At 40.2% G+C, this 106,824-nt stretch overlaps 2 protein-coding genes, 1 long non-coding RNA gene and 1 pseudogene across 7 annotated transcripts; 1 reads left to right on the forward strand and 3 right to left on the reverse strand.

Annotated features, from left to right (window-relative positions):
- Positions 1–13,184: 13,184 nt before the first annotated feature.
- Positions 13,185–35,587, reverse strand: LOC132073587 (ADP-ribosylation factor-like protein 8B). The gene is made up of 7 exons (XM_059472705.1): positions 35,326–35,587; positions 30,746–30,826; positions 22,236–22,309; positions 21,734–21,827; positions 19,221–19,288; positions 15,962–16,032; positions 13,185–13,255 (listed from the first exon to the last, which is right to left on the reverse strand). Exons 1-7 carry the CDS (start codon positions 35,512–35,514, stop codon positions 13,206–13,208), a joined length of 627 nt encoding a protein of 208 aa, XP_059328688.1. The 5' UTR covers positions 35,515–35,587; the 3' UTR covers positions 13,185–13,205.
- A 9,591-nt stretch (positions 35,588–45,178) lies between these two features.
- On the reverse strand, positions 45,179–77,689 carry SPAM1 (sperm adhesion molecule 1). 5 transcript variants are annotated; one of them, XM_059472688.1, is made up of 8 exons: positions 77,660–77,689; positions 76,247–76,383; positions 66,385–66,511; positions 66,057–66,185; positions 65,532–65,670; positions 49,194–50,384; positions 47,626–47,715; positions 45,179–45,820 (listed from the first exon to the last, which is right to left on the reverse strand). In XM_059472688.1, exons 6-8 carry the CDS (start codon positions 50,160–50,162, stop codon positions 45,179–45,181), a joined length of 1,701 nt encoding a protein of 566 aa, XP_059328671.1. In that variant the 5' UTR covers positions 50,163–50,384; positions 65,532–65,670; positions 66,057–66,185; positions 66,385–66,511; positions 76,247–76,383; positions 77,660–77,689. The 5 variants fall into 5 exon arrangements, with proteins under 5 accessions (XP_059328671.1, XP_059328672.1, XP_059328673.1 ...); XM_059472689.1 differs by lacking the exons at positions 66,385–66,511; positions 77,660–77,689 and having other exon boundaries at positions 76,212–76,263; XM_059472690.1 differs by lacking the exons at positions 65,532–65,670; positions 66,057–66,185; positions 66,385–66,511 and having other exon boundaries at positions 76,212–76,383; positions 77,660–77,679.
- Positions 77,690–79,477: 1,788 nt separating this feature from the next.
- On the forward strand, positions 79,478–86,898 carry LOC132073859 (uncharacterized). The gene is made up of 2 exons (XR_009418534.1): positions 79,478–79,521; positions 86,629–86,898. It is a non-coding gene; the product is annotated as an uncharacterized LOC132073859 (long non-coding RNA).
- A 2,908-nt stretch (positions 86,899–89,806) lies between these two features.
- On the reverse strand, positions 89,807–97,341 carry LOC132073090 (hyaluronidase-4-like; annotated as a pseudogene).
- Positions 97,342–106,824: the final 9,483 nt, after the last annotated feature.

Here is a 106,824-nt window from a genome sequence, read left to right on the forward strand (position 1 = left end):
CACCATTCTAAGACTATGTATTTAAAAAAAAAATAAATCTAGTGTTTTCAAGGAACAGGGAAGAACTAAGAAGTCCCTTCTTTCCCTGCATTTATCCAGTTCAGTTAAGATAGGAAAAGACTTTCCATGGAGTAAAGAGCGTTCAATATTTCTCAGTAGCTCCCAAACTATGGAGTGATGGTTGCTGTTCTTTTCAGTGAAGAGGCAGCATTTCAGCAAACTTACTGCTCTGACCAAAAATAAACACAGCATTCACTCTAACACACAGCCAAGCATGCTCCAGGAAAGCCTACAGGAAAGGAAAGAAGAAATAAAGAAAGCAGCCCCAAATCTTACCAGTGATTTATGTTGCTTTAAATAGATTTATCTTGTTGCAATCCCTTGAATTCAGCTCAGGGTCTGTCACACTCACAAAGACAATGGAAAAATATCACTATTGCTCTCAGGGGAGAATGATGAAGGTACATCAGCTGGTGGCAAGCAGAACATGAGAATGATTCTGGATAACCAATATATCTTTCTGCCACTTAACCATCCTAGCCTTCAAATAGATAGCTGTAGTATCCATCCTGAGCGCTTGCTCCATTATCAAAAGCAAGATGAAGTTTGCTTTGAGCAACTACTGTATTCTGACACCAATATGTCTATATCTCCAAATACCTTAGTTTATTTTTCCTCTCCTGAAAGAAGAATGGGGAACACATTGCATTGCTTACTGGTTTTGGCATAGTACATTTCTGAGGTGCATTTCCTCAAATTAAGTTTCACATTATAATATATAATAATATACAATAATATCTTAAATATTTAGCTTGTAAAATAGAAAAGAAAAACAAGTAATTGTGCTTCATTACTCTGTAACTGCAAAAGAATATACAGAGTTTTCTTTAATTCACAGTCTCTACATGTAACTTCAGCTAAATTAAACTAGTGGTAAAAAACGTATTTTTAGTACATACTTATCTCCCTGTCACCCCAAAGCTACCTATTTCAGCAATATCTAGGCCAGTTTAATAAACACAGAAAGACAAATATCTCCAGGTGGCTAAGAGAAGAAATTTCTCCCAGAGACAGAAAGGAGTTCTTCGCTATATCAACTCCAAGTCATATGTATGTTAAAAGCATCATCAATTGTTGCAAAAGAGACTGAATCAAGATTAGCAACCTGAGCAGCTAATACAAAAACCAGTCCATCACCCTTAAACCCTTCCCAATCAAGAACAATGCTCTAGGGAGTCAAAGAGCTGTTAGGTTTCCCAGTGTCCTGTTTCAAAAGATGACAATGTAAGCAGGAAAGGGATGCCTTGACATCTGAAAGTGGCTTTAAAAATAGCTTTATATCATAAGATGAAATCTTTAAAAATAGATTTATTTCATAATAAGATCTCATATCTCTTAATGTGAAAGCAAAAAAATAAAGCTTATTTGCTAAACACAAGGCAGAAGACACATTTGCAAAATACAAAGTCACAAATGTGCAGAAATTAAAGTAAATGAGCACTTATCTATAATAGGTTTCCCATACTTGAGTAAAGGAATTTAGTAAGTTATCTAATGCTGATGGGTTTTTACCAAACCAGCCCATCACATTTTGCTGGGAAAGGCTTAAACTTCAGACCAAAGCTCATTAACACGTTATATCATATATTTAAATAAGAAGTGCATCAGCTATCATACTATATAGGCATTTGTACACTTGTTTGTGTACTTACACACATATCTTGTACAAATATTCTCCTACTTTTGATTGAGAGCAGATACAACAGTGAACCAACTACTTTACAACAACCTTCAGGGTGAGCTGTTCCTGGCTTTGAGGGACAAGGAGGCAACAAAGTGGTTTTCATCAGTTCTCCTCCATTTCCCTTCCTTTCCCTTCATTCTGGTCATATACAGACCCTGTATATTCAATATCAATATCAATATCAGTATCTTCAGAGAAATCCACCCTGCATCTCACTTCATCAAGAAGGTTGCCTCTTGCCAACTGCCTCCCTCTCAGGAGGTAGCTGCTAGTTCCATTCCCAGAAGGAAGGAAAAAGACCTAGGATTAATTACTCTCTAGCTAAGTGCAGAAAACAGATTTTCCATTACACATTTATCATATCAGGACATTCCAAAAATTCTAATATCTTGCACTTTAAATGGAAAGCCAGGGACTTTGTTCTGAGAAGCCAGAATTTAATTTCAGATGCACCAGAGCAGAGACAGCTGGTGAGGGACTGTAAGAAGGAAGATGGAAGTAGAGAAAGGTATAACGGCATTATTTCTCAGCTGAGTTTAGGTGCAATATGGCAGGACATAAATGAGAGTTTTACTCATGTTTTGCTCGAGTGGATCTCCTTACTCTTTGTACAAGTCCCATCAGAATTGAGTCTTGTGTGTAATCTAAAGCCAGAGTACTGTTTTCACTGAAAGTAGCAGGAATCCTCCTGCTGATCAGCATGGGCTTGGGCTGCCACCTCAGCAGCCCAGCTCTGCCTCACTGCTTCTGCCAGGGAAGCCTGGCAGGCAGAGGGTAACCAAGGAGGCAATAAACCAGCTCACTCCTAGCTCAGCAGCTCACAGATTGCTAACTAACACAGCACCAGGCAGGGCTGCAGCCCATCCCAGCATCCGTGCTCTGAGGAGATCACTCTGGCACAGAGGTGGCATGAGGAGATGGGCTAAGGAGCTTCCTCAGCTGCAACAGCTCCACTGCCATCAAAACCACCTCAGTGGTGGCTGAGAGGCCAGCAAGGTGCAGCCCCATGTACTCCAGCACTAATGGAGTGGCATGGGAGGAACGGGAGGCAGCAGTAAGTGAAGCAGACAAATGAGCATCATTAGGGAGTAGCACAAAAAAAGGAAGCCAGATGAAAGGGATGCGGGAAACAGCCACATAAATCTTCACCCCCTTTGTGTATCACATTAATTTGCATGGTTGTTATTTTTGTGAGATTTTTTTTTTTCCTGAGGAGTAATCTGTCAGTTTTCATTAGCCCCTGGACCGGGAAGCCTCAGTCAGCAATGATGACCTCCAACTCTCCTCCCCAAAAGATGCCATTCCCACTCCAGGTTTCACACAGCATGTTTTGGATTGTTTGATAGTGCAGATTGGCTGCACTTGATGTAAAATAATGTATCTGTGACTCCACTGACTTCACTGATTTATACCAGCTCAGCATCACCATTAAATTTTATTGCACAGAAAACTAATGGCAAAAATTTTACAGTGCCCATTAAAATCCTCTGTTTAAGACTTAAAGTGCAGCAATTAAAGGTCATTAAAAATATCCACAAAGATTATTAATACCTTTTGTTCTGTGCAATGTGAAAATATCTCTTGCTGTTCCCTCATATTTCATCTAATTTTAAAGACATTGATTTATTAGTTTACAGCTCAAGTAAATTGAGAAATTCTGATGCTCAGATTTCTTACATGTGACTTTGGAGTCTCATTTCTCAAATATATTGCACAGTTATTTTGACAGTTATGCCAGATTTAATTAGCAATCAGTTTCCCAACAGTTTGACTACTGCAGCATTATTTTGTTTGTGTTTTCCTCTTTTATGCTTAGTACAACATAGACTGAGCTACAACTTTGAACTTTGTTTTGGTAAGGCAGTGTGGCAGCTTGACCTTCTTTTCAATAAAAATCAATTAATAAACACCAGTCAGAAAATTAGTAGAAGAACAAAGTCTTGTGAATATTAATCACTCCCTTCAATAAAACTTGCCTTGTTTCTCAATTCTTTTAATTTTTTTGTTTTTGTTTATAGACGTCTATAAACCCACTCACAAAATATTTCCAGATAATCATATAAAGATAAAGGAAAAAAGGGCTTCAGTGACCTTACTATAATGTGATTTCAAAGAAATACTCCAAGAAATGAAATTGCAAATTTGTATGGGATTAATTGCTAATCTCTTTAGCAATATCTTTAAAATCTAAGTCATAAGGGTATTCCATTCTCTTTCTGCATTCCTACATTTCAAAGCACAGGATTTTCAGAGAGAATGGTTGGTGCTAGCATGATAGATTTTTCTGAGTAGTCTGTATTAAATCTTGCTTTCTTGAAGCACTAAAGGTATCATTCTACCCCCACTTACAGGCCATTCAGCTCTGATTTTTATGTAATTGATGCAAATGAAGCATGTAATAGTGTTTTGTCAAATGCATGAAAAACAGCTTTAAGACTTCCTAGTTAATGGAGAAATGAGAATGAAGAGAATTTGAGGAGTTAAAGAAGGTTAAGAACACATTAGATGATTTCATTCTTCCACTGATCAAAATGCCTTCCAATTCCTCTCTGCCTCCGAGCCTGAACAGGTCCTGCACCTGGGAAAGAATAAACCCAGGTTACAGGTACTGGCTGGGGAACAGCCTGCTGGAAAGCAACTCTCCAGAGAGGGATCTGAAGGTTCTGTTGGACAACAAGCTGTCAATGCCACAGCAATGTGTCCTTGTAGCCAGGGTGGCCCATGGAATCCCAGGGTGCCTTGGAAAGAGCATTGGCAGGCACCAAGAGAGGCGATCCTGCCTCCTTACTCAGCCCTGGTGCGGCCACAGTGTTCAAGCCTGGGCTTCTCGGGACAAGAGAAATGGAGCCCCTGCAGTGGGTCCAGCAGAGAGCAGCAAAGATAATTGAGGGACTGGGGCACGTCTGTTAAGAGGAGAGGCTGCGGGAGCTGGGCCTGTTCAACGTCTAGAAGAGACAGCTGAGAGGTGGCCTCATCAAATGCCTATAAATATCTGCAGGAACAGTGCCAAGAGAATGGAGCCAGGCTCTTCTCAGTAGTGCTGAGCAACAGAGCAAGAGGCAATGGGCAGAAACTGATGCATAGAAAGTTCCACTTGACTATGAGGAAGAACTTCCTTACTGTGTGGGTGATCAAACACCAGAAAAGGATACCCAGAGAGGCTGTGGAGTCTCCCTCACTGGAGATATTCAAGAAGTGTCCAAACACAATCTCATGCAATGTGCTCTGGGATGACCCTGCTTGATCAGGGAGGTTGGACCAGATGATCCACTGTGGTCCCTTCCAACCTGAGCCATGCTATGTGATATGCTAACTTAACTTTCACAGATAAAATACCTTTACTTTCTAGAGCATGCAGCAAACAGACCAAGGGGATTAGCAGCAATAGGAATAGTATGTAGAATAAGTTATGTGTATTTGCTGATGGTCATGGGCAAAACATAAAGCACTTCTGGCTTATGAAGTTGTCACTATATAACTAAAATAGTATCTTCAAACAGGTATTTTATATTCTATCCACTTTTTTTTTTTTTTCATTCAGTGCATTCACAAAAGAGCTGCTAACCCAAAAGGTTCAAACTCACAGCTAATAACATTTCAGAAGTTCAGTACAGGTTGGGTCATAAACACAGAAAAAATCTCAGAGTACAGAGAAGACTGTGCAAAGCCAAATAAACAGGGTCTGAGGTGACAAAAAAGTTAAAAGGCTCACTGCCTGGAATATCTGGCTTCCTCACAAGCAAAAATAGCAAAATCAAACTCTCAAGCCCTGGAAATAGAAGACAGCCCTCCAGAGAATTTTATATGAAGAGCATATATTCTCTTCCATTTCATTTCATGGGAGACTTGCTTTACAGTGACAGTAATTCATCTTTCTCAAAGATGATGCAATTTCTCAAGGCAAATGAAACTTACTTTTTGACCAACTCATTTCTCCACTCCTCAGGAGGTCCTCAAGAAAACCAGTGGAGTTTTCTGTATAGCACAAGGGGATAAATCATCTGATAAATAGTTGCATGATAAAAATTTTTTCCTTCACTCAGCATGGAAGCTGAGGTTATAGAAACATGAAAGTTGTCTTAATGTGGCAGTTGTCAGATTAACATTCCAACCAAGAGTGCTCAGGGCATTTTTCAGCTGCTGCACACAAGAAAATGGGCAGAGTGATAGTTTGGGAGCTGAACTCTGGGATGCTGAGGAATGATCCAAAATGGCACGTGCCGAAGGCTGTCAGATGTGGAGTGATACTACAGGCTCTTAATTCATCTCATCTGAAAGCTGAATTGAGTGGCACAGTGTATAATAATTATCCAAATTAACATGGAATATCTTGATAGATTCTTTCTGGAGTACTTAAAGACCTTCACGCACCGTAAATACACCAAAAATGCTTACAGATAATCCACATTAATTTCTACAGAAGAGAGGCTGTGTAGGGCTCTTTCTTCCTGGTGACTGATGACGTCTCCTTCCAAATATCTGGTTCATTTTGACCTTGATCAAGTAGGCAGGTAGCCAACTGCATGTACAACTACATGTAAAGTACATGGATGTACACTCTTATATCCCATCAAAGCTGCTGCATGTGTTTTTGGGGTTGTGAATGGATCAAGACCTAGAGTGTGGATTTAGATTAAAGGTTTAAAAATAAAGCTAAAGCCTAAGCCTTCAAAATACAGTTTACATCTTTCTAGGGACTGAAAAGGAGTGACTGTTTTCCTAAAAGTCTAATTTTAGCTATTTTTTGAAAAATACACTTACATGGTCCAAGAGATGTCAAGAAATCCTCCTTGTTTATGTCTGATATACATTCAACCACTTCATGCACTAATACATACATATATATATACACATATTTCTATGCTGGGTTATGAATTGTAAAGGCATCAGATCACCTCTTTCTCAGCCAGAAAGTTGCATTTCTGGATACAGAAGCAGCAGTTTACTCTGTGAGATCTACTCATCCATAGAGTTTCTGTGTCTCTATGTGAGCAGAAAGGGGAAGCTGACAAAGCACATCTCACCACTAGACTTCACAACACCTGCCAAAAATAAAAAAGTACAGCTATTTGGGTGTTTTAAAATACTCTATTCCAGTCCTACTGCTACAAACTTTGGGAATAAAAAAAAAAGATGAAGGAAGGTACAAGATGCTGCATAAATGGTCTTGACTACTTTAGGATCTACTCCAGTCTCTTTTTCAGACTGGAGGACAACTTCACCATAGCATATGAGGAGGATAACTTTGCTTAGGTAATGTTATCGATGTTACAAGGAACAGGCTGTTTGAAAACGTGGGAGATCTTTTATTCTTGGACCTTTGCAACACAGTTCTTGGTCCAATATGGCTGTACCATGTTACCTCCAAATCAAGTGACATGCTGCAAATTTGGATTTCTTGTCCTTTAATTGGTAAATAACTTTAAATACCAGCAGTGCATATGCCTCGTTTTACATTGAGGGATGGATTAGGGAAATATATTGACTTGCTTTCCACTAGAGTGAAAATACTTTCTCTGAAGTCTATAGATAACAATAAGCAAAGAGTCAGGCAATGCTGCTTTAACAAATCTACTCACTTCAAGTGCACTTATCTACAAATAACTCACCCTGACAAAGAGTACTGCCTACATAGATGGTGCTTCAGTTTTTGAAACTCAAAGGTAGACAAGCTACCCTCCTTGGGGACCATTTTGCAAAATTATGTGCACTAGATGCAATCTGGTCCAACTCAGACAAAAAACAAAAGCATTTTCTAAATGACTACCTTTGAGTCCCAGGAACAAATTGCCTCTATTAGCAAGGATTAGGTGTTCTAAGATTACAGAGAAATCACTTGCCTATTTCTTCAATGCAGTGGAGCTTTGACTCCATCACAGGATATGCTGGAAACATGAAAAGCCCATGAAAAATAGACCCATCCAGTGCAGCAGCTCTCAAACCAAAATATTAAAAGGCTGCACACCTTGTCCACACTATCATGGCCTTGGAGAGATATTGGGAAAATCTATACAGAGATGGCTAACCTTTCTCAGTATTTTATTTCAGTGCAAATTCAAATGCTTCTGCTGGCTATCAGTCGCCTCCAGAGGGACCAAGGCCACCAGTGCATCCCAGCAGCAGCTGGACAAAGTCTGTTCATGGGATGTCACAGGACTGCCTGTCCACTCTATTAAAAGCTGTGCTTCTTCAAAATTCCTCAGACACAATAAATGATCCCATCCTTCATCTGAATGAGTGCAGTTCCAGGTGCCTGCAAGGAGGATTACCTAATCATGTCACACAGAGTGTGGCACCCAACTGATTATGGAGAAACTGTACAGCAGGGCAGTAGTCTTCCTTATCCTGCTCCCTCCTTTCCAAGTGGAGGGCAGAGACTCACAGATGGCTTCCATGAGATGCACATCTCCTGTCCTTTTTCCTTTCCAAGCCACCAGACCTGCAAGGCTCAGGAAGCATTGAGCCTTGAGGAGGGTGCTGGCCAAGCCCCCCAGCTGCCACAGGACTATGGCAGCATCAGCTTTCTGCCCTTCCCCAGGAGTTGGTGAAGACCTGCTCAGCAGCCACACCTGAAAAGGCAAGAGAGACAGTATTCCAGGGCCAGAAAATGCAATCACACAGGTAGAGAAAAGGCTGGGATAAGTGAGGGGCTTGGACACCGTCCAAGAGCATGCAGCACTCAAGGGCTGCCACTGTCTGCTGCTTGGCTCTGCTGAGCTCTTTGCAGAACTGGGGCCTGGTGAAAGAACTATCCCTGATGGTAGCACACCACAAACTCATGTTTTCTCACACTGCCCATACAACTTGGACCACATTTCCTCTTCAGCTTTTCTTTTTATCCCAGTTCCAGATTGTCTTTTCTTCCTGGGGTCCTGTATGTGATACTGCAATGAAGACAGTGTCCTCAAGAAATGGGATGTTTTCTTTCAAGATGATTTTAGCACTGAGAAGACTCTCTGGATTACACCCATTTTACCAGGAAGCAAAGTGTAGAAAGAATGGAAATAAACAGCAGCTCCTGAAAAGGGTTAAAGCCAGGATGGACAACTGCCAGGTCACTTGTCTGAGTTGCAGGAGAAAATGCCTGTCCTGGCAGGGGGCCAGCTGAGAAAGGCAGAGCTTGCTGCTGTTGAGGGTAACACCATTGCCAGTGTGTTACAAGTAATCTGGAAAGGCTTCTGCTTAAAGCTGAAAACAACAGAATCCAGTCAGCAGTCTGTCATGGAGTCCTTGTATCTGCTGAGGGAACAGAGTATGACTCCTCACAGATCTTCCACTTCTTCTGCAGTGGAGGAAAATAAAAGTAGCTTACCCTGTCCCATGCCCTGAGGCTTTTAGATGACTGTATCCTCTGAGAGCCTGTGTTCTTTTAATTTACTAGTGATGGATAGTCCATGATGACATGAATCGTTTGATTTCCATAGTGCAACATCATCTCTTGCCAGTGATACAATTTGATCATATCACATTTGATGTCACATGATGTTTGTTCTTATTCATTGCTCCACAGATCTTAAAACCATCCTTCTCCAGAAGTAAAGAGGATGTAAGGACACCTCACACTTGATTTCAATACCTTGTCCTCCACCAACCACTCTGTGCTGTTGACCTCTGGCTCTAGACTGGATTCACAAGCACCCCCCATAAAAGAGTATGTCTGTTTCTTGGGTCGCAAGCATAACCCTATAATGAAGACATACTAAGGCTCTGGTCAGTGTGCCCTGGGATTTTTGAAGGCAAATGTACAAATGTGTCCTACTGTTTGAGGGCATTTGAGTAAGACAAATCCATAGGAACAAATGCTGCCCAGGTATACTGTATAGATGGGTACTTACTGACTCCAAGGCATGAACTGGCCTGGAAACAGTGCAGGAAACAGCCAGAAACCCTTCTCCCAAACCCCACTCCCTCACAGGCTTCCAAGTGAAGACATTGTGGTCTGGGTTAGGCAGGGTTTTCTGTGCTGACACTTGCAGGATCACAGTGTGTGTGACACTGACCAGGCTGGGGCACAGCCAGAGGCAGAAGAGGCTTGTTGGGGACATGAGCCAAAACCACAGTCTGTTCTGTTTCACAAACTTGAAAAGTTTGAGGTCACTATACACAATTCTTGTATTTGTTTCATCACCTGCTAGAAAGTCTTGTGACAGCTGCTACGTACACCCTGTCCTAAAGCAAGAACAGAGGCATTCATTTTAACATGCTGCTCAGGTGACTGAAAAAACAGCATCTTACAAAATAGCTTATTCAGGAACAAATTATGTATGTGTCACTGCACTCTGCAATAACTGTAGAAGTTTTATAGTGCATTTTTTAAAAACTTGATTTTGGGTTTTTTTTTAATATCATTTAACTAAAATTTTATGTTCATGATTTCCTCCAACAATACACAACGCAGTTGGAGAAGAAATATGGGGGAAATCATACTGCTAGAAGTAAAAAAAATTCATAAATAAAATGTGCTGGAAGTAAAACAGATGGTTGGCACCTGGTGGTCCTTTATAACCCTGGGTGACACTTAGAACTGTTCCTACACTTGGAGAAGGAAAAAAGGAAGTGAAACTTGTATGTATCACTGCTACTCTTGTGCTGCTTTTAGGGTTCTTGACATTGTAGGGTGTGGGATTTCTAGCTGTGCCTAAACTGAAGGTCAGTCCTGGCTCCTCAGCTGTCCACATCCCCAACCCTGCTCTTTTCCCAGAGCCTGGAGGATGTTGTGATTGTAGATCAGATAGCAGCACCACACGTGCTGGGTGGGCACAGTAGGGTACTCACCACCTCCCAGGCAGAGCCCGAGCACAACAGCAGCCTCTGCTGCTCTGTCTTGCAGTCAGTCACCTTCTCAGTGCTGAGGAGCAGGAAGCAGTGTGCTCACTCCTTGTCTCTGCTTCTCAAACACCGAGTGTGGATCCATGCAAGGCACTACATTGAGTATTGCTGCCTGAGCAAGGGGACACTCCCTGCACAGAGGTTCCCTGGCTGGCATGTTTGTGACCCCTTCAAACAATTCTGGTGCAATGATGTCTCCAGTGGTCTCCATCTCTGTAACCCTTCCCAGCAATACAATCTCAGAAATAAGATGCCACAGCTGTCAGTCATCAACAATTCATCTTTCCCACAAAGCTACTGGATGTGACAGTAAACACTCACCTTCAGCTAAGCTCATTCTGAAAAATTACTTGAAGGCAAATTGTTGAAAAACAGACAGGCTGTTGCAAATGGGAACAGTGAGACCAGTGCCTGTGCTGATTTGCCTAAGGTATGGATACAAGGTCACACAGTAGGAGAAATGAGGAAAAAAATCAGCATATGGTGCATAATGGGATAATTTTAATTTAAAAAATTGCTAATTTTCACCTCTTATTCCCAAAGATTCATTTGGCTAATCTGGAACCTGACCTCCTCCCTCCATGGGCTGTTCTTAGGTTGCACTGGTACTTGATGACACCACACAGAGGAAGATTACCTCATTGGTCACCTCCCAAGGAAATTCTGCACTGAGCAAAGCAAGGGAAGGATAGGAGGCAGCACTGCTTTTATACCAACTGCAATAACCTGCAAAGAAGTTGTGTCCACTCCACAAACATTGTGCAGGAAGGGATGAGAGAAGGGGTTCAGATTAAGGAGTGATTCAGTGAGGGGAGCTCTTATGCCAGAAGCATGGCTTTCCATGTCAGGATGATTGTTCTGAAGGATGAGGCACTACTGCCAAAAAGCATGACAACAGGGATATTGATACCACTGGTGCAGAAGTAGCTCTTCTCATGTGTTGTACACATAGTGAGTACAATTCCAGTGTATTTTACAATGGCTCTACTCCTTCAAAAGTCGATGAGAAACAAGAGCATTTGAAATTCACCACCTTTGCCACCAAGTGCTGTTTTTTTCATCATACAAATTGTCACTACATGGATTACACATTAGGTTTTGGAAGGTCATACGCACCATCGCCTTTCAGAAGCATCCACCACTTATTTATGTACTGAGCACTCAGCATTTAGCCAAATTATTTTCATGTTACCACAGAACAATGAGCTCCTGTAGCCACAGGGTGAGACCACAGATATTATGAGCAAGTGCTGTAACGTTTACCATGTCTGTAGTAAGATTCCTATAACACTCAAGAAAGATTCTATCAAGTCTGTGCTGTATGTTCTTAGCAGCTTATGAGAGCCACTAGCCTAAAAGCATTCTCAAACAGAAGTGACAAAAAAGTTGCTATTTCTATAGTTCATGTACCTAAGTGCAAGAACTGCATACATGACTTATAGCCCTTTCAACACTACAGCAATCAATTGATTTACAGCATCTTTAGAACTCCATGCCTGAACTCCTCCTTCTTAGATCTGCAAGTGTCCTTGAAACACCTGGCCACTGAGTGTCTGTCTACTGTTTCTTGAGATGAAATTTCCATATGCAAATAGAATTTCCATACTCACAGAAAAGTTCCCATCAGAGTGCACTTAAGTGAAGTACTTGGAAGAAGGTATCTGTAAGATGTTAGCGAAGCACCAAAACTTAAAAAGTGAATTGCTTCTTTAATCTGTTTCCAAAGGACTAATCCTACTTCAGATCCCAGCTATTTTATGTTGTGTACTTGAAGATTCTAAAGATTGAGGAATGGACAGAGTACTCCACAAACACAATTCCGTTTACAGTAACAATGCTTAAGAAATCCATTAATTTTGGGGGTTAATAACGTCAGAGAAGATGCACATGGTCTCACCAGCTATCTCACTCTCTAAGAAAGAAAAATATCCACTACAATTCTAGACTCTTTCCTTTCCCAATATAGAAGGACAGGATTGTCTAGAATATTTTATTTTTCAATTCCAAAAGAATATTCATATGAATAATTCACATTAGTGACTGGAAAAACTAAGTAACTACAGATACATAACTTCTTTTCTCTAGAGTAAACAACTTTTCTCTAGAGTATGTGAAAGTGTTCTGAATATCAGCATTTTGTTCAAATAAGAAGCTCTTAATTATAGTTTTAATTGATTAATTGATTTAATTGATTGAATGTACTTAACTCCATGTGTTAGAGGGAAGAAATCCTGTGTGAATAATTATATGCAACATTCAAACAAACCAGTCATTTGTTTCCACTGCACAATTTATTCAGTTTCAAATTAGAAAAAAAGTACCATGTATTTGACAATTTGCATGCATAAACTCAAAACATTTCAGCTCAAAAAATTATTGATTTCTTCCAGTCTTGTATTAAGGCGTTCAGGAGTTTAACTAGGCAGACAAATATCTGGATTCAAAAAAAAAAAAAAACAAAAAACAAAAAGAATGAAACCAGACAGACAAGTTACAAGTCAGATTACTTCTGTTAACAAATATGACCACAGTGAGTCCTGGTAGTAGACAGTTGCATTCCTTATCTTTTCAGTGTGTATAGGTGATAGGAGTCAAAGTGATTGGGGAAGAGTTATCTTCAGCAAAAGTTTCTTCAACAGTTTCTTGATTTGGAGTGCTGAATAAGCCATTGTAATGTTATGTCTGCCAGGATAGATGAAACAAAATGAAAAACTCAACAGCCTGTTTGCAGACTGTAGAAGCACAACAGAACACCAGCAGGTTAATACAAATACAAAATCCCCAACCAAACAAAAGCCAGAAACCCACAGGTTCTCATTCCCACATGATTGAAGTTCAGAACATCAACCTCCGGGTGGCCCTTTTCTGGTTATTTTTGTACATTTTTAAATCATGTGCATTTTGTATTTTTGAAATACAATGACTGACATCAAGTTCTCTAAGCCACAGATAGATAAGGAACTCTTGAAAAAGCAAAGATTCAAGATGAGCATAAAACAAACTGTAAAATCCAGACTAGAATGAAATGCTGAGTGAGAACAAAGGCAAATACACAAACAGAAGGAACGAGAAGGGCAAACATCTGACAATATATTAAGAAGCTATTTAGGTAGGTTGTAGGAGTCCAAGGTCTCTGAAAGACATGCAACATTGGACTAAAATTTGATAGCTGAAATTGGCACCCCTCCTGATGCAATCCAAGGCATTGAGCTGAAAGCTGCAGCAGTTCACAAACTGATTCATGAGCAGATTAGATTTTTTTGCCTCAAGGCAGTAACATCTGTCAGGAAGGCAGGAAGGATGTCAGGGGCAGCAGCAGCTCTAGCCCTCAAATTGAAATTTGTTGCCATATTTGTCTTAAGTTCAAGACAGCACTCCATGAATATCCTTGCAGACCAGCTTAGGCTCTGAGACTGCAGAAAAAGGCAACCCACTGCACTTATATCAAAGCTAATAACTATATAATTATCTTCCACAGTCTCTCAGGACACAGTAACAGCCTTACACCTACAGCTGCTGATGAGACCAGTGAGCTAGGCTGCAGTTCACACTGCAAAACCAGTATCATATCTCATTCAACTGCGCTGGCATGAGCCAAGAACACAGAGGAAGAAGACAGCTGCCAGTCTCCTCCTTAACAGACTAGTAGTTTCATCACTTTAATAAGCTAACATAACAGTCTTTCTTTATAAATTGAGCCCTTTGGTCTCCCTAGCTTCTCACCCAACCTCTTTTCTCAAGGTCTTCCTCAAAGTATGGCATATGGTGCTCCAACAATGCCCACAGTCCGAAATGGTATACGCAGTGTGCTCCCATTCTTTATTTTGCTTTTGCAAATATTCAAGAACCTGGCTAGTCTTTCTAGGCACAGTATTACACTGGAAGATACCTGGCCAAGTCTCAGTTAGGATTTTTTCATCACTACTCCCAGAACTTCCACAAGTAAGGGATCTATACTGTTCCTGCATTAATGATCATTCTTTCATGCAAATTTTAGGATGCTTTTTGTTGCATGCTTTTCTCCTCCAGGGCATCCAGATAAACAGACTAGGATCAAAATCTATTTACTCCATTAGTCTTTCAGAAATTAAGCTGGTTTTACTACTTTCCAGTCACAATCCCACTTTTAAGAACCTCCACTGCACCCTTGCCAATTTGATGAGGATCAAGCACAGCATTTCAAAAACCTTGATCACATTCACTGCCTTTCAACTACTGAGATTATCCTGTGTTGTCTTCTACAGTCCTTATCTCCTGAAGTCTAATCTTCCCCACTGCAGCACCACCTTCTGTGAATCTCCCTCACTCAGAGATAACAGCTGCACCCCAAGCTGCAGCAAACATGTGTCTGGTTTCCTTCCAACTAACATACCCAAGTCATCTACACCATTTGCAGGAGAAGCCCTCACTGCCTAACCCATCTCTGCACACAGCTGAACTCTCCTCCAGCTCACTGAAGTCCATGTGCCACGGTACAGTCTCCTCACCATCTCCACTACCTGGTTCTCTCTGTGGAGGATGGAAATTTCCCCTGCAGCTGAGAGCAAGTGGCTTTCTTCCCATTCCCACTCTCACTGTTCCTCACTCAGCTGAGCCCTACAGAGCTGCCCAGCTCTTCTATCAAGTCTGGTTTCCTCACATAGCAGCTATAAATATCTAGCCGGGCTGGATCCCATCCCATCCAGCACCACTTGTTTCAGCAGCATGCAGAGAAGGGTGGCACAGAGCTAGCACAGCCCCAGCCAATTGCTGCTGCTGCTAGCTCAGCCTGTGCTTCATCCCTTCCTCCTGCGCTGTGGAGGGAAGGGAATGGGAGAAAATGACAGAGGAAAGGGACAGGAAAGTGGAAGACAGGAGAGAGAGGAAAAGGCGAAAAGCAAAGGCAGATGGAAGACAGGGAGATAGATCTTCACTGACTACAGGATACACTCAGTGCATTTCCACTTGGAAAAAGCACCCATCCCTCAGTTTCAGGAACAGCTACATGCTCATAAAACCTGCTCACCAAATAAAACCATGTGTGGAGTAAATCACCAACAGTTTTTTTAGGATCACCTAATAACTGGAAGACCTTTATACATAGCTACTGTATCTTCAAAAGTAACACAAATTTCTTGTAAAGGAATCAATTACTCCAGGCTTTAAATACACTTTTCCATGGTCCCTGTCAAATTAACTTCTCATGGAACTAAATATTTCAACAAGGTTTTTCTTAATTAAACATAATTCTATGTTGAAACAAATACAGTGGCATACAATAATTGAAGAATACCTTTCAATGTAAATTGAGATCTACTGAGATCTTCAATAGTATAGTGGAGGTAGATGTTCAAACCTGATCTGATCCAAATTCCAAAGTATACACTGATGATACTAGAAGAAGCTTACCTATGTTATCCTTCTCTTTACAGGAAATAGAATAGCAACAGATTTCTCTGTCTTGAATAGCTGAAAGGTTTCTACAGAAACAAAAATGATAAGTACTGTTATAACCCCATAAACACTGAGAATAGAAATTTCCATTAAATTATATGTTTTCTGCTTTTTACTCAGTGGGTTCAATTCTATTCTCAGATGTTAAATTCTTAAAATATGCCACTGCACACAGAATACCATGCATTTCTTAAACTATAAGGATTAAAAGTTTATAAAGTAATTTCATAAAAATTTGAATTTCACATTAGGTCAGTGTAATAGTGAGAAATAAAACCACAGAAATCCATAAGCTAAAAATAAGATTTTGTTATTTTTATATCTTGTTATGCAACCAGGTATTACCCATGTCTTAACATTGACCTTTCACTAAGAATTCAGAGGGTTTTTTTCCTCCAGTAAATCATAATAAAATATCAGTGCTCAAATGATCACACCATTTATCTTCTGGATGTTTACTATATGATACTTAATATATCACATCTGACTCCTACTGAAAGGATGCCTCTGTATTTAGGAAGAAACTGATTCTTAATCAACTTCTTTCTGGGAATTCTCCAACCTCCCTCAGAGCTTCTGAACACTTTCTTATTTTTTCATTCATTTATCCTCACACAAGTGACACAGACATGCACAAGAAATTTTCCTGAACAGGTGGGAACTGAAGGTACTGAGAAGTCTGAAGACCATACAAGAGCAGCAAAGAAGAGAACTAAACAGGGACCTCCCTGGACTTCAGGAGAGCAGACCCAGCCTCTTCAGGGATCTGCTTGGGAAAGTCCCATGTAGTTAGGCCCTGTAGCAAAGAAGGGCTAAAGAAAGCTAGCTAATATCCAAAGCTTCTCTCCAAATTTAAGAATAACCTATCCCAACTAGTAAGGTCGGAGCAGAGACAGGTAACCTGGGAGGAATACAGAAACACTGTCCAAGAATGCGGAGACACCAGCAGGTCAGCCAAAGCCCAGCTGAAGCTGGATCTCATGAGGGATGTCAAAGAAAACTAGAAAGTGACAAGTGGAAGACAGGAGAAAATGTGCACCCACTGCTCAATGAGACAGAGGACCTGGTTACACAGGACATGAAAACGCTGCCTTTGCTAGCAAGATTGGCCTTCAGAAACCCCAGAGATCATGAGTAAGAGCAAACAACTTGTACCCCTGATGGAAAATTATCTAACCAGGGAATAAATAAGCAGACTTGACATGGAGAAGTCCATCAGCCCTGGTGGGAAGCACCTGCAAGTGATAAAGGAACTGGCTGACGTCACTGTGAGGCACTTTGAACAACCATGTCACCTGGGAGAGGCGCCTAAGAGCAGAGGAAGGCAAATGTCACTCTTCAGATAAAGGAGGACCTGGGGAAGTACATGACAATCAGCCCCACCTTGATTCTGGGAAGGTGATGATGCAACGAATCCTAGAAACTATTCCCAGGCATGTGACAGACAAGAAGGTGACCAGGAGTAGTCAGCATGGATTTACACAAGGGCAATCATGCTTGACCAACTCAAAAACCTTCTACAATGAAATCTACAGTTTGGTAGCTGACAGAAAGCAACAGATATTGTGCACCTTAACTTGATTAAGGCTTTGACAGTGCCTTCCATAACATCCCCACAGACAAGGTGAGGAGGTATGGGTTGGATGCACAGATGGTGAGGTGGACTGAGGACTGGCTGGACACTGGGTGATCAGTGGCACAAAGGCAAGCTGGAACCCAGTGACTACCAGTGTACACCAGGACCAATACTGGTCCAATCCTGTTCTAAATCTTCATTTGTTGCGAATGATGGGGCAAAGCACAAATTTGCTGATGACAGATAACGGGGAGGAGTGGCTGATACACCAGAGGGTCATGCTGCCACCCAGAGGGACCTCACAAGCTGGAGAAAAGAGCGGGCAGGGGACCTCATGCAGGTCAAAAAAGGGAAGTGCAAAGTCCTGCACCTGGGGAGAAACGACCCCAGGCACCAGAACAGGTCAGATGCCAACTGTCTGGAGAAGCAGCTTTGCAGGAAAGGACCTGGGAGTCTTGGCAGGTCACCAGGTTGAATACGACCAAGCAGTGTGGTAAAAATGCTGATGGTATTCTGGGGTGCACTAGGACTGCCAGCAGGCTGAAGGGAGGTGATCTCTCCCTTATACTCAGCACCAGTAAGGCTGTACCTGACCAGCTGTGGACCATCAGCACAAGAGGGACATGAATCTATGGAATAGGGCCCAATAAAGGACAACTAAACTAATAAGCAACTCACATACTAAGAAGAGCTGAAGAGCTGGGACTGTTTAGACTAGAGAAGGAAAGGCTTAGGGAACTTTTTATTAGTGTGTACAAAAATCTGAAGGGAGCCTGTAAAGAAGATGGAGCCCAGTGATGGGACAAGAGGCAATGGTTGTGAATTGAAACACAGGAAGCTCTCTCTGAACATACAGAAACACTTTTTAGCTCTGAGAGTGACCAAGCACTAGAAAAGGCTGCCCAGAGAGGCTGCTAAGTCTCCATCCTTGGAGATGTTCAAAAGCTGTCTGGACATGGTCCAGAGCAATCAGCTCCAAGGGGAAAAAGTCTCTGCTTGAGCAGATAGATGACTTCAAGGTTCCTTCCAACCTCAGCCTTTCTGTGAGCCCCAGTTTAGTAGTCCAGTCTTTGGACCACCCTTACTATAGCAAAACTTCACTTTCACGCTAATTAAAACTATGTGACTTAGGAATCCAATTTTACAAAATTAGTACTATACTGGTCATTTTTACAAAAGAGTGTATTTTCTTTATAATTACATTTATATGCATCAATTTGTTACTTTCAGTAATCCCTAAGTTATGCTTTGGATATTTGGTAAAAATACCTGACTTGCTTAAATTTACCAACACTAGATTGACATGGCTCTGTTCTAACACCATTCAGGCATTGTATTGAAAGAAGTCAAAATGACCCTTTCAGTATCCCTATCCCTATTCTTCCCTCAGTGATGGGAAAACAGGATTATCTGAAATAACTTCACACAATCAAACAACAATCAAGAGAGATTCAAATCTACTGTGGTCAGTTATCAGACTAGATCACTACATCAGGTGCCAGCAGAGCTCAGAGTGGAATATCTGAGCGTGCAAAATAGCATCTTTTATAGCCAGTTATTGTCATAGACTACCAATAATTTTGACTTACAAATCAAACTTCACAGTGTCTCAGCTTTTCACAAAAGCCAGCTACTTACAATTTCTCAATTAACTGCTTCTCATCCAATGCACCTGGGAGGTCTCGTTTATTTCCAAGAACTAACACCTGAAAGAAAGAATTCATATGCCTATTAAATCCAGGAGCAATGAAATTTCATTTTTTGTCTGTAACTTTTTGTTGGCATTATTCTGGATCTTGCAGCTATTTAGAATGTAAGAGAGGACATATTCAAAATGATCAATGACTGTGGGAACATCATGGAAATCCTGCTGCTAGTCAGGACCAGATGCTGGATGTATACCCTCTGAAAACTGGATCAAATTTTTTCTCGGTGTGTTAGTATCAAAAGTCTCCTCAGAAAGTGAATCTCTCCATTCTGGGTGGCATTACAAGATGGTATCAGATTAAATGCAAAGAAATTTGGAAGCCAGCATGCATCAGGTACACTCAAGCCACCAAAGGATATTCAATTCAGAGGACCAGACTGATGTTAATCAAAAGTAGGGCCCCAGCAGCAGAGGCTGGTCCTAAAGACCCAGACAAAATTCTCTCCCCAACTTTTTTCTCCCTTGTTTCTTAACACTGATGCACTGAACAGCTCAGCCTACAAACCATCTATCACCTGAGCACCAGCCACCTCTCTGTCCAATTTGAGCATCCATGGTAGAAATCTGAAAGGCAGCCATTAGGAATTAAGTCCATGAAATGCAGAAAATTTACCCAATAGATGCTGGAACTTCAGAGTTCCTATTTAAGGTCTCAAGTATAAATGAAGGTCAGATAAATGGGTTGAGCACATTCTAAGATAAAGTAAGCAATGGAAGGTTTTTCTAGTTATGATTGCATTATTGTTTTCCAGATGTGCTACAATTCTAAGACTGTCCCATTATATCTCATGAATCTGGAACATATTAAACTCATTACTTGCAGTAATTTAGAGTCTAGATTAATAAAGCTGCTCTAAAATCTATAGTGGCAAATCATCAGCACAATACATTGAAGGAAGTTCAATACTAATTACTACATATGAAATAAAAGTAAGTAAAAAATACATCACTGCACCTTGGAAATTACTGTGTGGGTCAGGCTGGGCATTTGGAATGTGATATTATAACATATAAGAGGCAAGGAACTTAATTAAATACTACTGAAGATATGAGAGACCAATCATTTTAGTAAGGAAAAGTGAGAAGCAAAAGAGCATGCAAAGAGAGTGCAAAGGACAGGCAATGTCACTCCCCATGAGCAGCATAACTGCCTATTTCTGCAGATTTTTTCAACAGATAATTAACATATAAAATCACAACAAAAGTAGGAAACCTTATAAAAAAGATGGTAAATCACTAAAATCACTTGAAAAACCCTCCTTTGAGAATAGTGGGAGCATAGGAGGGAGAGAGAGAGGGAGACTGACTGCATGCTGGAGGCACCATTTTCATACAGACCAAGTCCCGGGTTTCCATGGGATGTAGATGCTATTCCCATAACCAATGGCATGTGCACAAACACTTCCTTTCCCACAGTTTGCCATGGTGGCAACATCCACACAGGCAGCATGTTCAGATACTAATTAAACATTCAGCTCCATTAGGCCTGGAATTAGTTTCTGCCTGCTGTGGCGTCTGTGCTTATCTCATGTTCTTGCTGTGGTGGCTTATCTTGTGGGAAGTTCCTTCTGTGGCTTTTGACAGTGTTTTGACACACTTCAAGTGCATTCTTTAAGTCCTTACACTGTCCACTCACCCTCAGGTAACTCTGACTACTTGTAGTGGCCTAGTGTCCAAATTACTGCTCACAAAAAAGGAGCCAAGGAAGAGCCATCAAGTTGTGAGTTATTTCTTCCTCATTTGTATGTAGGACTGTTTTCTTTCTTATAATCAAGGTATGAACTCTTGTTTGGTGATGTCAACATAAAGACCAATGACAACCTGATGGATTCCTAATTCCTAAATGTAAAGATTACATTTAAATAAACAACATTAGTCTCCACCTTCATATTCCTCATTAGAATTTCAGCTGAATACACTAATCTTTGACACTTCCAACTGGAGAACAGGCGCATATTTGCATTTTTTCCACACAATTTAGTTTGAAATACTAAGTCAAGAAAAAGTCAGGACAAATAAAAAAAGCTCCTTTACAATCTCTGGAGGCAGAGGACACTAGTTGATGTTACTGTCTGACAACCTGCAGAAATATGGATCTCACATGCCAAAAGATAACTGCCAGAAACATACCTGGGTCACTGCTGAAATCCAGCCACCCAGGGACTGACTGGAAGTCATTACTGTCTGATAATGCCACATGTGAAAACACAATTTTTCGAAATCTGTCCTGACCTTTAGACAAGAAATTGTACTAACACAAAGCAGCACTCTTAAGTTGCTGCGTACTATGAAAAAAAACCACAATCATTTTTCTAAGAGTGCTCAATGTATCAAGGCTGCATCATATATAACCCAGTATTTTTAACAGACCAGAGAAACCAACTCAGGAGGATTTAGGCCACACTGTCAACATTCAGATAAGAATAATAATGAAAATACTTACTGGAATTCCATGCAATTGTGGCTTATCTATCAAGCTGTGAAGCTCATTCTTTGAAGCTTCTACTTTTTCTAAGTCTGCTGCATCCACCATGTAACTACAACAAAGAATAGTTATGGCATTGACCACTACCTGCAGAAATTTGTATTAAAACATTTGAAATGTGACAAACGTGTTGATATTGACAAGAGCATAAGAAAAATCCAAAGTTATATAAGCCCCGCATTTACTGATATAGGAAGATATTGATATAGGAAGATAACAGATTTAGGCTGTTAAATATAGCCTGTGGGGGAAAAATGGCTTGGAATATGCAATTACTTACATGTCCGGGTTGCTACATGTGCAAAACACACTACTTTTATTGTATTGGGTCTTCTTATGTGATAGAGGTCAACAGAAAAAAAAATCAATTTTCTTTATGTGGAATATAATGTAATACCTAATTTTACAGTAATATATATTACAAAGTACATTTTCTATGGACATACAAAAGAAAACTTACACAACTGCATTGACTCCTCTGCAGTAACGCTCCCACATGCTTCGAAACCTTGGCTGTCCTCCAATGTCCCACACCTGAAAAAGGACAAACACTCCAGCCTCAAAACACTTTTTAACTACATAGCCCTAACCCAACAGAATAAATTAAGTCTTACATGCAGCATGCAGATTGCATTGCCAATTGCAAAATTTTATTAAAATGTCTTCTTGGTCCCTTCTAGCTAATGGAGGGGGACATGCACATTCACAGAGTATTTCAGGCCTGTGACACTAAAAGCTCCAAATGTTTTTTGGAGAATGTTACTCTTTCCCACTCACTAAAAGAAAAGTCTTACTCAGATACTGAAGTGAATTATTGCAAATGCACAGTCTCAAAACCAAAAAGAGTATCATCATTGTATGAAACAGTTATGCAGGTTAATATTTAATGTGGCTAGAGAGACCTGAGTTAAGAAGGTATCAGATTTTCAACAGGCTAAAGACAGATAGTAAATAAACAAAGAGTTGGTCAGAGAGCAGACTTAATCCACAAAAGGGATAATGCCCCCCACTCCAAGGAGCTCCAATACCTCCACAGTTCTCCCACTGGTTCAACAGATGTGCTTTAACAGACACATGGATTAATTAATCAGATCCAGAAAGGAAACAGTAGTATAGGTAGGCCTGAAGTGATTAAGCAATGTTTCTTGAAAAAAGCAAGCTCAAATTCTGCTTATCCTACCACAAAAGCTCAAATCCTATAAATACTTACACACGCTATTAGTGCCCAGCAACCCCATGGAATTCCTAAATTTGTTAAAACATTAACACACTATTTTTCTGTACAGGAGTTACGTATTTTCCTTTACTAATTGGTATTTTTGGTGGATGACAGAATGTTGTTTCAAAACTGTTTCTCAGATCAAAGTACCAGGTAACATATATACATCATGCAGGTCAGGGCTATACGATACAAAGACAGTCCTGTTACAAGTGACACACAGATTAAGACAGTGATGAACACTGAAAAATAAAAGTAATGGATTTGTTCCTCTGCCAAGGACAAAGAGAATTATTTCTTATTTTAAGCAGATTTAGCTGTCAAAACAATATACACTGTATACCAGATCTAGGAGACATATATATTACAGAAGCAACTGAATTTGGAAGTAATATATACAGAAACAAATTTTTTAAAGAGTTGTCCTCACATTTACACTATAAATCTAAATTAAGCCTTCTGTGGCAACAAAACTTTTCACAAAAGAGCAAGGCTTCACAGACCCATGGGGTAAGGCCTTTTTCAATGAATGTCCACTATTTTTTCACAGCCTGTAAATAATTTTTATGTATCAATTTCTATATAATTTTCAATATCTTATATTCATATTTTAGAAAGAAGTACTTCCAATTCACCAGTAAAAATCATTCTCTGATTGATATCTTAACAGTCCTTCCAACATAAAATTATTGTATCACCTAAATGTAGAGTGCTTTGGGATTCCCTGAATAAGATCAAAAAATTTTACACATGAAAGAGCTTCTGACCATGAAGTGGGTATCAATTAATATCTGTACTGACATTTGAAGCACTGTATCAAAGGTCTCAGTAAAATAAACCTTTATACTTTAAAAGCTTGAACGTAATGAGTATTCAGCATTATGGTTAGGTGACAAAACTTACACCAACACTAATTACTCCAATAACTCATCAAGACCTTGAAACAATCCAAAGCCATCTGGTGCACATCTGCGTGTCTTGAAAAAGAAACTAAATTATTTTCTTGGTAGACCAGAGGAAAAAGAAAAGGGAAAGATGATAGGGCAGGCTAGTAGTCAGAATAGATTTTTGGAATTCTGATAGCCATGAAAATCTACAAGATGATGCAGCATGGACTAATCACAAAATAAATAATACAAGATAAAAAATCCTGGGTTTGTCCTTGCTTGATATATATCTTGCAGTATTAAATTGCACTGCAGAACAAGATTACTCTCATTAGGAGAAAAAGTCACCTTGAAACAATGGAAAGATAAGTCATTTCCAGTCAGTTTCCCTAATCAGGCTTACAGCTATTCATTAAAGTACAACATGAAGGACACAATATAGACTAGGTGTTATTAACAGAGCTTTAGAACCAAATTTACATCAACATAGCAATAAGTATGTGATACATGAAAAAAAATAAATGCATTAAATTAAAAAAAAACATTACTTCTTTCCCTTTGAAATCAAAATGTTTTTAATAGTAACTTTCTAATACTCTTTATTATATTGAATAGCCAATGAAAGAGTTAACTACTTAATTCAAAACACAAATTGCTGCACCAACCATTTTCATAGTACATGACTGAACAGACAGAACTGTGAGAATACAAGAGGTCCCCAGGAAGGAAAGGGGAGAGGTCTTAGTGTTAAAGAAGTTTTCTTACACGAGCCTTACATGTTTTGTATCCCAACGATTTTTGCATCCCAGCATTTAATACACAGGTAAAAAGTATGTTCTGGGTATGAATATGCAAGAGACTAAACTTGAACGTACAGCTAGCTATAAAAAGAAGTTTACTTTGGTTGTTTTTTAAAAGAGGCTGGTCTTCAAATCCTCCCATGGCTTTTACTGGCCTGTCAGGAATAAAAGTTTCTTAAAATTTAAAGATAATTTTACCCCAATTGATAAAATTGTGATTTTAAGAATCAGCAAAGATTACAGTATGACCAAATTGAGAGAAAGTTTCTTTTGATACACAGTACCATTGCCTCACAGGAGATTAAAATCTCAAGGATTTGTTGCTCAGGCTCAAACTCAAAGGCACATATCTTGTTGGTACTGCATTTTAATCTGTTTTATTCATTTCTATCTACTTCTGTAGTGTAGTAATTCTTATGGTACTTGCAGGTCTACAGTGTTGTTATTTAGTGCAATGTTTTAATCTGTAAACTAGATCACCAGGATGGAACCACTGTTTACCATGTACTTACCTGAGATACATTGAATTCTTCTGAAAGAGGAAACTTTGGATTTATCTCTTTCCAATTTTTCAGGAGGATCTAAGGCTCCATCTTAAGACTCTAGCTATTAGCTGTGTTTAAGGAGCAGATCCTTTTCTTTTGCACAGAGCTCTATCATGCCAGTTGAGCAAAAATGCACATGAATAGGTTCAAAGATTTTTGAAAGCTTTCAGTTACAGGAAGGTTCATTAACACTCTAGCTGTGTTTCTTCAAATTAGCTCATATTGTGGGAAGGCTTGATGGTTCATGAGAAAGTTGCAGGAAAAGCATTTTCTAGATGTCATGTTACATGGCTTTTTTCAGATATGCTGGGTAGGAGATTTCTTGTGGACAGAGATTACAATGACAAATTTCCATCTTGATGCCAGCGTGTGGGCTCAGTACCTACAATCTCACAGTAGTCAGCAAAGTCTAGACAGCCTTTCAGCTGATCAGATACAACATCTTGTTTAGGATGACAGAATTATGCTCTAGGCTTGACAGCACTGATGACAGCTCCTCTGACTATTACTAAAAGAGCTTAAGCCTCACTGCAGACATATAGCTGTTTACATGCAGACATCTCAACCTGCAAGATGAATCCAACACTGCAAATATTTGAACTTGGAAATGTATCTTTCCTCTTGGAAGTATGCAGAAAGTACCAGCCATAAAACCTAACCCAAACAAACAGGTGAGGAATTTGTTAAGCAGAGAGGAGTATTTGGAGAGAATAAGGCAGCACCAGTAACATCCACCACCACAATGTGCACAGAGAAGCCTAAGATGTGACCAATGAGCTCACACACACACAGCAGTCATTGCACTCAGAGCCAGCTCAGCGTGTAACAGGCAGCAACTGCAAAGCATGGGACAACTTCAATCACCTAAAATTTAGGCATTTAATCCAGGTGACCAAAATTTCTCTTTGGCTACTGAAGTGCTCAAAGGGCACCAACAGCAGGAAATTTTTCTGTTTGTTTCACCCACCTTAGCTACCTGGTGAAGCACCCACTGCTCCCTAGCAAGTTCAGACAACTGGCTCAGGCTGGGTTACTTTCCACCTGTCCAAGCTCATGAAGGACAAATCCTAAACCATCACCTATTCTAGACTGGAATCTTCAACCAAAAATATCCTTTTTTTTTTTGTCTAATAAACAGAAGAATAAAAAACCTAATAACCTTAATTTTTTTAATAAATTGCCCTGTATATACAAACCTACACAGCCTGACCTGTAGTACCTACCAGCCATGCAACTTAATATGGAAGTTAGAATATCTTACAACTTTAGAATACTTACTAATTATTATCCTATATAATGGAAATGCCTTCATAGTTGCCCTTAAGAGTCAAAAAAATGTGCGATGTGGTTACATTTTCTGCAGGCAGTATTTCTCAGAACAGTATGTTCTTTGAAATCAGTCTTGGCCCTTTAAAGAACTCTGTTCTCCCTCCTCCCTGGTGATAAAGTCCAACTTTTAAACACATCATTTAGGCATGTTAATCAGGTCAAATAAAAGAAAAAAACTATATGCACGTTTCAATGTTCATAATTTAATATTTCCACCGAAGAACTGAAAATAGAATTGCAAGAAAAAATGTTCACAAAGTATCTTCAACTCTTGACAACAAGCACTGAGGCATTTTAATGGGAGAGAGTATTTCTAAGTGATCAGGGGCTATTTGCCATTTTATAAGACACAAAACACAACGCTAGAAGGATCAACAGGACACAAAAGCAAAGTCCTTGTACTTCTATAACTTCCTAAGGGTCCTACCAGTCTATTTCTCTCGCCTGTCAAGGTCCTTCTGGATGGCAGCAGAACCCTCCGCTGCACCAGCCACTCCTCCCAGCTCTGTACTACCAGCAAACTTGTGGAAGGTGCACCCTGTCCCACCACCCAGGTCACTAATGAACACACTGAACAACCCCTAGGATTTAGCACCAGTAACTGGGCTTCCTGCTGTGGATCACAGCCCTTCTGAACCACCAGTACAGCTCTTCCTTACAGACAACTATCGTTAAACACTGGGAGATCCAGCAAAAATTCTTTTTTTACAGAAATAACTGCTTTGACTTGAAATCAGGCCAGACACAGCACAGCTTCTTCAGAGTGATCCAACTCATACAGAATAGCCAGTATGTGCTGAAACACTGCTGGAGCTACACTCAGAGTACACACATAAGCTTGTATTTGAAATGACAATATGACAGGTAAGAAATCCTAACTAGCAGGAGGAAGCATTACGAAGCAGGAGGATTCTGCTTCTACGAGGATGCAAAGAGACCTGAAAACACTACTGTCCAGAGCAGGAGAGCTGCAACAAAGGAAGCTGGCAGAGGAATGCACAGAGCTGGTATCCTTCTCCTGCCTCCCTGCCTCATCGGAGCGAAGTGCAGCAGCAGGAAGCTCAGCCGGGCTCTCCCGCAGCCGGGCTGCGCAGGGTGTGTGGAGGGACACCGGCACCTAGCGGCGACAGCCGGGGTGACCACAGCCCAGCCCGCAGCTCCAGGGCCCTGAGCACCTGCTCTCCACTCCCTCCGGATCACTATGGCCACGAAGTGCAGAATCTGCCTGGCCATGCCATTTTAAGGAAAACCAATGCAAGAGCAAGAGAAATGAATCTGTGGCATTATCTGTGCATACACGTCTGTGGTGCTCTATTTCCTTTTAACTGAGACTGTTCTAAACCATCACTGCAATAACCAAAGGTCGCTTGGCTGGAGATTCCCAATCACTTTAAACAGGAGTTCATAATTCAAGTCTTCTGAGGTTCTTAAAACTTGGCTTGCTAAATTAATTTTTCTAAATTGCTTTCTAGCTTGTTGAACCGTAAATCTCACCTAAGTAAAAGGACTGCTAATACCAAGCAGATCCAGAAAAATCATCAAAATCAAATCACTCACCAACAGCAAAACTTGTTTGGAATTAAAATCCCAAAGCAATTCAGTCAGATATTTTTCTCAGGGAAAAAAAAATATATAGCCATCAGTTTTGTAATGAACTTCAATAGAACATTTTAGCAGATCCCTACATTGTAGTACATAAAATGCTTTGATGCTAGAAATCATTCTGTACTTCAGTACCTCAACCACAACCTCAAAATATAAAGCTCCCTGCTTAGATTTCAAACAACGTGTGTTAAAATCCTTCCTTTATTGCCTTCTCTTCTTGGAAGTAATAGGTGACAGCTTATTAAACATATTGGTAAGTCAAAATTTGACAATTCATGGTTAAAGCTGACAGCCTTACATTTCTAAACAGGTTTAGCTTCAATTCAAGAACATCTGAAACTGGCATTTTCCTATGAAATGTTTTGGCTCAAGTAAATAATCAGCATTTTTCTTTTAGCATGGTTCAGATAAATACTCATACACACACACACCCCAGTGACCATACTTTTACATATTTAGATTAGATACTAAAAATAAGAGTAAATCTACCAGCTTTTGGAAATGACTGCCAAAATTAGAAGACAGAAAAGAAGACCATGGGTTTCAGTTCTTTCTGCCTTATGGAATTGTGTGGAATCTGCAGATGGAACTGAAGTAAAGAAACCAGGCAGTGACACTGCCCTAGCATAGTACTCCCTTCTTAGTGGCCTACCCCAAGGTAGAGCAAATAACAGATAAAGGATTAGTATCACCTAATTGCTGGGTTTGCAACTTACTTTTCCAAAAGTGATCAATCTTAATACTTCTAGAATGCCAATTTTTCACTTGATGACTTTTTGACCTAGCTGACTTCTCAGCCTGAACTTTATAGTAAGTTTAATTGATTCTGTTTTGCAGTGTCCCATGAAACCTTCAAAAAAGGTCAGACACAATGTCAAGTCTTTGCTTAGCAAAAACATCATTCCTGTCATGTTTACAGAACTTCATGGGTTTAGTAAAATAATAATTTATCCATTAATTTTAATAGCTGACAGTTGAATATCATAGTATTTCTATGAGAAGGGTTACCTGTTTTGTTGGGATAAAAAGGCTAAAGAAAATTTTACTGTGAATTCTTGTTACTGGGCTGCATAGCTCATAAAAGGATTCTAGCAAGAGGCACTGCCTCATCATTCTTGAGTCATCAACTTACCAAAAGATTATGTCATTTTTCTCTAAGTAAAATAATTTGGGAAACCTTATCTAGCAATAACCTGTAAGAGTCTGACCTAGATACAGGAATAGTGACATACAAATAGTTTATCCTGACAGACTCTAAAAGAAATAAGCATCTATGCCTAAGAGTTATATTCCCTACACCTCTTTCTTGCACTGAATGCTGTTGTAGCAGAGACACTGTGAGAATGAGTCAAGATATTGTCCTAGGCAGACTGGCTTCCAAATTAAATATGGTTTTTGAAATTATTAAACATATTAATTATGTTAGCATTATCTCCTTATTCTTAAAAATTCTATTATAGCAACTATATATAAAATTACTTTTGAGATCAAAGAGTAAAACAAGGCACAGTTCCACAGAAACTCACCCACACCCTCTCTGCACAACTTAATCTTGCAATATCATTTGCTCAGACAACTCTGGTATAAACTATTAGTCAGTTCCTTCTTGAACTATCCTGCCTCAAAAAATACTTTATCTTGATAACTGCTTACTAGTAAAAGATTTTTGCCTAGTTTAATGAACCATCCACAACTTTTCTGTTTTCTTCTACATCTGACAATTCTGCAGCAGCATTGGTACAATCCTCCACCTATGCTTTATGTTTTCTCTCTATCAATCATGGCCTCATTGCTTCTGTGCAAAAGAAAAAAAAACAGAGGAAATTCCTATTCCTGTGGATTATTTATCAACTATGTCTGAATGCAGTAACTTTTTTATTGACTGTGGCACCTCTGGAATTTGATCAGTAGTTAAGGACTCATGCCAGACCAGAGGAACTGAGGGTGAAAAGAACTTACATATTATGGAAAAGGAGGGAAAAATCAAGGTAAAGACAAAAATCCAGATTCCCTTAATCTAATTTTAGCTAGAAGTTGTGAATTTCATTAAGACTAATCAAACAACAGACAGCACCTTAATGCTACTGGAGTGATTTATCTTTATTTTGATGCCTATGTGTCTCTATAGCTGTCAGAGACGGTTCTCTGATAAACGATTTCAGCTAGATGTCCTACTTCAGCATAGCTAGCATGTGAGCTAAACCACACTCTCCACTGAGATACCTAAGTTAAGGGTCAAGCCACTCCAGATTCCACTTACAGCTGGGAGGAGGGGGGAAGGGGAAGAGAGAAGATAGATACACCCTCAGGAGTCAACTCAGTTACCTCAGTATCTCCACATTTTATGACCTTCCTGAATCAAAAAAGTGCAACAAAGCTTCTGCCAGGCATGGAATACAATGAAATCACACAGATTAATATAACAGAGAAATAGATTACTATTGCTTTAAATAAAGTTAGTCTGGAGCTAGAAAAATAGATAAGGGACCCTATAACCTTAAAAGAAATTTCCTGTCTTTCATATTTCCAGTTAAAATTACTCTATTATTTATTCACTCTGTATCAATTCAAACATGCACACCTACCTTTATGGTAACATTGCCTTTTGTTATTTTTCTCATATTGAAGCCTACTGTAGGAATCATATCTTCTGTGAACTGCCCCGACTGGAATATAAAAACAAAATTATATTTATTATAAAACAGTTGATACGTACAAGAAAGGTTCTCATTTGCAATCTAAAAAATGTTATTTTACAATATTGTAGATTATCACATTCATTTTCAGCAAGAGCACTGGCCAGCACTTCAATTACTGCATTGTCACATCATGGAAGACTGTTCATTTCAGTCCCTTTAAATGATCTTTTATTCTCTTCAGCAAGAAAGATCACCCCAGAAACCACGAGACTTCAGCTAATTCTTCATCTGATCCTTTGGCAGCACAGCCAAAATACAGAACTGTAGGATGATATCAGTTGAAAGAAACCTTCAAAGGTCACCTAGTCCATCACCCAATACGATAAAATATTATACAACTGGCCACACCATGATTTTTCCTGTAGTTTCTCACTACTGTTACCAGTAGTTTAACTCCAAATATAAAAACAGTGAAGAACTACCCATGCAGAGAGCACTATGTGCAGACTTGTTCCCTCTGCATAGGTGACAGCAGAGGAATCCTGCTGCAGAGCTAAGACAATGCCATTAATATAGAAAAGTACAAGGTGCTAACTCAGTGGACCATAAACCCCAAACATAAACCCTCAGCACAAAAATGCTGCCTCCTGCCCCACTTGGGAGAAATATTCCCACAACAGAGACACTTCTCATCAAACCAATGGGAATCTTACAGACTTCTACACACTACAAAAGACACCTTTGGAGGATTAAGACAGAACTCAGATCTGAGTAAGAAGCTCATCACTCATTCTTCCTTTTGAAAATGAATCATTAACAAGCTATTGTGTCTCCTGGACAGGATACAGTAACAGGCAATACCTTACGGATGTCCATACAGAGGCCCAGGTGCTCTCTGAACCTGGTTTTCCAATCATCCAGCAAGGAAAGCAGCACCTTCTGGGCCTGCCACTGCCCTCCCACATCTATCAGCCCATATTTACCTATCAACCCTTGTGCCCTGGGTTGTCAGTTGTTTTTGGTTTTGTTTTTTTCTGTAGGAATATAGGGGTATATGGACAAGGCAGGATGCAGTCGTGTTCCACCAGTTGCCTCTCCTCTGAGAAATGGAGGATCAGAGCTTGAAGGTGCACTGGAACAGGAATGTGTCTCTCAGTCTACCCTTCCAGGGCTATTCCTGGGATCTGTACAATTTCTGAAACTTTTCTCTTTCCTGTTTGTGGAGTGAGAATACACTCTGCCTCCAGTTTGCATTTACAATTAAAGGTTAACAATTTTTAATCTGGGGCTTTAAAAGTTGTATAACTCTTGACAGTTACATGATTGTCTCACAAGATTTTAGAGTTAGATCCTTCAGGAAAGAAACAACTTCTACTTGTTTGTTCAACCTTACTTATGGGAATCATCTTCTAAATTCTCTACTATACATCTTCATCATCCTTTGTCTTTTTCTTCCCTGCATCAGTAACTTGTCAACAGCAGTAGGCAAAAAAAAAGTGAAAATAAAAGCCCATGCAGTTTTATACAGATACACATACCCAGCACTGACAGAAGTTTTTAGATGGATGCAGTATGACAAAGCCAACCAGTAAACCCTCTTGTGTACCAGGTACTGGTCTGCCCAGGAAAATGGTGGAGTCACCATCCCTGGAAGCAGTCAAGAATGGACTGGATGTGGCACTTTGTGCTATGGCTTAGTTGACAGGGTGGTGTTTGGTCAAATGTTGGACTTGATGATGTTTGTAGTTCTTTTCCAATCTTAATGATTCTATAATTATATGATTTTTAAAAAATATGTAGCACCTGTATTTGTGGAGGACTGATGTATAAACACATATGAACACATGAACACTGAAAATGTAGCATCATTACTCAAGGACAGGAATGCCTGGAAAACCTGAGTTAACTCAGGAGGCTGTAAGTCAGAATTCTACTTTAGTCAGCAAATTATACATCACATGTAATACACTAAACTGGAAGACAAAAAATAAATAGAAAAAAAACAAACCACCATAACTCCTCCAGTATTGGGGATAGAATGTAAAGAATTAACATGTTCTGGATTGGTCTTCAGTCTTTTGCTCTAAAAATTCCCCATTCTGGTTGAATGGAATCAGATACAAAGAAAGTATTATCTCTACAGTTTTTCATTTTCCCACACAGTGAAGAAAAGAAAGGAACAAGTTCAATTATTTGCTCATGTTAGTCCAAGAGCTATTTACTCTGTTGTAATGACTTGACCACCACAAAGTCTGTACTACTGTGCTTGCAAAGGAAGGTTACGTGACCTAAAATTGCCTATTTTTGTGAACATGAAGTGCAAAAAAATTTATTGTCATATTTCAATAAAAAACAGATTACCTCCTGACACAAATGAAAAATCACTGATGCTACAATGTAATGTCCTCTGAAAGTTTCTGAATATTGAACTGATAAGGAACAGTGTCATTACCCCCTACCATATCAATAACCATGGACCAGATTCTACTCCATTACATCAATGCACATCCACAGTACAAGGCAGTGACTTTATCCAAGGTTTCCATTGGTAACTAAGGACTAAATATGGCTCTAACTCTGAAGAGTAGAGACTGACTCAAAGGGTGTATATTCAGTCTTAGCATGACAGGATCTCTGAGTGCTCTTGCAAAGTGAAAAAAATTGTAATTTCCAATGTTTTTTCTCGACCCACTGCAACAGCTATTGTCATTGTCACACTCTAGATATGTATTCAGAAACATACCAGAGTTCCAAATCTGTTTGCCCTTCACATATCAACGGTATTCAACAGAAAAGTATTATTAATATTCTAATATGAATATTATTTTATTGTTATTAAATATACTGTTATTATGTATAATATTAGTTAGCCTTGTCCTAATTTTTTTTTTTCAAAAATCTCCAACTACTTTTCTTTGATGATTATCATGGCACTTCATCTCCAGACTGGAAGATCCAAAATCTATAAAACCTGCAACGTGTAACCCTCCCTAAGTCACAAGACACGAATGCCTTGTAGAACACTCTTAAGAAATAACATTTGCAGGGAAAATCAGATCTGCAGTAACAGGAGTGCTCTGGTGTTGAAGATAACATCCCAAACACCATGGGATTCCATTGGTCCAGGGAGTGGACAAACAGTTACACACAGAAATTCTGCCACCACACACTACTGAGGTCTCTGAGGTGCTGTGCTCTTCTCTGCTCTGTTCATGAAAACAACCCAAGAAGCAATGTAATCTGTCATGCCTTTTCCCCATTCCTCAGCAAGGCCCTCCCTTGGGAAATGAACACTTCCAATGGGCATAAAATGCACCAAGGCCTACCTCAGCAAGATTACCTGAGTGCCTGACAAACCAACTAAAATACCAGCTACAGGTGTATTCCATTGATTGCTGATGTCACCCAAAGCATACTTTCACGGGACACCTGCCATTCCTTTTTCTCTCCACTTCTTCATTCACACTAATGCATACTGTCTTATTTTTCCCTTATTCCATAATCATATACAAAAGCAAGTACCAAGTATCATACTCAGGTTTCCATTGCCTCAATCTCTCTGACTTTAACCCATACACCTCCCAGTTCAGTTTTTAGCTTTTCACAATAAGGACTGAAGAACATCTAGAAATTTTCATCTTCTAGCAGCTGAAGCTGCGATACACCTAATAAGAGATACCACTTGCAGAAAAGCTTCAGTAAGCTTCATGATTAATAGTAAGCAAATATAACATATTTACATATATTTATATATATATTTATCTATTTCCATCCTCTGATGGAAAGCAAATCTGGACTCAAATGCAGTTTGGAGGGCACAGCAAACGAAGAGGAGAAATGTATTTCAGCATGGTAAAAGAGAAAATGTCATGGTAGGTGTCAGCATTAGTGAGGCTGCAAGGCCATCACCACAGGGGGAACAGAATGCTGGAATCAGGCTTGAATGCTGGGGAAGAGCTATGGAGTATTTGTGGGAGGCATCAGTATTGCTGCAACTGCTGGGAGGAGAGAATTCAGTAAGGGAAAAGTCGCGGCCTTGAGGGATGCACAGCGTATTATTCTGGGATACACTGGATATGGAAAGCCAACCTGAACCACGGCAAGAGCCCATGCCCACGAATCTGCTCCGAGATGGGCACACTTTGCAGCCAGACCCAGAAGACATCTTCCTCCTCCCTCTGAAAACACTTTCACACACACCTTAGCATCCTGCTGTGAAATTCTCGAGGTGGCAACGATGCAAAAGCTGCTTCATGCTCTCTCCCGCCGGGCCCCCCTTCCTTCCTTCCTCCCTCCCTCCGCATCCCACCGCATCGCCGCGGGCCCTCACAGCAGGCGGTGGCACCACCGCAGCAGCAAAGCCCGCACTTGTTGCCGGGGGAAGGCCGCGGGGCGGCGGCCCCGGGCGGGCGGGCGGCCCCTCCAGCCCCGCCGGGCGGCCGCGCCCGCCGCGCCCCGCGGCCCTGCCCCGCCGGTGGGCACCGCTCCGCACCGCACCGCCCTGCCCCGGGCCGGGGGCCGCGTACCGCCAGCACGGTGAGCAGCGTGGTCTTGCCCGAGTACTGCAGCCCCACCAGCGTGAGCTCCATCTCCTCCTTCCAGAACAGCGAGCGCAGCCACTCCAGCAGCCGCGCCACCAGCGACAGCATCCCGCCCAGCGCCCCCGACCTGCGGCAGGCGCCCAGCCCCAGCGGCACCGCTTCGCTGCTGGGCATGGCAGCGCCGGAGGAGCCGAGGCGAGGCGGCGGCGAGGCTCGGGCCAGGCTGGGGCGGCGGCGGCGGCAGCGGCGGGGCTGCGCGGGGAGCCGAGCGCCAGGCAGGGCCTCACGTGACGGCGCCGCCGCCCTTCTCCCGCCGCCACCCGCTGCAGACAGGGGAGGGGCTGGGCTGGGCCGGGCTGGGCTGGGCCGGGCCGGGCCGGGCTGGGCCGAGCCGGGCCGGGCCGGGCCGGGCCGGGCCGGGCTGGGCCGAGCCGGGCGGGGAGCGGCGGCAGCGCCCTCCGAGCGGCTGGGGCTGGCCGGGGTCGGGCAGCCCTGAGCGCCCAGCGAGGGGATGCAGCTGCGGGGCGGGTTGGGAAACCGCGGGTATCCTGTGCGGGAACAGCTGGTCCCTGGGGTGGTGTGGAAGGATGGCACGGCCCGGCACAGTCCTGCTGCCATGGGCGGGCTTTACAGCATCCCCCACCCAGCGAAGGGGGGCCGAGGCCTTACGAAAGTTGCTGGGCTTGGGCTGCGTGACAGCATCGCTTTTGTAGGTCCATCACGTCTGGTGGTGGCAGTTCTCGCACCCCTAGGCTAGGACCTCCACCGTTCCCAGAAAACTCTGCCTGAATTCTTCATTGTGGAGTGACAGGCTTTCAGATCCAGGACCTACCATGGTTTTATTTGATTTTTCCTGTGATAATTTTTGGAAAAACACCCATAGTATGATCCTTGGCTCAAGAGATGCTTGTGATGGTTGGTTTTGTATAGTGATCAATGATGAGAACATGCCACTTTACCAAGAATCTGCCTGCACCGAATAAGTGACGTTCAGTGTAGTCTTGCCATAGAGCATTAGAGAAAGGCTTGTTTTTCCCATACCCACAGGGCTAACACTTCTGCATCCATCTGCCAGTCTCAGAACTTGGAACTGAAATGTGGTGCTCTGGAAAGGTCACAGTGCTGGTGGTATTGGGTGATGAAGGACATTCATACAGCTATAAAGGCGCATACACCTTTACTGTGATACCTTTTCTGTTGAAACATGGCACAATCATCAAAGCATTTTGAAATTTGGTTTTCTTGGTCTTTTTAGAGACATAATTCAGCAATCTGGAGGATGCAGTTGGTGACAAAACTTCACTGATTATATCAATTGGACCACAAAAGCATGAAGCTCCCAAGAGCAGTTGGTTGTGGGCTAGCTGTAGAGGTGAAAAACTTCATGGTTTTTCATGCCTTGGTTTTAGATACAGTCAAAACTGCTAGTAGTGTAATTCTTAAAGTACTGAGTTATTACTCTTGTAAATTTAATTGCACATTTCCAAAATTAAATTCGGCACTGGAGCTGGCCCTGCCACCCAATGGTAATGTTGGAGAATAATTTTTCATAGCTTCTCTTAAATCTGATTGCTTTCAACAGAGGGCACTTCTTTTTTTTTTTTTTTTTTTTTCTTTCCCAGTAGCATCAGGTTTTGTTCTGGCTTCAGGTAGTCCATTTCTCCTAATGCTGTTGCCTAGCATTGGTATTATGGTTGGAGTCAGAATTTTGAATGCCACTCTTAAAACTGTGACAGTGATCATGTCTTCGACAGTTTCAAAGTATGATACAGCTCTTGAAGTTGCTTGAAAATTGGGGGCAGAGTCACAGGAACCAGGTCAGATCCTGTACAGAGGGAGAGTGTAGCAGAACTCTGCTGGTTTACTTGTCTCTGAGCAGCAGCCAGATGGCTGCTCCAGACATAGGTGCATCCTCAGCAGCAGTCACAAATGTTTTGGCCAGTTTACAATTTATGCTACAACTAAATGGGGAAATCACTGGGGAAATGAGTGGAAAGTTGGTGAAGTGATTTATTCTGGTTGGATGTGTAAAAGGACTGGGAAATAATTCACAGGCAAATCACTAAACTTTCATTTTTCTGCTATGTGTCTTGCAATTTTTAAAAACTTGTTTTGGCCAAAGCAGTTACTGAATTTTGGGTGAATAGGTGAAATGTTTCTGGCTGCCTTAAAACTGATAAATATAAGAATTTCCCCCATCTCCCCTCATCTGGTGATGTGTAAAATAAAGACAATCCATTTGTGAGAGTGATTTCTGGGAATGAAGTGGTTCTGATTATGGCGTGGGAGACAACTCACATAAAATTGAGCATTCCCTATTTTTGCAAGAAATATTAAATTTTTGAGTAGTGCTTGAGTCTCATAGTGCTGGAAGTTTACTTAAAAAATAGATAGTGCTTGGTGTTTACTTAGCAATACATTGTAAATATAATAACATTCTGAAAAAATACATTTCAGGCATATCTTCATAATAGGCTGGCAGAAGATGCACAGATAAATTCCAAAACATTAATTCACTTGTACAATGACTGAAGTCTTTTATAGTGTCTCAGGGGATTCTCCAAGTTTAAAGTTCTGTTATATTGTTCTAAAATCTGTTATATCTTTTGCAAAACTGCATGATTATAAAATGCATTCTTAATTTTACAGACTCTTTGGTGATAGAGTATTGTAGATAAACATATTGCTGCCTTGCTACAATTAGCAGCTCAGAGGACATTTGTTTTCATAGCTAAAAGCTATCCTGTTATCCTGTGTGGCTGTAGACAGACAAGCCACTTAATCTTCTAGGAAATATTTTGTGGTGGTGTTCACAGGGGTCCCAGGAAGAGGGAAGAGATGAGAATCTTGACTCCATGTTTCAGAAGGCTGATTTATTATTTTATGATATATATTATATTAAAACAAAAGGATAAATAAAACTATACTAAAAGAATAGAAGAAAGGATTTCATCAGAAGGCTTGAAAGGGAAGAAATGGAGTGATAATAAAATTTTGTGACTGACCAGACAGTCCAAGCAGTCCAAATGTTTACATTTCATTTCAAGCCTCTGAGCTTAAAGGCCTCTCAGCTTCTCAGGAGAAAAAATCCTAATGAAAGGATTTTTCATAAAATGTGTCTATGACAGTATTTTACTTTTCTGTCTTTTCTAGTGAGTTTTACACACTGCAGGACCATTTTAACAGTGTTATGGGACCATGCAGCACTCACTTGAGTCTTCCAAGTGCTCTGAAGGGATAGCAAAGCTGCTTACTCCTTTCAGAGACTTATTTGTGCTATAAAAATTTATAAAAGTTTATCCTACATTTCAGGTAACAATGGTGGGGGTGCAATAAACACATGGTCAGCAAAATGACTTCAACATACACTGCATATCCAGATCTTTCACATTCGGGGAGAAACGAGGTATTTGAGACTCAGATTTGTAGTTCGAAGCACTACCAAAGAGATTGAACCCCGTTATCTGTATTTTAAGCATGCATTCACTAAAATGCATGAAAATTCACTAAACAGCTGAAGATCATAGAATGATTATGATTTAAAAAGACGTCCAAGATCATCAAGTCCAACCTTTGAGTGATCACCACTTTGTAAACTAGACCATAGCACTAAGTGCCACATTTAGTTGTTTCTTGAATGCTTCCAGGGATGGTGAGTCAGCCACCTCGCTGGACAGATCTTACAGAGAAGAAGCTTTCAGCTGAATGAAATCTCCAGAGAAGAGAGCATGAGAAGAAGTAATGTCTCACTGGTATATTCAGGTTTGTCCTGATATACCAGATGTTTGGGGAAAAAAGCCTGTAGAATCAATCATTTCTGCTAGTGAGGCACTACATTAGGGAATGACTAGTCATCTTTTCTGTTTGTGGGCCAGAGTCAAGCTGCTGCATTGCTGAAGGGAACAGAAAACCATGTTGAACTTTTTAGTGAGATGCCCACCGGTGTCTGCAGGTATCATCTGTGCCCTCTGCTGGCTGCAGCCCCTGAGGCTCTAGTATGTGCCCTAAATTCTTGTCATGCTCTGGTGAGGGAAAAGGTGAAGAAGGATTTCTGTTAGGACTGTTAAAGTGGCAGATTAAGGTTTTTAACTCAAAAATGCTGTGATTTGGATGCCTAAACTTGGTATATGCAGTTCGTGCTGAAATAGTACATAGGATTTACAGGCAGCCTAAGTCTCTTAATTACTGGCTGCCCCAGAAGCAAGGTACTTTGTACTCTGTTGTGACATTAACCATATGATTGTTGTGGGACTGCAGGGTGCCATTATCCTCCCTTTAAACGGGTGGTTGTTTTGTGCCTGCCTCAGGAAATCATCACTTGACACAGACAAGCTGTCTCCTGTCTCTACCTGCTGGTAGCCTGAGGGAGCAGTGTGGTCCATGAGACTGCTAACATATGGTATATTTCTTCTGCATGATCCTGAAGAGTTCTGTTGAATAAATATATTTCCTGATATGAAAACAAAGGCAGAGACAGGTGATTGCATATGGTCTAGAGCCCACACAAATATTGTGCTGCACACCACCCTCTGGAATTGTGTGCACAGAGCCAAAATGTCAGTTGAATATATAAAGTAATGATCCATGTTAATTTTCATGCTGTCTGTTTGTGTCTAATTACTAATCAGTAAAATATTTTATCAGTTATAAACTAAGGCTTATACAACTATATACTAAAAAATTCATCTAATTACTACTAACTAAGGAGAAATATAATCAATATACCATGATGGTGGTAACACAGTAGTGAACATAATTAAATCCAAATTTATTCCCTTAAGGATGTTAATATTGATAGGTGCCCTTTACGTTCTTGCCCTTTACTTTCTTATATATAATAAGGGGACAACAAATGTGGGAAGCTTTTGCAGTCCTGAGTGTCAGTGACAATGAAGAGAGGATGACAGTGAAGAGCTGCAAGAGTATTGAAACAACTACATGAAAGAACTATTCTCTAGAGACCCTGATCCTTGACTGGTGTACACAAAAGCTTAGAATTCATCTTGAATACAGCATGCTTGCATCATCATTATCATAATGAAAAATATTGTGAAGTAGGATTAATATTCGATGAAGCACTTCCAGAAAAACAGACAGGAAGGCCTGGAATAGCCACACTTTAGGAATAATTTAGAAGTGGTAAGGGATAAAGTTAGACTACTAAGTTTTGTGAATCTGTTTCCAGCCATCTATACGATGGCTTTCAGTAGCACAGGAGAAAAAATTAGAAGAACTAACAACAAAAAAAGTCTTTAGGAAAGATGAAATCATTAAACAAAACAGTATTTTTAAAGACACACATAAACATTTTTTTTTGTATCAATGTTTTTTTTTTAAATGAAACTCATTACTCCAACTTGAAGTCTCAGGCCCTAATTTTGCTGGCTATCTGCCAGTGCAAAAGAGCTGGCACAAGCACAGTGTGAAAAAATCTTTCAAGTAAGATTTAAGTGCATATGCTTAAGGGATGGAATTTAGTTGTCATCTTAAAAAGGTCATCAGTGCTCTATAACTGAATGTGTTTTAAAATTATGTAACTGTCTCTACTGTCTTGTTGTTTGTACTGAAAAGTGATGGATAGGTACATGTAGAAATCTAATCTGTCTGGAAGTTGTCTAGAACTTATTGCACAGGTCTGAAATCTTCTATACAAGTCTTTGCTGATATATATATTTACAACAGGTTATCCCAGTGTGATGCAGGGAATAAAGCAAATTTTGCTGAACTCTTCAGGATCACATCTTAGGCTGTCTACAAAGTGATCTTGCTGGCCTCACAAAACATCTCTCCATATTGTCATTTTTACCCAAAAAAAATGATGATTAGACTATGTTTTAATTCTGTCCAGATTCCTTAAGTGCCAATTGCTATCTCCCTTTGATGTACTAATATCTTTGTATGTCCCAGAATAAGCAACACAAGAAACTAGATCCAGATTTTTCAGATGGAGAAGCAGAATTTCAATTAAAATTTTAGCATAATGTCAAAACATCAAAGGAGGGTATTTAACAGCTTTCACTTAAACAGATCCTTTCATCAAACCCACTTTGCATTTCCCTGTCCCTAAGTATTACCAGCCTGAGGTTTCTCTAGAAAGGAGAAATACAAAAATAATGAATGGCAATCAAAGTGAACTATTCCTCTAGTGTTTAATCTTTCCAAAATTACAAGAATGCAAGAAATTAAAACTATAAGGCTAACTTATGATTACAGGCAAGACAATGAATAGAAGAAAATCTCTTTGGAAGAGAGTCCACTTAGGAGAAAATAAAGTCGTCTTTGAATATATGACAGTCACCAGCAATCCAAGCCATAGCACTCCTTTCTTTTTTCCTTTTACTCCATGGAGACTCACTGACTCCATGGTGACTCTTTATCATAGAATATAGGTAAGACAAATATAATAAGAGAAAAATAATATATTTGGAAAATACTGTAATTTAACACATAGCAGACCTAAATCCTGAAGTCTGTAGGATTTAAAGCATGAATTGCAGATACTCATAGGTAACATAAATAATCCTGAATGAACATTTGAATGGTGGCTGGCAAAGCACTGTGCATCAGAGCACAAGGTAGGTAGCTACACGTGCAGCTTAGGAAGGCACAGTTCATTGCAATAGAGTGCTTTCCTCTCATCTTCCCTTTACTTTCCTGGTCCTGGCTGTTCTCAAGAAAAAAAAAGGTATGGGATTGGATGAATAGGTCTAATGTATCAGTTAGTGCGTTCCTTCATCTTTACAGTGAGCCTTGGGGAAAGGTTGTCAATATTAAGAAACACCTAGATAAAAATGCTGAGTGGGAAGAGACTGGTCTGTCCACATTCCCTACTGCTTCACTCTTTCATTTCTACAGTTCACTTCCTCTGCATCCATTGGGAGGTCCTGGGTGCTCTGTTTCAACTCTTCTGTGTTTTTTTCTTCTCATTCCTCCTTTTTTGGTGATTTCCTGCTTGAATCATCACAAATGTTCTGCTTGAAATTACCTGGCTGATAGTCAAAAGTATTCATGGCAAGACCTGCAGACTTTTTGAACCTGCAAGCTGTCTTACCATAAAGTGCTCAGATCCAGTATCTTTCAGTTTAGCCATGTCAAAGTGTTGTGAAAAAAAAATAGAACTTCATATAAGTCATACAAGTTTTGTTAAGGCATTACTAGTGATATTTCCAGTTTTTAGACACCGTTTGATAGTTACCATAAATGCCGTGTGAAGGGAGATCAGGCACACGAGTTATGATACCAAGCCTTTCCTTTGCCCAGGATGAAATAACCAATATCAAAGCTTCAATGGAAAAAAGCATGCTTTTGCACAGATGATCAAAACCAGATGGACTCTTTTGTGCTGAACAGTCTGCTGCACATATATATTTTTATTCATGATTCCACTTGGAACTGTAATGGCAGAAACAGCTCTGATTCGTGGACTTATCACTGTAACTGGGATGAGAAAATTGTTACTTCCTCTTGATAACTTGCTCTTCAAAAGCCATAAAACATTATTTCTCCATGTTAAGTCTAAAGGCTTCATCTATTTTTTCTGCATCTCTGTTATGACCAACAACCTGAAAATTCAAAGAAAATGGATATAATAATATGTGTTTTCTGCTAGATTAAGGAATGAACTTTTTATAAGTAAATGGCCACTATATTGAAATCCTGGTTATTTTCATTAGTGAGGCAGGCTATATCTGTGAGAGATGGTGAATTATTTATGCAGATCATGCCTGGCTCTGGGGAGATTTTTAATGTATCCATGCCAGCAGCCACTCTTCACACATCAGAAAGCCAACTGTCTATTAAGCGTCTGACATAATAATTTGAAAAGGTTATTTTATCAAATAAACTGCAGCTAATTGCTTCTAAATGCTTTAACTGACTATATGTTAATCATAACTAGACTCCTGATATGATACTGAAAGTAGTTTTCTTCTGAGGTATCTCTGCTACTTTTACAATGCTTTTGGCAATGGAATAGTATTAAGCAAATACTTTCAGTTCTGTCAGCAAGCTGAATCAGAAAGGTGGTCCTGAGATTGTCTCAGGTCTCCAGTGACACTTATCTTTCTGCCTCCACTGCTGGGTTTTCCTAAGGAGCAAAATGAGGAGTCTCTTTTCACCAAAGAGACTACTCAGGAATAACAAGGCGCACAGTCCCATGCACAGACTTTTGTCTACATGGCACATACAGCCCTATCCAGTTCCTAGGGATGGCTGTATGGAGAAACTAGGACTGGTGACCTGTGCTGCAGGGAATGCACAGGCAGAGCATGCTGAGATTCATAAAATTAGAGGGTTTTGAGAAAGTGGTTAAAAAAGCAGGCCTCTGAGAGCAGACTTGTGAACATTGCTAATACAGCAAAAAGTTTTCTAAGCAGTAGAGCAAACGTGAGAAATAGCGCAATAGACTTTTGTAATGTGTCTTCATAAATTGCAACAAAGTTATTTAATGTATATCTTTAGAAAGTTAGTATGAATGAGTCTCTGTGCTTTGTCTCTCATGAACGAGCGATTGCGTTAACTACCATTACGTATGTTTCATATGATTAGATAGAATTTTTGTCAATAGGTTTTGCTCTATGTGGGATTAGCTGAAACCTAAGTTGAGATGGCTTTATGCTATGCTGTAATGTAACACGTCCTAAGCATTCCCTTTAGATCAGAGAGCTGTTAACATAATCTGTCTCCATTGTCCTAACGATGTACTGAGACTGATGTGCTGAATAAATAGCTCACGACACTAGTTCAGAGTGCCCCGTCTCATTTGTGAATGTATATAGTTGCCAGCAGCAGAGCAGATGAGTTGTGAGTATTGGCAAGACCAAACAACTGGAAGAAAGGGAGATGTTGGGATTTTGGCTGGCTGGAGACTGGAAAAGTGCAGGGCCGTGGCTAATTCCAAGTCCTGCACCTGCGGGGTGGCGTGTCCTTGGGCCTAGCTGGGTATGGTGGCGGGTGGACAGAGAGACGTGGGAACTGGGGAGTGTGGGCCCAGGGGAGTGGGGGGGAGCTGGTGGCGTGGTTTGACCAGTGGATCGCATGGCTTGCAGAGTGTTCATGGGCTTATTGCTTGCTGTGTGGGTGTCTGATGCTCTCTTCAATGGACGGAACTTGTTGATGACTCATATTGAGCCCCGAGTTTTCCCTGCACCCGACAAATGGCTCATCCCCGACAAATGGGCCTTTCTGCAACAAGGATATCTGAAATAAGAGAGAGGGTTTGTGAGAAGAAAGGATAAACTGCTACAGCTCAATTTTTAAATAATGAAGCTGTAATATTTAAAGTCAACATTGGGACTGAAATTCGAACCTTTTGAAGAGTTACAAATATATTTAATTTAAATAAAAGCTACAGCATCCCTAAAGGTTTTGTGAAAAGTGGAGGGACATTACATTAATAAGATAAATTTTATGCTGCAAAGTTCCACAGATCTAAAGTTAAGCCAAATATTTTAAAAGATAATTCCATTCATATGGAATGAAATTAATTCTTGCATAGAGCACCAAGTCTGATGACATATTTTACATATTATATGTTTAACTGTCTTAACTTGAAGGAGACAAAAGTGCATTGTCAACCATTACTTTTTTCTAAATATAACGGTTAAAAATGTAAACTGTAAAAAAATGGTTTTTATTCTGGATTATCCTCTCGTATAGCATAGTCAGTATATATAGACCAATATCTCTTTGGCACAGATAGTAGTTTATAGAACTAAACTGAGGAAATACATTCAAGCTGAAGTGATACCTGTGGATTATAAAAGGTTACCTGATAAGACCATAAGCCTTTCAGGAATTATTTAGTTTGTTTGTTTTGTAAAAAAAAAACTTGAGAATTTCAAATATAGTCAAGGAAAAGGATATTCTCGCTTTCATGGATCATTTGTATTAAGATTCTCAAAAGGAGAATTAAGTGAAACAGACTAAACATCCTTATCTTATAGGATGAAGAACTACTGAAAGTACGAGTATCATTTTCTTCTAAATCATAGCTACTAGCAGCTGTAACAGTGTTATTATATTCTCCAGTTGTTATATTAAGTGTATTATTTCCAAAGGTAGATTGGAAATCTTCTACTTCAGGATGTGTAGATAATGTCACCTTACTCTCAGAATTTAAGGATATCTGAATGCAAATATCTTCTGAAATGCAAGCATGGAGGTAATGGATGTCATTTATATCAGCACTAGGTTCACAGCTGTGCCCTGCATAACAATGGCAATCAAATTTTTCTATGAATGTTTGCAGATCCCGATATGATGGTTGCCCTTGTAAAGTGTATTTTCCATCCTTTGTCATTTGAATTGCAATATTCTTAGGGTTCAAGTGAAGATAGTCACTGGAATTCCATTTTTTCCGTGCACAAGCACCAGAGTCTTGGCATAGCACTTGGCTACATATTCTGGCTGCCATTGTGACGTTGATGAGGTATGGGGTCAAAGTCCTCCTGAGGTAGTTGTCCAGAGTTCTACAGGTGTTCTGTGAAAAGAGCATTACACCTCCACAGTTTAGTATGGAAAGCATTAAAATGCTGTCATTCTAATAACAGTACAACAGTATATATCTATAAATGTTTCCCCTGAGGATTTGATAATAGCTATAAGTTGTTGTTGGAAGCAAATTTATCTGAGAAGCTGTTATAAAATTCAAGGATCTTAGCAAATTCATGTTGTGTAGTTGCTGGAGATGTTACAAAAAGCAGTTAGATCAGAAAGCAATTGTCTTTAACCTTTCATTTTATCTATATTTCATGCAGTTTTTTGAATCAGATGTATTTAAAGATGTTTCATGAGGACTTGAAGTTCTTTTTTAAGTCTTAAATAGTTTGAATGAGTCTGGGAAAAAAACTCACACTACTTCAGTCTAAACAAATACTTTTTTTATCGTGTAGTCTCTGAGACTTTTCAGCTTTCCCCTGACCTGAATAGCTTGGCTACAGGGTAGGGACCTTTCATGGCATTTTTAAATGAAAAGAATTGTGGTTGGATGGTCAAATTGAAGGTATGCTAAGACAATTGATTGTTATAACTGATCATTAAATTGGCATATGTTCTGTGCATTCTTGGCACAGTTTAATAACCAGAAGGTTTGAGAGCTCTCTCTTGGTTTCTGACATTATGAGCATTTGCCCAATACTGCATGTAGATGTGCCTAATATTTATACCCATGGAGATCACTTTGATGAATCTCAGATGTATGTAGGTCTTTTAGTTTTCGTTTAGGTATATATATAAATACTTCCAAGAAATTTTGGTTGATGCAGAAATGAGGCTTACAGAAATAGTTAATTGCTGAAATGCTACTGACTGTGAAAGCTGTAAAAAAATCAGGTGCAATTAGTGTTACAAATATATAGTCTGACTGATCTGTGGAGAGGTTTTTTTTTTCTCACAGGAATCTCAAAATTAAGACAATAAAAGTTGCTGCTCATCTATATTCTCATATTAGATAATGGGCAGAAAAGTTCCAAGTGTAACTGAACTCCTTTCTCAAAGGCAGGCACATACAAAAAAGTCAAGGTATCATGCTTTGGGGAAAAACAACCTTACAGAGCTGTGGAGGTGTATTTTGCCATGCTTTCTGTGGCAGGAGGTCTGGCAGAAATGAAGCATTTTGGTTCGTTGCACTATTGCACTCAGAAGATTTCACAAGAGTCTTCCCACACAATAGTTTGTTAAATCTAACTTGCCTGGTTATGAATGAACTACCTGGAAAGAATTATGAGAACATCCTTGTAACAGTCTCAAATGATGTATTTCCCCTTCCTAAAACAAACTAGAGTTTTTTTTCTTCTGACTCAGATGTTTCACACAATGAAATTAATCAAAGTAGTATTTGCAACACACAGAACAGGCTAGGGCTGAACTTTTACAGACTGACTTCTCCTATTGTTGCCAAATTCACCACTCCAAAAAGCAGAAGGGTCTTCTAAAAATTGTTCTGGGCAAGCCCACGTAATTTTTTCTTTACCTCATTACTAAAATGAAGTGAAGATATAGGAATTCTTTTGTATACTAATTAAACAAGTGCTAACTTGCCTGTGGTTATCATAGTAATTTGCCCAGTTACCCAGAGTCAACAGAACTGAAAGATTGAACTCTTGTTCTGCGTAGCCAATGATAACCTTAATAAGCCTCAGATATGCTTGGGTTTTGACTACAAGAAACTGCTGCCAATATGGAGTCATCATTTTAAAAGTAGAAGATGTAAGTGATCAAAATGTTTTACATCCTTTTTACTTTATTTCTCTTTAAAAATTTCATATAATAATTGATGTAGCATACCTTATTTTTTGTTAAATTCATACCACCCCAAATCACAATTCCAGAAACACCCAGTGCAGCAGATTCTCCAATGGTATTTACCAGGTCTTCCTGAAGGAAAATATGCTAAGAATCATATAAATGTAAGTAACTTATAAGGGCAAATGAAAAAATGCATATAGTAAATGACCTATCCACAATAACTACTTTGAAGACAGGAAGCAATGATACACAATGCAAATGTCCTACTCTCAATTGCATAATTTTATCCTGGAATTGGATTCCACAGGTGATACCAGAAAATGTTGCCAACAATATCCTATTTATATATGTCATCTGGTTAAAAACGAGGCTGTAAAATTGAGCCAGTGCTTAGGCATATGACATACACTCCCCCAGCCATGTTACAGCTTATTTTGCTGCATTACCTCCTGGCTGCTCAGAGTTGGTAGCAACTGGTTTCAGTAATGCTATGGGATAGAAATACTGGAAAGCACAGCTTTTTTTTTTTTTTTTAAACTTAATTTCTATTACCACAAACTGCTAAAACTGAAAAGATGCAAGAGAAAGAGCTTTCAACAGTAGGAACCTCCCTTTTCCAGAGAATATCTCTAGTCTTTTATAGAAATTGATTTGGGAAATTTGTTTCTCTTCATTCTCTTCATTTATCCTTTCGGGTCAGCTCTTAGACCAGTCGTAGAAAATGTTAAGGCATATATGGGATGGGAGAGGACTATGATAATGACAAAACAAAAAAAAAGAAAGTTACTGTAGGGCACAACACACACACACAAATCTAATGTAAAGATTATAGAATTTCAATTATTAATTGGGATCCCAGCAGGGCCCCTGAAGCACCCCTGGCTCCCTGAAAGTGTCCACAGAACTGGGGGCAACACTTGCTAATGCTCTGTCCAGAATGTGGGAGGACACCAGGTAGAATGCCATCACCAGGACTCTGACTTCCCCTTCCTCATGGGCTGGAACAACAACAAGAGATTACCCAGAGTGGTGGCATCTCTGATGGGGTGTGTGTCTATAAAAATGTGATGGGAAATATAGCCAGAACTGCAATAAGATGATTGGATTTTAATCAGAACCTAAACTTAACTAACCCATGACATGTTGAAATACCATTTTTGTACTTGAGTACAACTAAGGACAGATTTTTTTCACTAGCTTTAAACATATTTTAAGGAAAGAAAGACTCCGTGGTTTCATATTTTTTTCTTATAACCTAAAAAGCAGGCAGTAGGTGAGCCCAGTATTACTAATTCTCTTTGCAAAACTTTACTCATATTTCTTTCCTCTGACCAGGTGTGCTAAGTATGTTTTCTAGTTTTGCGATATTTTGTTACATGTGAGAACAACTCAGAGAATAAAACACTATTTGATAACTATAATGAGAACAGTTTGAAAATAGACCTCTTAGTGTTTCGTTTGGTCAAATTTTTTCATGGATTAATTTAATTTTTTAGACAAAATTGCACACTTCTTTCTGATGCAAGTTAGTATATTTGCTAAATAAGTGTCACCTGGTGATTTTTTGCCATATAAATTTGAACTCTTTAAGGTCTAGCTTCACTCACCTCAGAGAGATATTCCTCAGAGACATCTGTGAATACTGGACGTGTATATACAAAAACTGGAAGGGGATGTCTAGAGTTAGAGACATAGGAATTTCTAATGGCTTCCTGAACTCTGTTGCGAACAAAGAGTTGAGCATTTCTGGAAGATTTTAAGGCTGTCTCTAGATAGATAGATGGATAAAGTGCTGTGCTTTTCTCCCACAACCATTTAAGCTCATTATTTCTTTCTATTTCAATATCTAAACAGGCTCCTGTATAATTGTGGGGGTTCTTTTTGTAATCATAGTTATAACAGTCTGGAAAAAGGTAATATCCCCACAGACGATTTGGTTTCGTTTCTATGCCCAGCTTCAAAGTTTCCAGCATAAAGGATTTTGCTGCAGATTCAAATTCCATTTTAGCTTTAGTTCTGGCTTCGGCTTCGGATAGACTGAGGTCTCTCTGCTGAACTAACTCAATGGATTCCTGTCTATAAATATCTTTTGATCCCCAGTTCCTTATCCACAGAGGTCTCCAGTTTTCCCAGTCAATGACAGCCAATCCAAGCTGTTCATCTGAAGGAATGTAGAACTGGATGTCCTCTTTGGCTTTTTTTAAATGATTCTCCAGTAGTGAGAGTTGAGGGAGTCCTCCATTAAATGCCTCTCCTGTGACTTCATTTTTGTGAGGGTAGTATCCAAGCCTGTCTGGATAGAAGAGAGTGACGTTTTGCCCAATGGATGTCTTTAGTGTACTTCCAATCAGAGAAAAAAATTTCATGTCCAGCTGCACTCCAGTCTTTTTAGTACAAAGTTCTGTAGGAGCATTCCAGATAGAAAGAAAAGGTGAATTAGAAACAAGTGGACGAGCTCTTATGTTCAGAGATGAGCAGCAAGAAACTAGAAGAGTGGCAAACACCACACCAGATGCTACAGGGTATGTACAGGTAACACAGATGCCAAAACTTTGTATTTGTCTCACAATTTCCATTGTAGCATGTGCAGTGACATTAGGTGCTTCTGATCAGACAAAAATTAAATGCTCTCTGGGTGTTCAGAAGGTTGGTAGTCTGTCAAAAACTTTATTGTAAAATATACTTCTTCAGATTAATACCTATTAAACAATATTCCTTGGGTGTGAAATAGGGGTGTCCTTTTTACAAGGCTTTCTGTCATTTCAGGCTGCAGGAAACTTTCCAACAACTTCTCAGACCTAATGCAGAAAAAAAAGCAAATGTGAGGTAAGAAATTATAAGTATTTAATTTCTAACCTTGAAACAAGTACCATTTCTAATATTGAATATATTGTAATGCTTGAATACAATTACCCTTTGAAGGAAAAGAACAATGTATAACCATAGAGAAATAAACTGTACTATTCCACTGTCAGTTTTATGCCTAAAAAATAGCTTTAAAAAAAACTAGATTTAAAACAGGCAGTGAAACAGTATTCAGTGGCTCATAGATCAGAGTAAGTGTGCCCAGAAGTACTCCAGACTGTGTCAGTTAAATGTCTGTAAAAATGAGCAGTTTCACAGTGACTTCTTTTAATCAACAGCAATATAATATTTCTCACCTACATCAAAATAAAGTTCTGATCCTTCATTTGTTAAATTTACAGAGTCCTTAAGGGAAGATACAAGATAATATAAAACAAACCTGAGCTGTTTTACACTTGCGAAAAACCAATCGATGGATACTCATTTAACTCCGTGAGATATCTGAAATATTGTAGGCACTCTATCTTCTGTCCAGGCCTCTTTTAAACAGGTTCAAACACCTGTGAATCACTTTGGTATATGGCTGGCTGTATGTTATTTCAGGCCATTTGAGATGTACAGATTAAGTGGCCCTGAGTCAAAGTCTGCCCAGGGGTGTAGTTCAATAGGAAAGCTGAGGCTGTCCATACTCCCACAATGAGCAGTCACATTTAGTGGTGACAGCCTCAGTGAAGGCATCAGCTTTTACCTAGAATCCCACTAGCTAAAGCATTCTCTGTGCAGTAACTCCTAAATATTCATTCCTTCTGATTTTGAAATGGTTCAAACCTCAGTCTGTCACTTTCTGTAGAGGCCTTGATATGAGGCAATAGAGTATGTAAGGATTATATAAGAGTGTACACAAAAATATAGGGGTCATCATGAAGTGGGCCATGGAGTGGCGGGCAATGTAAAATCTCCAAGGACAGATTCAAGAGAAAAAAACAAATCGTATTTTAGTTTGTATTTATTGAATTCAGCCAGGAGTGGAATCTACAAATTTTTGTATAGAATCAGCAGATGGCTTGAAATCTAAAAATTCATGCAGATATTTCATCATTCCACATGCTAACGTGATAAGTAAAGAAACCCTGCTAAGAATCAGTTTTATAAACCAAATTTGGATCACAGATCCAATTACCAGGAAAGAAGGTGTGGCTCTGTTCATTTAAACTGCTTCAAGAGCAGTACCTCATTTGCATGACATCTGCTTGATAAAACTTGTAGAAAAGCTGTCTGCATGCATTTCCCACAGCTGCCCAGAGGTGACAGCAGGAAAAAGCCATCTCTCCTTCGAGCTAAACAATTTTGGCTCTCTCATGTCTCCTCATATGACAAATGCTATAATCCCTTATTCATCTTTGGAGCAATTTGCTAGATTTGCTCCAGTATGCCCATTGCTTTGTTGTACTGAGAAGCTCAGTTGTGGGCACAAAACTCCAGATTTGGCATCATCAGTGCTTAAGAGAAGGAATAAGCACAGTGCTTGACTTGTTGGTGGTGTATACTCTTGTTAATGCCACCCAAAAGGCTGTTGGTCTTCATTGCTGCAAAGATTCATTACTCAATCCAGTCAACTTTGTGGAGCCTACTCTACAACTTCATTCCAGCCATTCAGCTGACAAGCCTGTACTGGTGCATGGGGTTATTACTCTCCAGGTGTAGGGCTCAATGTCTTCATACGTTGGATTTCATGAGGTGTCTGTGGAGGTCCCTCTAAATGGCAGCATGATCCTGTGGCATATCAACCACTCCCAAGTCTGGATTATCTGTAAACTTGCCACAGGAACACTCTTCTCCAGGAATTAATCAGGATGTTATATAATGTTGGACCTAGTATGAAGCCTGAGTGTACATTTCTAGAAACAGGCTTCCAGCTGGACTTTGATGGGCCTCCAGCTGTAGATCCTGAACTGATCTCAACCCTGTGAGCCTGACAGTTCAGCCAGTTTTCAGTTTCACTGTCCAGTTATCTGTCTTGTACTTAATCAGTGAGAACATTACAGGAGAATCTGTTGAAAGCTTTGCTAAAATCAACAGTATCCAATGTCTCCCCTTGTCCACCAAGCCAGTCATCTCTTTAGAGAAGGCTGCTAGGTTGGGCAGGCCTAATTTTCTCTTTGTTAATCCATGCTGACTACTTGCAATCACATTCTCGTTCCTAATGTAAATGTTTTCCACGATTATTTGCTCTCTTAGCCTCCCAGGGTTGGGGTGAGGCTGATCTGACCAGCTTGTAGTTCTTTGCTTGCTCTTTTTTTAATCTTTTTAAGAAAGGAGTTACATTTGCTTTCTTCTAGACCTTGGAACCTTCCCCAGTCACTGTGACTATTCAAAGATTATCAAGAATGACTTTACAATGACATCAGCAGCTTCTTCAGCACATGCCACTTCTTGCAGGCACATGCCATTATGTCCCATAAACTTGTGTGTGTCCAGTCTGCATGGATGTTCCTGACCTTGCTTGTCCTTTGCTACTGGATCTCCGGCCAGTACTAGGGCCACATTTTTCTTGTCTTCTGCTGCTTCTATACCTCTAGAAGCCCTTCTCACATCTTGCCAGATTCAGCTCTAGGTGGGCTCTGGGTTTCTTAACCAGATACCAACAGCTCAAATTGTGTTTCTTGTTCACTTGTCCCTGCTAGTACCTCATGTGTGCTTTCTTTCTATGTCTGAGCTTTGCCAAGAGCTCATCCTGCCATTTCTTGATTTCCTGAATGTGGAGATTTTTGAGCTTGGAAAAGGTGATTCTTTAAAATCAGTCAGCTACTGGACCCTTCTCTCCAGGGCTGTCTCCCAAGGAATTCTTCCAAGCTGATGCCTCTAGATGCCAAAATGTGCTTTCCTGAAGGCAGTTGTTATGATCTTGCCATTTCCTTTGTTGCCTCTTTTCAGAATCCTGAACTCCACCATCTCATAATCACTACAGCCAAGACCCAGCCTTCACGTTTCCTGTTTGTAACTATGAGGTACACCAGAGCATCTCTCTTCATGGCTTCTGCATTATCCTAAGTGACACTTCCTGAGAGAATACAGACTGAGACTTCCAGGACAAACTCAAAGAATTCTGTACTGAAATTCTGCAGAAATACTTTTTCCACTTATGCAAATACAGCTTATTCAAATTAAATAAATTTTCACACATAACCAGCTGATACACACCAGCATTTGCCAGGACAGTGATCTTTTATGCGATTAGTTTGATCATAAGTGGGAAGAACTCAGAAAGAAGCTGTAGGAGTAGTTTGGCTTTTTCTGTTCCCCTGGCTTTGATTATAAGATATTTCTTGCCCCCACTGAAGTCAGAAAACTACAGAACACAAACTTTATTATTTGTTCCTGTAAGGTTGTTTTTATGAGTGGATTTCAGTAACAGACTGACTTGATGTATAGAAAAAGAGGAAAATATTGTTTGGAATGTTACATTTACTGGTCTTGCTAGAACTCATTTATTATTGGCTAATTTTGCAAAGTTAAATGTAACAGTTTATTGGGAAATGGTTTTCCCCAAATCTTACTGTGATGTACTCTACTGAGTATGAGTTAACAGATTATTTTATGTGATAGTTTCCAGTTAAAAGGATTGCCTTCATCCCAGCCTAACAATGACAGCCCTGATAAATGTTACTGTCTTCAGTCTCCTTGATGGTGGTCTAAGTGAGCTGAGTCAGAAAGCTGCCCTTCTCCTTGTCAAAAAGTCATTTACTTTACAATATATTAACACTAATTGTTCGTGGGATAGCTCCATCAATATGTACTTCCAGTCAGGCAAGTGCCTTTTGTCTAGGGAAAAAGCTTTGACTTTAGATTTTCCCAAATCTGGCATTTGTAAAGGTTAAGCATTACAGGAAATCATATTAATTTTCTTGGCTTAATTATTGCATCATTTTTCACGGCATAAACTGAACTGCAGAAACACACATGGTTGAAAGTGCAAGTGTGCTCTTGTGTTTTGGTAACTACACAGTCATGGATTCAGGCCATGGCACATGTCCCTGAAAAAGTGGACACTGAAAAGGTTCCACTAGACCAAAGAGAGTCTGAAAACAAAAAGGGAAAGAAGTATTATACAGACCCTTACACTTGACACAATCCACCAAAATGAATGGTGTAGTGCATCAAAAAGCAGTGGTCATACCCTTTGGCTTATGTTCAAAGCTTGCCACTAAACATTAGAGGAATTCAGCTTTGAGGCTTTTTATGAAAATAAGACATGAGAGTCCACATTCACCCTTGATATAATTAGACATTGCTGAGTCAAGTCAGATCTGCTAACATTAAACTTAAGCCAATAAACAAAAAGAGTATCTGATGTTATCTGTTATGTTAGTAGTGTTAATTACACTTACTGAATTTCAAACAGGAGTCTGTAAAATCTTGCATTTCCACTGTTTTAGTTTGAACACACGAAAGCAGGCGTGCTCTTCATGACTTCTAAGGCAGACGGTGAGTGTCACTAAACTGTGCTATCTTGTTGAACAACAGCATGTAAAAACACTTGTTGTACCAAGATCATCAGTGTAGTTATTTTAGATTACAGATTACATACTCCTCATGTGTTTATTAACTGTTCCTTTCATCACCAACAGTATGATATTGCCTATTAATTAATGACATAATAATAAAAAAAATACAGATGTGAGAATTGGCTGGTCTTCTCCCTATGCCAAAGAAAACATGGATATAGAAGTTGGCATGTAGAACTGCAAGTTTTTATGGGACAGAAGAATCTAGCTCTTTGAATCTTTGCATTTAAGTCTTTAAATGCCTGAGGCTGTGATGTAAGGTATATGGTCAAGAATGCAGATAGGACCAGAATATTTAAGGATTTATTCCTTATTCTTTTGTTTTCATATGAACACTAGCTACTTCAGTGTAGAAATAACTCTTGATGTTACAGACAAAATAAGGTATTAGACAGTGTAACTTAGGTTCTCGGGAGTTGCTTTTTATTTTCCTTTATCTGAAGGTTACAAAAATGTAAAGTTGTACAAATGTCTAAGGACTCAATTCTAGCTTCTATGAAGATGTCAGCACTGATTAAGTCCTAAGGAGAGATGGAATACACTTCTGAGGAGCAGAGTAAGTATATAATAAATGTTAATGTATTTAAACTTGGAAGAAACCTGAAGGAGAATCCAAAGGATTTTTTTAAAGTTACCAACGATACTGATACAGCCACACACAGTCTCTCTAAATAGGATCAAATCAGCCCACACTGCTGGGAAAGAGCTCTCTGAGGTCAGCACGTGTATTTTTTATAGATCAGTGGAAAACAGTCAATGTGTCTGGTATCTGTCCTGCTGTCCTTGGGTACCCCAGTGGTGCTACTGTGGGAAATGCCCCGTTCCCTTCCATTCTGCTCTGGAGGGATCTTTCTGGATGAAGGGGACAGTATCACTGTTGCAACTTGCAATTAAACCCTCCTGCTCTTTTTTGAGATTCATGTTCTGGCTAGAGGCTGTTTGTTCATTACAAACAGGTATCAGAGTCATGAAACAGCCACATAAGAAAGGGAAGTATAACCTTGTAGTTGTATTGCATTCCCCATTTGTGTCATTTTTGGTATTTCTTAAAGAAGAGGCAATGACATTCAGTTAACACAAACACACATGGGTGTTGTGATGATAACATGAACATTTGTGAGGAACAGAAAGCTCCACAGAAAGCAGGTCCACCTCTGGAAGTATGAACCATCTGTGTAACACTGCTGATGGCAGGTTTAACCTGTGAAGGGTGATATTTGCATAGAGGATGTGGCCTCATTGTTACAAGCACATTAAGCTAGACATCTCTGTAAAGTCATCATTTGGTAAGCACTGATCTTGACAGTGGTTTTAAACTCCACCCTCAATTCAGAAGATTCTTCTTAGCTGGGCTAAGGCAACTGTTAATGAGGCCACGTAATGAATTGCTGAAGTTGAAAATGCCTCAGCTGATATAGAGGAGAGGAAGGGGTTTTCCAAATTAGGTACATGAACCAGCAAAACTGGCTGGTTTAGTCAGCATGTCTGATTTAAGAGATGCTTGTCAAACCACCCCAATGCCGTGGCTGTCCTTATCATCAAGAACTGCCAAATCATCTCTTTCATCATTGGTTACTCCCGTAACTGAGTACAGGGCAATGAGTACATGAGGACCTGAAAAAAACCTCCTGAAAATTTCTGCCAGCATTCCTGACTGTTGCTTGTGGAAAAAAATACCAAAATATTCCCGTGATGTAAATGTCAGGACCTGTGCATCCACATTGAAGACAAGTCTCCTTAAAAATACCTATGCAAAAGTAGTCAAACAACTTTTTAATATTTTAAATGAGTTAACTATATGGTTTTAACTTGTTTTATTTAAATTAGTTAAAATATAAATTTTTACTAAACTTACCCAATTATTTTCATACTCTTATGATGACTGCTGCAGTGTTCCAGGATTTCTTTCATGTATTTAGTAAAATCTCTACACTTTAATTTTCTTTTTTCTCTTGCAAGTTCTAATTCTTAATTTTATAAAAATTCTTAATACCATAACAGCCTGTTAATTGATATTCTGATTTGTTTTTTAGCAAGTTAGCTAAATAAACTATCTGAACACATTTCCAAGAGTACTTGGAAAAATTTCCTTTGCTGTACTCTGTATAAATAGATTTGGCAGAACCCAGATTTTATAATAACAGTTTCCATTGCAGAGGAATCAGGGACAAAATAAAGAGTCAGTCATGTGTGACTGTAAAGTATTCTATCTCACTAAGATTACCCTGCAAAACATTCACTGTCTGCTGAATCTCTAGTATTTTGTGGCAAAACAAGCCCAAACATATTCTCTATAGCAAGAAAAATACATTAGCCATCAATATAGAAATTAAAAATATAATTGTATCTTTACCATTAATACATGGCTAATTAAAGGCAAGAACAACCTGAAAGCATATTTGAATCATTAATATAGATTATTAATATATAGGTAATTAAAGGCAAGAACAACCTGGAGGCATATTTGGATCACTGTACTACACCACTGCTATCCCAACTTAGAATACTGGGCAAATCACTGCCCAGTTTTTAAAAGTGCCTAGTAGTTTTCTTTTGGCTCTTTTTAGTCAAATATATTTTCACGATACTACGCTGAAACCTTTTCAATAATTTTAATTAGAAGCCTTAAAAAAAAAAAAAAAAAAAACACACAAAAAAAGCCCCAAACGCAATTTTCTTTGGGCTTGTATATTCAGCCTATTCTTTGTTCTGACTACTTCTCAAAGTAGGAGGTCAAATTTTCATAGCCATAGAAGGGTTTGAGTTAGGAGGGACCTTTAAAGGTCACCTGGTCCAACATCCACTAGGGATATTACTTAAGATGCCCAGTGTCATATTTTCTGCAGCATCATGTGTTCCAGCATAATTCTAAATTCTTATGGACAGCAATATTTACAAAGGACTCTAGTGTAGATCACTGTGCATCCTGCAGTACAAGAACAGTTTTCCTAAGTACTTCCCTAGATCTTCTCAGGGAGCTCTTCCAAACAAGGCAATGTCACGCACCTACATGTGTATAGACAGTATCAAAGGTGGCCCATAATATGGAGGATTATAATCCACTATTAGTAAGCACTTAATGATCATCATCTCCCTTATGAGTGCTATTTTGAAAATCAGAAGTCTGAACTGAACAAAAAATATATATTCTTGCCTTCTAAGCCAACATGCAGCACAGAGATAACCGCAATACATTTCTTTACAAAGTAGGTATCATTTCACATCTGTGTTAAAAGTATATTTCCCCTTCAAGAAACTATTACTCTAATCTAGGATTTATGAAAGAAAAAAAAATCTACACTGTACAAAGGTTACTGTGCCTTTGGAAAAGGTGAGATTGCTCTGAAGAAGAGACCAGGACAGGCTTTTTCATAATCCTGGGAAGTATTGCAGTATTGAAATTAACACAGCAGTCAATTCTGTATCTGAAACTGTTTGAGTCACAAAATTGTGCTATTCTTTTTAGAAAAAAAATAGAATGTTCGAGAAAGGTGATAAGCGCATTCCCTTTCAAGCGTAAGGGAGCAGAAACACCCCTGGGGTAAATGAAACCTGCATGGATGAAATTGTTCCTGGATATTCAGTAGCCACACTCCATCGAGTGTGTTGCTAGAGCAACAGGAGGTTTGAGTAGCAGGGGGAGGGGTCCTCAAAGCAAATTATTCATGGAAATAAATATGTATTATTAACCTCATACCAGTTTGTACATTAACATATGTCTTCACAGTATGACATTTCAAGTTCTCTTCTGCAATACCTGAATGCTCTCTCTTTTTAATCTTCCTCTCCTGGGATTGTAATTCATTCCATACTCCTTTTGCATATAAATAAATACAATCTGACAAAAATATGAAACTGCAGTAAAGAAATAAACCTTGCCTCAAGAGTGATTTCTCTTTCGTACTGTGTTCTCTTTCACCTGCTGTTCCTTCACAGCCCTCACATAGCCTTTTGTTATTTTGATAAACCTACTAATACCAAGAAGCCTGTGTAATTGCCACCCATCCCTGGAGAGAAGTGGGAGAGATGGGTAAACAGATGTCAAAGTCTCAAAACAAAAGTGAGTACAAAGCTATGCAGAAAACCAGTGATTTATTAAGGAGGCATTAGCATTTCTCGAGCATTGTTTTGGGAAACGGGTATGCAGAGAATTAACAGCTCAACTGAAAAGAAGAAAGAAGCACAGTTGGGCCTGCCTGAGCAAGAATATTAGCATAACCCTTGGAGAAAGCCTAAAGAAAAGGATTTTCCGTGGCTCTGAGCTGAGGAAATGAGTTTTTGTTTGGGCCTCCACTGGTTAGGGTGGCAAAGTTGGTGCTGTCTCTATCGACATGCAACTGGGATGGCTAACCCATCATCTCATCCTCTTCTGAGACAAACTGCAAACCCTCACAAACTCTGACTCAACAGCAAAGCTGAGAAACACAGTGGAGTCTACTGGTTTTAAGAGACCTTAACATGTTGAGAGAGTAAATTTGGACCACTTGCCGTGGGAACTGGGACTTGGACAGTGTGTGGCAGCCAGGCCTGGCTCTCACTGCCCACACCCTCACTCTCTGACTTTTCCTCCTCAGAGGCTGTAGTGGATACCCATGCCAGCCCTCACCTGTCTGAGATTACCCAGCACGTGCTCCATTGCTTACATGCAACTCTGACTCAAACCTCTTGCCTCATATTTTGTGGGTTGTCTTGCCTGCCTGTGGCTTCATGTAAAAAATAACTATTACACCGCACCATATCATTTACCTGAGTTGAAAGGCTGAAAACATACAGGTGTCTTCTCTTTCACCCCTGATTAGAAGCATTCACTAGGGAGAAGTAACTTCATATTGAGTTTTCCCAGGTGTAAGTCTATACCAATAAACTTTAGATTCCTAAAGAAATAGAAATCCCTATTAGCACACTCACACCTGTAAAGGAAACCTATTCCCACGTCCTGAGAAAAATTGCCTAGACTAAGGACTTTGCCAAAAAAGCTTGAAACAAGACTTCACTAAAATAAAGTTGTTTTAGCAATTTTGTTTGTCTGGAGACATAGATTTTACTCAATACCTCTGACACCTATATATGTGGAGTTAATAATATTTTTTTGTGTGTAATAGTTCAATGAATCACTGGCATGGAAAAAAGGAAGTTAAAATACACTGAGAAAAAAACAGCTGGTAGTGTCAGTTCAGCTGATAGATACAGTTCAGTGTGTGTAACACAGGTAAGTGGTTGTTCTACCTTACAACTCCTGACAATCTTTCTAGAAAGTCCTATCAAATTTTACCTTCCCTCAGTGAGATTTGAATTTTAAAATAGTAAAAATTTAAACAGCATAAAAATAATCAGTAAATACTCACCTCAGTGAATCCACAGGTCAGGACTTGCTGAAATGAATGAACCAGTGAGTGGACAAAATTATTACCCTTCTCTAGAAAGGCAGGGCTCTGGCCCAGCCAGTTGGGATTTGTCATTTGGTGAAAGCCTTAACATAATTATAGGGTAGTTGATGAAAGTGTCTCCTGACACAGCTGATTGCAGTTGAGTAGTACAAAACACATTACTTGTCAGAAGTCTTGCACCATATTCTGTAGTTAACTGAACAAATTCTTTGAAATAGTTCCTTTTTTTCCCAAAATAAGGCAAACTGTATTTGCCTTAATTTTGCTTTTCAATGTAGCAGGGATTTGTCCAACGGAGGTTAAAAAAAAATGGGATGGGGAGAGCAAAACTGTGTTGTGCTTTGCCAGAATCTAGAGTAGCCCCAGGTGATGCATTCACACCAAGTGTGAAACGAGGTCAAGAAGACATCCTGTGCTGGAGAACAGATACCAAGATTGCCATGCTTGGAGATCACTGAGCTGAGTGCATGTGTGACCCTCTGATTGCTCTCACAGGGATTCAGGCAGAACCTTGGAGCTGTACAATTAAACAACAAACCACTCTCTGTCATTAAACTCCCTGCTCTGATTGTGCTCACACAGCACTTTGGGTTGGTTGAGGGTTTCCCACCCCAAAGGGATGGCAGGCAGTGCCACATGTTAGAGTTGTTTGGAGCTGTGGACCCACTGCTACACTATCAATACTGCAATTTACTTTCAATATTGCAGTTTTAAAACTATTTTTCTTCTTCCCTGGCATAAAAACAATTTTTTCTTTGGAAACAATTTCAGTTTCATGGTAGTAATTTCTATATTGAAAGGATTTTGTCATTTTAGATGTCATACATTGTTTTCTTTGTGTAATATTTTTTTACTATATAAGTGTATATAATGATAAATTATCCAAATCAGAAAATAATCAAAATATTCAGCTATCTACTTTTTTTTTAAGTCAACTATAGAACAACAACTTTAAATAATTATTTTATAAAAATAATTTTAAAGCATTAATTTATAAAACTATTCTAAAATTATGGGAAAATATATTCTAAATCAGTTTACTATGATGAAGAAAGAAGATAGAACTTTTCAAATCACACATTTTAACATTATCATTCTTCAGTAACATGCTAGGATATCCATTACTCTTATTTTGCAGAAGAACTTTAAATCAATATTATTTGGTTAAAGTTAAGAAATGAAAATAAAGTTTTGAAATTTTGAAATTTGGTCCTAAAATGTTTTAGTCTGTATTGAACTCTTTCATCTGCTTTTTTTTTTTTTTTAATGGAAAATAGTCAGCCATCTTTATGTGTCAGAAAAACAAGGAAAATAAGATAAACAGTAATTAAACTATGTAGGTCAAATTGCTGCAGAGACACTCATGGTAGTAGTTGTGCTTCAGCCCAAGCTGTGGACTACAAGGCTTTGCCACTTCACAGGTAGCAGTGGTTTTGTCTCCTGTAACGCTGCATCTTTGTGATGCAGGATCCACTCCACAGCATTCTTACAGTCAGAAATCCCACCCAGCATCTCTACCACTCTAGCATTCACTTCCCTAGTCAAATAGGAATTTCCTCACAGAACAAGCTATCTTTTGCTGGGTGCAGTATTAAATAATAAAGGGAAATAATTGCCAACTTTTGAATGAACCATTGAATCATTACTGTACTTGGTGGAAGTGATGGTGCAGAATAGAATAAAGCCAAGGGACCTGAGGAGTTACAAAAATGGGTCTGCAGAGATATGGGAAACAAAACAAAAAGAGCTGCAGAGAACAATATTTAAACCACTCTTCACACCTTCTTAAAACCTACCAGATTGTCTCCAATGTCAAGCAACATCCCCCTGGCTTCTATCATCAAAATATCCAATATATTTCTTTCAAAACAAGACTTAGAGTTGCTGGTAGAGAAGGTTCCCATCCCCACAACAAGCCTCACAGAGGGGTGGCCTGCAAATTGTTCACTCCAGTGCTCTTGGGCTTTTCTTTGTAGATACTGCTCCGTGTAAGAACAGCCTCACTGCCCACTCTGTGTCCCTGCTGAGGCTGCCAGCAACAGTGTGAGTTTTTTGTTGGGGTTTTGTGAGGGGGACATCTGTCCATGAGCAACTGAAGAACAGCCACCTGTATCACGCCCCACAGCTGCCAGCCTGTCAGCAGGCATTAACAATTTCCAGTTGCTGCTGATTGAGCTGGATTCAACCCAATAATCTGGTGCTAAACATTTCTGTGCTCCTTCAAATCATAAGAGTATGGCTGTTGGGTGGCTCCTGATTTCACTTTGATATAACACAAATTAAGTGTTCCTGCTGGCTGTGAGGCAGCAGGAAAGATGAAATAATAGAACAGCCGCAGCTGGCAGCTGAGAGAAGCTGGTAAAGATCTTCAAATACCACAATACACTATAAATAAAAAGTAGGATGCATAATGTGCAAAGGCAGAGCTGGTGGAAAGCTTCCAAGCAGTGTAAACAAAGGTTGAACTCAGCTGATCCAAGAATGAAACATGGAGGAAGTAATCCCATTATTAATGAGTGGCAAATATCAACATTGTGATTTTGGCTTCTCTGGATTGCAAGGCTGAGGGTACATGGAGTGGAGTGATAGGAGGCAGGGGAATTATTTGAAGATGTGGGATCTCACTTCCCTTCTCACCACACATCACCTGCTCTTCTGCCAGGATTCCACTGAGATGAATGCCACCTCCTTGGCACCAGCCCCTTCACCTCTCAGCAGAGCAGGTCATCAAGGCACCTGTACCCTACTTCTCAGCTCCTGTCCCCTGAGCCTCAGTCACACATGTCAGGTCCTACCCTGCACTCACCATGTCTATCCCCTTTGCCTAAGCCCACCCTCCACTGAGGTCCTCTTCTCTTTCCCTATTCCAGCACATCCCCACCTCCAACCCTCACTTCCCCAAAGTCCCACCCTAACCTCCACAAACCCCAGGCAGAAGGGCTTTCTCTGTATCATGCTCACCCACCATGGCCATGGGACAGAACCCATCCTCCAATTTACACTGCTCTGGGCACTCTTTTCCTTCAGCCCTTCAGAAGATGGGGCTGACTTCCTGACTTGCTCCCAGGATTCTTGCCACTGGTGAGCATTGCCCTCCCATGCAGTCAGACCCAGGCAGTGTTGTGTCTCTTGCAGGTAAATTATGGGAGCTCAGGTTGCAGTGGTAGTTCTGGTTAGCACCACGTGCATTTGGCATGCCCTGTGTACATCTAGGATTTTCTTTCCTCATTTAGGTATGACTTTGTCAAATGCCTTTGTCTTGATTTATCACTTATTTCTCTTTAGTCAAGATTTTCTAATTTTCCACAGTTCTTTGCAGCTCCAGCCTAAAGAATTCAAACTGTTTTTTGGACAGCTATGGCTAAACTCCATCCAGTCCCTCCCATCTGGGGTTCAGCTACCTATAGAGGTGGCACTTTATAAGCAACTATCACTTGTGTCCTCTTTTGTTTGAGAGAGTCACTTCAGGTGCTAGTGAGGTTGTAAATCTTTTTCTAGGACTGGAGTCTGCAAGAGATCAGACCAACAAGCACATACTGTAGACATCCTCAAATCTTATTGTCTGAGCATCTGTGTCAGGGAACTGACCTGAGTACATGTGTTCCCATTCTGGCCTTTGTCACCAGGCTTCTGTTCTATGGAAACCAGGGCACTGGGGAAGGAGCTCACAGGTCAGTGAGCTCCTCTTGAGGATGCACATTAAGCATACAAGAAAACCAAGGAGCTTGGGAAGATTCTGTTGTTTAACCTGAGAGTATTTTCCTTCCAATGTGTGCATAAACTTTCCAGGTGGAAGTATGTCCTGAATGCACCAGAGTCCTGTTCTGTATTACAGCAGTTCAAGCCACTGACAGCTCCTGCTGTCCACTGAGGCATCTGATGCTCTCTGGGTGAGTGTGTATTATGCAATGGAGACCGAATAAGTGTTTACCTTCTTTCCAAATAAAGCAGTTTACCTGCAGGGTACAATGAAATACAGAGACACCAACCTGGATTTTTAAATGGTAAAGTATGAAAAATTGCAGTATATTTGTTCAGTATAGGACATTTTTAGTTTGCCTGGCCTACTTTTGGGACCTGAGATGGTCTCAGTGTGGAATAGTTCTGCACTGCACCTTCTAAGCCCTAAAGCTGCCATTGACCAAACTGGCAGGTTTCAGTCCCATAGCTCATTTGCAGAGCAGCTCTGCTGTTGCTGTCTCTGCAAACCCTTTAGTTTGGACACAGCATCACATTCTTGCAGTTACAATTATTTTTCCTCTTCTGGCATATTTGCATATGCAAGGCTACCTCTGACTTGTGCTCCTCTGTGTAAGCACAAAAAGTACTAAGAGGAGCAGCATAACTCTCCCCTGGGAGGCCTCCTACAATGTGGCTTGCACTCAGTGCTTTCCAGGGCTCACATCTAAGCTTTTAAAGGCAACACAGAAGGCTCTTTTGCCTTTTCTTTTTTTTTCCCTACAATTTTGAATAACTAACTTGTTTTCATTTTGAGAATGACAGATCTAATTTATATTTAAATCTTTCTAATCCCTTGCCAAGCTACCATGACAATAGGCATTGACAATAGGCACAGTAAATAACAATTTTCCTAATTACTTGATTGCCATTCATGTTTCGTTGTCTTTTATGTCATTCTATGCCAATGTACTTTAAAGTTATATCTTCCAATGTGAAAGCTAAAATCAATCTGGGTGAAATAGGTTTATGTCAAGAAAGATAAATTCCTGTTTATCACATGTACATAATGAAAACAGCAGTTTCAACAAATGAGCAGAGAGAGAGACACCCTTCCTCACAGAGCCCAAGTGAAAAAACCTTTGGGATTATAAACTGCAGTTTAAACCAACAGCAGTAGCACAGGATGCTTTTGAAGCTTATCTCATCCCAAAGTGTCTCTGGTGAAAACCCAAACAATACAGGTAATTAACTGGTGCATGTCTGCAGATTTATTCCAATGAGCCCACGTTCCTTAATACAGTGAGTGTTTGGAATCATGCCTCTAAGTAAACTGGCTTATTCATGTCCACTGATGTAGTCATCTGGGAGAGGATCCTTTCCACATGGACAGGTTCAAAGCACACTTGGGAAGAAGAGAGTGAAGCACACATCCTCACCACAACAGCAGAGAACAGGAACTTAACCAACTTTGCCACTGTAAATACTGGAGAGGACAAGAGGCACTTACCAGCATTCCCTGGACTCCTTAATTCTTCTCATTTAGGATACCAGGAGCACTGGATATCAGAAAATCTGGCTTCTTGTTCTCAGGTGACAGACTACTTTTTTGTACCAGTGTGTGTCTTACAGGCCAGAACATTTATTTTCTGTTAAGGAAATATAATCCACCTGGGTGTTACTCATGTGGTAGACATGCAAAATCCATGTTAATGCTCTCCGCCCACTTTTTTTCTAAAATACTGATGCTTTTATTAGCCATTGCAGGGAATAACACAGGGTAGAGAATATGACAGATGATACTGACTAGCAAAAACTATCTTTGGTTCAGAGTCTTGGCCTTTACCCCAAACACAGAAACAGATCACTGCCCCAAGCAAAGATGCACACAAGGCTCACGGGGGAGGAGGCTTTGTTTCCTGGTTATTCCTTCACAACACGTTGTGCAAAAGGAGGAAGGAGAGTACCTGGGAATAAACTCTGTCCCCTGTGTCTGGGGTGACTGGAGGAGTCACAGCCCCCTCACATCTCTCACCTGGCTGATCTCTACAAGTGCAGCAAGACAGGTAGCACAGATGTGGGCAGCCAAAATCACCTTCAGCTTTCGTTTACTGGAGCACAGCAAGCAGGAGCAGGGAGATCAGTGCCTCTTCTATTTCCAGCTCTGAGAAACAGTATTTGACTCATCAATGTGGACTAGATTAATTTCTTAAGGACTGCTACAGTCCCTACTAGTTTCTGATAGGTATTTTTATTTTTTAGAACAGATTGGTGTTTTCTCTTAAAAAACAGTTTGATCAAACTGCTCCCATCCAGTAGTCCTCCACAGTGTAGTTGATTGACAGGGTTTTTGTCCTCCTCACCTTTGCATGTATCAACTTGATGCAGATTGATTTCAAGGATTTTCTTCCAAAACCTTCTTGAAGTAAAATCTGTTCTTTCTCATGAGCGTTCAAAACTTGTCTGGTGAGTCTGCTTTCCCCCCACAACCTGCTTGTAAAGGAGAGTTAAAACTCCTTACAGCTTTGCCATGACTATTAGTACACTGGAAGTTTTGGGATGTAGATTCTAAAAGGTTATGACCAATCTTTGCCCTGTATTGCAAAAAATTCAAGGGTTTCAGAAGCTTTTTTTGTTTATTTTCTTTCCCTATTACTGGTTTACATATCACTTCTGAAGAAATCAAGAATAGATCAGTACCCATTTCTTATTAGATCCATCTAGAAGTGGTTTGTCCCTCACGCAAAAACTACTAGAAGATTCTTTTTACTCCTTTCTAGTGGAGTGAGATGTCAGACCCAGATTTGCTTGTGATTTCCATATTGAGAACAATAATATAAGTCATTTTAAGTCCAGTCTGACAAAGCCTTTATGCACTTTATGCATTATTTAAATAAATAAGAACTTCAGTTTAAATGAATGCTTGAAGCAACAAACCCTACTGTCTCTTACCTTTAAAAACAAAGTGTCCAATTTACTAAGCCTGCTGAGAAAAGTGCCCATTAAAGTAGGCCATAAATGTTCTGTGTGAAAATGTCTACCTGAATTTGAATTAAAAATAAAAAACCAAGACTTTTCAGAGGGACTGGGGTAGGAGGTTGCTTACCTGCTAGCTCCCATACCAGTAAGTTTCCACATCTAACACAGCTGGAATGCAGCCTTAAAGAAAATCTGCATTATAAACTGCCTTGGAACTGCTTCACCTGCTTGGGGAACTAATTCAAATGACTTCTGAAAGCTACAGAAGTAGCAGTTCATTTGGATTGCAAAGCAGTGTAGAAAAGGTGTTTTCCCAGGCTAGCAATCTACATGTTAAAGACATGAAAAGAACTACTTGGAGTCATAAAGGCTAGTGCCAAAATACATTCAGGAAGACCCATGGTAAGTGAAATGGTGATTCTAGGCAGCAGTGACAGCGTTCATGGGTTATTTATCTTACATTGTCTTAAAATGTTGTTGCATGCTATAGAAATTGCACTACACTGCAAGACAGCAGTATCCAATACTTTTAGACCCTAAAGGAATAGCTATAGGAAATGGCAATTTCCATGAGAATTTCATGTCTAGACTACATTTGATTTCAAATAGCTTAATTCTTTGCAATATAGAAGCAGAATTTCTGGAGGGTATTTTTTATACTCTTCAACTAGTCATTTGAAAACCATTACAGTTTCTTCTAAGCTTGACTTTACTTGCAAACTGTCTATATAAAGATGATATACCATCTTCTGGAATGCCTCTGTAAAACAGAGTGAATTACTTATTTCCAATTTCACTTTCAAACCATACAGATATTTGAACTTGGTAACAAAAACAACTATAATCAGATCATTATGAAGCAAACAGAACATGAGTGTGAGATAGAGATTAAAAAATTCAAAAGCTTTATGTAGGATTGTTTTAAGCAGTGAGTTTTTGCTATTTCTTGCTTCTGTGTTGAGCAAACCATCTAGGACAGGTGTTTCTCTGAACATAAAGGAAATTATCACTTTACTGAGGAAAAGGGAAAGATCTTGCAACTGGTGAAGTATGCAAATGTAGAAACCCCATTCTAAATATCATCAGCAAAGAAAAAATGTCAAGAAACACCTTTTTCTCTGCTGTTATATTACTTCTGAATCCACATGTTCCCAGATAAAAGAATAATTTAATAATGGATTAGACAATAGTTAGAGTTTCCTATAGAGTTTCCAAAGAGGGATTTTTGCATACTAATTTTTTAAGAAAAGCTTATGGAAGTAATAATTAACTTCCAAATAAGTAAATCACTTCCGATTACCACAGGATACAGAACCATTTTGCAACCATATTTAGCAGATCATCTTTTATAGCCTATAGCTCTGCCAGAGCTCTGGCCTAGGGTGCAAAAAATTAATTCTCACATGTAAGGAATGACCAGAAAAAAGTTGGATTCTACTGAGTAGAGACAAATGCAAAAATTTATACTGAGGTTGAAGTAATCAGCTAAGTAGCACAACAAAGACAGCGCAAGATGGAAATCAATGCAAGTCTAGGAGAAACAGAGGAAGGAAGGATACTTTAAAGGAGATTATTAGGGAAATATGGTAATAATTTTTATTGTTATGAAATGGAAAAAATATTAAAAGGGATGAAGGAACATTTACATTCTCCCTGTCCACTAGAGTTTAGACAAGGACTAAGGAAGGCAAGGGATAGTCAGATGATCTGCAGACCCTTTCATATGATCAAGACTTGAGGACATTAAAATCTTCCTTAACCTGTCATCTTTATCCCAGAGTTAAACAATAGTGTCCTTTCCCCATCTCTTATCTTAATGGGCTCAAAATATCTACAGTTAAATATATTTTTTTCTTTTATCATGGCATCCCAATTAAGTTGAAATTTTAGTTCCAATCTATCCAGTTAGTATCTAATCTACCTGCTTCATCACATAAAATTTGTATAGTGAATATTCAGTGCTCTGGCATAAACTCTGTGGTGCAGCTGGAAGTAATTGAGTTAATGGCAATGAAGACTGTGCTATTTTCCCACTCTTCAGGCAAATTGGAGCCTAATAACTTCAAATGACACTCACACATAACATTACAGTGAAGTTTTCATCCTGCTGCCTATTTTATCCTTCTGGGCAAGATGATGACTGTTAAGCTGCCAAATTGATACTTTCCTTTATAGTTTAGAATTGGATTTCTCTCACCCATCTAAAAGTTATGTCTCTGCTCTGAGGTAGTTATTCCAGACACTCTATCACTGACAGAAAAAGACAGAAACCTCTAAAGCATGACCCATCCCATCTTTGTACAACACCTATCTAGTAGATTTAGCCTTGCCAGGAGATACTTTCTCCTTCTGATAATGACTGAGTAAATCATGGACACATAACTGGGTCCACAGACACAAATGGTTGAAGTTGTACAGACTGGATGCCACAGAGCCCCTTGCAGGTAATTTCAGGCATTTAGCTGAGATGCTTGTCTTAGGAATGCAGACTATCTCTGCAGGAACCTCTCAGGTCCTTCTCAAATCCTCAGCAGTGTGTGAGGGAGGAGCAATCACCCTGCAGAAGTGCCTGACTCTCTAAGTTGCCTGCAGATGGTACCTAACAAGATCAGGCCTCTAATTAGCACACGAAAGGTAAGTTGGATGAATTCAAAACCTAAATAGCCAGCTATTCACACAGAAAATGAAAAGTAATTTCTCTCCCAAGGAGATGGAAGTGCTTTCTGCACTGTATTGCACTGCTCAGGATGTGAGAATGGACAGTGTGAATACCATCACACAAAATTGCTCAATCTGAGAGGCAGTGCACAGTCTGAAGATAGGCTGGGGACCCACTGGGGCAGCAACTCTCTGGTGTAGTGGCTCCTCTATTTCTTCTCCAGGATACTGCATAACTGAATACTGCATGATTAGCCTAATAGTCAATAAACTTACATAAATTCTAATAATCACCTACTTCAAAGGAAAAAAAGGACAAAAAATAGAATGAAAACATGTCTATTGATAACTTTTCCAAAGAGCATACTGTGTTAGGCAGTTAAGTCAAAGCATTGCCTGTACCAAATTAGCTCCAAAAGATGCCCAATATGTAAGCAATTGTTTTAATCCAAAATAATTCAGGCAATGAAAATGTACATACTAATTATTTAATTTTTTATGCACAGGAACAAGGTCAACTTCTTGTATTGAAAAGCATTGATTAAATTGAAGGTAATGACATTTCTTTCCCTGGATATATTTGTCAGAATCTTCAAAGTGAGATAAATTTTAATAGGTCACTTGGTCCCTTCTTTGAAAATGTATGTATATCCCCAAAATTCACATATTCTTTTCAAATACTTGCCACAGAGTAAAATAATCTTACAAATTCATTTTACCCTAATAGTCACCAGACCATTCGTAATCTTTGACATCATGCAAGACAGATCCTCCCTTTTCTGGTGTCTACAGCAATTTTTATTATAATCTATGATTTTGTCCTTTTACCAGGACAAACACATATTTATATTTATATATATATATATACATATATATTCTTTTCCCCTAAATTGCTTATAATGTTTAACATGTTTTTGAGGTAGGTTTCTATTCATATCAGTGGGCAATATTGCAGGTGCAGGGACACTGCCTTATGTCCCACTGCTACACCAAATTCTAAATTCAATTGTTTGGGGGTTTTTTGCAGTTAGATGAAGCTACTTGTTAGTTAGCCACTGATATTTGTTATGCTCTTTCAGCATTTCTTTTCTTAGATACAACTCTTTCACTGAGCAAATGTTTTTTGTTATTTTTCTCTATCTCCCTTCCTTGAGGGAGAAAAATCTTCCATTCTCTGATTCTTACCACTGAGTTTCCCCTATACCCAGTGGCCTGTGAAACTTGAACAATTTACTACAACTAATTCCCTGAGAACTGCCACTAACTCAGAAAATGTACTCTGATTCCCAGTGAATACAATTTGCTTACTGGCTCTTCTTGTCTCTGAGGGAAAATCAAGCAAACACAGATATTTTCTTGTTTTTACTTGTGAATCAATCTGAATTTGTTCACGCAAGGTAAAACTAAAATACTGCAGAATGGAAATACAGGTTGAAAATAATCAGGACCCTCTTATAACAAAATTTTTTTGATAACTGGGTGGAAGAAGAACTTGTTCTTGCATAGGAGGGCTAAGGAACAATTCAGAAATAAGACAGGAGGATAAAAAAGGTAACCAGATTCAAAAATATTGCAGGTTGCTAATACAAAGGAACAAAGAAAAGAGAATAAATGTTTATTGTCAGGAAGCAGGGGGGTGGCACAGGTAAATATATTTATTTATTGCGTTCATTAACAGTTTTTAAAAATTGCTTATAAAGTGCCTTGCCTCAGGATCTGACCCTGTGCCATCAAAATCAAAGCACTTTTCTTTTTGTTGATTGTGCTATGAGTAGTACCAGGCTCTAGAGATACACAAAGATTCAGAATGTGAAGAAATCAGTGGAATGTTCTGAAGAGCTGAGAGAGAGGATTATTTTATAAGTGGAGTACAGGAACTACTGCTCTGCTGTGGTGGATTTTTATGTTGAAACTTGGACTGAAAATATTTCCAGGAGCCACAGGAAGGCAGTGTGTAGCAACTTCATTGTAGTTTTGAATACATGCCCAATATCTAAGGAAAGTATCATAAATATCAATTTTGCTACCTGAACTCAGCTTAGTTAAATATTTTTCAATGGCACATTAGTTTCAGGCAGAAAACATTGACTCTTGACCTTTTGCTTAATTCTGATTTTATCATTTAGATTGCTATAATGTAAATGACCGATACAATGTAAATTTGTATGTAAATAACCACAAGATTGTTTGGCATTTACAACATTTCCATCTTCAAAGTGCAGTTGGCCTTCTGTGAATGACCTGAAGTGATTGCACAAAAAGTGAGTTTAGGCCAGTAAAAGATGAGATGTGTCAGGCAGCAAAGTGCCTAAAGCCACAAACACTCAAGCATCTGTCCCAGCCCGTGCTGGCCAGCTGGCCCTGGGTGGGCAGAGAGATGCTTTCTGAAGTTCCCTTACCACAATGAGGAGGCTTCCCAGGACTCAAAAATCCCAATTTCAGGGACAACTAGTGTAGGCAGGAGGCAAAGAACCCCTCTTTTGGGGGCCGGCTTTTAAAGCCCAGATGCTCAGGTCAGATAACCAGGGTATGTGGTGTGACCCAGGCCCCGATTTCACTCCTTCACCCCTCCAGAGGAACTGGCAGGCGAGGGGGTAAACCCTCACCTCTTCTCATGTTCACGTACAAAATGGGTGGAGACAAAAATCTCTGCTTTCATGCTCTTCCAGGGTCCAAAAAGTAAGACATTTTGAGGGGAATCCCAAACCTGCTTGAATGCCTCCTTTCTGGTTCCTTGCAAACAATTGCAAGAATCGCAGCAACTGTTAATGCAGAGGTATGGGTTAATAATCCAGTGTGTGATTTACATTTCTGGAGGGGAGGGATGGGGCACTGGTGAATAAAATCCCCTGAATACTGGTCCTGAGTGGCTGGTGTGTGTCCTGGTGTGAGGGCTTCATCCAGCTGGCCTGTCCCCAGTGCTCACCCTCTGCTATCCCCATTTTGGGAATCTGGCTGTACCAGCCTGGCACCTTGGGAAAACTGAATTCCCTGCAGAGCTGATAACGAAGTCTCTGATGTGTCTGTATGGAAAATAACAGATTAAACATTTCTGGCAAAAAATTCACAATCCTATTGGATCTTATGTAAAATTTTCCAATTTGACTTACATTTTTCTTTTAGAGCACCATATTTTCTAACACAGTAATTTTTCCCCCACCCCAAGCCTGATACTCAGTCTTTTTGGCAATAAAGCAATCATATGAACTCTCTACATACTTTATTATTTTTCAAAGGGAAGAGTATATTTTCTTTCAAAAGTCATTTTTCCAAGTTAATTAGTTTGCATTAATACAGACTTTTCATTATGCAAATCACCTTACAAGCCCATTAGCTATTGTGGCTGTCACTGGTATTCTTGACTGGTTTAATTCTGCAGAACAGTGAGCAGCAGCCCCACACAAAGGGTTCACTACAGAACCATAACCTTATTATCTCACTCAACCCCACAAGGATAAATTTCAGCCAAGCAGAATTTCAGAGCAGCTCTGTTTGCCAATGGGTGAATGTCTGTCACTCAACTTGGCTTTTGATAGAGGATATAGAGAATTCTCGCAGAAAGGAAGCAGAAGACTGAGAGGGAAGAGTTTTGTGGGAGAAACAGAAAGTGTAATAACAGTGGGGGAAAGCAATATGCCAGTGAGTTTTGCACTTTACATGGGGTGGAAAGGAACAGCTGGCTTGTGACCCTTAGAGAAGTTTTTTGGGGTATTTGCTCTTTGCAGTGTGGAAAACTGACAACATTCAAGCCCCAAAGGGAAGAACCTTCAATTTTGCCCAAAGCCGGAAAATTCAGTGTCTTGTTTTGTGACCTTTTTACACACTAAACTTTCTGTTTTGCCTAAAGTGCTGTTTAAAGTACAGAAGTCTGATTTTATATGCAGAAGTATAAACATTGAAACCAAAGTTTTCATCAATAAGAGGAAATTCAGAGACCTGAATAGTCAGAAGCATTATCCAGCTTGCATAAACTGTCCAACTGTAACTCATCTAAGTTTCCTGAATGAGACACATTTCCTAAGTGAGTTTTTTTAATGCAATTTCCAGTAATTTCTCTCCTCTTAATTTTGATAACACCATCAGAATAGGATATATGTGGCATTTTTGTGCCATTTGTATTTTTAATTTTAAAAAAAATTTGCAAGAAGCATAGACTGTGGCAGCCTGGAAGAAGAGTCCAAAAGATGGAGTCTTATTTTTCCCTGGGAGTTCGAACTTAGTTTGCTTTGGGCAAGGATTGCTGGAAGGTTATTGTACCTGAACCTTCTTCTCTAGCCTTAGTTTTTACTCAAATTTGAGTGGTATTTCTTGTTCTATTTTCAGTGCTGTAATCCCTGAATTACCATTCTCACTATACCTTGGACCAGAGGGAGTAGGGTTTAGGCCTACAGAGCCACTTAAGTATTTAAAGCTTTTCAAAGCCTGAATTCTATTTAAATCAGTTGGAGCTGGTTGGTAAAACACATTCTTGAACACAGAACATAGAGCCTGCAGTGTAATGTTAGAAAAAATATATCCCTATCACCTGTTTATTTACATTCTAAATATCTCAGGCTTTAAAATGTTAAACACTTTCTGCAGGAGTGCAGAAGCAAGTGTTTCAAAGAGTATTTTGACTTTAGTATTTAAAGCACAGGAGGTAAAGCTGCAAGAAAAGCTGTTTCACATCAAAATGGGGAGCTTTTTGATTAAATTTATTTCTGATAAAAATGAAATTGTTTCTTTTTTCTCTAACATAAAACATCAGTGTAAAGGGGAGAGAAAGTTCCAACAATATCAAAATGTCCTGGGAAGAAAAGTTTGTCTGTTAGTTGAAATTATTTTTCATTTTCATTTTATATTTATTTAGAAATTAAAAAGCTGAAGGTAAAATCATTTGCTGAAACTAAACAGCTATAAAAGGATTTTGTCATTTCCTGACTGAAAAAAATAAAAAAGTGTCTTTAAAGCGATAGCCAGAGAAGCATCTGGATTGCATTATCTGTATCCCTTGGAAATAGGAGTACATAACTGCTGGAAAATGCAGTTGAAAATAAAGATCTCTGACAGTTGTTCCAAGTTGTTGTTTCTTTGGGTTTTTCCCCCAAGCCTTGCCTTTGCCTGCAGGTTTCTTTCAAAAGCCCTGGCACTGCTGGGGCTCTGAGGGTCAAACCTGGCCCAGGCACCGGCACCTCCCTCCCCGTCGGGGAGCAGGAGCATCTCCTGCTCTGGGCTGCTCCTGTGCCCTCTGTGGGTGCCTGGGCTGGGCTCCTGCTCTGGCTGGAGCCCTTCCCTGTAGGACACCAGTCCAGGGAAAAAGCAACAAAGTTCCTAAGCCATTGCCCTCATTTCTGCACTACCTGTTTCACTTTTCGCTTTTTGCTGCTCTTTGGGAGAAGGAGAAAGGAAGAGGTATATATTGACAGGTGAAACTTCAATAAAAAGAAACCCTTTGCATGCTCACTTCTAAAATCTCCCTGTGTTGATTTGGCTTACAGGCTGTTTTATGCTTCTTAGTAGGTGAACTAATGGTAAAAATAAATTTATCATAATGTATGACTCCCTCAATGAGGAGATAAACAGGGATACAGCAGGCCCTGTCTAGGCTGTAGTGTGTTCTCTTGGATAAAAAATGGGTGGTGGAATAGCAGTCCAAAATGTATTCTATTTAGTATACTGCTTATCTGCCTAAAAGCTAATTATAGTACCTTGTTAGAAATAATTCCAAGTGACAGGCCTTTCTTTATTGCCATTACCATGTGCAAACACCATGAGCTGGCAGAGATTAACAAGCTCTACCATTTTGTACTGATGAAGTTTGTCCACCTGCCAGCATCACTTTTTTCCCCAAGTGGGTCTGTCTAAGAGAAGGTGATTTTTGATATCTCACTATCACTACTATTGCCATTAAACTAGTATGAAGACATCTTGAGTATGTGTCAATTCTCAGTTATTTTTTGTATTGTAGCCCTGGGTTCTGCCTGTTAGGAGATATTTTACTTTTTACAGTGCCAGACTGATGGGAATTAATGTACACACTGAAAATCAAAAGCACAGTCTCGTTGTCAACGCTAACACTGTTAAGAGCAGCAAGTAATGCTGTAATGTTTATAACAGGTCTGTCTGTGTACATGCAAATAAATTTGACAGACTGCAATATATTAATGAAATGATGCCCAGTATCCTCAAAAAGTAGCTTTTAGTAGATACTACTCAAAAAGTTCAGCTATATCTGTGTGGTAGAGCTATTCTTTCGCTATTCTTAGCTTGTTACTAAAAGAGGTTCCCTAATGTCTGTCTTAGTTTTCCTTGTATTTCTAGTTCTCCACATTACTGACTTGTCTCTATTAAATTCTAAGGTTAAATGAGACAGACAATGCTTTAAAAAATATGTAAATTCCAGTCAGGAAAAAAAAAATTGTATTAGGAGTAATTAGTGCTGGGTATTTCCACATCAGATCCCATTAAAATGATGAATTAAAAAGCTTTTTGAAGGTGAAAAACAATCGCAGACCTTCATATGGTCACAAAGTATGTTCAGGACAGAGGGCAGAGCAGTTCTGACAGGTCTTACCTCAGCACTTTGCCCACAGCCTGCAGAGTTCTCACCTGGCAGGGAGGGATCTGGTCCTGAATGTTTCACTTGTAGGCTTCAGGAGATTCTTCTGCCCTGCCTTTCTCAGGACAAACACCCAGGCAGGGCACCTGCTGATGGTTTAGGGAACTTGAGGCTTCTTCCTGCTCACCTAGGTGTTAGGAGAGGTGCCTGTGTTACAGCATCCAGAGTTTCTCAGGGATGTAGCTCCTCTCATGCCTGGAGGTCACATCTTCAATGAGTTCTTGGTGACTGACACGAGAGGATCAAACACTTCCCTGCTGTGGCCCTGAGGGCATTGATGGCCTTTCTGTCCCTCCCTCTGTCCCAGGAGCCCCAGTCTGATCCAGCCTGGGGCTGTTGGTCCCTGCCCCAGAGATGTTGCAGACCTGCCAGTGTCCAGCCCTGTCTCTGTGTGGATGCCTTGACCCATGCTGTCAGGTGAACAAATATTCATGTCCCAGAGTAGCACCCTTATCCCCCTCAACCAAGCTTCAGGGGATCAGGCTGCAGCACAGGAGAGCAACATTCAGTGAAAATTCTACTGTATAACAGTCTGGCTGCCTCTGGGAAATAAAAGGTATAACAAAACTCAGGTCATTCCTACCAATTCAGCATATTATTCCAGTCAGAGTCCTGAATTCAGACCAAATACTTTCCCCACTTTATTAGACCCTTTATTGGTTTCCCAACCTGAAACTACAGTACTAGGCTGTTGAATAAAATGGGATAGAGTTGGGGTTTATCAGCATCATCTGGTTCTCCTTCACATATTCAGAAGATATATTCTAAGGACACTTAGCAATTCACTCTCTGCTGGTCACATAGTTGAGAATTCCAGAGAATGGCACCAAATCATACATGTGAAATAGGTCTCCAAGTAGCCAGATGGTGAGAGAGCCAAGTGGTGATGAGACATTGCTAGGAAAACTGGCTGCGTTGAAGGAATGTAAGAGTCTAGAGTGCTAGCAAGTACCTGAGCAGAGGATTTTAGGGCTTTGGTAACATCTACAGGCTAGGTATAAGAATCTTGGTTCATTGTGGTTGCTACCATTCTGCATTTATTAGCAAGCACAGAGAAACAAACCATCTTTGTGAATGATCCCATATGTTAGGAGACAGACATTTCTTTTATAAACATGAATTTATGCAGACTAAACCCACAAAACCCCAGTGCAAGCGGTTTTGAGAACACTTGGTGATGATCTACTTCTCTATGTACAATATAAGCATTGTGTTCTGTCCCAGGCATCTCCATAGGGTTGGCAGGTGTGACACAGGGTGCACAGGAGCTCCATGTCCATCTGGGACAGTGGCTGAAGGCCAGGTGAGGTATACCTGAATCCCACCCTTTACTTAGGAATGACCCAGCTCAGACAATAGCAGGCTTAAACCAAAATAAGGAAATTGATACAGAGGTTTTTTACCTGGTTCTGATGAGGTCTGCTGCTTACAAGTTTTTGCAGGAGAGAGCTACCAGAACTGTCTGTTCCCAGGCTACCTTACCTTTATACTGGCTGGCAGACATTCAGTTCTTCCAGTCCTTCCCTAAGTGGCACGGAGTGAAGTTTGTGGCACACCACTTATGCCCACATTCACTTGTTACAGCATGTACTCTTTGGCACAGCAAACAAAGCAATCCAAACCTCCTCCCGGCATTGGAGATCAGGAGGAGTGAGGGCCCTTGGAATGCAGACAGAAGCATTTGGTGCTTTGTAAAAACTGAAGTCCCTGATCATAGATATGAAGAGAATGAAAACCAGCCATTGGAAAATCTGCAAGCTCCTGAAAAGGCACAGGTCAGAAATGTGACAGACAGGTGGAGGCTTGAAGTGAGAGTGTTTGTGCTTGTGACTGACTCCTCTTGACCTCGTGCTCCTTGCTGGAGCTGGACATAACTCCCTGACAAGCAGAGCTGCTCAGCAGTGGCTGGGGCAGCCCCAGAACCTTTATGAGACCTCTGCCCATGGGACAGACCCAGGGAGTCTGAAGGGCAGAGCTGCCAAGGAGCTGTACAAATTCTGCTCCTCATGAGGAGCAAAGCACGGGGGTGCCCAGCTCTGCCAGGGTACACAGGCTGATTTCTGATTCCCTCTCCCTGTGTGGCCCAGACAGGGAGACACGGAGGAGTTTGGTTTGTTGGCCCTGTTGCTGTGCCGCCTCACCAGCTGCGTGGGCTCTGTCTGGAGCACCGTGGCACAGGAAGGGACGCGGGGCTGTTCAGCAAGCAGAGCCTTGGAAGCCAGCGTGGACACAGAGTTACCAAGGCAAACTGAGCTGCAAAACATCTGCGGTTTTTTGAGTTGTCCCGAAAGAAGATTTGGACTGCACTGTGTAAAAATAGTCAATAAAGAAGATTAGAATAAGAAAAGGCAAGGTCACTCTTATATTTCAATCAGCAGACAAATTCACCTTATTTTGGAAGTGGTCCATTCCCAGGAAATTTGAGATAATATGGATAAGTCAAATTTGTTCATTTCTACACCATCAAATCTTCCACTGAGGAATGAGAAGATTTAAAAGATGATCATGTTTTTCCAAACAATGAGTTGATCACTACTACAAAGTCTATTTGAGAAACCAGAAATCACATTCTTCTAGGTAGATTTCAGTAGATGTGAGACTCTGCATAACACTTTCTGTCTGTTTCCAGTTAATATTTTAATGAGCAAGTTTTCTTCAGCAAGCCTCTTAAGGAAACAGCAAACTATTTGAAAAGAGAAAAAATTTCTAAAACAATACATTTTACATCTTTCTCCATTAACATTTGCCTTGAATATTGATTGAAAGAATTTGACTGATCTGGTCGGAAAGATTGAGTGCCTCAGAAGGCACAATAAATTTGTGGGTAAGTAACCTATTCCAAAAAATGACAGAACATTAAAAAATTAAAGAATTTTATGTAAAATTCAGGTGCTGCATTCTATTTGATAAATAGGCAAACCATGCAAGTAAAGGTAGTCTGCTACAACTGAAGCAAATTTTTATTTCATATGTTTTGTGACAACATGAAGAAATACCTTTTCGTGCACTGTAGTTCTGTTATGTTGAAATATGTGTATGCAATTGTGGTGGGATAGAATGTAAGAAAAGATAGTGCAGAAGGTAGTCTCACCCCTGAGGAGTTGCAGCTGTACCAATCACCAAAGATTAGGAACAGGCCTGCCCTTAATAGGCCACAGCTGTGTCCAGTAAGAGTGCTACACAAAAGGGGATTAGCTGGGTGAGGAGAGAGTTGGAGTTTGTTGGTCGTGCTGTGAGGAGATGACCATGAGAAATCACTGAGAAGGTACGGGGGCTTTTGCAATAAGATAGTACCATGCAATAATGTTTTAAACAAGTAGACGAGGCAATTCTCACAGTACCTATGTGTCTATAGGTCTGGTGTTAACGCTGTGACCTAAGCAGACACTGACCAGGCCCCACCAGCCAGGGGGTTCATGTCTCTCTGCAGTGCTGTGCTCCGCAGGTGTGTGCCCAGGGAGGCTTTGTTCCTACCCTGCAGCGTGGGCAGCACCAGAGCCCTGCTGCCCCAGGAACAGCCTGTGACAGTGCCACAGGTCACCAGAGCTGATCACAGACATTGTAGAGACTCTTTTCGGTTGACTTGAGTTCCTCCCTGCTTTCTAGGTCTTGAGCCTGAGGGCAATTCTTTGAGGCTCACATCGGCAGTCTCAGGAGTTAGTGACTTAGGAGTTTTTTATTCAGCAGCTGAAACTGGGAGCAGGCTGATGGGAGAGCTGGGAATGGGGCTGTGAACTAGATAAGCCAGGTGTGAGTTTGGAGTGGGACTGAGTACTTTAAAACCCTTGTGTGGCATTTTCATTCAAAAGTAAAAGGCTTTTACTTGAGTTGCTTTAAGTCATTGTAAGAGTATAGGGAGGAAGGGTGAACCAAATCTACTTTTAACAGCTAGCTAGAAAGCATTCAAGAAAGGATATCATGTAGTTTAGTAATCCAGTTAAGACAGATAAACAGCTTATAGCCTCACTTGGCAAGATCTGGCAACACTGCTAATTGCAATTCATGGTTTTAGTTCTTTTTATGCAAGTCTTTGCCTTTCTTTTGAATGAATGACTGAGAGTGCACAGTAGAGATGGACCATATATCATTTCTCGTACCACTCCCCCCATTTAGCTGCTTTTGCTGAGAACAATAGGATCAGGAGTACAACGGTGCCATGACTGCTCTTACAAGGACTCTGCCAGTGCACAGGCACTGAAACAAATGGGAAAGAGCCCAGGGGAAACATAGCAGACACCTGAGGTGAAGAACAGACCCTTTGTCCTGTGCTCTTCTTGCTGGTGTCTGCTTTTGCAGAATGTACAGTTGCAGTGGTTTGTGGTAAGGCAAAACTCTGTTCATCCTTTGAATTTGGGAATAGCCTGTTCACCTGGGATCTGAGGGCTCTCACCATGTTCATGGCTCAGCCATCAGCAAATCTGTCTCTGGACTACGGTTTGACTATCTGTAAAATGGTTGTTTGGGGCTTTGTAAAGCACTTCAAGATTCATGGCTGGACATGCTATAAAAGACCAGGTGTTTACTGGGAACATTATGTGAGTGACTTAAAAGCCACCAACTATTACAAACAGTAGGCATTAGGCTCTTTTTGATGTTTAGCTTTGAGTTTTCAGTCATTTCTCCACACCATACAGGTCAAACAGTATGCCTTGATCAGTGGTCCAGCACCTTTGGGACGTGTTGGCATCTGGGACAGAAGTTTTTAGAGCTGATCTGCAGAGAAAATCTACTGTGTCTGAGACACACTGGATCTGCAGCATGATGAGAATAGACATGACACTTTTTGAAAATGTCATATTCAATGCTCAGATGTCACTCATCTGATCTCATCTGTAGCCATGAACATAAATGCCAGACTAAACTTTCAATCAGAAAAAATGGGCATGCTTGGAGAAATCCATCCACAAGCTAATCCCAGCCAAATGTGTTCCTTCATAAATAAAAATTATTATTTCTTCTGCACTCTGTATTTTGCTTGACAGCACTGGGGGAAATCCTCCAGGTACTGAAAAGCAATAGTAAGTCTGTAGGAGTTAGCAAAGCTGATTGCCAATACACCAGGCAAGGAGCTTACTGATGGCAACCAGCAAGCAGCCCAGCAACTCACTTTCCAGTGACTCTGCAGAGCAGCAGGTGACATCCCCCAGGGGTCGCATCTCCCACTCACCCTCCCCATTGCTCCGGGCTTTGCGCTGCTCAGGCACTCTGCCTGGGCACGGTTCAGGTGCATGACATTCCATGCCTCCCCTGCTGGAGCTGCCTGACAGGGAAGGGGCAGTGGGGCAGGCTGGGGTGCAGATGGAGCTGCCAGCACACCCTGCCTGCAGGGCTGCACCAGGCCTGGCTCCACAGAGACCCCTCGGCCCTGCCGCCCTCACTTCCCACCTCCGAGCACAGCCCTGCCACTGCAAAGCTGCCAAGTGAAATTGTTCCTCTCCAACTCTGCCAAGATTGCACAGGACCAGTCATGCTGATTGTTCATTAGAAAGCCTTAATATAAGTTTAATGACACCAATTTTTTTTTTTTTTTTTTGCAGCGCCAGCTGGTATTTTAATAGCCTTAATAATAGCACATATTAGTAGCATTATTACTTGTTTGTGTAACACTCCACCTTCACTGTGCTATGCCAGCAGTAACTAATGAATGTGTTCTAGGAAATTGATCCACCTGAAGCAGATTTCTCTGAGTGGAGCTCTAACTTTGGAGAAATAGGATGTGAGCTTGGTGTGGGAGTGGATATGAGAGAGATTTAAAGCTCTTTTTAGATTTATGGAATAGCTTCCAATTCCTGCTGATGCAGAAATCAGTTTAAAAATAGATAATTCCACCTGGGCCATTTGTGTGTGCCTGCTGCTCCAGACTCAGCCAAGAGCAGCAGACCTGCTGTGTAAGCCAAGCTGACGAGAGGTAGGAATCCAAGATGGGGGGAATGCCAGTGTGACATCTTTCAAACAGTCTTTTCCATCCATCCTCCATATGACCAAAACAATTAATAGTAAGAATAGATTAAATAGACCATATTACTAGACTACACAATCAGGGGTGTCGGATGAAAACAGCTTGATCAGCAGCCTCAGACATGAAGACACTGAAAACAAGAAAACCAAGGCTACAACTATTTTAGGTCTTCTGTTTGGGCTTGAATATTCTGCTTTACTCAAAATACTTGCAGGCCTAGATTAGTGTATGAAGTTGGCAAGATAAAATACTAGGCATATAGACAGCAGAAGCAAGAGGAAGCTAAATTTTACAGCTGAGATCTGGCTCAGCCCCTGGGCCAAGCTGTAGCTGTATATGATGGCAATAGCTATAAATGTATTGAAGCTGTTACTCAAAAGATGATAGTCAGCACCTCCAGAAGGAGTCAGAACTTGGGTGGTTCAGTGGGAGCAGATGTCGGCCAGACTTGTGCTGAGCTCTTGTTCAGGTTGGGTGTTTGACTTTTGCTATTTGTGATATGCTTGGTTCCCACCAACGCCTTGATGTCCCACATGGATCATCTTTTACCGGCACTGCCCTTCTCCCTGTGATATTTAGAAATCAGAGAGCTGGTGCTAATTTTAGGCACAGTTATGCTAAGCAGGACTCACAGCAGCTCCCATGATGATTTGTGTGGGATCTCATTTTTATCCAGTCACCCGGGCTCTTCCTCTGGATCCACTTTGCTATCCAGCCCTTTGATTTTCCTACCTACTTGATAAATCATCCCAGCACACAAGGCCCAAATGGCTCTATTCCCATTTCTCACCCTCTCACCTATTTCCTGGCTCCTTCCTCTACTGCCCTAAAAGCACAAGAGGACATAGCAGCTACTTTGAGGAGAACCTGTAATTGCTGCTTGGGCAGTCACTAAAAAGGTTGAGACAATTTTCTTTGCCAAAATTCCACCAGAAAAGTCAAGGAACGAACTGAAGTTCAATGCTATTTTTCACATACCAGCTGAAAGGTTTTCTAATTGATTAGCAATTAGCCAGACTCACAACTGGTATAAATCAGAGAAATCCCACTGAAGTCTCTGATTCATTTTCTAGATGGTAAAAAATTCAGCAGGACCTTTAAGCTGCCAATGTTATCCATCCAACAGCTGGCTAAAATTCAGAAAGATAGCTTTGACTTTAAGTATTCTTTATGGGGCAGATATAATCAACACAAGAGCTAAAGTGAAAATTCAGAGGTTTTAAAAAAAACAGAACCAAAGAAAGCATGGATCTGATAAATGTAGGTTTTAGGAATAAAAGTCAAAATGCAAAGTCAGATTTTTACAGATGTGTGTTTGTTACCATAATGAATCAAACCCAAGTTTTAACAGTTCTTCTGTCTCTTGGATGGAAGTTTACCACTCCTGTCAAAGTGACTGGAAGGATTTTGCTAGCTTTTGGTGGGGGTGGACTCCATCCCTTATGAAGCCCAATTCCCCAGCAGGTGTGGGCATTGCCTGTGTGCACAGCAGAGTTGTTGCATTTTGTTCCCTTTCTCTTTTCAGTTCTGCTTCTCAAAAAATTCAACTCAAGTTGTTTCAGATAAATATTCTAATGAAACTGAAGGCCTGGGAGCTGAACAGCCTTGGGAGAATTAGAGTGGCAAAGGAAGATGGGGAAAGCTCCAGAATCTGCCTGTTCTCCTGTAACAGACAAAGGCTTTGTCTTATGCAATAAACAAACATTGCCTGAACTTCGTTCATGTATTCTGGGAAGCCTAATAGTGGGTCTGTCTCTAACATGCAGATATATTAGAAAAATTAGAAAACTTTCGTAAACTTGGTAATGCTGAGGGCACTTCTATATTTTCTTCAGCTGCCTCACAAAACAGAACTGGTTTGTGGCTGCTGCTCTTTAGTGTATGCATCTTATTTCTGGACATAAGTTAGGACATACTGTTTTCTCTGTCTGCTTCACATTGTTGGGCAAGTATGTCACTGCTAGTGAACTCTATAGCATATCAAGATGCGACAATTATATATGTGATACTGAGTGGTGGTATTTCATTTTACAGGCCAGCAACTCTAATAATCATTTAGATAAATGCAAGACCAGACTGTAAATTACATATTTTCTTTAATCTTCTATTTATTTAAAATATAACTGAAACCATTTATGACTTTATTAGAATTTTTAGATTTACTCTACAATAAATCACAATGCAGAATATAAAGCAATATAAGAAAACGTGTATTATTAAAACAAAAACACTATACTCAAGAAGTGGAGAAAAGGATTTTATGACCTATAGGAACACCCCTTTCTTCCCTCTCAGGAGTTACTTGTAAACCTTTTGTGGTTATGTTGCCATAAGTGAATGATATTAAAATCTGTGTTGTGTTCTCATAAAGAGGGATTTTCTTGGTAGCAGAGGCATGTATTAGTCTTTATTTCAGAAATGCAGTCATTTAAACTAAGGACTTTTTCCCTATATGCTCAGCTGCCATCCTTCCTCCCACTCCCTGGGAAAAACTCACCATTGTCCTGTTTGTTTAACATAGTTTGTGTAACTCTGACAGAGGGAGTGAAAAGCTGAGAAAGCCTTTGCCTTCAGTACTGAGGCCATTTAAATGACCTGTGCCTGAAGATTTGGAAAGAGTCTGGACTTAACTTTGCAAATTCTATGTGCAGCAAGAAACTGCAGAACTGCTCCAACTCTAAACAAATCTACAGGGAATAAATGCTCAAGCCTTCACCAGCCACAGCCAGTGAGGTTTAAAAAAAGAGCCACAATTTTCCACACTTCTAAATGCTCAGAAAGTCACATTTAGTTGAGACTTCATTTTTCTGAGGGGAGTTTGTAGTTTTGCAGGGAGACTGTGAAAGCTGATCTGAGTAAGCAGCCTCATTGTCTAAGCTAGAAAATCCTGCATTAAATTTGGAGCCTAATAGGAAATTAAGGTACCAATTCAGCAGGTTAGGGTTCAAGATATATTAAGATTTAGATATAATCCTGTAATTTTTAGAATGTGGCATTCTTCAGCCTTCTACATCAGTGGAGCAAAAGGTGGAAGTATCTGTAAAAAGATACAAGAGATAGGTAATTTGTTCCACTATTCTTAGTACAATGACATTGGTAATTAAATTATACAATTTATGCCTAAAATAATCTGTCATGGTTTAGGGTATGAGGAATCAGAGCAGTAGTTACTTTTTAATCCACTCTATATAAAAAGGGCAATAACAGAAACAAACTCCTATTAATCTGAGTCATTAGGTGTACTTAGGAGCCCTATTCCCATCAATTTCAATGTAGAGCACAATTAAAAATGAATGTGAGATGCAATCTGTACAGAGTTTAAAGTGCTGTATTTATTAGTGTTATTGCTGAGTTTAAGCATCATTTCAGAGAGTTAAGCACCTGAGTTATGCCAAGGCAAATCTACTTTGCACTTGACTGTCAAACTGATTTGCAGCAAAGCCCCAGTCTGGGATTAAGATCAACATCCAGACATCTGGAACTGGTTGAGTGATAAAGAAAAATCCTGACTGTAATATCAAGCAGCAGAAATGGGCAGGAAGGTGTAGCATTACCCTTCAGCTGCCTCAAGGCAAATGGGAGAAAAATAATTTAATACTGAATAAGGCAGGATGGTTGGGATGAGGGCTGCCTACACTGCATCAGAATTGCTGATTTAATTTGTAACACTAACTGAACCTTGCTGTCACATGGATCTGTACCTCCTAACTGGCTGAACATACAGATGGGGTTTGCCTGATTGGATCTACATGAAGAAACAAGGCCATGAATTTTACAGCCACTTCATGGTGTAACAGCAACCAGGTGCCAGCATCAAACATCTGTCCTTTTCTGGGCTGAGAGGAAATAGAAGAGAAACAAGAAGATATCTTTGTTGCCAAAAGCTGGTGGGATATGTGGTACACAGTGCCAGAGAATTACTAAATGTGAATATTCCAAATAACCTGAAATTCAGAATTAGTATCAGATTTCCCATTTCAAAGTGACTCAGAAAAGCCTAGGAGAGTGATCAGCAGGTAATTATGTCAGAGCAGCTTTCCTTCTGTCCTGTTCTCATTCCCATCTACAAAACCATTTCAATAATCTTGGTTGCCTCTGCTAAAAGATTCGATGTTCTGAGAACTCTACATAGTTTCAATTATTAGTGAGATACTAACAGATTTGTATCTACTTGTTAATTTTTTTATTAGGCCAAGAAACATTTAAGGTTATTCTCATACCTTATACCAAAAAGTATTGTTAAAATCCAAATCACATAGGATATTTTTTTGTTATCTAAATGCTCAGGAGCCTATCAAAATCTTAACCAATTTGGATAACAAGCACTTTCAGATATAGCTGTGTTTAGGCATCTATACATGCTTCTTTAAAACATGTTTTTGCTTGCAATGCATGCCTTCTGATTTTTTTTAGGAATGTTCTAACATGGAAGAGACCTATCAAGAGCACAAGACCCTGGTGGTGTAACTCCCTGGGAGGCACCCCCGCTTGATGCTGGGCCTACTGAAACCAAGGGAGCTTTCCATTGACTTCACGTGGCTTTGGACCAAACCATCAAAAGCACTAACAGGGCCCTGTGCTTATGATCTGCTCCTTGACTTTTATTTTCATCCATTATTTCCACTTGATATCACTAAGAATTGATAAGTCTTGCAAACGTGAAAGAAAGAATCCCAGTTTATACTATAATGGGAGAAAGTATGTTTATTATATTTAAAAGCATCCATTCTTGTAGATATACAGGGATTACTTAATTTTATCACTACTACTCAGTAGGAATATTACCAAAAATGGAACTTCAATCCACAGCGGGAAAAAAAGTGTACAACTAGAATAATTTTGTCCACTGTCAGTTTCATTGCAACACATTGTGTTATGTTTCACATCCACAGTTTTACCATGCAACTGCTGAGAGCTCAGGTGTAGCTTTTCAGGCCTGATTAGGTATCTACCTCCTGTGTTGTCATTGTATTTCAAAAGTTCCATACCTTCTCAGTGATTTTCCATGGGCATCTCCTTGCAGCACTGACTCCTCAGCACAGCCAACAAACTCCAACTATCTCATCACCCAGCTAACTCACTCTTTTGCAGCACTCTCTTTCTTATTAGACACAGCTGTGGTGATTAGTACAGCTGAAACTCCTCAGGTGTGAGACTGCCTTCTGCACTATTCTCTTACATTCCATCCCTCCACACTCGTGCTATAAAATAATTTAGTCACTGTAATAGTAATGTTTGGTATGTCTAAATCTTAGTGATATAGGCATCGAGAGAAACTCATGGTGTGAAGTTCACAAGATGCTCTGTCATGGTTTCATCCCAGGAAAGAAATGTGCAAATGCCACCACATCAGTTAAAGAAAGGAAACTGTGGCCAACAGGAAACACAAAGAGAAGAAAATAGATGTCTAAAAAGTTATAAAATTAGAAATCAGAAATGCTCTTCACAGGAGAACAGAAGAGAGAGGATTTGATCTTAAAAGTGCAGCTGATCAAATGTACGCAAATATCTCTCCCATAGCCTGTGTCCAGCCTCAAAAGGAGAGGGATGCTAGCAGAGGAGCAGAAGGACACTGGGGACAGCTTTCCCCATGAGAGCAGACCATGTCATGGGGTTTGGGAAGGTTCTTTTCACTGTGCCATCCTGCTCATCCTCTCACACTGCAGATCCCAGCCTCCTGACCCTCACAAAATCATCTGGCCTGCCAAGACTGTTGAGAAATAAAAGCTAAAGCCCACTGGGGGTTCCCTCCCAGCTAAAAGGTGCATTTCTAGTTTGGCTGCCCCACTTTATTGGGTTTAGTCAGTGGCAAAAATCTGGGCCTATGTATCTGGATATCTGGCTAGACATTTATACAGGATGCACCAATGTATTAGAGACAGTTGCAAATTTAACATATTCACAGAAGATTTTATCAAATACTGTTTCACTCCCTTATTGTTCAGTTACTGGGAGTGTGACTGTCTTTCTCTAACAAGTGACCTTAATGGAGACAGCAACAAGAGTCTAACATCTAATTCAATGCCACTCAGAAAATATTGAAACATTTTGTTTCCCACTAGCATGTACTTCAGCCCTACAGCACAAGCAAAATGTCAAATGAATCATTTTTACACACCACAATCCACCACAATCATACTCTGATTTTTAAAAAACTGCATTTCTCTGAGAAAGTCATTCCATTAAAAAAAAGTCTTTAATTTTCTTCACTATGAAGATATGCTTCAGAAAAAATTTAGTAGATATCCTTCATTTATTTTTTTCTTTAAAGAAGGATCATTGTAAAGTTGATTAATTTCTTATTGATTAGCTGTGTTTTAATCACAGTCTCTCCTAACCTAAATGGAATCTTAAATATTTCTCTCTACAATGGAATCCTGTTAAAAAATAATGAAAGTTCTTCTCACTTGCCTCCAAGAGCTCTATTAACATAATGTTTGTTCAATGCACAATTGTTTTTCTAACATATTTATTACAGCAATAACTCTCTGAGGATATATGAGGATAATAACCTGTGTTTAAAGAAGGAAAAGCAGCTAAGAGGTGCAAATGCACAAAGGTCAAAGCCTGATGGGATCTTTAAGGTTCTGAAACAAAAAGAAATAATAGGAGCAGATGGAAGCTGGATTTTATGTTGCAAATGTTTGCCTGAATCAAGTAGAAGAAAAAGCAGGGATCTCAGTACAGGTCTCACTGATCCCTGTTTTTCCTATATCTGTGTATTTTTTTATCCAGTGACACATATTCTAATACAAAGTCATATATAGTGCTCCTATATATATGTATTATATATTTTATATATTATATGCTTTATATATATAAATATATAGATATATAATACTCCTGCCTCTAGAAATACTTGTTAATTTTATTTTAAATAGTCATGTCTTTAAAAAAACACAGTGAGACAATTTGTTTTGGACTAGAATATATGCTTTCTTCTCTCAGTATATATACTAACATACTAATACTTTTTCTTTCTCAGTTCCTGACTGTTTCATTCCTCTTTATCTTGTGGCTCAAAGCATAAACACCTTTATCACACTGACCATGAAAGAGGAAAACATGAACTTGAATTCACTCAAATGGAAAAGAAACTCGGAATCTCCCTTCATGATTCATTTCTGGGAGGATGTTCTATCCAGTATGACCTCCAGATGACATGAGTTGACTCTTCCTACCTCGTGCTGCTTTATTCAGAAGCAGGAGTTTTCTGCTGTCCTGGTGGTACCTGTCAGCTGAGCAGAAAACAGGCTTCTAGACTGTTAAACAGCCTAATCTCAGAAAATGTTCCTGAGATCTGTGCATTTTTGACTCAGCCTCCAAGGGGCTCCACTCCCTCTCTGTGCTTTATGGGCATTAAGCCCCAGGGCAGAGCTGCAGGGTTTGAGTTTTGTCTGGGACAATGACAATGTTCAGCCCCCAGCTGAGCATGTGAAACTTTTCCTTGGATCCACTCTGCCTTTCCTCTCGATTGACTGAAGCCAGCCCATTGCCTAAGCAGAATTTAGAGAAGGTAACTGCAAATCTGGGGAAGGCAGAATCTACAGAGCTGCATGGATGGTCCTCAACAACTTTCACTTCATCACAGTCAGTTCCTGCATAGCCCTGACACTGTGGCAGACCATGTCTCTGCCATTATTTCCAGGTCTTCATTTGATGTTTCTCCTCTAACAATGAATCCTTGGTTCTCCAAGGCATCTATCTGCAAGGTCTTAAAAGTTAAGTGTAGATATGTTGAGGATCTCCAGGTTCTTTGCACAGATGATATTGTCCTGACAAAGATACCTTCTTCACACCTCAGCTGCTGTTGTGACATTGATAATGTAGGGTTCAAATTCAGAATCAGTGAATTTTTGCACTTCTCTTCAGTTGCTCTTGCACTTCTACATTACAGTTGCTGTAAATGGTAGAAATTTTAGCTAATATGAGACTACCCACTTTATTTTTTTCCTCTTGCATTCTAAAAAATATGCAATATGTAAGGAGCCTGCATTAATTAATTCATCCAGGATAACATAAATTTCACTAATTTAAAGGATTATTATGAATTTTTATACTGAAAATACAATCCTATTGAGGAGCAAATGACTTCAGCAACTTGCATTCCCCAGGAAACATCCGTGTGTAGATCTTTCAAGAAGCCATGATATATGCTAGAAAAACAGGTGATGTCAGTGTGGCTGTGTGGCAAGACTGTGAGTGTCTGGAGCTGATGGAGAAGTTCCAGAAGCTTGCCTTTGCCACTTGAATGGGGTAGAAGGAAATTCACCCTCCTATTCATATTGATTCTGACAGAGACAATATCCAAATGTTTAAAAAATTGGCTGAAGTAATTGAATTTGCTGAGGACAACTGAACATTTATTTTCGGCTATTCATTCTCATGCTGGCTGGGTTTTCTGTACTATCTGCCAGGAGAAAAACAGCCCAGAACACCCATTTCACATAGCTCTAAGGAAAAAGTCTTTTTTTATTACAAAGTTTGATGTGTGGCTTTCTGAAAACTCCAGGACATGGCAGAGCCTCAAAAATCAGTCTTTGATTTTAACATGGCTAGGTCTGATATGCAATACAAAACCTCTCCATCTGATCAGCCTGCTTTGTTTTTCTTGCCCACACACAAGGACAGTTCTCAAAACCTGACAAATTGCTGAGCACCACTACTAGACCTTGTCTGGTGTGCTAATCATGCTCTAGATAATTTCCTAGTGTTTTACCCAGCTGGGAGAGAATTTGACCAGGATGATGACTACTGAAATAGCCTTCCAAAATACCAATGGCTTCCCACTACTGGTTGCCTCACAAGAGGCTTGTTAGGCCAGGAAGGCTGACCACATTCCATGTTGTCCTGGCTGGAGGACAGCAAGGGTTGGTTAAGCACTCAACTCTGCTGGTGCTGAGTACTCAGGGCTGGTGCAGTCAGATACTCTCTATTAGCAGGGTAAAATGAGAATCTTACACACTGCATTTAAGTCAGGCTAAAGTTTACCTCTAAAGAAGTTAAATTCATACCTCACCAAATAATAACACCTGTAGCTCCTAGGGCATTCCCTCCAATAGTGCTAAAAAGGTTTTGCTACAGTGAGGAGAGTAAAGATATCACTGTCAGGTTAATTCAGCATCTCACAGCCTTTCTAAAGCAATCCAGTAGTATGTTAGGAGGCTGTCTCCCAGACTAGGGCTTCAATCTGGTCCCCATGAACTATATTTTATTGTGGCTAAAGGTTTTCTATCTAAACTACAATGAATATTAAACTGAAGTTTCAAATTTAGGTACTGCCTGAGATGTTGGTAATAAGGAAGTGAATAAATTGGGAGGGAAAAAGGCATCTTAATCCACTTTGATGCAAAAACTTAATCACAGTTATTTGACAACTCATCAATTACTAGAAACAACTTAAATCCTTTCATTAAAGTGGGATTTTTCACACGAGAATTCCCAAAACATTTCTTCAGTTCTTTTTTTATTGATAAGGGGAAGCAAAGCCATTTTGCTATGTCAATCAGTTGTTTTCCAGTCCCTCTCAATTTGAGAGCTGTGATTCCAAAGGCATGCATCCTTCTTGCTGCTCTCCCTAGGAGCTCATTCAGATTCTTGTTAAAACCTAGAAAAAGCAACTGTAAATAGGCCCACACTATAGGAGGGGAATACAGCATTGTGCAACCTTAAATGAAAGAGAAAATGCAACACTTGGCAATTTTTAATTTCAGTTACAATATTCTTTCAAGGTTACAATGTTTCTCATTTTGTTCCAGGGAGATCTTTCACTGTCCTGCTCACAGAGCAGGCTGTAAGGAGAAGGTATCCGGTGCTTGGATATTTATCCTTAATTTGAACCATGACCAAGGATCAGCAACAAATGAATTATTATGCCACAAGCACAGAATTTGAAAGGCCATTGATAAGCAAGTGACTCCCTGGACAACATCACTGATTTAGGGGAGTTTGAAGGCCACAGTACATCAAGAAATGACTTGATGTGAAAAAGCTTCACAGAGATATGTTGCCTGAGGGGGAAAGGATGCAGGAACAAGTTATTGAAGTCTGTCTATCCTGTCCCTGCAAAGCTAAGGAGGAGCAAGCTGGGTGAAACACCAAGGCAGGTGTCTCCATCTCCTTTAATGTCTTCAGGACCAAGATAAGTGAGGCCCTTGCTGGGCAGGGTAGTGGGTCAGCAGTGATAAGGGAGCAGTGAGACCTGATAGAAAAGGGAGCTAATGCTCCTTCTCAGACAGCATGCCAACTTCAGATTCAGTACCTGGCATGAAAATTCAAACATAGCCTTCAAAAGCAAATACAGCTCACTTGCCTAAACTCTGAAACAGAGGAACTGGGGTCTGCTGGTAGTGCAGTCACTGTCTGCAGGTGAGAACAGAACCAGGGCAGTGACAGACAAACCATGCTGCTTTTTCACAGGAATTCTACTGCCCTTATCCAGGTTCTGGAGAATATCCAGAATCACATTAAAAAAGGCCTAGGGTAATAGACTTGTCTCAAAAATACTGTTATGTGTATGTTTGTATGCGTTCAGCTGATGTGAGCAGTACTCCTCTGTTCTGGAGCCTGGACCAAAACAGGTATTACAGGACTAAATTATATGGCTTTGAGGTGGAGGCATGCAGAAAGACTGTTGGTTCCAATTTTCCATTCTTATGTACACAGAAAAAGTTGCTAACATTTCTGCTCCAGTTTCCCTTCTAAAAAACGGGCAGGTATCTGAGGATTAGTTATTGCATCCCTGAACAGAAATACCTGAGGGAGGATTAATGTATTAACAGCCTCCTATGTACTACACCAAATTTCTGAGCTCCTTTTAATCCATTCAAATAATTGAGTACAGCCTTGCTTGAGTACAGCCTAGTTAGGAATTAAAGCAGAAAAAAAGGAAAAAAAAATATTCAGGGTTGTGTTTTTTCTTCAGAACATTGCGCTCTTTGAAGCATGTGGATGATTAGCATGAACCATCAGAGCTGGCCCAAGTAGGAGGTTTTCCATCCTGATGCACCATCTGCAAGAATGGTTAAAGGATAAATGCAGCCTACATTGTTCCAGCAAAAACTTCCAAGAGACAGAAATAATAAAGGCTCCTCTCGACAGCCTAGTCAGGTATACACAAATACAGGCAAAGCATAATCTTGGGGTGCCATGGAGGAAATCCCTATGGATTCATTCAACCTAAACTGAGAAAAGTAGAAAATGTTTTTGACTGTTTCCAAGAGGTTTCTAAATGTCAATGGAAAGATATGGGTTTAAAGCTATTCCAGAGACAGAAAAATTCATTATTCCTCAAAACTTCACTCTTTGGGCAGAAACCAGTGTAGTTCTAATCATGGAAACCATAATTATGGCAGTCAGGGTATAAGTAGCATTCCCACAGGCCCTTTGGCTTCCTTTCCATTCCTAAAGTAATTTTTTCCTTCATAAAACTTTTTGCACTTTCTTCAAAGGGAATTGATAACATCCAACATCATTTGCTGAAATGTTCCGTTTCAGTCATGAGTTTCGTGGACTTTCTGTAGTGTTGGAGAATTTTGCTCAGAAATGGCTTATAGAGTTTTGTTCAGACATGCCATAATCATATACAGCTGAGGGAAAAGTAAAAGGCAGCTGTGAGGAGCAAATTCTCAAAGCCTGTTCCTGTAAACAACAAAATTCTCAGGCACGTTTATGTAAACAGCAGAAGTTCTCAGGTTGTTTTTTAATAACAAGTAAATATCTTGTCCTTGCATAAGTTATGGGAAAGCAAAAGTGACAAACATGGAGGCCTTGAGAACCGTTCATAACAAGATGGGAAAAAACAAGTCTTGGTCCCAATAACAAACCACAGGTATTGAAAACAAAAGGAGGGGTTGATGTCTAATCTGTAACCAATGATGAGCTCAGGTTTTGCAATATGTATGAACTTAATTAACACTGTTATAAAATGTGCATGGTGGATGAATAAATCAGAGTTTGATGCTGATCAAAGGATGAGTCGTCTCCCTTTGCTTCCACACTGTAGATATCATTTGCACCACACATAGTTGCAGGCCCACTGAGCTCTCCAGTGTGAGCAACCTGTGACAGCCACCCCAGTGAAGACCTCAGCTGGGATCTAATAGTTAATGCCATGCCTTTGTTTTCTAGATGGGTTTGAAAACTGAAGTTTTAGGGTATGCCACCATTAACATGGATTTCCTGTGATGTGCCTGCCCTTTTGCCTTAGCTGGGGCAAATATAAAACATTTTCAGGTTTAGTACACAGTACCTCAGGAAGCACAGTTCTGTCAGGCATTCCAGGAGCCTTGAAAGGCTTTCTCTCCCATGCTGGTGTTCAGGCTGATTTCAAAGCAAGAAAAGTCCAGATGAGTGGAATGTGCAGCCATGCCAGGGGCTGAAAGGTGAACAATGCATAACTGTACTTCCATTTCCAGGAAGTACTTTCTCAACTTAAGAGATGGCATTGGGCAGATCTCCCAGTCTGTCTTTAAAACATAACAGAAAAGCTATTAGTGTTGATTACATGTATAAATATATGAATTGGTATCAGTAAATTCTAAGGCTAATCTACCATGCTAACACCGAAGAAACAAGGTGAGCACAATCTAACCCAAACAAAGGGGGAAATTCCCAGCCAAAGTAAATTGCTGTAAGTCTGGAAGCCATCCTACTGCAGTTACTTTTCTCATCAATTCACTGAGGGTGTTGGCATCATTTCAGTGGGCTCCAGGATATCTTAGTGGCTGTGGCTGTTGCAGTGGAAAGCCTGATGAAGACATGGTTTCCTTATTATTCAAGCTTTCTAAATAACCACCAGAGTGACTCTGAAATCAAACCTTGGCTTTTATCACCATCTACACAATTTCATGAGCATCCCTGGCCTGTCTGTGCAATGCCAGCCAGAGATACTCCAAACAGCTCTAAACAAGCACACATATTTATTGTCATTGTAAAGTACCATAAAGGGATCCAAGTTCAAACCCTTGATAGAAATAAAGCAGATACAGGAACACTTGTCCTGAGCTATTGATTAGCCTGCCTCCACTATCACATGCAGCTAGTGCCTTCCAGAGCCTGTGATGATATCTGCACAGCACTGCAGTGTGCAATGTGGACTTTGGACTAAGGCCTGTGACACTACTGTGGGCAGCATCATTAATCAGATTCATACTTTAATTTGTAGCATTTTGAGGAGGGGTCCCTACAGCAAAATCTATATATTTATATGTAAGAGAGAGGGAGTTGTATCATTTTCCAGGTCTAAGATGTCCCCTGCATTCAAAACCCTGGGAAAATCCCGCAGAGCTATACAACCAACCATCATGGATTTGTATTTGAGCTCAATTGTTGTTCTTCTTTCTCTGTCCTAGCCTACTTTTTTATTTCTCCTGGGATTGTGACCTGCTGGAGGTGAGGACCATGGTGGGATATGGGTAGGCAGGCTGTTACATATGCACTGCTGGGAATAGTGTAGCTACGCTCTCCTTCCCTTCTCTCAAAAGAACCAAACTAGGTATTTTTAATAAGCCTTTGGTGCTTTTAGGATATAATCTTCTGACAGTCTGAGGCACCAGATTGTTTTACAGCACACAAGGTGTGCCTGCTGCTCCTGCTGATAGGCAGCCCGTGCACAGGAGCAGTGCAGGATGGGCAGAGGCTGCAGAACTCAAGGTTTTGTCAGAGAGCCTCACCCCATGAGACTCCTGGTACACAGCAAACCCAGGTTTTCAAACTCAGTACCCAGATACCCACAGGTGTCATAGCAGCATTGCTGATCCTTTTAGAAAATGTTGTTAAAGAAAATTAGTCTGATTATCTCACAGAAAACATATACTAGAACTTAAACCTAGCAAAGCCACTCAGGGCTTGTCGGCATTAGAGGGAGGCCAAACTGAATTTCTCATCTAAAGGCTGCACAGCCAGAACTGGAAGATGATGAGTTTGCTTTTTTGAGGGGACAATCAACAAAAGGACTTTTAGAGAGTTAGGCTGCCCCATAGCTGCAGAGAGTTGGAGAAAAGGGACAGGGACCTGCTGCCAGCCCAGCAGCCCTGCTCCTTACACCAGCCCATGCCTGGGATCACCATGCACTCCTGGCTTTCCAGGAGGGCTCCGTGGAGGCTGCAGCACTGCTGGTCAGCAGCTTTGGCAAAAAACCAAATGGAAAATGCAGACCTTGCTGTGCTGGGGCACTATTGCTGAGCACTGCTCTTGCAGTTCACAGGAAATCTGAGCTGTAAAAAAATCCTGCCAGAGGGCAGCAAATCCCTACAATTGCTTGTTTTTCACACTGTGATTCTAAACTGCAGCGAGTTTCCCTGTGCTGCCACCCTCTGCTTTCTTGTTTGTAACAGCCTGGCCCGGGGAGTGTCACCCTGTGCTGAGCACATCCTCAGGTGGTTTCTGTCTGATTCCAGGGAGCACTTCCCAGGCAGGACCCCTGCACTGGCAGGCAGCCATGCCCTAGGCCACCTCTTGGCATCTCCCCAAAACCCATGGGGCTCTCCACAGGCTGCGCCTCCTGGGATCTGCCTGCCAGTGGGAAGTGGGGAGGCTCAGCTCTCCCACACTGTGGGTCCACACATGTCCCCTCAGGCAGGACTGGGGTGCAGTTAGCACTGAGCTTTACTTCATGCTCAATATACTGATTTGCTGCTCCAAAGTCCTCTGAGCTGGCACACAGCAAGGTATCAGCAAGCTGAAGAAAATAATAATAATAAAAATAACAGCAGCAGCAGCAACAGCATAACAACCACAATATCATTATGGGTCACTGGAGACTGCAAAGTGTCAGACCACCTTGACCCCTGAGAGAAACCCTTCCTGGGTAACTTAGCACAGAAGGATATTTGTAGGAGCTCTATTGTTAAGGGGGAATTGGTTGCTCTTTTTTATTCAGTGTCATGGCAAATCATTGACTTCTGGCTTCTGTTTTATTCCATTTGATACATTTAGCCCCAACACACTCACATGCTGCATCTGAGAACAGTCTCTTGTTTGCAACATGCAGAAAGGATGTGCCCAAGCTCTGCTCAATATTTTTCCCTTTCCCCAGACTTTTCAAAGTTGCTTCCAGTTGTGCAGGACTGCTAAAAAGTTACCCTCCTCTTTTTGCTTGGTATTTCTTTCACTTGTATCTATCATAGTGAGCATACCCTTTCTGCTAACTAGATTTTCCTTTGGCAAGGAGAACACAGAGGCAGCCCATCTTGGCATGCAGCTGACAGTGAAAATGCAGAATGAACAGCAATTTCCAATGCAGAGAAAGTAGAAACTGTGTGTCTTTACTAGGCAACAAACAGGTCCAGCTAAGACTAAGCAAAATCAGCTGATTTAAAAGTTTTTAAAAGGCAGTTCTGCAATGAAGACACATAGAGAGAAGTACTTGAAACAAAACAAAAGATAATGCTGTAAAAAATAGCTGAAAGAATGATAAGGAAAAGACAAAACATTCGTCAGTTTATATAAACTCTATGTCTCTCCCCAAATTAATCTAGAACACAGGAATTCATTCTCAAGCTTTGTCATCTATCTTGTAACAGAAAATCTACTCCAGTGATGTTACACTATTCATATCAAGAGATTACAAAAATTAAGAATAAGCACAATGATATTTTCTCCTTTCTACAACAATATGGCATTGAAACAGCACAGCCTTGGTGGACTTAAACCAGGCTGTCTCAACAGACAAGCCAGTTGCCAAATGCTCTTATCAAAGACAGGAATGTTTTCTGAAAGAAGAATTTTCACACCCACAGAGATCCAACAAAATCCCTGGATTTTTACAGAATAATCCTTTTGTTGACTTTTTATCAGCAAAGCTGAAGTTGATACACTCAGGAGTCTGAGGATGGAATGAGTTTTTTTCCAGTGGAAGTCATGCTGTCAGCAGAGAATTTTGCTGTCTGTGCTGGACCCAGATTTGGTGGCAATGTGCTTGGGGGCTGGTGGCAAAGGAAATGACCTTGAGAGCCACAGAGCCTGCAGCAGGCTCAGGGGGCATGGCAGGATGCACTGCTGCTCTCTCTGCCCTTCCTCATGCACGGGGCCTTACTAGAGCAAGGCAACCTGCAGGCATTTGCCTCACTGGTATTCTGCAGAGTATCTCTCTTATTCTAGTAAATGCAGGGGGTGGGATATGCAGCATAATGGATAATAAAAATGGAGATGATGATGATGATGATGATGATAATAATAATAATAATAATAAAGGATAATAATAAAGGATAATAATAAAGGATAGTAATAATAATAAAAGATAATAAAAATGGACCTCATTTTCGTGACCCAGTGACACTAGTGGCTGACTATAGCCAAGATTCAAACTCTTTTGGTACAGTCCTTCACTGATCCTGGTGAAGGTGCTAGAAAACCTCAGCAGCATTAACTGCTGAGGGACATTTCAAAATTAGGGCAAGGCCTCCTAAAATGCTACAAATTAAAGTATGAATCTGATACAATGGAGCTATTTCCCTAGCACTATAAGAAATGAGTTGAAAAATTTATCAAATGTTAAAATGCTGAAATACTGGAAGGCAATTTTGGAGAGAGATCACTTTTTAGCAGACAAGCTACAGCTGTGTGTTGGGCTCATCAGGACAATCATTTGGCCTCTATCATCTCAGCTCCTTCTGCTACTGTAGTGAATTTTTCCTGTTATTTACATGAGAATAAATGCATTCTGGTGGCCTACTAGATAACTGGACTTTTGAATCTAAAAATGTCCCCCATTTCCTGCTGCATAAATGTCTCCCTTCTGCAGACAATTGCACCTGACAGTGGTCCAGCCTGGGAGATTAGACTCATGCTTAGTCCTAGCAAAAGGCAGAGGGTTTGATGGATGGATTTAATGAAACATCCATAGAAGCAGTCCTTCTGCTTAGCTTGCACTTTCCTCATGCTCTTGGTGCCAGTGTCTGGGTCATTTTCTGCATACACTGAAATAATCACAAAGCCTCTTTGGCCCCCGTCCAGTCTTACAAGATTCTCAGTGGTCAATAGCACAATTTTACACCTGTTTTATGCCCAGAGGTTTTCCAGGACCTGCCTTTTCCAAAGATGGTGACCTTTACACTAGGGGCAATATTTTGCATGCTTACACTATAGAGTCAGCACAGTGGCCTGAGTTCTAAAGCAGCCTGCAATTGTGGGCTGCAATTGCTACTCAGTTGTCTTCAGGGGGTACAGCATATTAAAAATTGTATGGATTACAGCAAGTGCACAGCAAGAAGTTTCACATTCTTTGAGGGTATATCAGCCTTAAGACAAAATCTGTGTTCAGGAGTGGGCTCCAGCTGGCTGCCAGCATGCCCAGGTCTCCTGTTCATTTACCTGCAGTTCAAAATACCCACACTGCAAAGAGTGGGAGATGGGCCATGTGCTCAGAGGACAACAATCCAACCTAGTCAGCCACCTGACTTCAGGCTGCCTTACGAAAAATGTCCATTTAAAAGCATCAGAACTGCTTGGACTCTCCCTCAGCCTCTCTTACAGCTCATAGCATTTTAAATAGTGCTGAATTATTTCTTTTGAGAAGCAGCTTTCCCCTCTGCCCACTTTCCTGATGCAATTGTAAGGTAAATCCTAAATGAAATTTTAACCAGTGATGCCTAATGTTCCAAACATGTTCTTCACATAGAAATTAAACAGAAGGTTAGCCCTGTGCAGCAGAAAGGAGCTGACTTTCCTCCCACCACCCTTCCTGGAGTCCAGCAGAGTTGCTGTGTATTTGAAGCAGGGTAAGATCAGCCCCCAAACTGAGCAGAACAAGCACCCACACACTCAGCAGAGTGATTACAGCTTGCACCCAGCCAGCAGATAGGGGTGACATTCCTCTCTTCCTACTCCTACAGAATAGCTGTAACACAATAACAACAAAAAGGTTGATTTTTTCATCCCCAGCAGTTGAGCATTAGATTAGAGCTAAATGTTAGTGTTTCAGAAAATGCAACAATTCAGTGTTATCAATCTAAGGGATTATTGCAGTTATTTTAAGCCAGGGTTCATGTAAACCTGGGTAAGCCTCATGTATGGATGGAGACTTTGAACCAACCTAATGAGCCTCTCTCAGTGGCCATGCCCCTGCAGTGCCTTTTCACCCAGCTCTCGTCAGCTGTCACAGGACCTGCTGGCTCGCTGCATGGAGCACAGAGGGGATATTCCAAGGAACTGCTGCTGACAGTCCTTATAGCAGCTGGTGGGTGCTGGGAACTAATGGGCTAACACCTGTCTAAAAGGGAAATTCCAAGGTGAACAAAACAAACTTGAATATTTCATGCCTGCTTTTCAGCTACTGCAAGTCTATGATGATAAACTGTCTTACAGCAGATGAGGTTATGCCCCTTTAAGAGTGGAGAAAGCAAAACAAAATTAGGAGATTTTTTTTCTGGTGAGGTTAATATGAAAAGTGAAGTAGCTCTACCATTCAAATTAGCATCTGCAGTGAAATCAGGTTGGCTTATTATTGGTTTTTAATCCAAGTATGCTCTGACCTGTGAATGGCTGCTGAGATAAATACAATAATGGTCCTTATACATCATTACCCCTTCTAAATTAAGGTGTATCAGTACCTGAATTCCTATGGAGGCCCAGGGAGAATTTGTCTCATTCCTCCCTACTTCTAGATTTAGGAAAATTGCCCTAATTCCACACCATGAAGTTTGATGCTGACACTTAAGAAAAGAATACTTGTCCAAGGAGCAATCCAAAGCTTCCAAAGGACTTCAGTTCATGCTTGTATTAATTAATCCCATGCAAAGATCATCATTGTCCATTGTAGGTACTCGAGGTCTCTGTGGGATCTTTGAGCCCAACTCAGTTTTACAAAGCTTGAGAAGCACCTTTGACAGAGCAGTGAGTGGCCTGCACTGGCCCTGCCTCTGTCCTGTCCCTCCCAAAGCCAGCTTGCATCTTGCCTGGGAGAAGTGTTCCCCCATCCCTGGGTCCCACTGGAGGAAGATCAGAGTCATCAGCAGGGCCTTTGGTCTCCCATATAGGGAAATCCTGTGTCAAAGTGCCCTGCCAGTGCTTTGGGTGTCTTAGCTCAGTGCCACGGAGCTCAGACAGCCCAGCAAGGGGGAGGCAATTCCTGGCATGAGCCTTTTAAACACTCTCGCTGGGAGCCACGTGCAGAAATGGAGAGGCAGATTCCCTGGACATTAAAATGCTCAGGGCATTAAAATGCAATTCCCTGGGCATTAAAATGCTCACTCCTTCTCATGATGGGGACAGGCAAGCACAGCCACACTTGGAGGACAAGGGAAGCAACACAAGGTGAATGCAAGTGTCAGCTGAGAAACCCAGCTGTGCTCTGTGTCCATGAGCCACTGACCATACTGCTGTCCAGGAGGGAGGTGTCAGCCCTGCAGGGTTTCCATAGCACACAGGGATGTGGGACACAAGGCCAAGGCAAGAAGCACCTTCAGCAGAGGGGAAAACTAAATGCTTTTAGTTCTACCAAGCAAACTCAACTTTGGAAGGAGCAATACAATAAATGCTCTTAATAATCTGCTGTCTAATTGACTGAGAAGGTTATTACTACCATAAAAACAAACATAATTTTTCCAAAAATTGCCCACAGATATGAGACTTCTTGACTGTCTGAGGAAAAAAAGCAGGACTGACGCACTAGGCTGCTTTGTTTTCATAGACATTGGAGAGGACCTTAAATAAAAGCTAGGGAAGTTTTTGCTGTAATGGGAAAATGACAAAGGAGCTCTGACTTTCTCTGAGAAAACAGGCTGCCAGTGTGTTAAAATATCACCCTAGTCAAAAAATTAATAAAATTTTTGAAAAGGCCAGATTTAATGTTGAAACAAAAGCAGCCACATAAGTGAAGTTTAAAATACTGTTGTTTGAAATTATAGAAGTCTGCTTATTTTTAGCTTGTTAGATGCTGTTAGCTTCCTGTGTAAAAGGGTTACATAATAGACATAATCTGTGCAGCAGCACAGGCCATGCATGACAGGCTATAAGGTTATGCAACTGCTCCAAGCTTGCTCCTGTCAGGCAGAAAACAAAGTCTCACACCCCTCAGAACTGTTCTACTGCTGCTGAGTGGAGCTCACAGGCACATGAAGTACACTATGAACATGCACAGTCTCATTTACATGTGCATGTGGATATCTATGGATATCGACACGTATTCACACATCCCCTTGTTTTCTTATTACAGCTTAAACAAAGTATTCCCTGAATCAGAAAAATGCTGCCATTGAATTACTGTGTTGACATTCAACAAGGGATAATCTGATCTGTTGTAAGTGTTAAAAGCAGCAATGTTAACTCTCAAAGTTAAAACAAGCTTAATTTGGGAAGCCACTGGAGGAATTCTCCCCTTTTTCCTAATGGGACCTCTAGCTGCTCCTTACTGCCTCATGCTATGGAAGGCACACAGTGCCATGGCTGAGTGAGAACAACTCAGGGGCTTTAAATCCATTAAGCAATGTGCCACAGCATTGTTTTCCCTCAGGCTTTTAGAAGAATAGAACTTTTGTATCTGAGAAGCTGCACTGTTCCCAGTCAGTATGGTTCTTCAAAGTGTACAGAACTATCATTTCTAACTTGTTTTTAGAGTAACCTGTATTTGCAAATGCCTGTGTTAGCAAAAACTCCCACCCTCTGAGTCTAGCACAGATTGACAGGAAATTAGTTTTCCTGAAAGATAAAGAAAAGAGAAGTTGTGTCTGCCACAGCGTCTTAAGCATCAAAATTTCTTTGGCAAAAAACTTTCATATGTACCCTTATTGTGCATGATGTGCAAATTTAAATCATTGCCTGCAACAAATGGTTTCAGTGCAAAACTGATATAATTTTTAATTTAAGCAACATCTTTTTAATCTTAGCAAGGAGTTTTAAAAGAAGATTTGTGTACAAAAATGTATTTATGTGCAGCATTACAAGTTCCAACTGATCTGAGATTTCATTCTGTTGGTTTCATTAGTGAGAGCTGTTTACTCCTGTCTAAACAATCCTATCATTCCCATTTTTACAAAGCCACTGACCCTAGCCAAGAACACTGCATTTAGAAAAAGCTGATGAAACACAAAGAAGCTACATGATTATGTTCAGCCAGGAAGCCTTTCTCATCTTTTTTCAACCTTAAGACACAGTAGTAAAAGGGTACTTCAGAAAACACATTAAATATCCATGTTCCTGAGTTGGGCCATGCCAGAAGAGTTTTACTTAACCTGACTTTGGCATCTTGTGAGGCAGCAAGGCCTGGGCTGATCACTGCAAGGAGCCCTCAGTTTGGGGGAGCCCAGCAGTGCCCTGCCATGGCAGTGTCCCCATCCCTGGGAGGATGTGTGGCCACTGTCACCCATGGAGGCAGGGAGGAGGGCAGGGGGTGCCAGGCACTGCCACACACACACACACACAGCCACCACTGAGCTGGTGAGCTGTGACAGATGCTGCCAACTGCACACCAAGGCTGCTCACTCACAGTTCATTGTCTTGGGTCACAATACTCAGCTTATGGCTTTGTTACCACTTCCTTGTGGGTTTTGTCCACTTCCTCAGCCTTGGCTCAACATTATGGGCAGAACCATGTGAGTCAGACAGAGGAATTTGTGTGAGCTTCAGAAAAAAAAAAAAGCATTGTGGGAAGGCACCTGTATTTTAACAAGGGAACATTTGACCTGGTGGGTTTCACTGTCCAGATCAGGTCAAGGGTCCCTGAGCAGCTGTGCCATCAAAAGCAGGGAACAGCACACCATGATGGATGGGTGGGAGTGAGAGGAAAGTTTGGGAGTGGAAAGAAGATGCCAGTGGCACCTAAAGCTGGTCAAGTTGGAACCACAATCCCACACATTTACCAGTCAGACTGAAGTGGAACAAAATGAGTCTCAGGTGTTCTATATTTTATGAGTTGCTCAAAATATAAATTTTATTAAGTGCAACACCCAGCTGTGGTGAGAGAGAAATAGGAAATGAGCATAATGCTTCCCCAAATTTCAAAGTTTTTGAGTGCTAAATCAGAAAACTTCATAAAAGCTGAAAGCCTGTCAGTGTGTTGGTATTGCTTATCCTCAGCTAATTAGAGGAGTCTACAGCTCAGCTTTTGGGAAGAACTGGGGTCTGGATCCATGATCATCTTGAAGCATAAGTGGTTCAGATAAAATAAAACAAACTCCTATTTCTGTTATCTCTAGAAATCAATATCTATTTCTCATGATCAACTGTGGTTTATGAACTGGTTCCAGCTAAGAACATCATGGTAGGTGTTCTCTGCTGCCTCAAACTCTCCCTTCTCCAATAGCTGTACTACAGACACAAGCTGGATTGTCTCTACAAAAACTGAACTGTACAACCTCTATTAAGTAAACCAATTACTTAATCATTTGTAATAGTAGTATTAATTTAAGGGTAACTGAAGGAAAAAAAAATTGCTTGTTACCAAGGTTTTCACTATATTTTGTGTTTCTCCATGTGGTGCATGCGCTGTGGTCCTGCCTAGCATCAGTTTCCAGCCAACCTGCCATGATCCCACCCTGGATTCTCCCTGGTAAAGGACACTAATGCAGCGCCACACAGTGACCCTGTCCTGTAAGGTGACCCATTTGTGGAGTAAGGAATCAAATACATCCTAACTTTGGTACTGGCTGGTGTAGTTGGTGGTCCACATGGGAGCACTCAAGACACGAGATACCTTACATTCATATGTGCAACTCTACCTGTCCTCAGTCAGCAGCAGAGCTACCTCCAGCTCCACCTCTTCCAGGGATATTGTTGTATGGTAAATGTTGCTTTCTTCACAAAAGAAAGGGCTCTAACTTGGTGAAATGGAAAATAAATTGTAAAATTACATTCACTTAGATACTTGATTCCTTTAATAATTATTAAGCCTAGACCAAATTCTGATTTTGGTCATCTACCTAAGACAACCTCATGATGCAGATGCAGAACTGGGCTTGCAGCTCTTCGCAGAAATACATGACCTAAATTCAAAAGCCTTTGTGTCCAGACAGATGTACTACCACAGACACTCACACACTCTTCTGTGTGAAATTATGCCCTGGGCTAAAGAAGAACCACTGGACAAATTTCTGACTTAAACTGACAGAGCCTTATATACTTGTCTCTATCAGCATTTCTTCATACAGGATATACAGCACAGACTGAATCATGAACATGGACATTTCACCCACAGAATTTGCTTAGTTTGCATAAATTTCCCACAAATTACCACAACTGATGAAGACTTTACGTCATTTTAATTGAATTTATACTACCCAAGTAAATCATCTATTTAACTCTCAACATCATTTATTCTTATAAGCATACAGAAATATTGAAAACACATTATGAAGGGACAGAGAACATTTTATAAACACATTTCACTTTATAAACACAGTGCATAAGCATTACAACATTTTCACTTCAGCTCTATAGGACAGCATTACACAAACCAGGAGCATCCAGTCTAAATACAGACTGACATTGGTGACATGTGTTTAGCAAAACTGGCTAACAGTTTCTATGGTCTCAAGATACTAAAGTGGGTGTAAATTCCCTGGAAGTTTAACAAAATCTGAACTGAATAAAGAAGCTAAACTAGAATATATCTATAGATATAGATATAAATATTTTATGAGGTAAACACAGTAACTTCAATTTAAAGGCTTAGCTCTTAATAGCTGTGAGTTTTCCTAAACTTCAATTTTAATCCTTCCTCTCCCCCACCAAAATAAGGAAGTTTTTTACCTTTACTTTTTCTGCCATCCATTGCTGTTACACATTACAAAGCAAAAGGTCAGTGGCAAAGCTCTCCTGGAGCTTCTCAGCACGTGACATTACAATGACTCACTATAGGCCCCAAGTCACTCAGTCTCAACTGAAGTCTGCTCAATTTCAGTGTCCAGGTGTAAAGACAGGCTTAACATCCACTGCAGGTCTGTAATGAGCTAGATCTTTGGTTCAAGAGAATCTGAGCATCACCTTTCACACCAGCTGTGAATCAGGTCTGGGCAAAGCAAGGACAGATTTTGTTAGGTGGGGTTACCATGAAGAAATGTTCTGACATAGAGAGATTACAGAGAATACAGCCGATTTTAATTCAAAGAGACATGATTCAGACCTCCTTACACAACTGAGTATCTTCTCCATACAGCCCTGCTGATGTTAATCAAACTGCTACAGGAATAGGGTACTGTGTGATATGATCAATGTAGTCAGGCCACAGATGATCAATACAGACACTTGTAAGGAGAAAAAAGAAGACTTAGGTCCACATGTGGGTTTGTGTCCATGATCTGGAACAATACTCAGTCCAATACATCATACAAAAATCTCAAATAAAATTATTTTAGTAAGTCAGAGTGGTGTAGGAAATTTCTTGGGCTTGTCTTCAATTCAGTGAAGGCATCCATTGTTTGTTACATTGAAAGGCTATATGGAAAACAGATAGGTCTTTGATGGAATACATTTGTTCACACATGAACGTGAATCAATGAATAACGGCAAATGGACACAGCACAGCCTGACAGAACAGTGTGTTATGGATGCTAAATTAACCAGTAATCAGTAGTTCATTAAGCTATACCACCTTCAGAGTGGTGCCCATCTGAAGCCAAAGGCTGCAAGCCAAAATATTTCAATGAATAGAGTTCTTCATTTTCTCCTGACCTG

Source organism: Ammospiza nelsoni, chromosome 5 (genome assembly GCF_027579445.1).
Source record: "Ammospiza nelsoni isolate bAmmNel1 chromosome 5, bAmmNel1.pri, whole genome shotgun sequence".
In the NCBI taxonomy this organism is placed as follows: Eukaryota; Metazoa; Chordata; class Aves; order Passeriformes; family Passerellidae; genus Ammospiza; species Ammospiza nelsoni.

Coding starts and splice junctions, on each gene's coding strand:
- LOC132073587 (XM_059472705.1), bottom strand. CDS start 35,514: ATGCCCAGCAGCGAAGCGGTGCCGCTGGGGCTGGGCGCCTGCCGCAGG. Junction 21,828..22,235: donor AGAGGAGTCAATGCAGTTGT/GTAAGTTTTCTT, acceptor TCTTTGTTGTAG/TTACATGGTGGATGCAGCAG. Junction 16,033..19,220: donor AAGCAGTTAATTGAGAAATT/GTAAGTAGCTGG, acceptor TTGTTTCTGTAG/AAACCTTTCAGCTATTCAAG.
- SPAM1 (XM_059472688.1), bottom strand. CDS start 50,162: ATGGAAATTGTGAGACAAATACAAAGTTTTGGCATCTGTGTTACCTGT. Junction 47,716..49,193: donor CTGAGGAATATCTCTCTGAG/GTGAGTGAAGCT, acceptor ATTTTCCTTCAG/GAAGACCTGGTAAATACCAT. Junction 45,821..47,625: donor TGAATTTAACAAAAAATAAG/GTATGCTACATC, acceptor CTCTTTTCACAG/AACACCTGTAGAACTCTGGA.